Consider the following 144,179-nt stretch of genomic DNA (forward strand, 5'->3'; position numbering starts at 1 on the left):
GAAGATCCCGGTCCAATAGAATTCCTAAAGGGGGTCGGAGGGGGGAGGGAACACCTATGTTAATTGACGACCCAGTTAGAGTTATAAAACGGCCAGGATAGAGTTACCTTATTCATTATATGACTGAAGGTTAGAGACCCTGGGAACGAGGTTAGAAGTACATACGTTTTGTCTACTTTTTGGCCGTTTGAAAAATAAACTCTAGTGTTACGATTTAATTTGCATTCCAAATATCGACTGATCTGATAGGGTCATAACTCTTCTAGTATACGAATATCTCGACAAACAAGAGGTTCTAGCAAAAGAGTCATGTACCATGGATCTATCTCGTTTTTTTCTGTTTTCTTGCTTCTAGTCATCATAAATACTTTAAATAGCTAGGAAAAGAATATAACGATGGACACTGCCTCAGTCAATTTTTTTTTGTCACAACATTGCCTCATTCATTCCTCAATTTTCTGGCTACAGCCTTACTGCCAGTGAATTTAGAACTTGTTCTAACTTCTTCTAGGTCTGGAGGGGTTGTCATGGCCTCTCTAATGTTCAGTCCTTGTTCCTACACACACTTCAAGAAAATTCTACTTCAGTTTTTCTCTTGTCTTACCTATTTCATGTTCTCGTGAGAGTCATCTTTACGCTTTTTTGTATGTTGCTTGACAAGGGCTGGTGCGCTAGCTATATATGAATTTTGAAATTACCTTAATGCGTGAACAGATCGGTGTTTCAGCAATTTCATCTTATCTTGCCTCGCGGGAAGCGCGGTGGCCTCATGGTTACTACGCTCGTCTCTGGTCGAGCGGTCCAGGTTCGAGCCCTAGCCGGGGGCATTTCGTTGTGTTCTTGGGCAAGACACTTTACTCTCACAGTGTTTCTCTCCACCTAGGCATAGTAATGGGTACCGGCGAACTCAATGCTACGGGGTAACCCTGCGATGGGCTAGCATACCATCCAGGGGGGAGTGGAAATACTCCCAGTCGCTTCATGTTATCGAAGCCGGGATTAGTTCCAGTCTGATGGGCTACTTGTCTCGTATGCAGACTTTACCTTTTCTTGCGTCGCTGGTGTCATCTGTCTCGAAGATGATCTCTGATTAAGGCGAGAATTACTATTGCAAGTCCAGCCCAAGAAAAAGACTCTGCAAAAGAAATAATTACCATTCTAATAAATGATTTTAAATCAAACAAGATTCAGCTAGTGCTGTGAGTGAGGTCCTGTTTAAAATTTTCGACGGCTCCCTCTATCTATATTGTCCACCTTTTTTACAGGAGAACTCCTCCTCTCTACCCCTTACCTACCCCACCAGCACGGGAGTGTAGTAATAAAACAAAGGTGTAATGCGGTTGCTTTTAAAAATTTCAAATCGTTCCCCGCATTCTTGAGAGCTTGTTTGCACGCACATTTTAATAAAACAACACCTTCATTAATTTCGTTAGCTTTTTTACGCCTTTTCTCATTACTCTTGATGTCACCTATAAACAAAAACATCAATGGATTTTTTCTCGATTTGTCTCATTCTGTTAAAATGCTTTTGGAAGATTGCGTTGAGTATCTTCTTTCTTGACGGGTAACACATATATAATGTTTGTTCTGGCTTATACGCCCAAAATAGCAATCAGATAACACTAGCGTGATAATTTTAGATCTCAACCCCCGAAATGGTCTGACAAGGACCACTCTAACATTTCCTCCAAAGGCTCCCACCCTAGGATTACTACTGGGCTGAGCTCGTCTGGCTTGTGTAAAGAGGTAATAGGGAGAGTTTTGTGTCGCCTGATAATCACTTGCAACATAGCTTGCATTGCAGGTTTCTTATTTTTGTTTGATGATGGTGGGGCTGTGGAAGGATGGGAGGCTTGTGGGCTTTGAGTGAGGGGGGTGTGAAACAAAACATGACTTCCAAAAAATGATATATGAGTTAATATAGTTGTGAGCAAGGCATACAATGGAGAGAGATGTTCTCTCAAAAGGTATTGAGCCGTTCATGTGAGACCTTACGAGAGCTGTTGCCCGACCCAAAGTAGTTACTGTGAGGTATGGAGCAAGTGATTTTCTTCATTCATGGTCCAAGGGCGAGGCACGAGTAGCCAAAAATGGAGACCTTATGGCTGTCAAGTTAAAGGAGAGTAAGCTACAGTCTTTGGAATTATGTAACGAGATGGCCTGGCCCATCAGTGCAGAAGTATTTTTGGACCGGATCCTAGTCCATGGCAAGTTAATCCCCAGCATTTTTTCGGCTGCCCTGACAATTAGCAGGTACGGGAATATATCCCAGTAGCACAGAGTCACCGTGACAGTAACAGGTACACAACATAAAGCTACGCTACTCCGTTCACCGGGATCATCAACCGGCCTTTTATAGTGCGTATGGAATTATTTAAACTTTAAGAACCTACTTTTACGAGAAAAAGGTTGACATGAATGAAGACGTGTGCTACTAATTTTATCAGCTAACCTCAGGCCAATTCGGAAACAAACACATCTCCGTTGAAGGTCTTTCCCAAACCATTGCCGGTCCTGTTACTAAACTCGCACAGCTTGAACTCCCCGTGCTTGTTATAAGTAGTCTTGGCGTCATCTCCTGACAAGCAACCCTTATGTCTACCCCTTTGTCTGCTCAAAAAACTCTTCTAGCCAAGCTCTTCAGCTTTTCCTTTGCAGTAGTTGAAAATTGCCTCAGGGCCCTTAGCACTAACTTTTTCGTCAAATAATCTCGGCAGAGCGAAAGCGTCTCTAGGGGAACACGCTGCTGTAGCAACCAATAGGTTCCTAGTCACCTTAGAGAGAATGTATGAGTGAACTTTATTTCTAAGTATAGGAGTATTCAGCTTAAATAACTAATTGTGGACACTCAAATGAAAAAGTAACAGTGTTAGGAATATCAGGATAGTAAGGACAGGACTGCACAGGATATAACGTCCGCCTTGTCCGGGAATTTTCCATATGCTCTACGTAGAAGAAACCCCAAGAGTAGCACTACTTTGATTAGATGTAACATGTCAAACACAAAAGACCGTGTTTAACCACAGTTACAAACAACGAGACGACGTAGCGGAGAATTTTTGATGAAATTCGAGTTGCTTTGAAATATGGTCAAAGACAGTTTTCGCTGTTCGATATATTTTCAAAATCAAAGCTAAAACTAAGGAGAAAATGGTGAAATAAAATTGTTTAAATCTATTTCCACCGAGTCTGCCATGTTTGAAGCGGAATGGAGACGCAAAGCCGTGGAGAAACGTGAAGAACTAAAACGCTGCCTCGCAGCCCCTTGGCCCCCGCCCACCCTCCCATGCCCTCTCTGCCCTCGCAAATTTTATGCAAAGATTGGCCTGCTAAGCCACTTCCGAGGCCATCAAAGAAGAGAAGATCGTTAGAAGAAATTGACGCTCGGACAAAAGCCAATGCCAACGACGAGATAGTACAAGAACATGCAGGTCGATACGTACAAACATTACAAAATTTACAACAATTACCTTAATTACAAACTACAAAGAAAACTTCACTGCACTACACTACAAGGATCACATACCTTATTCAACTAAAACAAAATAAAGAGTACTTAAGGGCATCTTAAAAAAACGAGGTTTCAGATAAGAGCTACTGTTGTTTTAAAGGTAGTAAAGGTTTCCATTTTTTGTCGTGGAAATGGATTTTGTTGTTTTTATTCGCGATAAAACGTTCGGTTTGAAACGTTTTCTTTTCTTAATTTTGTCGACTAACAGTCTTAAACATAAAGAGCCCTTATTTAATTACAGCGTTAAATAAAATATTTACTTTCAAGAAGGATGTTGTTGACTAGAACTGTTATATTAACCTTTAGGTATCTAAAATCCCAAAAAGGACATCCTTGATATCAAACCTAACAGTTATATTTAAAGAATTAAGAACAACCTTTAAATCATCCCAAAACATACACACTTTCGGTACACTAAGAGATGCTCTATGGTCTCCAACTCCTTTTCACAAAATCGCAGAGAATCTTTTTTTTAAAACTTAAACGGCATCTTGTGTGTACAAGATCGTGCTTAATATTTCATATTGGATTTCTCTTAATTTAGTATCCAATGTTGTTTTGAAGGGCAGTAGATATATCTTTTCCCAGTCTAACTGGGATGTGTGCGTGCTGAAAGCTTTGTTATATTTATTTTGAGCTGTTAAGATACTGGATATCTTAAAAACAAAACTGTCATATAAGACTTCAATTGAAGATTTTGGAAATTGACTTTCTTCCCTTAAATAAGTGAACTGAAATCAGTTTTTGAGGAGATCGAGTTTTTATTTGTTTTTAATAGTCTGCATCAGTCTTCAGGAAAAGCATTGAACAGACTGAAAAGTAGAAAATGTTCAACTGGTGAGAGAGGTGAATATAATGGTTCCTTATTCCACTTGCATTTTCCCCTTGTGCCGTAGAGGTCTCCAATTCTTATGATTTAGCTTTCGCATCTTGCCAAATCGTTTAAATTTGAACAGGATGTCACCCAGAGTTCGTCCTCGGTTTTGGTAGCGTCCCACTAGCTTCCGAGTTTCTGCATTAAAAAAAGTAAAGAAACAAAAATATTCCAACAATTTTTATTTTTGTTGAGAACTTTGATAAATTATAAATACAAGTAATTATAAGATATACATATTTTTTCTTCTTTCAAGTGATCAGCAATGGAAAAGTGAAAATAATGCGATTAGAAACGAACGAAATTGGCCTCTTGCTTGTCTGATAATTGCAATAACAGCTACTGAAAAAGGATTTTTTTCGTAAACAAGAATAAACAAGAATAATGATTTTAAATCGTCTCGCTATTGGCTATCTAGTTTGGCAAGCGTAGCTGCCTCCATGCCCGCCTGACAACATATCACACAATGTGAAACCAAAGAAGTTTTGTCTCACTTTGACACTCCTGATTATTGCATTCCCTGGTAGTGCTGTCGGGTCCACTGCAGTCCTCTCCGCCATTGGAAGCCGGTGGATTGGTACACGTTCTCTCTCGCGTTTGCACCCCACCCTCACAAGTCTTTGAGCACTCACCGTACGGCTTCCAGTCTGAATAACCACCGTTTACTATAAAAAAGAACATAAAATAATTTCAATAATGGCCCATTCCCCCTATGAGACTCGCCTGCAGGGAATCATGGTAGTTGTATTCGTCAAAATAACCATCCAGTCCAAGATAATGAATCCCTGCAGTCTTTCCATTCCTTTTTTTGTCAATCAAGGTAAGTAACAATGGCTTCTTCCGGAGGGTTTTAACTATTGGGCCTCAAAAGTTTCGCGATGTGCTAACTTCAGTGGAATTTTAGTCCTTACTTTCTTCGTGGGATAAGTGAGAAGGGGTCGCTGGTCGTCACCTTATGGAACTTAACGGACGCTATTTGTCCATTTTACCTGGACACTCCTGATTGTTGCATTCCCTGCTAGAACTGTCGGGTCCCAGTCCACTGCAGTTTTCTCCATCATGTGATGGTGGTGGATTGGTACACGTTCTTTTACGCGTCTGTTCTCCACCCCCACAAGTCTTGGAACATTCACCGTACGGTCCCCAATCTGAATAACCACCATTTACTACGAAATGGATAATACTATAAATAACAAAAATATGTTTGCCTGCAGAGATCTCTCGCTATGTATTCATAATAATGATTTTATTTACAGAGCAAAAATAAAAATTAAGAATTTTTTTTTTTTCACTGAGAAACGACACTGAAATGAAAGAGTTAATGATTTTAAATCGTCTCGCTATTGGCCAGCTAGTTTGGTCAGCCTAGCTTTCTACATGCCCGCGTGACAAATATCGCAAAATGTGAACCAAAGAAGTTTTTCTTACTTTGGCACTCCTGATTGTTGCATTCCCTGGTAGTGCTGCCGGGTCCCAATGCACTACAGTCCTCTCCGCCATTGGAAGGCGGTGGATTAGTACATGTTCTCTTTCGTGTTTGCACCCCACCTCCACAAGTCTTTGAGCACACACCGTACGGCTTCCAGTCTGAATAACCACCGTTTACTATAAAAAAGAACATAAAATAATTGCAACGAATGGCCCATTCCCCCTATGAGACTCGCCTGCAGGGAATCATGGTAGATGTACTCATCAAAATAACCACCCAGTCCAAGATAATGAATCACTGCAGGCGCATCTCATTTAGGGAATTGGCCCTTGCATGATCACGGAATAGTGTTTAAAACCATGAAGAATGACTGTATAGCAAACGTGCACGTGAAGGAATCTTTTTATAATGTGGTGGGGCAGTGGTCAGTACGCAACATGCCACAGCTTCAAAAATTTTGTGTCTTAAATGTCAATGGAGTTGTGAGCCCAAAAATGGAGGGAGTTCCTGATATCAGGTAGTTTCTACAAAGTATGAGCTCTTTGTTAGTCTTTCCATCACTTTTTTTTTGAATCAGGGTAAGTAACAATGGCTTCTTCCAGAGGGTTTTAACTTGTGGAAGGGAGCATGCAACATGACACAGCTTCAAAAAAACTTGTGTGTTAAAAGTCAACAGAGCTGTGAACACGAACATGGAAGGAATTGCTGACATCAGGTATTTCCTACAAGGTATGTGCCATTGTTAGTCCATCACTTTTTTTAAATCAAAGTAGGTTACGAACGCTTCTTTCAGAGGGTTGAAGCTTTTGGGTGTCATTAGCTTAGCGATGTGCTACCTTCAGTGGAATTTTGGTCTTTGCTTTCTTCGTGGGATGAGTGAGACGGGGTCTCTGGTCGTCACCTTATAAAAGTCAACGGTCGCTATTTTTCCATTTTACCTGGACACTCCTGATTGTTGCATTCCCTGCTAGAACTGTCTGGTCCCAGCGCACTGCAGTCTTCTCCATCATGTGATGGTGGAGGATTGGTACACGTTCTTTTACGCGTCTGTTCTCCACCCCCACAAGCCTTTGAGCACTTACCGTACGGTCCCCAATCTGAATAACCACCGTTCACTACGAAAATGAATAATAGCATAAGTGAAAAATATATGTTTACCTGCAGAGATCTCTTTCTATGTACTCATGATAATAATTTTATTTACAAAGGGCCAAATTTTCTAACTGCCCATGGCGCCGATTACAATAAAAGTCTGGAAAAGATACAGAAAATAGTAATAAACAATGACTAAAAAAGCAAGCCCTTGGTAAAAAATTAAATGATTAAAACTCAATTAGCTTTTATGAAAAAGGCAGGTTCAATGTCTGTTGGAAAGAAAGAAATTCAGGTAATTGTAAAATGTCAGTTGACTTTGGCAGTGGTGTCCCAACACCTTAACTCGTACGGTGGAGAGCTTCACAACCCTTCTTCCTAGAACGCTGGGCAAGGGCTCCGATTTTGTATATCTTTTAGCCTAGCGCAGGAGTCTTACTTTTAGCCTAGCTCTTCACAATCCTCTCCAAGCCATATTGGGCAAATGATCTTTCTCTTAGGTTTATTAGTCTAGCGCTTAGCCAACACGTAGCTCCTCACAATCCGCTCCGAGCAACACTTGGTGAAGGATCTTTCTTTGTATGTTTTATAGCCTAGCTCTGGAGTCAAGCTTTCAGCTTAGCTCTTCGCAAAATTCTCGCAACCACTCTAGGAAAGGCGCCTATTCTTTGTATGCTCTACTCTAGTTGCTTTCGTAGGTGCCAGAATTCGAAGTCCCTGATAAGATGATCCAAATGTAGGCGATAATATTGTGCATATTCTTACTGGGCACTCTTGATTGTTGCACTCGCTGGTAGTACTGTCGGGTCCCAGTACACTGCAATCTTTTCCTCCGTTTGCCGGTGGTGGATTGGTACACGTTTGTTTTCGCATCTTCACCCCGCCCCTACAAGTCTTGGAACAGTCGCCATATGGTTTCCAATCGGAGTAACCTCCGTTAACTACAAAAGGCGAGTGAGGAAATTTTGTATTTCTGAAGCAGGCTTAAAAGCCTGCTTCAGTATTCGGTCTAGGAACGAAAAGGTTGTATTTGGAATTTCTTAGATAATGTGAGTGAACATTGGATATAAGATGTAGACTTAAAAATGATATTTAAACTAGTCAGAGAAAGATTTTGGAGAACTTTAAACAAAACAATTGCTAGTGGAAGTTCTTATCTTCAAGTCAGAGAAAGTAATTAAACGTGCATCCTTATTTTGTAGTTTTTGGAGTCTCTTAGAATGACACACACCTATGCTGCCCCATACAGTATGGTTGGATGAGAGTATGGTTGGATGAGAGCTTTATAGATCGTGGTAAGAGTCTCACGGGAAACTAAGTTCCTGACACGCTTGATAGCCCCGAAGACGGCAGAGGCTTTCATTGTTTGCCTCTCGGATTTAAAAATACATCGCTTCAAAATTCGAAATACTATTTTCAAAAGGCAAAAAAAAATTACTTATGGTGCTCAAGAAATGGCTCAGAAACTGCTTCACACGATGCAGTCCTTAATCATCAGGCACGTTGTAAAATACCTGCGCGGTAATTGAAAATGCCCTTGCAAGGTCTAGCGTGCTCAAAAATAAAGTTGAGTCCGGACGTTATCTATGAATTACAGAGCACCATCAGTAACTGACCATCAGTAAACTGGCAGTTTAGCAACTGTTAGGCCTTGACAGATATTTGACTACTGAATCAAATAAGTAAAGGATGGGTGAAAGAATTTTTTATTGCAAGAAAGAGGTTTTTGCAGTTGTTACTCCGAGATCTATGAATATCCCTTTATATATATTTGCAATTTGTAGTTTAGGATTAATTGTAACAAAGTTAAAAACAGTCTCATTATACCTGGACATCCGTGGATGTTGCATTCCATGGTAGAAGTGTCAGGTCCAAGGACACCGCAGTCTTCTCCTCCGCTTGCCGGGGGCGGATTGGTACATGTCCTCTTTCGCGTCTTCACCCCACCTCCACAAGATTTTGAACACTCGCCGTACGGTTCCCAATCCGAGTAATTACCATTTACTATATAGAAGCGAGATAAGAAGACCCAAATCAGACCTCCCAGAACGATGTATTCTATGGATTACTTGCATATTATTTGAAAGTGAATAATTGCTCATTTTTTCACCAATAGCTTGGATATCCGCCGTTATCTGGGAAAACATTATATGGCGCGGTAGCTTTCTTTCAGCAATAAATGTTTTAGTGTGTGTTATGGAATTTTACACTTTAGCTGTGTTACCTGATGGGAAGCTAATCATATTTGGGTCAATAACGGCAAATAATATAAATTGTATAGATTTAACCAAGCCCAAATGCGGAGTTCCTGGGCGTGGTTATTTGAGGCCTGATTAAGCTAACCGAGGATATTGTTAAACTGAACACGTGTATGCTTTTTTATGATTATTTCCACCATGATAAGTTTCCTAATTTACCTGTTTCATTAGGATCTGAACTACATAATTACAGTACCCGTAGTGCATCATCCAACCAAGTTGCAATACCTTCATTTCGAACTAATCTTAGGAGATTTTGCCCCAGCATTATTGGAAGTTTCTTTTGGAATAATATTCCGCAATCCATTAGAGACAAACCATCTAAAAAATGTTTAGAAAAGCACTTTCACGCTGGTACCTTGCTCAATACTAATGAAAACATTATCTCGTTATAACTTTCTGAGCTATTTTGTCATTTTTCCTCTTCTTTTTCTTTTTCTTTTTCTTAATAATCTCAAGTTATACATAACTTTAAGGGGTACGAAATTAGTTTATCTAGATGTGCCCCTCTCCTCTCCTCCTCTCCAATATACAATGTAATTCAATTTAAGTGATGTAATTTCTGTTTTTTGCGTTTTTTTCTTCCTTACAAAGCACTATCGGTTACTATTTACTTTCTTTACGTTATATTTACATATCTATGTATTAGCTAGGAATTGGAAGAATAAAATTTTAAAAAAACTTTAAAAAAATTTTAAAAAAACCGAGGATAAGCAAGAATTTTGATCTATTTGGGTGTTTTGTCCTTAACAAGGCCGTGAGGTTTTCTGCTTATATTGTTTGGCCTTCTCAGTTTGAGTAATCTTAAGCTACAAAAAACATAAGCAGTGAAAAACATTTTTATAGCAGAAAAAAAAGTCTCGGTTAATTTTTAATCCTGGGTTAGCGTTAATCGGCTCAGTTCCAAACAACCCGGCCCTGATTACATTAAATGGACCTAGATTGAGCCAGCGATCCAATCGTGGAATTGTGGTCCCTTTTCTCTTCGTGGGTTGGGTGAACCAGGTTGCCGGTCGTCACCTAGGCCTTTTGGAACTTATCGGTTGCTATTTGTCCATTTTACCTGGACACTCCTGATTGCTGCATTCCCTGCTAGAACTGTCGGGTCCCAGTCCACTGCAGTCTTCTCCATCATGTGATGGTGGTGGATTGGTACACGTTCTTTTACGCGTCTGTTCTCCACCCCCACAAGTCTTTGAGCATTTACCGTACGGTCCCCAATCTGAATAACCACCGTTCACTACGAAAATGGATAACAGTATAAATAACCAAAAATATGTTTACCTGCTGCAATCCCGTTCTATGTTCCCATAATAGTAATAATTTTATTTACAATGCGCCAAATTTTCTAACTGCCCATGATACCCATTGCAATAAAAATAGGGAAAAGATACAAAAAATAGTAATAAGAAATGACTAAAAAACAAAGCATTTATAAAAAAAATTAAATGATAAAAATCAAAATAGCTTTTACAAACAAAATAGGTGAAATGTCTATTGGAAAAATGTAAAAGCAATTCAGGTAATTTTAAAATGTCTTTTGATTATGGCAATAAAATCCCAACAGCTTAAGTCATACGGAAGAATGCTTCACAACCGTTTTTCCTGGAACACTAAGCAAAGGCCTCGAATATATATATATATATATATATATATATATATATATATATATATATAGTTAAGTGTAAGATGAGGCGTCATGAAGCAAACTTCTAACTGTTCCGGCTTTTAATGTGACGTTTCGGCCTTCGGCCTTCTTCAGATTGGAACAATATTTACAAGTTAAAAAACAAAACGTTAAAAATCCTAGTAAGTTTACAGATTTGCATGTATATATATATAAGATCAGAAAAATGTAAATATAATTACGTAATGCTATACAACCTGAAATAATAGATTACATAACAAGCTAATGTCAACTTACAAGAACGCGCCGGGTGATAAGATTACAACAATGTATCTGCGAGCGCCTTAATTACTAAGTGTATAATAGTCAGCCTAATTCTGTATTGTAACAAGCTAATGGCAACTTACAAGAACGTGCAAGTGATGAGATTACAACAATGTATCTACGAGCGCCTTAATTACTAAGTGTATAAGTGTATAATAGTCAGTCTAATTATGTATTGTAACGGACGCGATTTTTGGATCTAAATTTCCGTCTTTTATTAAGACCATGAGGGCTGAGTGTAAATAGCTGGGAGGTCCAATAGGCCTCTCTGGTCAATAACAACTTATCAATATACGCAGCAACCCCCTGGCTAGTAATTTGTTCGATGACGATAAAATTAATTTCGGAAATTTCGTGCCTAGTACAATTAAAATGGACTGCAAGCTCACACGTCTTTTTGTTGGTGAGCATGGATGATTTGTGATTGCGAAAACGTACTTTAAATTCTGTTGTGGTGGAACCTACATACTGCAATTTGCATTTATTGCACGAGGTCAAGTAAACAACGTTTTTGGAAGAGCAAGACAATTTTTGCTTTATCTTGTAGACTCGGCCTGTGGAAAAGCTTTTAAATTTGGAATCTTGTATATTGATAAGTTGTTTGCGCGTTCTTGTAAGTTGCCATTAGCTTGTTACAATACAGAATTAGGCTGACTATTATACACTTAGTAATTAAGGCGCTCGCAGATACATTGTTGTAATCTTATCACCCGGCGCGTTCTTGTAAGTTGACATTAGCTTGTTATGTAATCTATTATTTCAGGTTGTATAGCATTACGTAATTATATTTACATTTTTCTGATCTTATGTATATATACATGCAAATCTGTAAACTTACTAGGATTTTTAACGTTTTGTTTTTTAACTTGTAAATATTGTTCCAATCTGAAGAAGGCCGAAGGCCGAAACGTCACATTAAAAGCCGGAACAGTTAGAAGTTTGCTTCATGACGCCTCATCTTACACTTGACTAAAATTCACATTGAAGCACGGTATCTTTTGATCCTTCTACTGGAAGTCACCGTTTGGAAAACCATATTATTCTGCCTATATATATATATATATATATATATATATATATATATATATATATATATATATATATATTAGCCAAGTCTCACTTTTAGCCTAGCTCTTCACAATATTCTCCCAGCTAATCTAAGGAAGGTTTTCCTTTGCCTTTGTTAGTCTAGTTACTTTCGGAGGTGCCAGAATTCGAAGTCGCTGATAAGATGAACCAAACGTACGATAATATTGTCCATATCCTCACCTGGGCACTCCTGATTGTTGCATTTACTGGTACTGCTGTCGGGTCCCAGTCTACTGCAATTTTTTCCTCCGTTTGCCGGTGGTGGATTGGTACACGTTCGTTTTCGCGTCTTCACCCCACCTCCACAAGTCTTGGAACAGTCGCCATACGGTTTCCAATCCGTGTAACCTCCGTTAACTATAACAGGTGAGTGACGAAAAGCCAACTTTGCATTTCTTTACAATTACGATAAGTGGAACGAGTTTCATGGTATCTTCAGTCTAATTATACCTGGACATCCATGGATGTTGCATCTCATGGTATAAGTGTCAGCTCCAAGGACACTGCAGTCTTTTCCTCCGTTTGCTGGAGGCGGATTGTTACATGTCCTCTTACGCGTCTTCACCCCACCTCCACAGGATTTTGAACACTCGCCGTACGGTCCCCAATTCGAGTAATTACCGTTTACTATATAAGCGAGATAAGAAGAAACAAAGCAGACCTCTCAGAATGATGAATTCAATGGATTACTTGCATATTATTTGGAAGTAAATATTTCGCAATAGCTGTCCAATTTTTCGTGCGCTGATTGACCTATTTTTATCATCAATAAGAGTACAGACGGAAAAAAAAATTAATTTATGCAAGCTTTCAAGTTTAACTTTCAGGTCTCAAATTGTCAACTTTTTAACCAATGAGATTTTATGGACTTTTTTAAGTACATGTAGCCAATAAAAAGCGAGAAGAGCTATTGACAATGTTCGCGTCATTTTCAATAAACTTCACTTATCTTTGTTTAAGGCAAGTTTACGGTGTCTTTTCCCCGCATTTATTCCCAACAGTTTGACCATTTTGGGGTCTTTTTATTGTAAAAAGCAAATTGACGTCAGTTTTTTACACGTCTGTCCTCATATTAATGATAAATTTTGTCGTAACATTGTCAAAGTTTACTGCGGAACCACTCGCCTGCGCAAGTGGTTCCAAAGCCACTTTGACTATGTTATGACGTAATAGATCACCAAAGAGAGAACAGACGCATAAGAACTGACGTCAATTTGTTAAAACTCTTCACTTTTTACCGATAGCTTGTGTACCCGCCGTTATCTAGAAAAACATTTTATTGCACGGTAGCTACAGGTTTGTTTTAGTAATGGATGCTTTAGTGTGTGCTATGGAATTTCACACTTTGGCTGTGTTACTCAATGGGAAGCTAATCACAGCTGGGTCAATAACGGCAAATAGTATATAGATTTAGCCAAGCCTAAAAGCTGAGCTCCTGGGCCTTTTTGTTACACAGGTTGATTAAGCTAACCCAGGATAAGCGAGAATTTTGATTGGTGTGTTTTCTCTTTAACTCGGCGGGGGGGGGGGGTTCTGCTTAGTTGTTTAGCCCTCTGAGTTTAAGTAATCTCAAACTACACAGAACATAAGCAGTGAAAAACATAATTATACAAGAATAATTTATACTTCGGTTAACTTTTATTTCTAAGTTAGCTTTAACCGGATCAGTCCCGAGTCACCCAGCCCTGATTGCAGTAAGTTAAACTGGTTTGATCCCGGGATCCAATCGAAAAGCCGGTAGTTGGTCAGCAGTTAACTTTAAACTTCCAAAGATGTGCTAACTTCAGTGGAATTTTGGTCCTTGCTTTCTTCGTGGGATGAGTGAGAAGGGGTCGCTGGTCGTCACCTTATGGAACTTAACGATCGCTATTTGTCCATTTTACCTGGACACTCCTGATTGTTGCATTCCCTGCTAGAACTGTCTGGTCCCAATGCACTGCAGTCTTCTCCATCATGTGATGGTGGTGGATTGGTACACGTTCTTTTACGCGTCTGTTCTCCACCCCCACAAGTCTTTGAGCACTCACCGTACGGACTCCAATCTGAATAACCACCGTTCACTACGAGAATGGATAATAGTATAGATAACAAAAAATATGTTTACCTGGAGGCATCCCTTTCTAAGTTCCCATAATAATAATGTTATTTACAAAGCGCCAAATTTTCTAACTGCCCATGGCGCCCATTATAATAAAAATAGGGAAAAGATACAAAAAATAATAATAAAAAATGACCAAAAAAGCAGGTCATAGATAAAAATATTCAATGATGAAAATTAAAATAGCTTTTACAAAAAAAATTAGGTTCACTGTCTGTTGGAAGAAGAGAAGGAAATTCAGGTAATTTTAAAATGTCTTGATTATGGCAATAGAATCCCATCACCTTAACTCATACGGAGGAAAGCTTCACAACCCTTCTTCGTAGAACACTAGCCAAAGGTTTCGGATTTTGTATATCTTTTAGCCTAGCGCAGGAGTCTTACTTTTAGCCTAGCTCTTCATAATCCTCTCCCGACCATACTGATCAAATGATTTTCCTTTGTATTTTTTTTAGCCTAGAACTTAGTCTACACTGTAGCTCCTCACAATCCTCTCGCAGCCACACCGGGCGACGGATCTTTCTGTGTATGTTTTATAGCCTAGCTCTGGAGTCTAGCTTTTAGCCTAGCTCTTCACAATGTTCTCCCAGTCACTCTGAGAAAGGTTTTTCTTTGCCTTTCCTAGTCTAGTTAGTTTCGGAGGCGCCAGAATTCGAAGTCGCTGATAAGATGATCCAAATGTACGCGATAATATGGTCCATATCCTTACCTGGGCACTCCTGATTGTTGCAACTACTGGTACTGCTGTCGGGTCCCAGTCCACTGCAATCTTTTCCTCCGTTTGCCGGTGGTGGATTGGTACACGTTCGTTTTCGCGTCTTCACCCCACCCCCACAGGTCTTGGAACAGTCGCCATACGGTTTCCAATCAGTGTAACCTCCGTTAACTATAAAAGATGAGTGACGAAAAGCCAGTTTTGTATTTCTGTACAATTACGTCAAGGGGAACGAGTTTGATGGGATCTTCGACAAATTCATTGTTTCTTTCTCGAATTTAAAAATACAATCTTTCAAAACCCGATATGCTATTTGTAAAAGGCAAGCAAAATTTACTTGCTGCTCAGGAAATGGTCGAAAAACTTACACTACTTACAAAAAACTTATTACTTACGCCACTTACGATACTAACACTTACTCTATATAATACGCATACTCACGCTACTATCAATACTAATACTTACACTGCTTACAATACAACATAATTAGATTATTTGCCCTTCTTACAATTCTAGTACGGTAAGATCATACCAGTTTACTTCTGTCACTAATGTACATTCCGAGTTGCAAATTACAGAAAATATGCATGGTATATATATATGCGCCTTGTTTCTTTTCCTTTCAATGTTTGTTGAAAAACTGCGTCAAACAATGCAGTTTTAATTGGCAAATTTTAAAAAGTCTGCATGATAATTGACAATATCCTTTGCAAGATCTAGCGTCCTCAAAGATAAAGTTGATGCCGTATGATCTATGAATAGATCGTTTCCACGTGGCGTCATCAAATTCGAAAATCCAAAACTAAAGAGCCACGAAAATTTTTATCCTAATAAGGCGTAAGGGGATCTAAACTTATATCTGTTTACAACTTTTCAGCTCATTAGCGTGCTTGGTTTGGAAACCAGCGCCGTTCGAAGTTTTGAGTTATGGCGTTGCGCCACATACTGTTCCGATCGCGTTTGTGAAAAAATATACACTTATCTAGTAATTTTTAGCCTTTTAGGAGTTAAAGTGTTAGGAAAAAAGCTTGTGTAAATGTTTGTTGGTTTAGTTCAGATAATCAGTCGCCTAGACAGCCAAAGTAAGATCCAGATGTTTGCACTATTTTCCGGCCGCCATGTTGGTGGAGCACAGAGCTCCAAATCTTGGAGAAGTGTCTTCTTTACCTGTCTCCTATAACATTAAAATTTCTTGACTTTATCAACTGAATAGTAAAACGTTTCGATTTATTTTTTTCCTTGCGTGACAGTGAAAACCATCTATTACATATAGAGAGTACCATCAGTAGCTGACGTGAAAGGCGCTAGGAAATTGCAATTTAGCAACTGTTAGGCCTGTTAATTATTTGACTAGTGAATCAAATAAGTAAACGACGGGTGAAAGAATTTTTTACCGCAAGAAAGGCGTTTTTGTAGTTGTTACTCCGAGATCTATGAATATCCCTTTTTATTAAATTCTCAACCTCGGATAATGCAAATCTAACTTTCTGAATTGTTTCACTAGATCTCGGTTACCAGCCATTATACCGGCGTTTGACCTTATATGGAAATGAATGCGGCAAACGTCACTCAGCATAAAATTTTTCGCGGGAAGCCAAGTTTCGTCGATGGATGAAAAAGGCAGATTTGGTGAGCTATCCACGGAAGAAATACAAGAAATTATCGACAAGGCCGTCCCAGAAACAACAAAGAAAAGCCGCAAAGTTCGGGATGAGATTATTTAACGGTACGTATCCGTTAATTTTCCTTTAAAAGTTGCAAAATTTCAAATATGACCGTCGAGATTTTACGCATTCGTGAAGGTTACGTAACATCAACAATATTTACCTTAAAGTTACAGAACGGCTTGCTAGTCCTGGTGGCACCACATTTTCGAAACCAATACAAGAAATGTCAAAAGAAGAGCTGAATGTTTGTTTGAAGTGTTTTTACAAGTCTGCGAGGAAGAAAGATGGCACGCATTATAAGATTTCATCCACGAAATCCATAAGAGCCGCCATTGATCGTTTCCTTCGCTCGCCGCCACAAAACCGTTTTCCATAATCTCTGAGCCCGCTTACACTGAGGCAAATAAAGTTTTAGACGCTTTCGTGAAAGGCCTAAGGAAAACGAGAAAAATAGCTGGCGTCGTTCACAAAACAGCAATCTCGAAAGAGCAGGTGAAGAAACTATTTGGGGGCGACGAACTCGGTCCAGCCGAAAGATTGAATCCTGCCCAGTTACAGAGGACGGCTTGGTTCTACCTCGGCCTCTTTTTTGGAAGACAAGGACGTGAAAACCAGCGACAGTTGACACCCGCAATGCTTTCTCTACGAAAAACTCCTCAAGGGGTTGAATGCTACGAACTGAACAGAAGTCAGCCTGGTTCCTTGCCGGCTACAAAACATCACCAGGGAAGCCTCGCAGATGCTGAGGATGAATCGGATGCGAATATATTTTCCGTCCCGGGATCTGAAAGATGTCCAGTAAAACGCTCAAGAACTACTTGGGCCATCTCAATCCAGCGTTAGATGCTCTGGTTAAGAGATGAAGAGCAGGTCAAAGCAAGAAGTTTAATCCCGCAGACGGCAAAATCCGGTTTTGCAGCGCACCTCTTGGTACAACTCCGCTCGACGACATGATTTTTTTTTCTTTTTATAACAATACTTTTATTATTATAATTATTATTATTATTATTGTTATTATTATTATCATTATTATTATTATAACAGTAATACAACTACTAACACTATTTACTCTAATTAACAATACGTTGCAATTACACATGCTACTTACAATACTAAAATTTGCATAATATACTCTACAAAACAATACATTTACCCTTTTTAATCTACGATACTAATACATTACTGATGCTTCTTACATTCATGTCATAACAATAGTAGTAGAACACTAATAACTGATTTTGCCACTGAGAACTCGACAACACGATGAAAGAGATGTCAAAGCGAGCAGGTATAGAGCCACATCTCACAAACCACTGCCTGAGAGCTACATCTGTCACAGTGCTCTCTGACCATAATTGCAAGACGAGGCACAGCAAGTCCATAGCGGGACACAAGTCTGACCAGGCAGTCCTACAACGAGCGGCCTTCGATGGAACAACAACAGCTGTCACTCGTTCTCAGTGATTTCATTGGAAATGCGTCTTCTGGTACTGCCACTTCAGTGCAGGGGAAAGAAAACGAAATCCAGCAGCAGTGCAGACCAATCCCAGGCGAATTTCCCCATCAAATGCCTGGGAAAGCAGTTCTTGTCGAAAATAATTTTCCACCAGTTCAACCTCCGTTTCACGGCATGGCGGTCAGAGAAGCTTTGCCAGTATTTTTACAACTGTAGTGTAAATGTCCACAATTAAAACTTTGAACACTTGATAGACTGCAAAACAGTCGTTTTCGGAAGTTTTCGGAAGGCGCGATCTTCGCGTGTGAAGCGCCCGAGCCTCACACGCCCGTGGGGCGTTTGAGGCGTTTTTAGCGTCTCTCCCCATTTTCCCACGCCGTTTTTACACTCGCTCCAGACCTTTCGTTCGCAAAAAATACGACTGTTTTGCAGTCTAAACACTTGAGAGCACTGCAGTAAGGTTTTTACCCGTACAAAACATTCCGTGAAGTTTAGATTACTGAAGATTCAGTTCAGCTGTAATTTGCTTCGCTTTTGATTTTTCATTCAACTGTTCGCACGGCGGTGCACTTATCATGTGATCCTGAGATCATGTCGTTTTGGCGCCCGGAAGTCACATCACTTTCCGGTCGTTTCTTAAGCTTAGATAAAATTTAGCAAAACCGAAGGTTGAGAATTTAATAAAACAATTATTCCATTCGCGCTCGTTGGATATGAGATTGGTTCTGGCCAACTCGACCCTACGGGCCTCGTTGGCTATTTACCATCTCATATCCAACGCGCGCTCATGGTATAATTGTTAAGTATATATTGACAATTTGTAGTTTAGGATTAATTAAAACAAAGTTAAAAACAGACTCAACTGATTTTCCATTAAACCTGGACATTCCTGGATGTTGCATGCCATGGTATAAGTGTCAGGTCCAAGGCCACTGCAGTCTTTTCCTCCGTTTGCCGGGGGCGGATTGGTACATGTCCTGTTACGCGTCTTCACCCCACCCCCGCTAGATTTTAAACATTCGCCGTACGGTCTCCAATCCGAGTAATTACCACTTATTATATAGAAGCGAGATAAGAGGAACCAAATCGGACCTCTCAGAACGATAAACTCAGTGGATTACTTGCAAATTATTTCCAATTGGATAATTGCTGACTTTTTAACCAATAGCTTGCGTACCCACCGTTATCTAGAAAAACATTATATGGCAAGGTAGTTGTCTTTCAGTAATGGATGCTAGAGTGTGTGTAATAATATACATGGAAAAATCACTTGATTTTGATTGCCTGAGAGCGGTGCAGTTCAAGTGTAACACCAGTGCAAAAAAAGAGGTTCTTGCAGTTGTTACTCCTAGATCTGTAAATATTCCTTTGTATATATTGACAATTTTGTAGTTTAGGATTAATTGGTACAAAGGTAAAAACAGTCTCAACTGATTTTCCATTATACCTGGACATTCCTGGATGTTGCATTCCATGGTATAAGTGTCAGGTCCAAGGACACTGCAGTCGTTTCCTCCGTTTGCTGGGGGCGGATTGGTACATGTCCTCTTACGCGTCTTCACCCCACCTCCACAAGGTTTTGAACACTCGCCATACGGTCCCCAATCCGAGTAATTACCATTTACTATATAGAAGCGAGATAATAAGAACCGAATCGGACCTCTCAGAATGATAAATTCAATCGATTACTTGCTCGTTATTTGCAAGTGAATAATTGTTCATTATTTCACCAATAGCTTGCGTACCCGCCGTTATCTGGAAAAACATTATATGGCACGGTAGGTTTCTTTCACTAATGGAAGCTTTAGTGTGTGTTGTGGAATTTTACTTTTTGGCTGTGTTACTTGATGCGAAGTTAATCACATCTGGGTCAATAACGGTAAATAATGTATAGATTTTGCCAAGCCTAAAAGCGGAGTCCCTGGACGTGGTTATTTAAAGCCTGACTAACCGAGTCAGGATAAGCGAGAATTTTAATTTGTGTGTTTTCTATTAAACTTGGCGGTGAGGTTTTTGCTTAAATTGTTTGGTCTTCTGAGTTTGAATAATCTCATATTACACAAAACATAAGTAGTGAATAACATTTTATGCAAGAAAAATTTATACTTCGGTTAACTTTTAATCCTGGGTTAGCGTTAGCCAGCTCAGTTCGGAGCAACCCGGCCCTGATCATAGTAAGTTAAACTGGTTTGACGCCGCGATTCAATCGAAAAGCCTGTAGTTGGTCAGCGGTAAACTTCAAAAAGTTCAAAGCTGTACTAATTTCAGTGTAATTTTGGTGCCTTTTTTTCCGTGGGATAAGTGACACGGGGTCGCTGATCGTCACCTTGTGGAACTTATCGGCTGCCATTTGTCCATTTTACCTGGGCACTCCTGATTGTTGCATTCCCTGCTAGAACTGTCTGGTCCCAATGCACTGCAGTCTTCTCCATCATGTGATGGTGGTGGATTGGTACACGTTCTTTTACGCGTCTGTTCTCCACCCCCACAAGTCTTTGAGCATCTACCGTACGGACCCCAATCTGAATAACCACCGTTCACTACGAAAATGGATAATAGTATAAATAACAAAAATATGTTTATCTGTAACGATCCCTTTCTATGTACTTGTAATAAATAATTTTATTTACAAAGCTTCAAATTTTCTTACTGCACATGGCGCCGATTACAATGAAAATTGGTAAAAGAAAAAATAGTAATAAAAAATGACTAAAAAAGCAGGCCATTGGAAAAAAAAATTAAAATAGCTTTTATAAAAAAGATAGTTTCAATAAATGTTGGAAAAATTTGAATGAAATTTGGATAGTTTTAAAATGTCCTTTGTTTGTGGCAATATAATCTCAGCACGTTATACGGAAGAATGCTTCACAACCCTTCTTCCTGGAACACTGGGCCGAGGCCCGGATTTTATAATTTTTTTTTAGATTAGCGCATGAGTCTTACATTGAGCCTAGCTATTCACAATCTTCTCCCAGCCATACTGGTTAAATGATCTTCTTTGTATGTTTTTTAGCCTAGCGCTTACCCAACACTGTAGCTCCTAACAATCCTCTCTCAGCCACACTGAACCAGGAGTCTTTCTTTGTATACTTCAAAGCTAAGCTCAGGAATCTAGCCTTTAGCCTAGCTCTTTACAATATTCTCTTGGAAAGGCTTTTTATTTGTATGTTCTAGTGTGCTTGCATTTCGAGTTGCCAGCATTTGAAGTCGCTTAAAAGATGATCCAAATGTAGCTGACAATATTGTCCATATCCTTACCTGGGCACTTCTGCTTGTTGCATTCGCTGGTAGTACTGTCGGGTCCAAGTCCACTGCAATTTTTCCCTCCGTTTGCCGGTGGTGGATTGGTACACGTTCGTTTTCGTGTCTTCACCCCACCTCCACAAGTCTTTGAACACACACCGTACGGCTTCCAGTCTGAATAACCACCGTTAACTACAAAAAAAGAACATAAAATTATTACAACGAATGGCCCATTCCCTCTATGAGACTCGCCTGCAGGGAATCTTGGTAGTTGTATTCATCAAAAGAACCATCCAGTTCAATCCCAGCAGGCGCTCCCTACTTAGAGAATTAGCTGTTGCCATGTCACGCAGTAGTGCTTACAATCATAAAGAATGACTGTATTGGAAACGTGCACGTAGACCAATCTTTTTATAATGATGTAGGACTTTGGTAGGGTAGGAGGCTGGTGGGGTTTGATGGAGGGAGTATGCCACATGACACAGCTTCAAAGAACCTTGCGTGTTAATCTAGTTGTGTGCACGAAAATGGAGGGAGTTGCTGACATCAGGTATATATTACAAGGTATGTGCTATTTGTCAGTATTTCCATTACATTTTTAAATCAAGAGTTCCGCTATAAATATAGAGGAGATGGGTATCACAGAAAGGTAGCGTTAGGTAAAACTAGTTGGCCAACCTTATTAATAGGGTGGTTTTTTTCAGGAGTTTGTACAGTAAAGGTGGGCTATATTACCAATTAAAGAAAGTAATGAAGATTCTTACTTGCTTTACATCCGTATAGCTCTACCCGCAAAGCGATGAGAATGTACCAGTCCTCAGGAATGATTCTTATGGTCCTTGTGATGACTGGTGGAATCAGGTCATATTTGACAACACTGTCTTTATCGTTGTTGGCTTTAAAAGTCTTAAAAAGAATAACTGTTTTGTAAAATGTAGATTTTTTTCTCTGTACCATTTTAAGAGACCTAGATTGTCCTCATTATTTAACGAACATCTCGATCAGCTATTCTGAACGAAATTGAGAATGAAATGATCAATCGTAGCTCGTGCAATTTCTTGCAAGTTAAAGGAAACTCACTATTTGTCGTTTCTTTATTTTGAGAAGTCGAAGTTCTTCAATGGCTTTTTACCTCTCTTAGATCAAATATTAATTGATTGTGATTACTGCATACTAGTTAAGGCTGTAGATTCCGTTCACCGAAATTTGGGATGCCACGATACGCTCCCCCAAAGGTTGCAGACTAGACTACAGAAAGTCTTGACCAATCGTATTTATTCGCTTTTAGATAAGTTAACTGTAGGTTACCTCCTGCCGGGACAGTGGGCAGCTAGATACGGAATTAACGTTGTCTATTGTATTGTATAGTATTGTAAATTCAAACGTGATTATTTTCAAAATATTGACCTTGGTATGCCATTCTGGCTGGTATTGCTGGAGGAAACCGCGGTCATCAACGTATTGAAGTGTGTAACTCTTGACATAATAAGGCCCATGGTAATAACCCTGCGTGGCAATACCAGTCACTTGCGTGTCTCTTCCAAACTTGATCTGAAGCCACTGACTATGATCACTCACTGCTGGTATCCAGCCTCCATAACGTCCAACTCCTCCCTTATAGTGCAGCCTAGCATTACCAGGAGCGTACAATAAAGTCGCATGGGCCAGTGTAGAGGAGGCTGTTACAGCAGAATCTGGAATTAACTTATCTTGCATCCCTAGTGGATCCCTACATCTGACCTCTTGGGGTATTTGGAAACCTAAGAAAACAAGACGGGGAAACAAGGCTGTTGTTGCCTTTAACAACAAAAATGAAAGTCGACCCATAAAAACACAGGCACGTAGAGTGTTAACGGACAAGTAAACAAGTAACCAAAGAGTGCTACGACTGCCACTACAACTACAACTAACACTACCACTACTGTTACCACTACCACTACCACTACTACTACCTTTACCACTACCACTACTATTACCTCTACCACTACCACTGCCACTACCTCTACCACTACTATTGCCACTACCTCTACCACATCCACAGTGAATACCACTATCACTACCACTGCTACTGCCATGCCAATGCACTGCCACTGCCACTGCCACTGCCACTGCCACTGCCACTGCCACTAACACAACCGCAACCACACCAACTACAACTACCATTACAATTACTGTATGAAAATTCCTACTACAACCACTATCACAACCACTAAAACTACGTACCGCTGTCAATGCCACTGCCACTAGCACTACAATCACCACTTCCACTACCCCTGCCACTACCACTTCCACTACCACTACCACTACCTCGACTACTACCACTAACACTACTGCTAACGCTACCACTACCACTACCATTACCACTTCCACTACCGCGACCGCTAGCACGACCTCTACGACGAGCACTACCACAACCACGATCACTACCGCTACCGCTCATGTTGCTGCCACTGCTACTGACACGGCCGCTGCAGCTGCCTTTACTACTACTTTGACGTTGACAGCTCCGTACCTGATCTACAACCATAGACATCAGCCCTCAATGAAATCCAGACATGGTATTCCAATGGATTGATTCGGATGTAGCGTGCAATAATAGGATTCTTTAGCTTGTGACTCACAATTGAGAATCGATCCTTATTCCCTTCAAATTCCTTAAATAGAACAAAAGAGTGCGGGTTTCTTTATTACCGACATGGCATAATTAACTAAGACGACACAATAGAACGTGTGGAGACAAACTAAAACCAAGAGTGTATGTAGGGTAAGATAGTTAACGTGGGTCTTATCCCCTTTGTAATTATTCTCAAGATATTTTCAGACATCGTACTTAGTGTTTTGGGGGTTAGACACCATTGGTGTTGCGTGGGTGTTTTAATGGAGTATAAATATGCGTGTAGATCGGTTTGGGCTCTTTACGTGATTATAACTCGTGACATGATTGGTTATTTCTTGATCTTCCCCCGATTTTGAAGACCATGAGTAAACATAATTTGAGGAATTACCTTCGGTACTCTTCAAAAACACACACACACACACAAAAGGGTTTAAGATTGAGGAAAAATTACCTTGACAGAACCGTCTTCCAGGTAGTCACGGAAAAATTTCCCGTCATAACTGTACGTCAAACGATACTTTGTCACCCATTCGTAAGTATCGTCTCTTCCTTGAGTGGAAACTATCATCACTTTAACGAAACGCCCAAAATTCACCTGAAACCAATTGTTGTCTCGTAGATTACCAGCTGCCCAAGCTCCATAGTGTCCTGCTTTAAGCCTGAAATTAAGTCTTCCATTGCCTGGTATATATAAAGTTGTACCCGGAGCTACGTAGCTTGAAGCAGTTATCGAGGAGTCCGGAATGGCGTAATTTTCCAGACCTAATCCTTCCTGACAAGCAGGGGGTTGCGGGGTGGGAAAGCCTGAAGGAGAAATCATGAATTTTATTTGTTTGTTTTATTTTAGAAGTGACCTATGTACATGCATATAGTATATCAGTTATACAAACTGCTGACTAGCTATTGCCAACTTACTGTACAATTGTTATGGTGGAATGATTCTTCCTTCGACTGCTTAGATGCCTCACGTGCGGTATAAATCTTTGTGTATATGACGTGAAATGTCAAAGTTTTGCGTATTTTGGTGAACGTGAGCCCCGACGACGAATTTTTTGCACTTTCTTTTGGAAATGATGACTGGCGTTACATATTAAGTTTGGGCGGGTTTTAAGTCCAATTGGCGACTGAACAGCTAGATCTAGATAATAAAAAAATTCAAAGGTTAAATATATATCTATTTTTACGAGGCCTCGGTCTTGGCGTCGCCGTGGTCATTATTTTAGCTCTCTAGTATTATGATTATGTCATACGTGCGTATATTTGTACATAATCCTACCTGAACGACACCCATACAACTCCATTCTTAGTGACATCCACCCATGATACGATACCGGTTGAACTCGGATGTAGCGGGCATAGATTGGTGGATCCAGTATGTTGATATCAACGCTCTTTCGGTCACTATTGCCTTGAAAGACCTAAAGTGATAACAACAGACACGTGTACGTAATGGCAAGTGTCAACAAAGTGTTTAGCAAAAGCGGACGACCACGATGAGTGGCCGGTTTCAAGGAGATCGAACTGGACAATGCGATATTGAGAGTGTAGCTAAAAAATATCAGATATAACAACGTTTGTGGAGTTACCCTCATTAAGGTCCGGTAATACGGGCAACATTTTTCTTCAACTTGTCTCGCAACATTGTTGCATTGCAAGTTGAAACACATTGTTGCGCGTATTACCACGTTTGTGACCAACTTGTCTCGCAGCAAATTACAGTGTTGCAAGTTGAGGTAACATGTTGCGCAAAGTAGACTCGAGTTCTACTTTCTGCAACTAATTTTAGTTTTGCTGCTCGTATTACCGCTGAAGCTACAACTTGTCTTGCAACAAATTTGAATTCAACGCTTGTGATTGGCTGTCGCGGAGAGTGGCAACGCGGCAAACAAAACAAACATAGCGGACGGTGAAGGCGGGCGTGAATTCGAAGTAGACCAGTAACTCTCGGATTGTCATAAATTTGCCCTATGCAAAGACCTCAAGGGCTATCATAGTCTTTGGGACACCTCGTTTGTCCCTTCACACAAGCAGCAAAAAAGACAAACGGCGTGGAAGAACTGTCGCAAAAACACAACTTTTCGCCTAGCAATCTGAAACGAAAGCGAGCTTCATACTGAGAGAACTTCGCTGGCACGGAAAATTAAGAAGAAAATGACGGCCAGAAATCGAAGTGGAAGTTCGTGGAAACGCTAAATTATTTGAAAGAAGGCACCATCTTTATTTAAAAAACACGATTGACCGATTATACGTGAAGAATTCCGCAGACTTGAAGCACTGTATTTTGTTGCGAGATAAGTTGGCCACAAACGTGGTAATACGTGCAACAATGTGTTTCAACTTGCAATGCAACAATGTTGCGAGACAAGTTGAAGAAAAATGTTGTCCGTATTACCTGACCTTTAGGGAGCTTAAGCACGCCGACGACGACGACGCCGAGGACGACGCCTAGTCAAAAATGAATTGATATTTTCGCGATTGTCTAGATCTGTTCGGTACGCCTAGGGCTTGCCACAAGTTGCCCGAAATTTCTCAAAAAGTCGCTCAAAAATTGCTCCAAAAAAAGTCAAAAGTTGCTTTTTGTAATGAAAGTTGCTCAAAAGTTGCTAAACAAAGCCAAAACTTTTTTGTTTCTCTCTTCTTTTATTTGTTCTGATGCAAAAATATGCAATCTGTGCAACAAAAGTAACATTTCTAAGCATTTTTGTGCAATTTTGTCGTGTAACCAGCGTCGCTAAATAAATTTGTTCACAATACGTATGAGTAAATACTACGCATCAATATCAAAACTTTTTTTAAATCTTTTTAAATTCTTTTTAACAAAATTTTAAAAAAAATTTAAAAAAGAATTTAAAAAAAGTTTTAAAAATTTAAAGAAATCCACAAGTTGTCTACTGAAACATTGTAAAATATGGAAGCATATATGGCCAATTACAGTACTAAAAGCTGCTCCGATATCTAGAAAACTAGAAATTGCTCAGAATGCAAAAAGTTGCAAGTGAGCTACTTTCACTTTTAACTTGTCCTCACACAAACATATTCACATTGCTAAGTATCTTTTCTTCATTAGAGATGAGTAGTATAAAAAATCTGGGAGACAATACGGTCCTAGCATGCGAAATCTTCTCTTCCGGTTGCCGTCTGCGTCTCAAAAACGCGCGAGCTTAGCTCTCTAGTATCTCTCTTCCCCTAGGTGTATGAATGGGTACCGGTGAATTTAGTGCTGGAGTGGGGTGGGATAACCCTCCGAAGGACTAGCATCCTATCCACTGGGGGAGAAAAAATACTTCTAGTCGCTAGTCGGGATAAAATGCGGTCTTTATGTACAACTTCGCCCAGCGTAGACTTTGTTTTCCTTTAGTTAACGTGGAAGTTCAATCTCCAAAGGATAAAGCGAAAACAAACAAACAAACGAAAAATTGAATTACTGTATGACTTTAACTTTAGTGTTTTGGTGTAACTTACCCTGTCAGAGCCATATTGGCCGCTCTTGTAAAACGCAAAATAACCGCCATCATAGCTATAAGAAACCTTGTATTCAGTCACCCACTCATATAATTCTGCTCGGCCCTGAGTTGCGATCTTGGTCACCTTTGTGATGTCACCAAGATCCACCTGAATCCATTGTCCTTGTTCCAGGAACAAAGTTGACCATGCGCCTGTTTTCCCGTTCCCTGTCCTGTGATTAAGCCTAGCATTGGTAGCTCCATGAGCTACACTAAACTGCAAGTACAATACGTCGATTCATAAATGTATTGTTTGATTGCCCGTGACTCCTTATTTAGGGAATTGAGCTACGTTGTGCTGAAGCTCTTTACTTTCAAGAGCTCCATACGAATGTACCTCTAAGCATCCCTAACCCTGTTTTACTTTCTTAATGTGGGTTTTTTTTGTGAATGTTTTGTGTTTTTTCTCTCCCTTAAACTAAAGTGTAAACTGTAAATTCTTCCTTCACCTGTCCTGTCCAATATTTAAACATAACTAGGCTGGAGGTTAACTTGAAAGTCTCAAAATTGCAGACTTCAAGACTACGAGATGTGACCAGTAACTACTGACACACTATTACTGAAGACAATGGCGTCAAAATATTAAACCAAATTTGGGTAGTGTAAAAATAACTAACGGTATGTTGAGCTAACCCGCCTGATGTATCTTCAAAGAGTATACAAGTATAAATATTTATTGTCCAACTGCAGCGAATACCGTCCAAATAACAGTACAAATATACAGCGATATTGTACAGTTATTTTTATGGTAGAAAACCTGTTTGCCGTATACAGGTCGGCGCGCGCACGCAAAACTGTCTCCCTCTTTTATTGATAAATTTATTGACTACTACAGTTAGATTATAAATCTCTCATTAGATGTTTTAGTGTGTAGTATCGCTTTATATTTTCACTCGTTGTTTGTATTTCGACTCGCCCTACGGGCTCGTCAAAATACGGTACAACTCGTTAAAATGTATATATGTTATTTACTGGCTGGGAGGTCCGTATAGTGAAAAACCGTGATCGAGGTCTTGAGCGGCCTCGGGCAGCATTTTCAAGCCCAAGGTCACAGTTTTTCACTATACGGACCGACCCTAAGCCGGCAAATAACATGTTTATTTTTTTCCTGCAGTAAATTGGTTGTGGCTGCAGTTCAGCCAGATTGTGTATCTGCGGACATTCTTCAAGTGCTAGGTAACCGCTCACTAGTCGTGCTTTCCGCCATTTTGTGTTTTCGCATCGCGTGGTGCTTAGATGTAAACAAAATCGTTTTCCATCGGATCGTATCATGTGTTACCGAAGACCTAAACGGTGAGAAACAGTTTTTTGTATCTTTTGCGAATTGTTGTTAGTCTTTTTCTTGGCGATGTGTTAGTATATAAGTTTATATCTTTTCATTTTTGTCATCCAGATTGTTATCTCGGGTAAATCGTACATCCGTGTAATTCAGTGTTAAGGAAGCAAATTGTACGCCGAGCAGTACTCGCTACCTGTGAATAAACGTCGTTTTGGGTTTGAAACTCTTCTGGTGAAGTTACCTAGAAGCAGCCACATTGGTTTTACAGATTACAAATGGGTTTTATTTACTCAACTCTTGTCATTGAATCGGCTTGCGCGCCGTCTACTAACTATTTGAGTTTTTTCGAACTACTTTATGTTAGTTGCATTTATTTCACCAGTTAAGTTCTCCAAAATTGTTTTTGCGGTGTGAAATTTCGTGCGGAGTTTGATTACTGCAAAAACAATTTCTGTAAGTCGTTGCTTTTAAAATCACTTGAAATCAGACTTTTCTACCGTAAATTGAATAGCAGAAAGCGAGGAAATTCGTTAAGTGTATTCCACAGAAATTCTTCTGAATACAGCAACGATCAGAGAGGTAAACTCGACTAAAATTGACTCAAATTTTACCGCGAGAGAACCACAGGATTACGCGCCATTACAGCGCTAAGCTACAAACAACCAAGCAAACTCTCACAACTTCAAAACACTCAATTGAATTTACTTACAGTGACTTTCCTTGCCATTTTAAAGTGAACAGAGAAAACTTGCATTGACTAATCGTCGATGGATGTGTAAAAAAGGCAAAAGATTGACGATTACCGCTAACTTTTAGCAGCGAAATTTAGGCAGCGCAGATAAAATCCGGCCCGTGAGCCGTGTCGTAAAAAGCTGGACCGGTCACGTGCGTATGATTAGCCAATCAAATTCGAGGATTAAAGTGCCTATGAGGTAAAATATAATTGCCGCTTATTTGAAAGGCTTTTCAAAGTAAAGAAGAATGGCGTTTCCCTTTTTGGAATATCTTTTTTCGTTCTAGAGATATTAACGTTTTTGCCTTATGCAAATGAGGAAAGTGATGACATCATAGGTGGTTCCACTTGAACAGTAAAACACTGAATCAAGAATATCTCTAGAAATATTGAAGCAATGTTCTTCAAACTTGGCACCACAAATGTGCATCACAAAGGAAACAGAATGACACCTTCTGTGTTGTTACCATGGCAACACTTTTGGCTCCAGTCTCTTTCTGTGAAAAACCACATATGCCAATTTGCAACACTTCGAAAAGGGACAGAGGGTCTTGCTCAGAACACACATGATTCCCATATTGTCTTAACTCTCCCCACTAGATTGTTGGGAGTGGATGATCCTTGTTTAAGATAACATCTGGTAATGTTAGTTTTAATTAAAACAGGACCAGCGGCACAACTGTTGTCATGGCGACGGCACGACGGGTGTCATTTTGTTTCTTTTCTGATTTACATTTCTGGTGCCAAGTTTAAAGTACACTGCTTTGATATTTCTAGAGATATTCTTGATTGAGTGTTGTACTGTTTTAGTGGAACCACCTATGACGTCATCACTTATAATACAAAAACGTGAATATCTCTAAAACGATAAAAGATATTCCAAAAAGGAAAACGTCATTCTTCTTTACTTTGAAAAGCCTTTCAAATCAGCAGCAATTATTTTTTACTTCATAGGCACTTTAAGGAATCCGGCCCGCTCAGATTCTTGGGAAAAAAATAAACAGCGATACTACACACCGAAACATTTAATAAGATATATGTATTACATTTACCTCGTAGTTAGCTTTGATGGCAGAGTCGGGGATTTTCCCATTTTCCATTCCCAGGGCTTCTTCAAGGCAACCTGAAAGTGTTAACAAACGTGAAGGGCAATAGAACTCATTACTAAGCCAAGCGCTCTCTTTTTTATATAAAATAAATCTTTTTGGCATGAATACAGAGTATTTGCAGTACTGCAGTACGAGTATTGATTATGATATGGCTACAAAACCGATTTCACTCAGATCTTTCGGTAAAAATTCAGTGCCTTGGGAGAGCTTTCAACTATGACAACCAATAATTGCCGTATTTTCCTTGAATTTCTGTTCTCACTAAATTTAACTTAACTATAACACTTAAGAGCAGACTCGCGCATTTTTTGTCCAACAGATATATTTTTCAGCATTAACCAGTTCATTAGACATTTCGAGCGGTCAGTTGGAGAGTCTAAAATAGCAATCGCTTTTTGTATTAGCTGCTCATTCAGACGAGGTAATTAATAAATTGGTTGAGCTATGTAGTTTTAATACTGCGCACTACAAAAAGGAAGTATCATTTTTAAAATAGCAGAATTAATTAAACCTTTTAATTTTTATTTATTATTTTCTTGATGCATGCAATTCAATTATTTCTACATTCAAGTATCTCTAGTATATATAACGATCAAAATACAGGCTAGTTGTGAGGGTAATGTCAAGGACTATGCAAGCAGATTGGTGATGAAATATTGAGACGTTTTTTTTTTATTTTTCATGCATACCTTCATCCGCATATCCTGGAGAAGAAAAAAAAGAACGGCGTTACAATAAGAAAGGGACCTACACCTTAATAGCAATGAGACTAAAGAAGTACAAATCAATACAAGAAATCCTTGATTTCTGGAGTAGGGGGATATTTTCCTAATGTAATGAATTGGTAATGAAGTTTCTAACTTATACTAAGAGATGCCTTTTACCCTGATTTTAACCTTTTTTAATTTAATATTATCACCCTCTCCTAAAAATGTATGATAAATTTTTATAGTTATGTTATAAATATATGTATCAGTGAACTGTTTATGTGAACAAAAAAGATAAATACAAAACTGCAATGAGGCGGAATAAAACAAATGAAATACAAACTATTAGTGTGATCAAGTCTCTTCAGGATTAAAGTACAAACACTACCTGAAAACACGGCTGTTAGTAATGTGTACAAGTTATATTTACTGGCACTATTGTAAACATTCAGTTGACTCTCAATTGCATGCGTAAAGTAATATTTAAGTAATAGGAAACATGTACCGTGTTTCTATCGAGTTATAAAAACACGAGTGGAAGTTTGGGAAAACGAGAAATGCTGGGGGAACACGAGCCTTAGGCGAGTGTTTCCAAAGCTTTTTCGAGATCTCCCAAACTTTCACGAGTGTTTCTATAACTCGATAGAAACACCGAGAACATGTTTTCTATTTCTTTTAGAAAACACCGCGACGAAAAAGAGGAAAACAACCTGTTAACTTTGATTATCAAAGTGTAAATTCTCTTTGCTCCCGCAATCATCACGTCAACAGCTCGTGCTAGTTATGTGTTTCTATCGAGTTATAGAAACACGATTTTTAACCAATCAGCGCGCGTATTTTCTTAGGACTGTTTTCTATATGCAAATTAAAAAATGTTGGAAACAAAAGGTCTTCATAACTCCAGAGCGATAGCCAAGCGGAGCCCCATACTCATATAAGAAAGAAAAGAAAACCCATGAGTTGATTTGTCATAGTTGTCATGGCTAGCGGTATTGCTCGTGGGCGCGTGCACACGACGGCAACGACGACGGAGTCGCGCAACATGACGGCCATACTCCAAATAATAGGTTGACAGAGACATGCAGCCCTGGTTTACCGTGTACTTCTTTGAAATTGACAGTGTTATGATCAGTTGACAACTGTGAAAACAAGGTATCCGCAGACCAGTATTATAACTTTTTCATCTGTGCAAATGTTTTTTGCTGCTTTGTTTTGTGTATATGGTGATTATTAAAACTCAAAACAGAGGGCAAAACAATATACAGAAAACTTCACCGCAAAGTTACAAAACTCAAATCAAAATTCTATCTTTTCATGGGTTGGCTTAATCGGGCTCTGAACAACCCAACCCAGAAGCTATGCTTTTAGGCTGGCCTAAATCTATATATTAACGATGAATTTATTTCAACACGAAAAAAAAAAAAAACCAGAAGAGCTGATGTGGTCGTGTATGTATAAAATAAAGATTACTAACTTAATCTAATTAAAATAGACCCAAAAGAAAATCAACAGTGGTTACAAACATTACCAATTGATAACGCATGGTCTTAAAAGCTTAATGTATTAACTTGACGTTTAAATTCGTATGTTACAACATATATCTTCAGAAGTGGTGGCTATAACTATAAGAGTTTTTAGACCATGCGTTGTCTATTGGTAATTGGAATCGCTGTTGCTTTTCTTTTTGTTCTGAAATTATAATGGCCGAAGAACAAGAAAATTAAAATAGAACTGTTTAAAATTCAATTCAAAAATTATATAAATACAAGGTCATTGTATTGTCTTTTTAAAACAGTTTGTTTAAACTGATAGTTATGTTTATCTCTTTTCATTTCTACGTCCCTATTTTGTCAATTAGATTATAAGCAAGTCACGTCATTTCTTATTCCAAAGCTTTACAAAACCTCCTTTGAGGCGTTGTGAAAGAAATGTTATTGCATTATTAGATTACTTCTTACAAGTTTGTTTTGGTAAGTCTCTGATCACCAGAGGATGCTATACATGTAGATAAACAGCTTGTGACTACCTCTTTTAATGTATTTTTCCTTGGGATAGCTTTTAAAGACCATGCAAGTACTCAAATTAATTCAAAAGGAACCTGTTAAGGGAGGATGAAAAATAAAGTAAGGGAAAAGTACAAATGGAATAGATTTATTTGTTGTTCTGAAGAGAGATATTAGAATTTTCACAATTTGTTTGGCTCTTTGGGAGAGTAAAACGTTATTTGGTTAAATATTTTATTGCCTTAAGAAAAATAGGCTACTCCTAGGAGCCAAACCACCTTCGCAGGAATGCAAAAAAAACTGATATTTTCTGCCCTTACGAACCGTTTATAGCTAAAAAAATAAGAAAGTACTAAGTACTATGCATATGAAAAATAGAAAGTTATTGGTGATCAGTGGAAAAAGAGATTTCTACTTTAACTTCCCGCTAGTGACCGGAAACTTCCACTATATTCATTCTTGCTGATTGGCTAAAGCAACTTTTATAACTTTCACTGTTTAAATTTTTAAAACCAACCCCCTGTAGGTTTGACAGATTTGATGCCTTTTTAATGAAATTTTTGTTGTTTGTTGACATTAATCAGGACATTAACACGCTTATCATTAGCTTATATTTACACGTGTGGTTTGCTGCGCTCTTGAACCTTGCAACGTATCTTCAGCATGATGAAAATGCACACAATAGGAAAAGAATAGAATGTAATTTCAAATCAAAAAGTTACATTTATAGCCGGGTCACCCTCATAACCCTGACTATTCATGGAAGGGGAAGCAATAATTGCTATTCAAGTCTTAACACAACTTACTCGGGTTTTTTTGCCTAAATAAAATCAGTTTCTTGTCGCCCTGCAACCTTTTATCGTACGCACGTTACATTTTTTGATGAGGAAATGTCCGTTTCCTCTGACTCTAACAGTATTTTGTTCCTAGCCTTAAATGTAGATCGATAACAAGAACCAAGCAAAAAACACGCATAAGCATTTGAGGGCTGTTTTAGCTCCCACATGTCTCACCAAACGTACAATCCATACAACAGTTGAACACGTTAGCACAATAGGTACCATAAACTAAAGCTATTTATTCGAATAAATTCTTTTTTGGAGAAAATAAGTTAAAAAGAACTTGTAGAATTAAAACTCTAAAATATCAAAGTTCCTTTTTTTCTGTAAGTAGCATACTGTAAGTTCGTAATATGTAATATGTAAATTGTAATGCGTAGATACGTACTCCGTAGACTCTGTTTTTGTAACTGTAGTGTAAGATTAATTGTAATTGCTGTAATTGTTCAAGCAAAGAAAAAACATTAACTCACCGCTTGGTAGTAAAAGTTGAAGCAGCAAAATAATGTATAGCTTAATGTCCATCATGACACTGAGAGCTTGAAAAGACTAACGCGTTTCACGATTGTGACGTTTTTTCAGTTAAAGAAATTGACAACTAATGGTAATTTCATTATGTCAAAAGATCTCATTGTTGCCTTCAAAATACATTTCTAAACCTCTTAACGACAAACCGAGTTGTTAAGGAAGTCTAAAGTAGAATGAACAAGTCTTTATTCGTAGATATAACTTGCAGTTGTTAAATTCAAAAGTAAAGGCGAAATAAATGTCTTATATTTTCTGGCCATGTTTTTGTCAATATACTCCAGTGTTCATGAAGGTACCCCAGGTGCAAGTCAACTACTGAGCACTACTCAACACTGAATAAAACAAAATGTGACAGCGACTTTCCAATGAATCAACGTGTGAACTGATAATAGGTGCAGTCACATCAAAGCATTAACCATAGACTCCTCCTCGGGTTATTAGTCTTTAGTTTAATGGCGCCAGGCCTAACTGTAGCCAGAGGTTCCAGTCGAATTCAAATCACACCGATGCCTTTCCAATTGTTTTTAGTTCTCAACAGCCTTTGCATGACATCATACTTAAATGTTCCGTAGATGTTGCTCGCGACAGCCCTAAAATTTAGGGATCTGGGAAATGCATGCTAACATGACTGACCGGAGAAGGTTGAAAGGCTGTTTGTTGTTCTTGTTTCTTATTTCTGTCGTCGAAAATTAAGAAATATATGGTCAAACGTTTTTAGAATATTACAAGGGATACATCTGATGTTTTCGAATTATGTTAATGTTTCTTTGCATTCTATTGTCTCTTTTTCTCACCGCGCCTTTTTTCAGGCTTGGTTATGTTGTTCATAGTGACGTTCATAATTGTGCATGATATCGTTATTGCTCGACTTCATTCTGATTGGTGCTTGTTTCTAATCTAAGGTTTAATCTATGCACCATGCTTGAGTGTAACTTAGTTAGTTAATCTTGTTTTGGATCATCGAAGCATGAAGCAGTTCATGTTGCTTCACAGGACAAATTAAAGAAATCAGCAAGTGAATAAATGACTGTTCCCTCAGCAAAGGCAAAGTACAAAGACCAGAATCAGTTTTACTCATAATGTATTTCATGGTCTGAGAATGTCTTTGAAACATAAGATTTTGTGCTGTAGTAAAAATTGCTCTTTAAAGTGAACCATTAATTTGTAAAAATAGAAGGCAGCCAGCCAAATACAAGAAAATCAAGAAGAGATGCAGATCTTTGGCTGGACAAGTACAAACCAAAGTCAGAGGTAACATCAAGTGAACTTTATAGCTAATATGAATAAAGTAACGGCAACCTTGTTCAGCGAGTCGGCTCTCCTCTTTGCCTCCCAGGGAGCATAAAGAGGAGAGGCCCTTGGAACAAGGTGGACGTAATGATACATGTGGCTGGTAGTGTTTATGGACACCCCACAGTCCTCTTCCCGTTTTCCTCTAGGTCATCATCTTAATTTTCTGTTGCAAAGTGTTTTCGAATTCAACTTTTCCATACAGACAGAGCTTTCAGTTCACAAGAAAAAAGTGGCGGAAGTTCGTAGCTGGTTTCTCGTTCATTTTACATGTAATCAAGTACGAAATTAGTCACTTAGACTTGAGATTATTTTTATTCCCGTTAGTGGATAAAACCATGCACATGTACGTAACAAGTAACTTTTTCTACAACTTTCATTTTGTGCTTGAGCAGAGAGAAATGAGGGACTGGGGAGAGTGCAGTAATGAGTAATGTGGGGAATTGAAGGAACACGAAATAGCTACAGTATGAAGGCATTTCCATAATTATATTTGATGAGAGACGGCTGTAAAACCGCAAGAGATCTGTTTAGAGGTAAACATGGCTTCATTTAAGCTCAAGTCTGGTGGTGGACCTAGGGTTTATATTTATGTAATCATTCCAGATTAGAGACCGCTGGAACTGCAAAACCCAATGGATTCACAGAGTTATCAACCGCAATATCCATGAACAGTTAAATTCTGCTTTGGTACATATTTACGTTTTGTTATTATTTTTTGTTTTCTTGCAAAATTAATTACTACTTGCTGAAAATGGTGAAAATTTAATAAGCGCCCAGCCTCGAATAAGTTCCCACTCTCAAAGTCCAAAAATGTAATAAGTTCCCAGGGTGCTTAAGGTCATTCCTCACATTTGCACTGCGCATCCTTACTGCGCATAATTTATGGCGTCATTAGCGCGCGCTCGTGCACGCAAACATTGAAAACATGACGGATTTGCCTTGATATTGAGCTCTGTCAGTTGAAAAATGGCTCTAGCTCACCAACGAGCACGGGCATCCCAGTTTTTTTTCCAGTCATTGTAATCAACTAATCATAAGCTTTGCGTGAGAAAAGACTCATCTAATTTCTATTGCTGAAAATTGAATAAATAAGAAAAATAGCAGGTACACTGTGGTCTTTTCTATTTTGCAGTCGGTAACCACGTCAAGAAATTTGGTTCAAATTTCTAATCAAGGATTTACCTTTCTGTCTGAATCAAACTTAAAACGTTTATCTGTGTCCGACACAATGTATTGACTCTAGTTTAATGCGTGTTTTTATGAGTCCGAGCTCACAAAGATGTTACAATTACTGGGAATGCGTTCTTATAATAAGCATTAAATAATGCCAAAATGGGGCATTTTCAATGCCTCACTGCTCCTTAATGAGTATGGGCACCCCCGTTTTTTATTTCAAAATTGAAGTTATCATATGACAAATATTCAGTGGACAAAGTTTGAACAAAAATCTATTGTCACTTTCATTTCAGAGGAATTACCTTAATCGAATAAATACGGTATGCATATGAATAATTATTCACGCAACACAATTGTATGCAGGTACACTGAGAAATTGTTACCCCAACAACTATCCTGAGAGAAATTCTACTCTCTAATCAGTTGATTTCAAAAGTTTTGAAAAGTAGCCTTCTGCAACTACTTAGTGTAATTAAATGTTGTTGTGCACATTTATTTAGCATTTTTGAAACCTTGTTCTGAATGATGCATTTTAGGTCATCATTCGACATCTATAGTCCAACTAACAGAGATTCTTCCATATTTGGCCATCACTGATGTACCACTTAGAACACCAGGAGGGTGACCAAGATGTAAATTCTCTCTAGTCAGTGTTGCTAGGAAACCTGGATGCTGTATGTCCAGGTTAATGGCTTTACTTGCCTTCCAACCTTCTCCTGAGGGCCATGATTAAAACATGACCAGAAAATATAAGGCATTTACTTCGCCTTTAGTTTTGAATTTAATAACAGCAACTTATGTTTATGGATAAAGACTTGTTCATTCTACTTCAAACTTCCTTAACAACTCGGTTTGCTGTTCATAGATTTAGAAATGTATTTTGACGGCACGAATCAGATCTTTTGACCAACCACGTTCCCAGGCCTTTTACCTTTGAAATCGGGAGGGAAAAGCCCTGGGAAGGAGGTTGATCTTTTGACATGATTAAATTACCATTAGGTGTCGATTTCTATAAAGAAAGCGTCATGTTCGTGAAACGCGTTACGCTCCTCAAGATCTCACTGCCATAATGAATTTCAAGCTACACGTTATTTTGCTGCTTCAACTTTTACTACCAAGTGGTAGGTAGAAAGGAACTGATTTTTCAGAGTTTTAATTCTACAAGTATTTTTAACTTATTTTCTCCAAAAAAAGAAAAAAATTATTCAGATAAATCGCTTTAGTCTACAGCATATTGTCCTACTGTTGTCTTATGTCGTATGGATTATCAAGTTTGGTGAGATAAATGGAGGCTAAAACAGCTCCCAAATGTTTATCTGTGTTTTACGCTTGTTTTGTTTTCGTTCTTGTTATCGATCCATATGTAAGATCAGAGACAAAATACTGCTAGAGATAGAGGAAAGGTATTTTTTTTCTCATCAAAAATGTGACGATAAAAAGGTTGCAGGGTGACAAAATATTGATTTTATTTAGGCAAAAAAGAAGCTGTAAGTTGTGTTAAAACTTGAATAGCAAATATTGCTTCCGCTTCGCAAGAGACTAGTCGGGCTTATGAGCGTAACCTGGCTATGAATATAACTTTTCGACTTGAAATAACATTGTATTGTTTTCCTATTATATGCATTTTCGTCATGCTGAAGATACGTTGCAAGGTTCAAGAGCACAGCAAACCACACGTGTAAACATAACCTAATGATAAGCGAGTTACAATCATGATTAATGTCAACAAACTGAACAAAAATTTTATTAAAACCCGTCAGACCTGTCAAACCGCAACGGGTTGTGTGTTTTAAAAATTTAAACATTTATTGTAACATTTGCTTTAATTAATTAACAAAGATGAATATCTTGGATGACGTGGACAAAATCTGTTGTTACTAACTGGAAGTTCTCAGTAAAAGTAATTTTTCTACTGGCCACGAATAACTTTCTACTCTACATGCTACTTGTAAGTAATGTCCTTTCTTTCTTACTTTTTAGCCTTTAACCGTTTGTAAGAATATCCATGTTCTTTGCATTATTGTGAAGGTTGTTTTGCTTCAAGGAGTATCCTATTTTTCTTTACGCAATAAAATAATTAACCAAATAGAGCCAAAGAAATTGTAAAAATTCCAATATCTTAACTTGAAAAAGACATATGTGTCAACTCCATTTATATTTTTCCCTAACTTGATGTTTCATTTAACACGTTCCTTTTGAATCAATTTGAATATTTGCTCGTTCCTTAAAAGCTAGCGCTATCTCGAGGAAAAATAAATAAAGGGAGGTAGTCGTAAGCTCTGGCGATCAGTGACATACCAAAACAAAATTGTACGAAGTGCTCTGTGATAACAGGTTTTTGGACCGCTTAAGTTGTTATACTTGTTACAACAATCCAGAGTCAAACACGCTTGCAGCGACGGAGTTTGTCAGACTCCTAGAGGTTTCGATATCTGTTACAGCAAAACAAACCAACGGGAAGACAGAGAATACGCAGTATCTTGGGTTCAACAGTAAAGTTTAATCCAACAACGCAGTCAGAGCGTAAAACATAACCAATACGGGATAGTGGTATCCGGCGTCCCACCACCGTGGGCGTAACCGAAGAACAATTCACAAAACACCTGTATTTATGCTAGACTCTAAACAACTGATCTAATCTTTCGTTTAGTAATCCTAAACCGCTATTGGCTGCCAATGAGCTCATTTTTGTTCTAGGCTATTCCATCATAGGTAGTCAGTTATCCCGCTCGTAAATATTAACTACTTACAACTTCAGGTAGTTCTCACTACAAGGTGTTACACGATGACACAGATAGACAGGTGGCTACCATGGTTATTGGACTTTCACTTAACTGCTAACTGTTGGCTTTTTTATGGTTACGAATATCGGCAAATTCTTCTCTCACAGCTCTAATAATGCAATAACATTTCTTTCACATCGCTTCAAAGGAGGTTTTGTGAAGCTTTGGAATATAAAATGCTGTGCTTACAATCTTATTGACCCAACATACAGTTTCAAAGGAAACGCATTTAATATAATTATCATTTTAACACAAACTGCTTTAAAAAGACAATGTAATGACCATGTATTTAGATAATTTGTGTTTTGTAAATTTCAGTTTCATAAATAGGGCTATTTAAAATAGTTCTATTTCAACTGTAATAGCCATTTTCACGGTTACCTTTGCTCATTTGCATTACAATAAAATCTAGCATGTATGTGGGGCAATTTCGGGCTATTTTGTAGTTTCAGCCAGAAATTGTCTCGCATCCACGTTGGATTGCATTGTCATGCAAATGAGAAAAATTAACCGTGAAAAGGGCTATTGGTATAGGTTATCATAAGGTTTCGAGTTCAATTTGGAATTAATTTGCACGAGTAAGTTTTTCAAAGAGCTGAAATTGCAAGAGCCGCTTCGGCGAGTACAATTTCAGCTTTTTGAAAAACTCACAAGTGCTAATTAATTCCAAAATGAACGAGAAAAACCATATGATTACTTGAAAAAATTCGCGTGGAGGAAATGCCGGAAGATCTTTCTTGAAGCCATTTTTTCTCATTCCAGAAAAGTTTTTTCAAAGTCATCATTTTATGTGATATCATTGGCTTAGAAAATTTCCTATTTTGTTTCAGCCAATCGCAATCTAGAATTACGATGTGTAATTTGCACTGGTGTTACACTTTTTGCACTGGTCTTACACTTGAACTGCACTGCTCTCAGCCAATCAGAATCGAGTATTTTTTCATGTATATTACTACCGTAGTAAGGAATCTTTATTTTTATACATACACGACGAAAAAAAGCTTTTAGCTTTTTTGTTTTTAAATGAATTAATTCTTATTAATATTAGTATTCAAGGTGGGCGTTTTTGTATGAAGACCGTTTCTTAAAATGTCTTAATTCGACGATGCAACAGGAACCTGAAGACTGTCACGCGAACAGTACTTATTCTTGCATTTCACTGGATTTTTACTTTAGATTGGTTTTTTTTACTTTAATTTTGTTAAGAAGCAAATAAATATAAGCGATACTCAAATTAAAGCTGCTAATCGACATAAAACTAATAACCATTAGCTATCGTTCTGGAATTATAAAGACCTTTTGTGTCCAATATTTTTCTTTTTTATTTCCCTTTATAATACAGATGGGACCCTGCGCGCCCTCTGATTGGTCAAAAGTCCATGTTTTATCAAAGTATAAAACATAGAAAAGGGTGTTTTATCGTTTTGCGCGTGTGAAATCTATATCATAAAGCAAATGATAACACTCTCGGCCGGAGACGTAATTTCAGACGGCCAGGGAAGGCGATAAAACACCACACATGAGTCGATTAACGTTTCATTTAACTTTGTTGGGATATTCAGACCGAGATGTAATTTAGATATGCAATTTTCAGCGCTTTATTCATAACTCTCATAGATTCTGTTCGTTTCATATAAACAATTGTTAACCACGAACACATAGCGTGGTTCGCCTGTGATCAGACACTTTTAGGAGAGGGGAATATTTTTTGAATAAAAAAAGGTTAAAAGCAGGCTAAGAGGCACCTGTTACTATACGTTAGGAACTCCATTACCAATTTACTACAGTAGGAAAATATCCCCCCCCCCCTACCCACTGCAGAAAACAAGGGATTTCTTGCCCTATTGATTTGTACTTGCCTAGTCTCATTGCTATAAAGTGGTAGGTCTCTTGCACATTCTAACCCCGTCTTTATTTCTTCTTGTTTGTTTGTTGTTTTTTTTTCTTTTCCAGACTATGCCGATGGAGGTATGTACTCTGAATAATAAGAAAATCTCAAATTTTCATCTCCAATCTGCTTTCATAGTCCTTAACATTACCCTCACAACTAGGCTATATTTTGATCGTTATCTATACTAGGGATATTTCAATGTACCAACAATTGGATTGCATGAATCGAGAAGTTCTAGGATGAAAATGAAGAGATGTCATGTAGTATGCTATTTTCAAAATTGAGAATTACAGTACATTTTCGTACGTGTACAGTATTAAAACTACAAAGCTTAGTCAATGTTAATTCAACTAATTTTTAAGTACTTCGTCAGAATGAGCAGTTAATACGAAAAGCGATTGCTATTTTTGGCTCCCTGACCACTCGAAATGTCTAATGAACTGGTAAATGCTGAAAACTATATCAATTTAACAATAGATGCGCTAGTCTGCTGTAAAGAGTTGTAGTTGGGTTAAATTTATCGAGAACAGATCAAATTCAAGGAAAATACGACATCCTTTGGTTGTCATAGTTGAAAGCTCCTTCAACCCATTGCAATTTTACCCAACAGCCTGAGTGAAATCGGTTTTCTAGCCATATCAGTAGACCTAAGCTTCGTACTACAGTACAGCAAATACAATCGAGTTTATGCCAAAAAGATTTATTTGATAGAAAAAAGGGCGCTTTGCTTAGTTATGGTTCTATTGCACTTCACGTTTGTTAACACTTTCAGGTTGTCAAGAAGAAGCCCTGGGAATGGAAAATGGGAAAATCCCCGACTCTGCCATCAAAGCTAACTACGAGGTAAATGCAATACATATTTATACTTGTACACTCTTTCACGACATATCAGTCAGGTTAGCTCAAGGTACCGTTAGTTGTTTTTACCGTACCCAAATTTGGTTTATTATTTTGACGCGATTGTGATTCTTCTCCAGTAATGGTGTGTCAGTAGTTACTGGTCACGTCTCGTAGTCTTGAAATCTGCCTCTTTAGCTTTCTCCACCGGTGAATTTGGAGAAACGATGGTCGGATTCTATTGCTTTTGAACGGTTTTAAAGCCGATTTCCAGCAGCAGCTACTGCTATTGAACAGTATTTTCATGTGGCACTGATTATTATGACGCATAGGAGTCTTGCTATGAAGACAACAACAACATCTTTATTTTCTCAATACAAATATAAATATTGTAACATTTTTGTATATTTAATATATGTAGCATGTATTGGTTAAGGTAACTGTTGTAATCTTATTTTAATGAAACTGGAGCCTTAATGAACCGTTAGGTTTTCAAGTTAGCCTCCAGCCTAATAATGTCTAAACGTTGAATAGAAGAGATGAAGGAAGAATTTACAAATTACACTTTAGGTTAAGGCGGCTCAAAACAGTTTCCAACACTTAGATTTTGATAGATCGTTATAACCACTCTTTATCAGTTGATGCTGCAATCATGGTATCAAAAAACTGCCCAATCATTGGTGAACACATTGTTATCATTTTCGTTACACAATAGGTTACCATAGCAACTGTATTACAAACTAAAAACTTATAATTCGAAAACGGCCAGGTAAATTTTTTTTTTTTATTTTATCAACTTTTGATAAGCTTGATAATATAAGACGCAACTTTTGGCAAAGTTTAAAAAAATTCTGTAGGTAGGGCTTAGAACCACCCATCCAAATCTAGAGTGCTGGAAATTATTTTGAGCCACCTTAAGGTAGAGCAAAAAACAAAATATACATATAAAAGAACACTCAGACTTAAGAAAGAAAACCAGGGTTACCGATGCTGAGAGGTACATTCATATGGTGCTCTTCAAAGTAAAGAGTTTCAGTGCGAGGTAGCTCAATTCCCTTAATAAGGGAACAAAAGTAATCAAACAATAAATTTATGAATCAACATCTTGTATTTGCAGTATAGTGTGGCTCAGGGAGCTACCAATGCTAGGCTTAATCACAGGCCAGGGAACGGCAAAACAAGCGCATGGTCAACTTTGGACCAGAAACAAGGACAATGGATTCAGGTGGATCTTGGTGACATCGCAAAGGTGACCAAGATTGCAACTCAGGGCTGGGCAGAATTAAATGAGTGGGTAACTGAATACAAGGTGTCTTATAGCTATGATGGCGGTTATTTTGAGTTTTACAAGAACGGTCAATATGGCTCTGACAAGGTAAGTTGAGACCAAAATACTAAAGTTAAAGTCATACAGTAATTCAATTTTTCGTTCGTTTGTTTGTTTGTTTGTTTTCGTTTAATCCTTTGGAGATTAAACTATCATATTAACTGAAGAAAAAGAAGGTTTACGTTAGGCCAAGTTCTACATAAAGGCCGGCTTTTATCCCGAGTAGAGACTAGGAGTACTTCTTCTCCTCCAGCGGATGAAATGCTAGTCCTTCGAAGAGATATCCCACCTCATCTTAGCGTTAAGTTCACCGGTATCCATTTATAGTACACTTGGGCGAAGAGATACTGTTGAAGAACACATCGCAATTATCCAGCCCATTGCAAGAACCCGGAACGCTCGATTCGATCTCGAGCGCCTTACAATGTGGCTAAATCCACAAACGTTGTTTTATTTGGCATTTGTTAGATAGACTCTCAATATCACATTGTCCAGTTATTTCGATCTCCTTGAAATCGGGCACCCTGATCGTGGTCGTCCGCTTTAGGTCTTTCAAGGTAACAAGGACCGAAGGAGCATTGATATCAACATACTGGATCCACCAATCTATACCCGCTACATCCGAGTTCAACCGGTATCGTATCACGAGTGGATGTCACTAAGAATGGAGTTGTATGGGTGTCGTTCAGGTAGGGAGATGTTACCAGTAAATGCTTCTGTTATATAATCAACGTATCTTTTCAGATACTATTGAGCTAAGATAATGACTACGTCGACGCCAACAACGAGGCCTCGTAAAAACAGATATATATTTATTCATTGAAAATCTTTATTATTTAGATCTGTTCAGTCGCCGATTGGTCTCAAAACCCACCCAAACTCGATATGTAACGCCAGTGATCATTTTCAAAAGAAAATGCGAAAAATTAGACGTGGAAGCTCACGTTCACTAAAATAGGCAAAACTCTGTCATCTCAAGTGAAATGTACAAAGATTTATACTGCACGTGTACAGTCATTGTTTTCCTCATTAAACCTTTTGTTTGGAGGCGTTGTTAGTAGCTTAAACTCCAAACCGGGACGTTGGATTTGATCTAATGATGGGCCATCTAAGCAGTCTAAGGAAGAATCTTTGTACTGTAACAATTGTGCAGTAAGTTGGCAATAGATAGTCAGCAGTTTGCATAACTGATAAACTACATGCATGTACGTCAGCCACTTCTAAAATTAAACAAACTACAAATAAAAATCACTATTTCTCCTTCAGGTTTTCCCACCCCGCCGCCCCCTGCTTGCCAGGAAGGATTAGGTCTGGAAAATTACGCTATTTCAGATTCCTCAATAACTGCTTCAAGCTATGAAGCTCCGGGTAAAACTTTATATATACCGGGCAATGGAAGACTTAATTTCAGGCGTAAGCCTGGACACTATGGAGCTTGGGCAGCTGGTAATCTACGAGACGATAGTTGGTTTCAGGTGAATTTTGGGCGTTTCGTTAAAGTGACGATAGTTTCCACTCAAGGAAGAGAGGATGGTTCAGAATGGGTGAAAAAGTATCGTCTGACTTACAGTGATGACGGAAAATCTTTCCGTGACTACCTGGAAGACGGTTCTGTCAAGGTAATTTTTCCTCAATCTAAAACTCAATATTTTTTTGTGTGTGTTGTTTTGTTTTAATCAAGAGAGGATTAAAAGCAAGGGAGTAAGTCCCCCGTATAGACCTTGCTTCCAAGGTAATTCCTCAAGTTATTTTTAGAACACTCCTGGTTTCCAAAATTACAGGAAGGTCCAGAAATAGCCAATCACATCGAGGATTATATTCGCGTGGAAAGCGCTAGCCCAAACCGTTTTACATGCATTTTCATCCTCCATTAAATCATCCACGCAACACCTGTAGTGTCTAACCGCCAAACCGCCCATCCGGTGGTTTAAAGGTCTAAACTTAACTTGAGAGTGATTACAATGGTAATAAAGCCTACTTTAAGGTATTATGATAGGTTGATTGACAGTGTTTGGAAAACGTGCTCTTACGCTGACGCTTTGAAAGAAAACCCCATCAACTTACACATTTTCTGAGGACTTAATAGTTATAGAATATAAACATGTCTTTGAAGTTTTCAAAAAAATGTATTGTCACAGTGATATTAAAAGAAATACCCAGAAACACTGCTTCGCTTAAACTGGTTCGCTTCCGCGCGTGAATTATCGGAGCGGTGCGATTAACATCGGAAATGTCTCAGACATCACCCTCAAAAAGGGTGTCGGCGATTTTCTCGATGTGATTTGGTTTTTTTCTACACACTCCAACAGTTTGATATTTTCAATGCGACTGTTTTCTTCTACTAAAAAGGCCATAACTTTGAAACGAAGGCGAAATTAAACAAAGCCCGTCACCCTTTTCCGAAGCAGGTATCCAGGAACATACATGCTGCTTTTCAGCCAATTCTATCGGAAGACGCGCGTAAACGAACTAAAAATGTTTATCCTAATATACAGTTTTATTTTATCGAGAAAAAGACGAAAAATCTTTTATGAGATTGGTATGATGAGGTGTTAAAAATCCCCTCCGCACTGACAGATGTCGGCATGGGTCAGTATACCATAACAATGGCTCATGATAACTTGAAATAAACAAACGTCCACAATTCTGGCGCGGAAACCCGTCGCAGTGAAATCCTCCGAGAAGCGACAACTGCCAAGAGCTTTACACAGGTTGGTATTTAGCCTTCCATGAATTATTTTACTCACAACAGAAGATTTCGTCGGCGTTATTGGTATTTTGTCGCTTAAGTTTAGGTTTCTTTGTTCTCCAGACATTTTTTGAAACCATGCCTTGTTAAGCCAAAAGAGGAAATCTCGAGGTTTATATCTGCGCTTGACTCTCTCGTTGTGGAAGTTTCGCAATCGCGTCCGTTCTCCAGCAATAGACCTTTTTCGCTTGGGCAGTTTGTTGTCCCATTATAGACCACGTGATATTCTCTAGAGAATTGTTCTTTTATCCATCTAAAAATTATTTTTTCATATATACGCGACTATTTGAAAATTTGAAAGGAAGAATTCTCAAGAGTATCATCACATGGTCTGAAATGGGGCAACAAACCGCCCAGTCGAAAACGGTCTATTTCGTGTGACTTGTTCTTGTTGTTTGTCCTTGAGCCTCTTAGCGAGACAAGTGTCCTCGAGTTCCTTTAACCATTTTTCTTGGTTACAGTGCGACCCACAGTCACTCAGAGCTAACGATCTTGTTCGACGCTGACAAGTTTCCACCAAATTTTCACCTCTTCGGCTTCTTCCAAGACGAAAATGGGCAAAAAATGTTCTTGCGTTTTCGTCCTGACATAAAGAAAATTTGACAAGAACGAAAGCTAACTAGCGATGAAACAACCCAGATCGAGAACAGTTTGCGTGAACAGATGAAATATCATCACATCGCATTTCGCATTATACGTGACAACTGGCGGTGAGTTTTAATTATAGGTGTCAACGCGCCGTAAGGGGTTAGTAAGGTTCAAAAAATAATTTTTCTCTTTATCTTAAGAAAGTACAAAAGCTTTTTTCCCCCATTCTTTTTGCAAAATGTTTCTTTCAGTTTCCTCGATTTGAACATTAAAAAAGATTTTTCGCAATTTTTGTAAAAATTCACCTACCATGATACCTTAACTCTCTGTTACTCTTCATCCACTCTTGGTTGTAATTTGTTTATATTCCGCGCGTGCTATTGTGTCGTTTTAGTCAATTATGTCATGTTGGTCATCAAGAAAGCCATATTCTTTTTTCTCTTTAAGGAATTTGTAGGGAATAAGGATCGATTCTCAATTGTGAGTCACAAGCTAAAGAATCCTATTATTGCACGCTACATCCGAATCAATCCATTGGAATACCATCTCTGGATTTCATTGAGGGCTGATTTCTATGGTTGTAAATCAGGTACGGAGCTGTCAACGTCGAAATAGTAGCAAAGGGAGCTGCTGTGGCTGTATTAGTGGCAGCATCAGCTACATTAGCGGTAGCTGTAGCCAGTGGTTGCTTTGCTGGTCGGGGTAGTAGTAGAGGTAGTGTTCGTGGTTGTGGTGGTGATAGGGGTCGCGGTTGCAGTAGACGGCAGCGTTAGCCGGCTGCGCTAACCGGCAGCGCTAGCCGGCAGCTCTAGCCGGCAGCGCTAGCCGGCAGCTCTAGCCGGCAGCGCTAGCCGGCAGCGCTGGCCGACAGCAAAAGTCGCAACAAATATCAACTCGCACATATTACTAACAGCGGACTTTTTATGTAATGTTTGTACTTTAATCCTGAAGAGACTTCCTCACACTAGTTTCTTTTTCATTTATTATTTCCGTCGCAATGAAGTTTTATATTTATCTGTATTTTTTACATCAACAGTTCACTGATACATATACTCTTAGAAAAAGGTCCTACGAAAATACGTGCGCTGATTGGTTAAAAATCGTGTTTCCATAACTCGATAGAAACACAGAACTAGCATGAGCTGTTGACGTAATGATGGCGCGAGCATAGAGAATTTACATTTTGATAATCAAAGTTAACAAGTTTTTTTTATTTTTTTCTTCGCGATGTTTTCTAAAAGAAATAGAAAGCATGTTCTCCGTGTTTCTATCGAGTTATAGAAACACGAGTGGAAGTTTGGGAGAACGAGAAATGCTGTGGGAACAAGCCGCAGAAACGCGGTACATGTTTTCCATTTCTTAAATAAAAGAACTATTTAACAAGTAGATTATGAGCTCGAGATTTCTAGCTGATGAGGCCGAAGGCCGAATCAACTATCGCCTCATAGTAATAGAGAGCGAATGATCTATGTTTTAGTACTATTCTAAGTGAAATTTCCTTAAAATAACGATTCCAATTATTTCTGGTATTAGTATTAAACTTCACGCTTTAGAGAATTCGCGCGGACTGAATTAATTGTCAATTTGACATTTGCAGTTGTGTAAGTCCGGTTATCAAGTTTTTTAAAAATTTTCGAGCTTTTCTAATCCAAGAAACCGTAAATGCCCTCCTCTTAGCTTTCTCAGGAATTTTATTTACTCGTTTATTTCTAAATGTTCTTTCAAAACGTCGGACAAACGAGGACACGTTACGATTCAATTTTGTGGACCAGACCAAGCCACTGCATTCTAATGGCTGATACTGTTCAATGGCTCAGCAGCCAATCAAATAACATTATTTGCATAATTAGTATACTAGTAGAAATCTACTGAAAAAAATACATCATACATTTTTAGGAGAGGGGGATACTTTTGAATAAAAAAAGGTTAAAGTCAGGCTAAGAGGCACCTGTTAGTATCATTACATTAGGAAAAAATCCAAAACGGAAAATAGGGGATTTCTTGTATTGATTTTTACTTGTCTAGTCTCATTGTTATAATTAAAGGTGTAGGTCTCTTGCACATTGTAACCCCGTTTTTTTTCTTCTTCTCCAGGAAATGCGGATAAAGGTATGTACTCTGAAAAATAAGAAAGTCTCAAATTTTCATCACCAGTCTGCTTTCATAGTCCTTAACATTACCCATACAACTAGCCTATATAATTTGATCGTGATCTATGCTAGGGATATTTGAATGTACAAATAATTGGATTGCATGCATCGAGAAGTTGTAGGATGAAACTTAAGAGTTTTAATTTATTCTGCTATTTTCAAAATTAAGAATTACATGCACTTCACTGATTTTCGTACGTGTACAGTATTAAAACTACAAAGCTTAGTCAATGTTAACTCAATCAATTTATTAAGTACCTCGTCAGAATGTGCAGCCAATACGAAAAGCGACTGCTATTTTGGAACTTCCAAATGACCACTCAAAATGTCTAATGAGCTAGTAAAGGTCAAAAAATATATCAGTTTAACATAAAATGCGCTAGTCTGCTATAAAGTGTTATAGTTAACTTAAATTTATTGAGAACGGAAATTTAAGGCAAATAAGTACGGCATCCATTGGTTGTCATACAGTCAAACCTCCCGTAGGCGACCACCCAAAATGTCGAGCCTAGGTGGTCGTTTACGGGAGGTGGTCGCTTACGAGAGCTTAGACCATACTGCGTCAAAATTTTGCCTCATTAGCATATGGTAATTGCAGAGACTTACCCCATGTTTTAAATGATTTATTCGTTGGAAAAGTTAATTTCGAGAAAGATTCTGATTCTTCCCATCAAGACATTTCCGTCCCCTGTACTATCCAGGAACCCGACAATGTTACAATACCTTATTCTCCAGTTTCCGCTCTATTATCTGTTAAGTGGTAGTTTACGGGAGGTTAAAAACAAAAGACAATTTCAAACTTTTAGCTCTAAAAGTGGCCGCGGTCGCTTACGAGAGCTGGTCGCCTACAAGAGGTTCCAAATATAGTGATTCGACTTGGAAACTTTTGGTATTGTGGAAAACTGTTCGCTGAGTAGAGGTGGTCGCTTACGAGAGGTGGTCGCAACCGGAGGTTCGACTGTAGTTAAAAGACCCCCCAAGCTACAGCTTTTTTACCTAAAGGCCTGAGTTAAATCGGTTTTGTAGCCTTATCAATAGACCTAAGTTTCGTACTGCAGCACTGCAAATACTCATGAATTTCTGCCAAAAAGATTCATTTTATATAAAAAAGAAGGTGTTTTGCTTAGTTATGGGTTCTATTACACTTCACTTTTGTTAATACTTTCAGGTTGCCAAGAAGAAGCCCTCGGAATGGAAAATGGGGAAATCCCCAACTCTGACATCAAAGCTAACTACGAGGTAAATGCAGTACATTTTTAGCGAAACTCCGGCGGCCCGAATGGCCGCCAAGCGGAGCCCCATACCCATATAGGAAAGAGCAAGAAACCCATGAATTGATTTTCTCATGGTTATCATGGCTAGCGGTATTGCTCGTGGGCGCGTACGCACGACGACGACGACGGAGTCGCGCAAGATGGCGGCCATACTCCAGCTTAAAGGTTGACAGAAACACACAGCCTTGATTTATAGCCTCCTTCTTTGATATTGGACATCCATGTTATGGTCAATTGACACCTGTCAAATCAAGGTATCCGCTGACCGGTATTACGTGACCATATCGTGAGCTCAAGTTCAGAGCTCATCGAGGTCACGTGCTTTTAAAAGTTGACGGCAACCCAAACGCTGGTTTTCTATTGGATCGTGGGCTCATGTCTGAATAACTTGTTGTAAACGGGGCCGGGTTGCTCGGAAGCCGGTGAACGCTAACCCAGGTTTAAAATTAACAGAAGTATACGCAATTCTTTTATACACATGCTTTTCACTGCTTTTGTTTAGTGTATTTTGAGATTATTCGAACTCAAAACAGAAGGCCAAACAATATACAGAAAACCTCGCTGCAAAGTTACAAAATTCAAATCAAAGTTCTCGCTTAAACTGGGTTATCTTGATCGGGCTTTGAACAGCCCGGCCCAGGAGCCCCGCTTTTAGGCTTGAGTAATTCTATACATTATACTTGTGCAGTATACTCTTTCACGACATATCAGGCGGGTTAGCTCAAGGTACCGTTGGTTGTTTTTACCGTACTCAAATTTGGTTTATTATTTTGATGCGATTGTGATTCTTGTCCAGTAATAGTGTGTCAGTAGTTACTGGTCACGTCTCGTAGTCTTGAAATCTGCCATTTTTGCTTTCTCCGTCGGTGAATTTCGAGAAACGATCGTCAGCTTCTAACGCTTTTGAACGGTTTTGAAGCCGATTTCCAGCAGCAGCTATTGCTATTGAACAGTACTTTCATGTGGTACTGATTATTATGCTGCATAGGGTTCTTTCTATAAAGACAACAACAACATCTTTATTTTCTCAATACAGATATAAATATTATAACATTTTTGTGTATTTAATATATGTAGCATGTATCGGTTAAGGTAACTGTTTTAATCTTATTTTAATGAAAATGGAGGCTTAATGAACCGTTAGGTTTTCAAGTTAGCCTCCAGCCTAGTAGAGTCTAAATGTTGGGTAGTAGAGATGAAGGAAGAATTTACAAATTACATTTTAGATTAAGGTAGAGCAAAAAACAAAACATACATATAAAAAAACCGCCAGACTTAAGAAAGAAAAACAAGTTTAGGGGTGCTGAGAGGTGCATTCGTATGGTGCTCTTGAAAGTAAAGAGCTTCAGTGCGAAGTAGCTCAATTCCCTTAATAAGAGGACAAGGGCAATCAAACAAGAAATTTATGAATCGACGTCTTATATTTGCAGCATAGTGTAGCTCGAGGGGCTACCAATGCCAGGCTTAATCACAGGCCAGGGAAAGGCAAAGCAGGCGCATGGTCAACTTCGTTCCTGGAACAAGGACAATGGATTCAGGTGGATCTTGGTGACATTACAATAGTGACCAAGATCGGAACTCAGGGCCGAGCAGAAGTATATGAGTGGGTGACTGAATACAAGGTGTCTTATAGCTATGATGGCGGTTATTTTGAGTTTTACAAGAACGGTCAATATGGCTCTGACAGAGTAAGTTGAAACTAAAACACTAAAGTTAAAGTCATACAGTAATTCACTTTTTCGTCTCTTTGTTTGTTTGTTTGTTTGTTTTCGTTTTATCCTTTGGAAATTGAACTTTCACGTTAACTGAAGGAAAAGAAAGTTTACGTTGGGCCAATTAAATTGTACATAAAGGGCGTAGTTTGTCAAGACTGGCGACTAGAAGTATTTCTTCTCCCCCAGTGGAAGGGAGCCCAGTCCTTCGAAGGGATATCCCACCGCACCCCAGCATTAAGTTCACCGGCATCCATTTATACACCTCGGCGAAGAGTGATATTGCCTGAGAACACATCGCAATTACCCAGCCCAGGGCAAGAACCCAGATCGCTCCATTCCATCTCCAACGCCGTACAATGAGGCTAACTCCACAAACGTTTTATTTGACCTTTGTTAGATAAGCTCTCAATATCGTATTGTCCAGTCACTTCGTTCTCCTTGAAATCAGACACCCTGATCGTGGTCGTCCGCTTTTGCTAAACGCTTTGTTGACACTTGCCATTACGTACACGTGTCTGTTGTTATCACTTTAGGTCTTTCAAGGTAACAGTGACCGAGACAGCGTTCATATCAACATACTGGATCCACCAATCTATGCCCGCTACATCCGAGTTCAACCGGTATCGTATCGTGGATGGATGTCACTAAGAATGGAGTTGTATGGGTGTCGTTCAGGTAGGGAGATGTTACCAGTGAATGCTTCTGTTATATATTAATCAACGTATCTTTTCTGATACTAGGGAGCTAACATAATGACTACGTCGACAACGAGGCCTTGTAAAGCAGAAATATATTTATCCATTGAATATCTTTATTATCTAGATCTGTTCAGTCGCCGATTGGTTCCAAGACCAACCCAAACTTGATATGTAACGCCAGTGATCATTTTCAAAAGAAAATGCGAAAAATTAGCCGTCGAGGCTCACGTTCACCAAAATAGGCAAAACTTTGTTATCTCAAGAGAAATATACAAAGATTTATACCGCACGTGTACAGCCATTGTTTTCCTCATTAAACCTTTTGTTTGGTGGCGTTGTTAGTTGCTTAAACTCCAAACCGGGACGTTGCATTTGATTTAATGATGGGCCATCTAAGCAGTCTAAGGAAGAATCACCCTGCCATAACAATTGTGCAGTAAGTTGGCAATAGCTAGTCAGCAGTTTGTATAACTGATATATTACATTAGGGGCATCCAATGACCGTTTTCTCTCACTGCTACATGCATGTACATAAGTCACTTCTAAAATAAAACAAACTACAAATAAAAATCACCATTTGTCCTTCAGGTTTTCCTACCCCACTACCCCCCGCTTGTCAGGAAGGATTAGGTCTGGAAAATTACGCTATTTCAGATTCCTCAATAACTGCTTCAAGCTATGAAGCTCCGGGTAAAACTTTATATATACCGGGCAATGGAAGACTTAATTTCAGGCGTAAGCCTGGACACTATGGAGCTTGGGCAGCTGGTAATCTACGAGACGACAGTTGGTTTCAGGTGAATTTTGGGCGTTTCGTTAAAGTGACGATAGTTTCCACTCAAGGAAGAGACGATGATTTCGAATGGGTGAAAAAGTATCGTCTGACGTACAGTTATGACGGAAAATCTTTCCGTGACTACCTGGAAGACGGTTCTGTCAAGGTAATTTTTCTTCAATCTAAAACCCAATAGTTTTTTTGTGAGTTGTTTTGTTTTGATCAAGAGAGAAGTTAAAGCAAGAGAGTAAGTTCCCCATATAGACCTCGCTCTCAAGGTAATTCCTCAAGTTATTTTTAGCACACTCCTGGTTTTCAAACCTACAGTAGAGTCCTGAAATAGCCAATCATATCGAGAATCATATCGAGGATTATATTCACTTGGAAAGCCCTAGCCGTTTTACATGTATTTTCATCCTCCATTAAATCATCGACGTAACAGCTGTTGTGTCTAACCGCCAAAGAATTGGGTACTAGGTCTAAAATTAACTTGAGAGTGATTTCAATGGTAAAGCCCACTTTAACTCCCTTACCCTTCATCCACTCTTGGTTGTAATCTGTTTATATTCCGCGCGTTCTATTGTGTCGTTTTAGTCAATTATTTCATGTTGTTAATCAAGAACGCCGTACTCTTTTGTTTTCTTTAAGGAATTTGAGGGGAATAAGGATCGATTCTCAATTGTGAGTCACAACCTAACGACTCCTATTATTGCACGCTACATCCGAATCAATCCATTGAAATACCATGTCTGGATTTCATTGAGGGCTGATTTCTATGGTTGTAAATCAGGTACGGAGCTGTCATCATCGAAAAGTAACAAAGGAAGCTGGTGTAGCTATATCAGTAGCAGCATTAGTAACGTTAGCAGTAGCTGCAGCGGTCGTGGCAGTAATTGCGGTAGTAGTCGGGGTAGTGGTTGTGGTAATTTTCGTGGTTGTGGTGGTGATACGGTTGCACTTGCAGCAGCCGGCTGCGTTAGCCAGCAGCGCTAGCCAGCAGTAGTAGCAAGCAGCAGTAGCCAGCAGTGGTTGCTGGTAACGGTAGCTAGTAGTGGTAGCCGGCAGCGGCACCAGCAGCAGCACTGATGGGGATGGTGGCAGTAGCAGTAGTGGTAGTGGTAGTGGTTTGCAGTAGTGGTAGTGGTGGTGGTTGTGATTGCGGTTGGGGTAGCAGTAGCAGTAGTGTTAGCAGTAGCAGTAGTGACCGTGGCAGAGGTAACGGGTGCATCAGCCACATTGGTAGTGGCAGCGGCAGTGGCAGCGGCAGTGGCAGTGGCAGTGGCAGTGGCAGCAGTAGAGGTAGTGGTGGTGAGGTTGGTGGTGATGGTGATGGGGATGGTGGTGGTAGTGCTGGCAGTAGCAGTAACAACAGTGGTAGTGGTGGTGGTGGTGGTGGTGGTGGTATTGGTAGTGGTAGTAGTTGTGGTAGTGGTTGTGAGAGTGGTTGTGGTTACGGTAGTGTTGGCGCTAGCGCTAGCCGTAAGCGGAGCAGTAACCGTAGCGGTAGTGGTAGTTGTAGTGGTCTTAGTAGTGGCAGTGGTTGTGGTGGCAGTAGTGGTAGCAGAAGCGATAGCTGTAGCCGTATCGTTAGTGGTAGTGGTAGAAGTAGAGTTAGTGGTAGTCGAAGTCGTAGTGATGTGGTGGTGGCAGTGGCAGTGGCAGCGGCAGTGGCAGCGGCAGTGGCAGCGGCAGTGGCAGCGGCAGTGGCAGCGGCAGTGGCAGCGGCAGTGGCAGCGGCAGTGGCAGCGGCAGTGGCAGCGGCAGTGGCAGCGGCAGTGGCAGTGGCAGTGGCAGTGGCAGTGGCAGGTGGTGGTGGTGGTGGTGGTGGTGGTAGTGGTAGTGGTAGTGGTAGTGATAATGATAGTGGTAGTGGTAGTGGTAGTGGTAGTGATAGTGGTAGTGATAGTGGTAGTGGTAGTGGTAGTGGTAGTGGTAGTGGTAGTGGTAGTGGTAGTGGTAGTGGTAGTGGTAGTGGTAGTGGTAGTGGTAGTGGTAGTGGTTGTGGCAGTGTTAGTGATAGTGGTAGTGGTTGTCGCAGTGGTAATGGTAATAGTAGTGTTAGTGGGGTGGTAGTGGTAGCGCTTGTGGCATTAGTGTTTGTAGTGATAGTTGTAGTGGTAGTCGTTGTACTTTTTGGTTACCCTTTAACTTGTCCGTTAACACTCTCCATGCCTGCCTGTTTTTTTTCGATGTGAACTTTTATTTTTGTTGTTAAAGGTATTTCTTTTCACATAGACCAACAGCCTTGTTTTCCCCGTCTTGTTTTCTTAGGTTTCCAAATACCTCACGAGGTCAGTTGTGAGGATCCACTGGGGATGCAAGATAAGTCAATTCCAGATTCCGCAATAACAGCCTCCTCTACGATGGCCCTTCCGTCTTCATCGTTCGTTCCTGGAAATGCTAGGCTGCACTATAAGGGAAGATTTTCACGTAGAGGAGGCTGGATACCAGCAGAGAGTGATCAGCATCAATGGCTTCAGATCAATTTTGGGAGAGACACGCAAGTTACTGGCATTGCCACCCAGGGTTATCACGATGGGCTTTTTTATGTCAAGAGTTACACCCTTCAATACGTTGATGACCGCGGTTACCTCCAGCAATACCAGCCAGAATGGCATACCAAGGTCAATATTTTGAAAATAATTAAGTTTTAATTTACAATACTATACAATAGAGTAGACAACTTCAATTCCGTATCTTAAATACTAGCTGCCCACTGTCCCTGCTGGAGGTCACCTACAGTTAACTTATCTAATATCGAATTAATACGATTGGTCAAGACTTTCGGTGGTCTCCTCCGCATCTGAACGCTCCTCCCTTTGGGGGGAGCGCATCTTGGCATCCCAAAAAATGGCTGCTTAGGAGACTAGAATTTCTGTGGACGGAATTAACAGCGACAATTTTCCAGTCGTTAAATTTTGTTAAAATTTTTACTGTAGTCAGATAATGAGTTACTTGTGTCAGGAATACAAAAAAAAATTGGGGGTCACCGACTTCGTTTCACAGATAAAACGTGTGGAAAACTACCCTGTAATTCAGTATGGTCTACAGGGGTTTATAGTTAAAAATATCGAAGGTAAGTTAACGGAGGCAAACGATCTTAGTCATGTTTTGTAGAAGTAAGTCTGTTGCATAAACAATTCCTAATGTTACCAACGTTTCCACAAAACTTAACCCTTCAAGAGGCATTTGAAACGTCACGAAGATAAAGGACGAGCTAAAAAGAACGAAATTCGATGGTGCATTATGCAAAAAACAATATGCACCATCGCTAAATGCTAAACGCAGAAAATCGGTAGAGAAAATGATCCATCAAAAGAAAAATAGGGGTCACCGAGCGTCCGCGATCGTTAAATCCAGGAAAAGCTAGAGCAATGGCCATCTGCCCTATCATCGTTCATTTTATTACTTAGCGCGCGTACATGTATGACGTGGCGTGCGAATTTGCGTGCACAGTAAGGATGCGCAGACACAATTAGCGCGAACGTCCTTGGGTAATTTAAGTAGAAATCACAATCAATTAATATACGATCTCAGAGATGCAAAAAGCCATTGAAGAACTTTTATTTCTCAAAGTAAAGACACGGCAAATAGTGAGTTTCTCTTAAACTGGTGCAAAAACGTCCAAGAAATTGCACGAGCTACGATTGATCAACTCTCAATTTCGTGCAGAACAGCTGAACAGAACAGCTGATCGAGATAGTCGTTGAATAATGCGCACAGTAGGTCTCTTAAAATGGTACAGAGAAAAAATCTACATTTTACAAAACAGTTATTCTTTTTAAGGTTTTTAAAGCCAACAATGATGAAGACAGCGTTGTCAAGCATGACCTGATTCCACCAATCACTACAAGATCAATACGAATCATTCCTGAGGGCTGGTACTTTCGCATCGCTTTGCGAGTAGAACTGTACGGATGTAAAACAAGTAAGAATCTTCAATACTTTCTTTAATTGGTAATATGCCCTACCTTTATTGTATAAACTCCTAAAAAAACTAACTCACCCGAACTTGACCTATCAACAGGGTTGGCTAACTAGTTTTTACCTTACGCTACCTTTTTGAAATACTCATGTCCTCTACATTTATAGCGGAACTCTTGATTTTAAAAAAGTAATGAAAATACTGACAAATAGCACATACCTTGTAGGAAATACCTAATGTCAGCGCCTCCCTCCATTTTCGTGCTCACAACTCCGTTGACTTATAACACACAAGATTACTTTAAGCAGTGTCATGTTACATACTCCCTCCATCAAACCCCACCAGCCTCCTACCCTACCACAGCCCCACCACATTATAAAAAGATTGGTCTACGTGCACGTTTCCAATACAGTCATTCTTTCTGATTGTAAGCACTATTGCTTGAGAATGCAACACCTAATTCCCTCAATGAGATGCGCCTGCAGGGAATCATCATCTTGGACTGGATGGTTATTTCGATGAATACAACAACCATGATTCCCTGAAGGCGAGTTTCATAGAGGAAATAGGCCATTCGTCGTAATAATTTTATGTTCTTTTTTGTAGTAAACGGTGGTTATTCAGACTGGAAGCCGTACGGTGTGTGTTCAAAGAGTTGTGGAGGTGGGGTGAAGACGCGAAAACGAACGTGTACCAATCCACCACCGGCAAACGGAGGAAAAGATTGCAGTGGACTGGGACCCGACAGTTTTACCAGCGAATGCAACAATCACGAGTGCCCAGGTAAGGATATGGACAATATTATCGCCCACATTTGGATCATCTTTTCAGCGACTTCGAACTCTGGCACCTCCGAAGCCAACTAGACTAGAACATACAAAGAAAAAGCCTTTCCCAGAGACTATTGTAAAGAGCTAGGCTAAAAGCTAGATTCCTGAGCTAGGCTATAAAGCAAACTAAGAAAGATTCTTCGCCCAGTGTGGCTGGAGAGGATTTCGAGGAGTTACAGCGTACGCTAAGCGCTAGGCTAAAACACACACAAAGGAGATCATTTGCCCAGTATGGCCGAGAGAAGATTGCGAGGAGCTAGGCTAAGAGTAAGACTTCTGACTTAAGGTGTTGGGATCTATTGCCTTAATCAAAAGACATTTTAAAATTTATGAACTTCCTTCACATTTTTCCAACAGACATCTAACCTACCTTTCCTATCAAAGCTATTTTCAATCTTTATCAGTGGCTTGCTATTTTGGTCACTTTTTATTCTTATTTTGTTTTCTTTTTGTTGTTCGGAGCTGAGCCGGTTAACGCTGACAAAGGATTAAAAATTAACCGAAATATTTATTTGCGAGTGTAAAAACGTTTTTCACTGCTAATGTTTTTTGTAGTTTGTGATTATTCAAACTCAGAAACAATCTAAGCAAAAACCTCACCGCCAAGTTTAAAAGAAAACACACAAATCAAAATTCTAGCTTAATCTTGGTTAGCTTAATCAGGCTTTAAATAAACAGGCCCAGGACCTCCGCTTTTCGGCTTGGCTAAATCTATATACTATTTGCCGTTATTGACCCAGATGTGATTAGCTTCCCATTGAGTAACACAGCTAAAGTTTAAAATTCCATAGCACACACTAAAGCATCCATAAGTGAAGGAAACCTACCGTGCGATAAAATGTTTTTCCAGGTAAGGCGGGTACGCAAGCCATCGGTGAAAAAATAAGCAATTATTCACTTGCAAATAATATGCAGGTAATCCATAGAATTTATCGTTTTTAGAAGTCCAATTCGGTTCTTTTTATCTCTCTGCTATATAGTAAATGGTAATTACTCGGATTGGGGACCGTACGGCGAGTGTTCAAAATCTTGTGGAGGTGGAGTGAAGACGCGAAAGAGGACATGTACCAATCCGCCCCCAGCAAACGGAGGAGAAAACTGCAGTGCACTTGGACCTGACACTTCTACCATGGAATGCCACATCCAGGGATGTCCAGGTATAATGAGACTGTTTTTAACTCTGTTACAATTAATCCTAAACTACAAATTATCAATATGTACAAAGGGATATTCATAGATGTCGAAGTAACAACTGCAAGAACCCCTTTTTTGCACTGGTCTTACAGTTGAACTGCACTGCTCTCGGGCAATCAAAATCAATTAATTTTTCCCGTGTATATTATTACTCACACTATACCATCCATTACTGAAAGACACCTACCGTGCTATAAAATGATTTTCCAGATAACGGTGGGTACACAAGCTATTGGATAAAAAGTGAGCAATTATTCACTTGTAAATAAGGTGCAAGTAATCCATTAAATTTAGCATTCTAAGAGGTCCGAGATCGGTTCTTCTTATCTCGCCTCTATATAGTAAATGGTTAAGACTGCTTTTGACTTTGTTACAAATAATCCTAAACTACAAATTGTCAAAGTACACAATGGGATATTCATAGATCTCGAAGTAACAATTGCAAAAATCTCTTTCTTGCTGTAAAAAATTCTTTCACCCTTTGTTTCCTTATTTGATTCACTAGTCAAATAATTAACAGGACCAACAGTTGCTAAATTACAATTTTCTTAGCGCCTTTCACGTCAGCTACTGATGGTGCTCTCCATATGTACTTCATAGATCGTCCGGCATCAAATTTATCTTTGGGGACGCTAGATCTTGCAAAGAGTATTGTCAATTATCATGCAGACTTTTTAAAACCTGCCAATTAAAACTGCATTGTATGACGCACTTTCTGGACCATTTCCTGAGAAACAAGTAAACTTTGCTTCCCTTTTATAAATAGCATATCGGGTTTTGAAAGATTTATTTTTAAATTCGAGGTGCAAACAATGAATTTGTCGAAGATACCATCAAACTCATTCCCCTTGACGTAATTGTACAGAAAAGCAAAGTTGGCTTTTCGTCATTCACGTTTTGTAGTTAACGGAGGGTATACGGATTGGCAACCGTATGGCGACTGTTCCAAGACTTGTGGAGGTGGGGTGAAGACGCGAAAACGAACGTGTACCAATCCACCACCGGCAAACGGAGGAAAAAATTGCAGTGGACTGGGACCCGACAGTAGTACCAGCGGATGCAACAAGCAGAAATGCCCAGGTAAGGATATGAACGATATTATCAGCTACATTTGGATCATCTTATCAACGACGTCAAATTCTGGCACCTCCAAAAGAAACTAGACTACTACATACAAAAAAGCCTTTCCCAGAGTGGCTGGAAGAATATTGTGAAGAGCTCGGCTAAGAGCTAGACTCCTGAGCTAGGCTACAAAACATAATAAACATATTTTTGTTATTTATGCTGTTATCCATTTTCGTAGTAAACGGAGGTTATTCAGATTGGGGACCGTACGGTAAATGCTCAACGACTTGTGGGCTTGGAGAACAGACGCGTAAAAGAACGTGTACCAATCCACCACCATCACATGGTGGAGAAGACTGCAGTAGACTGGGACCCGACAGTTCCAGCAGGGAATGCAACAATCAGGGGTGTCCAGGTAAAATGGAAAAATAGCAACCGACAAGTTCCGTAAGGCCTAGGCGACGACCAGCAATCCCTTCTCACGCATCCCACGAAGAAAAAAGGGACCGAAATTCCACTAAAATTAGCAAAATATATTTCGTCATAACATTGTCAAAGTGGCTGTGGAAACACGAGCCGTAGGCGAGTGGTTCCACAGTAAACTTTGAGAATGTTATGACGAAATTTATCATCAATAAGAGGACAGACGCATAAAAAAACTGACGCAATTTATTTTTTTACAATAAAAAGACCCCAAAATGATCAAAAAACCGGGAATAAATGCGGGGAAAAGACACCGTAAACTTGCCTTAAACAAAGATAAGTGAAGTTTATTCAAAATGACACGAACATTGTCAATAGCTCTTCTCGCTTATTTATTGGCTGCATGTACTTAAAAAGGTCCATAAAATCTCATTCGTTAAAAAGCTGAAAATTTGAGACCTGAAAGTTAAACTTGAAAGTTTGCATCAATTAGAATTTTATCCGTCTGTACTCTTAGTGATGATAAAAATAAGCCAACCAGCGCACGAAAAATTAGACAGCTATTGCGAAATATTCACTCCCAAGTAATATGCAAGTAATCCATTGAATTCATCATTCTGAGAGGTCTCATTCGTTTCTTCTTATCTCGCTTTTATAGTAAACGGTAATTACTCGAATTGGGGACCGTACGGCGAGTGTTCAAAATCTTGTGGAGGTGGGGTGAAGACGCGTAAGAGGACATGTACCAATCCGCCCCCGGCAAACGGAGGAGAAGAATGCAGTGTCCTTGGGCCTGACACTTCTACCATGGAATGCAACATCCAAGGATGTCCAGGTATAATGAAACTATTTTTAAGTTTGTTACAATTAATCCTACACTACAAATTGCAAATATACACAAAGGGATATTCATAGATCTCGGACTAACAACTGCAAAAACCTCTTTCTTGCAGTAAAAGATTCTTTCACCCATCCTTTACTTATTTGATTCACTATTGAAATATCTATCAAGGCCTACCAGTTGCTAAACTGCCAGTTTCTAGTGCCTTAGACGTCAGTTGTTGATGGTGCTCTGTAATTCATAGATAACGTCCGGACTCAACTTTAATATTTGAGCACGCTAGACGTTCCAAAGGTATTGTCAATAACCATGCAAGTTTTTAAAAACCTGCATGATCATGAACACTGCATCATTTGAAGCAATTTTTGAGCCATTTCTTGAGCATCATAAGTAAATTTTGCCTGCCTTTTGTGAAGCAAACGGGTTTTAAAGGGATGTATTTTTAAATTCGAGATGCAAACAATCAATTTGTCGAAGATACCATCAAACTCATTCCCCTTGACGTAATTGTACAGAAATGCAAAGTTGGCTTTTCGTCACTCACATTTTATAGTTAACGGAGGTTACACGGATTGGCAACCGTATGGCGACTGTTCCAAGACTTGTGGAGGTGGGGTGAAGACGCGAAAACGAACGTGTACCAATCCACCACCGGCAAACGGAGGAAAAAATTGCAGTAGACTGGGACCCGACAGCAGTACCAGCAAATGCAACAACCAGGAGTGCCCAGGTGAGGATATGAACAATACATTTGGTTCATCTTTTCAGCGACTTCGAATTCTGGCACCTCCGAAAGTAACTAGACTAGCAAACACAAAGGAAAACCTTTCCCAGAGTGGCCGGGAGAATATTGTGAAGAGCTAGGCTAAAAGTAAGACTCCTATGCTGGGCTAATAGATATACATAAATATATATTAAAAACCTTTGCCTAGTGTTCTAGGAAGAACGGTTGTGAAGCATTCTGTATGACTTAAGCTGTTGGGATTTTATTGCCATAATCAAGACATTTTAAAATTACCTGAATTTCTTGCACATTTTTCCAATAGACATTTTACCTATTTTTTTTGTAAAAGCTATTTAAATTTTTAACATTTAATTTTTTTTATCAATGCCTTGTTTTTTAGTCATCTTTTATTACGATTTTTTGTATCTTTTCGCTATTTCTATTGTAATCGGCGCCATGGGCAGTTAGAAAATTTCGCCCTGTGCAAATAAAATGATTACTATTATGGGAACTTAAAAAGAGATCGCTGCAGGTAAACATATTTTTCGTTATTTATACTATTATCCATTTTCCTAGTAAACGGTGGTTATTCAGATTGGGGACCGTACGGTAAATGCTCAAAGACTTGTGGGGGTGGAGAACAGACGCGTAAAAGAACGTGTACCAATCCACCACCATTACATGGTGGAGAAGACTGCAGTGCATTGGGGCCCCACAGCTCTACAAGGAAATGCAACAATCAGGGGTGTCCAGGTAAAATGGGCAAATAGCAACCGATAAGTTCCATAAGGCCCAGGTGACGACCAGCAACCCCGTTTCACTCATCCCACGAAGAAAAAAGGGACCAAAACTCCACTAGAATTAGTACAGCTTTGACGTTTTTGAAGTTTACCGCTGACTAAGTACCGGCTTTTCGATTGGATCGCTGGATCAATCCAGGTTTATTTAATGTAATCAGTGTCGGGCTGTTTGGAACTGAGTCGATTAACGCTAACCCAGGATTAAAAATTAACCGAGATATAAATTTTTTGTCTATAAAAATTTTTTTCACTGCTCATGTTTTTTGTAGTTTAAGATAACTCAAACTCAGAAGGCCAAACAATATAAGCAGAAAGCCTCACGGCCAAGTTAAAGACAAAACACACAAGTAGATCAAAATTCTCGCTTATTCACGGTTAGCTTAATCAGACTTTAAATAACCACGCCCAAGAACTCCGCATTTAGGCTTGGCTAAATCTATACATTGTTTGCGGTTATTGACCCAAATGTGATTAGCTTCCCAGCAAATAACACAGCCAAAGTGTAAAATTCCATAACACACACTAAAGCATCCATTGCTGAAAAAAACCTACCATGCCATATAATGTTTTCACAGATAACGGTGGATACGCAAGCTATTGGTGAAAAAATCAGCAATTATTCACTTGCAAATAATATGCAAGTAATCCATTCAATTCATCGTTCTGAGAGGTCTGATTTGCTTCTTCTTATCTCACTTCTATATAGTAAATGGTAATTACTCGGATTGGGGACCGTACGGCGAGTGTTCAAAATCTTGTGGAGGTGGGGTGAAGACGCGTAACAGGACATGTACCAATCCGCCCCCAGCAAACGGAGGAGAAGACTGCAGTGCCCTTGGACCTGACACTTCTACCATGGAATGCAACATCCAAGGATGTCCAGGTATAAGTAGACTGTTTTTAACTTTGTTACAATTAATCCTAAACTACAAATTGCAAATATATACAAAGGGATATTCACAGATCTCGGATTAACAACTGCAAAATCATCTTTTTTGCAGTAAAAATTCTTTCACCCATCCTTTACTTATTTGATTCACTAGTCAAATATTTATCAAGGCCTAACAGTTGCTAAACTGCCATTTTCTAGTGCCTTTGACGTCAGTCATTGATGGTGCTCTGCAATTCATAGATATCAGCCGCACTGAACTTTATCTTTGAGCTCGCTAGACCTTCCAAAAGGTATTGTCCATTACCATGCAAGTTTTTAAAAACCTGCATGATAATGAACACTGCATCATTTAAAGCAATTTTTGAGCCATTTCTTGAGCACCATAAGTAAATTTGCTTGCCTTTTGTGAAGCAGACGGGTTTTGAAGGGATATATTTTTAAATTCGAGATGCAAACAATCAATTTGTCGAAGATACCATCAAACTCATTCCCCTTGACGTAATTGTACAGAAATGCAAAGTTGGCTTTTCGTCACTCACATTTTATAGTTAACGGAGGTTACACGGATTGGCAACCGTATGGCGACTGTTCCAAGACTTGTGGAGGTGGGGTGAAGACGCGAAAACGAACGTGTACCAATCCACCACCGGCAAACGGAGGAAAAAATTGCAGTAGACTGGGACCCGACAGTACTACCAGCGAATGCAACAAGCAGAAGTGCCCAGGTAAGGATATGGACAATATTATCGCCTGCATTTGGATCATCCCATCAACGACCTCAAATTCTGGCACCTCCAAAAGAAACTAGACTAACTACATACAAAAAAAGCCTTTCCCAGAGTGGCTGGGAGAATATTGGGAAGAGCTAGGCTAAAAGTTAGACTCCTGAGCTAGGCTATAAAACATACAAAGAAAGATCCTTCGCCCAGTGTGGTTGGGAGAGGATTGCCAGGAGCTACAGTGCTGGCTAAGCACTACGCTAAAACAACATACAGAGAAAAATCATTTGCCCAATATGGCTGGGAGAGCATTTTGAAGAGCTAGGCTGAAAGTAAGACTCCTGCGCTAGGCTAAATAATATAAAATCCGGGCCTCTGCCCAGTTTTCCAGGAAGAAAGGTTGTGAAGCATTCTTCCGTATGACTTAAGGGCCCATTCACCGATCTTTTCGAGCCGTTGCTAAGGAAAAGTTATTCTCATATAACCTCATCATTTTTAGTTAGTTCAGAGTTATTTCATGTGTTTTAACTTTTTCATGATCAGTAACACTAGTGATGACGTCATCAGGCCACGCCCATGGTCATGTGACTAATACTGAAAAAAACGCAAAGGCTCCCAGGCAAATTACTTTATCGGGATTTTTTTCATTGATTTAATATTTTAATTTAAATCCTCATTACGCTATGCATAGATTTTGTTTCATTTTTGAAAGGTCAGATTTTGAGGGAATTTTGAAATATTAAAATATTCGTAATTTTCTGGAAAAAGCATGATTTTGAAAAATGAATGCATAGCTATCTTTCCAACGTTGGGTTTAATCGAAATCCGTCGAAAAAGGCTGGATTTAATGAAAAACCGCGTTTCCTTTAGCATTTAAAGAAACCGGAAGTGCGCCCGATATATATTGGAAGTTACCCTATCAGCGCGTGCGCAATTTACACTACCAGCGCACTTCGGTAAGATCAGACAAAGCCACACGAAATTAGTTTTTCTCTTTCTATTGCTCTTGCTCTTCTGTCTTTTTCTTATTTTGTCTTTGCTTGTACTTTTTTTACTTTGCATTTTGTGAAACACAAAGAAAAACATCTAAAATGTAAGCGAATTTGCAAGTTATTGAGTTGTTTTTATTTTCCTCGCTCAGGCTGACGTAAGTAACCGGAAGTGAAATTTCACCTCCTTAGCAACGCGCGCGAGCGCGCGCATAAATCGGGTAATGGGCCCTTAAGCTGTTGCGATTTTATTGCTATAATCAAAAGACATTTTAAAATTACGGTATCCCTGAATTTCTTTCACAATTTTCCAATAGACATTTCACCTACCTTTTCTGTGAAAGCTATTTTAATTTTTATCAGTTAATTTTTTTTTTATCAATGCCTTGTTTTTTAGTCATTCTTTATTACTATTTTTTGTATCTTTGCGCTATTTTTATTGTAATCGGCCCCATGGACAGTTAGAAAATTTGGTTTTTTGTAAATAAAATGATTACTATTATGGTGACCTATAAAGGGATCGCTGTAGGTAAACATATTTTTTGCTATTTATACTATTATCGATTTTCGTAGTGAACGGTGGTTATTCAGATTGGGGACGGTACGGTAAATGCTCAAAGAGCTGTGGGGGTGGACAACAGACGCGTAAAAGAGCGTGTACCAATCCACCACCATCACATGGTGGAAAAGACTGCAGTGCACTGGGACCCGACAGTTCTACCAGGGAATGCAACAGTCAGGGGTGTCCAGGTAAAATGGGCAAATAGCAACCGATAAGTTCCATAAAGTGACGACCAGCGACCCCGTCTCACTCATCTCACGAAGAAAGTAAGGACGACAATTCTACTGAAGTTAGCAGAACTTTGGAGATTTTATAGTTAACTGCTGACCAACAACCGGCTTTTCGTTTGGATCAAACCAGATCAAACCAGTTTAACTTACTGTAATCAGGGCTGGGTGATTTGGAACTTATCCGGTTAAAGCTAGCTTAGAATTAAAAGTTAACAGAAGTATAATTTTTTCTTGAATAAAAATGTTTTTCACTGCTTATGTTCTGTGTAGTTTGAGATTACTCAAACTCAAAAGGCCAAACAACTAAGCAGAAAACCTCACCGCCAAGTTAAAGAGAAAACGCACAAATCAAAATTCTCGCTTATCCTGGGTTAGCTTAATCAAACTGTGTAATAACAAGGCCCAGGAGCTCAGCTTTTAGGCTTGGCTAAATCTGTAAACAATTTCCCGTTATTGACCCAGATATGACTAGCTTCCCATTGAGTAACACAGCCAAAGTGTAAAATTTCATAACACACACTAAAGCATCCATTACTGAAAAAAACCTACCTTGCAATAAAATGTTTTTCTAGATAGCGGTGGGTATGCAAGCTATCGGTAAAAAATGAGCAGTTTTAAGAGGCCCTGCACCTAAGAAACGACCGATGATTTCCGGCTAAAAAATAAAATCGGCCTATTTTTATCTCCCAAGTAGAGGTTACCGAATACTATTTAAAAATGAATTTCTTTTGTTTCAGTTTCGCTTTAAACCAAAAATATCGAGCCGCAAAGTTTTTCCGTCTGAAAGCAGCAAAATCAGGCCGAAAATAAGCCCCCGCAAAAAACTGTTTAGAAATTACTATCGCAACGCAAAATAATGAGAAAACTACACAGTGTTGAAGAAAAAGGCCTTTTAATGCAATATCATTCCATAAACATCAAAAAACTGCCGAAGCGATTAACAAATAAAGTTTCAAATATTGCATACTAAATTAGATGGAGCGTTGGAGCTGATTTTAAAATAATTATTTCTCAAAAGTTCAACGCTTTTGAAAGCAATCACAGTGATGAATGAGACATTGGAGGGATACAAATCACGTTTCTGGAAAAACATTTTTCGACCAAAGTATATTGACCTTGTACAAAGCGTTCAAAGTTACCGTGTTTACCGTTATCCTGCTACTTCGGCGAAACACTTCTCTTTTGCCAATACGGCCGTGGATAGCGTGGTAAACGCCACTTTAAACCTTGCTAGACATTCAGAGACTATCCTGAGTAGAAGGAAGTAGAATTGAAAGAGAAAGGAAGATGAAAAATACGCAGAAAAAGAAAATAACTCGAAATTACCATCTGCTAACGAAAGTTGAATCTGGAAAATGTCGTCGCGTGACAGCGGCCAATGACGTCATATGTCACGTAAAGGTCGCAAGAGCGTGGGAAAACGAGTCTGCAATGTCCTTCGGGCGGTCAGCGGCAAGAGATCCAGTCGTGACCCATAACTCAGATCACGCTGCGGCCAAAACGGTGTGGCGGTTGGGGAAGTTTTTCTTTTTGAGTGACCATCATTTGTGAAAAATAACATAACATTGTTCCACTAAACGTTTTCTGGCCGGGAAAAATTATATTCCTATTTGTGCATTCGTTTGGATTCCACCGCTATTGATACAAATAGAGACCTTAAGCAAACACTTGAGGCGGTTAGGTGGAGGCGGCGATGGCCGCGCGGGAGTTGGGTTGAGACCGCCTCCTCTTGGCGCGAAATTAGAATATTAAGCTTTCGTAGAAGCGGCGGCGAGCAACGGCTGTTTTGCTTTCGTTTTCAGTTGTCCAATTTGACTTTGTTCGTGGATTTTACGAGCATAATGGCAACTTTTCGAGAAGTCCGAGACCTTCTAGCTGTTGCATGCTTTGAGGACATCATAGACGAGGATGAATTTCTGTTGTTGAGGGATCTACACACGTCGAAAAATCGTTACTTTCCTTACGAAGACTGAATCAGCCTTTTCTTTACTAGTGCAACCAAGGTCACTGGCCTCTGCCTCCTCCCATTTTTCTGATATTTCTTCCATCAGAATATCCATCTCGCTATCTTCGATGTCAACTCCACTCAGTTTCGCCTGACTTTGATGTTTTCGTTTCGCCTTGAATTTGTCCAGTAGTAGTTTGAAATGTTCCTGTACGTTTTTCCGCTTCACCTGAAACTTCACGGAGGTTTCGTCATTCAGACGATCCGTGATGGCATTCCATACTTTTCCTCGATCTACAGTCCTTGGTTTGAAGATCCATGGTTCTGAAGTTCTGACTTCTTTCGCTAGGATCAAATCATGTGCTTCTGTCCACTCCATGATCGAGCTAGATGAGAGAAAACAAAGGCTTATTAAAAACAGGTCCTGTCTAACGATTCACCTTTCGGAAATATTCCAAAGTTATAGAGACAAATTGGAAGAACAAAATAGCATTTTGTACCAGCAAGTACTTGCAATCTAAAGTTTTAAAGTCTACAAGACGTGAACATCACTCGGAACAATGTGAATCCAGGAAACTCACCCATTTCTTTTGCTTTTCTCTCCTTCGCTTGCCATCTTTCTTCTTCACTCACACCTCCAATGTGAAGTGAGATTTTCGCTGTAAAGCAAACGAAATATCAAATATTTGCAAAAAAAAAAATACAAAGAGACGTGTCAAAAAACATTTTTAACTTTATAAAAGAGTTTCTGTGTATTTTAGGTGCTACAAATGGGAAAATAAAGCGACCGTCTCTCGAGGCGGCCAAACCTACCTTTCTCGCCGCCGCCACCGTTGGAAGACGCGGGCAACACTCAACGTGATTATGCTAATTAGCTCGAGAGCGGGAAATTTTACTTCCGGTTGGCGTCCACCTCGCCGCCTCCAGTGTTTGCTTAAGGTCTCTAATGACGTCAATGGCCGCTGTCACGCGACGACATTTTCCAGATTCAACTTTCGTTAGCAGATGGTAATTTCGAGTTATTTTCTTTTTCTGTGTATTTTTCATCTTCCTTTCTCTTTCAATTCTACTTCCTTCTACTTAGGACGGTCTTTGAATGCCTAGCAAGGTTTAAGGTGGCGTTTAACACGCTATCCACGGCCGTATTGGCAAAAGAGAAGTGTTTCGCCGAAGTAGCAGGATAACGGTAAACACGGTAACTTTGAACGCTTTGTACAAGGTCAATATACTTTGGTCGAAAAATGTTTTTCCAGAAACGTGATTTGTATCCCTCCAATGTCTCATTCATCACTGTGATTGCTTTCAAAAGCGTTGAACTTTTGAGAAATAATTATTTTAAAATCAGCTCCAACGCTCCATCTAATTTAGTATGCAATATTTGAAACTTTATTTGTTAAACGCTTCGGCAGCTTTTTGAATGTTTATGGAATGATATTGCATTAAAAGGCCTTTTTCTTCAACACTGTGTAGTTTTCTCATTATTTTGCGTTGCGATAGTAATTTCTAAACAGTTTTTTGCGGGGGCTTATTTTCGGCCTGATTTTGCTGCTTTCAGACGGAAAAACTTTGCGGCTCGATATTTTTGGTTTAACGCGAAACTGAAACAAAAGAAATTCATTTTTAAATAGTATTCGGTAACCTCCACTTGAGAGATAAAAATAGGCCAATTTTATTTTTTAGCCGGAAATCATCGGTCGTTTCTAAGGCGCAGGGCCTCTTAACAAATTGATGTCAGTTTTTTGTGCGTCTGTTCTCTTATTGATGATATATTGCGTCATAACATTGTCAAGGTGGCTGTGTAACCACGAACCGCAGGCGAGTGGTTCCGCAATAAACTTTGAGAATGTTATGACGGAATTTATCATCAATAAGAGGACAGACGCATAAAAAACTGACGTCAATTTCTTTTTTACAATAAAAAGACCCCAAAATGGTCAAATGCTGGGAATGAATGTGGGGAAAAAACGCCGTAAACTTGCCTTAAACAAAGATAAATCAAGATTATTCAAAATGAGGCGAACATTGCCAATAGCTCTTCTCGCTTTCTATTGGCTACATGTACTTAAAAAAAGTCCATAAAATCTCATTGGTTAAAAAGTTCACAATTTGAGACCTGAAAGTTAAACTTAAAAGTTTGCATAAATTAAAATTTTATCCATCTCTACTCTTATTGATGATAAAAATAGGCCAATCAGCGCACGAGATATTAGACAGTTATTGTAAAAAAAATTCACTTCCAAATGATATGCAAGTAATCCATTCAATTTATCATTCTGAGAGGTCTGATTTGTTTCTTCTTTTCTCTCTTATATAGTAAACGGTAATTACTCGAATTGGGGACCGTACGGCGAGTGTTCAAAATCTTGTGGAGGTGGGGTGAAGACGCGTAAGAGGACATGTACCAATCCGCCCCCGGCAAACGGAGGAGAAGACTGCAGTGTCCTTGGACCTGACACTTATACCATGGAATGCAACATCCAAGGATGTCCAGGCATATATGAGACTGTTTTTAACTTTGTTACAATTAATCCTAAACTACAAATTGCAAATATATACAAAGGGATATTCATAGATCTCGGAGTAACAACTGCGAAAACTTCTTTCTTGCAGTAAAAAATTATTTCACCCATCCTTTACTTATTTGATTCACTAGCTTTAGTCAAATATTTATCAAGGCCTAACAGCTGCTAAACTGCCAGTTTCTAGTGCCTTTGACGTCAGTTATTGATGGTGCTCTGTAATTCATAGATAACGTCCGGACTCAACTTTATCTTTGAGCTCGCTAGACCTTGGAAAAGGTATTATCAATTACCATGCAAGTTTTTTAAAACCTGCATGATGATTAACACTGCATCATTTGAAGCAACTTTTGAGCCATTTCTTGAGCACCATAAGTAAATTTTGCTTGCCTTTTGTAAAGCAAACGGGTTTTGAAGGGATATTTTTTTAAATTCGAGATGCAAACAATGAATTTGTCGAAGATACCATCAAACTCGTTTACCTTGACGTAGTTGTACAGAAATATAAAATTGGCTTTTTGTCACGCACCTTTCATAGTTAACGGAGGTTACACGGATTGGCAACCGTATGGCGACTGTTCCAAGACTTGTGGAGGTGGGGTGAAGACGCGAAAACGAACGTGTACCAATCCACCTCCGGCAAACGGAGGAAAAAATTGCAGTAGACTGGGACCCGACAGTAGTACCAGCGGATGCAACAAGCAGAAATGCCCAGGTAAGGATATGGACAATATTATCAGCTACATTTGGATCATCTTATCAACGACTTCAAATTCTGGCACCTCCAAAAGAAACTAGACTACTACATACAAAAAAACCCTTTCCCACAGTGGCTGGGAGAATTTTGCGAAGAGCTAAGCTAAAAGTTAGACTCCTGGGCCAGGATGTAAAACATACAAATAAATATCCTTCGCCCGGTGTGGCTGCGAGAGGATTGCCAGAAGCTACCGTGTAGGCTAAGCGCTACGCTGAAAAACATACAAAGAAAGGTCACTTCCCCCAGTAGGGCTGGGAAAGCATTGTGAAGAGCTAGGCCTAACCCTAACCCTAACCCTAACCCTAACCCCAAAGGAGGCCTCCTGCGCTAGGCTAAAAAACAAACGAAAAAAGATTATTTGCCCAGTATGGCTTGGAGAGGATCCTAAATAGCTAGGCTAAAAGTAAGCCTTCTTCGCTAGGGTAAATAATATATAAAATCCGGGCCTCTGTGTAGTGTTCAGGAAAAACGGTTGTAAAGCATTTTTCTGTATGACTTAAGCTTTTGGGATTTTATTGCTATAATCAAAAGACAACTTAAAATTGCCTGAATTTCTTTCACAATTTTCCAATAGACATTTTACCTACCTTTTTTCAAAAAGCTATTTTGTATTTTATCATTTAATTTTTTTTCATCAATGCCTTGATTTTTACTCATTTTTTATTACTATTTTTTGTATCTTTTCCCTATTTTTATTGTAATCGGCACCATGGGCATTTAGAAAATGTGGCGCTATGTAAATAAAATTATTATTATAATAACATAGAAACGGAACGTTACAGGTAAACGTATTTTTTATTATTTATACTATTATCCATTTTTGTAGTAAACGGTGGTTATTCAGATTGGGGACGGTACGGTAAATGCTCAAAGACTTGTGGGGGCGGAAAACAGACGCGTAAAAGAACGTGTACCAATCCACCACCATCACATGGTGGAGAAGACTGCAGTGCACTGGGGCGGGACAGCTCTACCAGAGAATGCAACAATCAGGGGTGTCCAGGTAAAATGGGCAAATAGCAACCGATAAGTTCTATAAGGCCTAGGTGACGACCAGCAACCCCGTTTCACTCATCCCACGAAGAAAAAAGGGACCAAAATTCCACTAAAATTAGGATAGCTTTGACGTTTTTGAAGTTTACTGCTGACCAAGTACCAGCTTTTCGATTGGATCGCTGGCTCAAAACAGGTTTATTTAATTTAATCAGGGCCGGGCTGTTCGGAACTGAGCCGATTAACGCTAACCCAGGATTAAAAATGAACCGAGATATAAATTTTTCTTGTATAAAAATTTTTTTCACTGCTTATGTTTTGTGTAGTTTAAGATTACTCAAACTCAGAAGGCCAAACAATATAAGCAGAAAACCTCACGGCCAAGCTAAAGAGAAAACACCCAAATAGATTAAAATTCTCGCTTATCCTCGATTAGCTTAATCAGGTTTTAAATAACCACGCCCAGGAACTCCGCGTTTAGGCTTGGCTAAATCTATATATTATTTGCCGTTGTTGACCCAAATGTGATTCGCTTCCCATCAAGTAACACGGCTAAGGTGTAAAATTCCATAACACACACTAAGGCATTTACTGCTGAGAGAAACCTACCGTGCCATATAGTGTTTTCACAGATAACGGTGGATACGCAAGCTATTGGTGAAAAAATCAGCAATTATTCACTTGCAAATAGTATGCAAGTAATCCATTCAATTCATCACTCTGAAAGGTCTGATTTGGTTCTACTTATCTCGCTTCTATACAGTAAATGGTAATTACTCGGATTGGGGACCGTACGGCGAGTGTTCAAAATCTTGTGGAGGTGGGGTGAAGACGCGTAACAGGACATGTACCAATCCACCCCCAGCAAACGGAGGAGAAGACTGCAGTGCCCTTGGACCTGACACTTCTACCATGGAATGCAACATCCAGGGATGTTCAGGTATAACGAGACAGTTTTTACCTTTGTTACAATTGATCCTAAACTACAAATTGCAAATATATACAAAGGGATATTCACAGATCTCGGATTAACAACTGCAAAATCCTCTTTCTTGCAGTCAAAAATTCTTTCACCCTTCCTTTACTTATTTGAGTCACTTGTCAAATATTTATCAAGGCCTAACAGTTGCTAAACTGCCAGTTTCTAGTGCCTTTGACGTCTGATCTTAATGGCGCTCTGTAATTCATAGATAACCTTCGCACTCAACTTTATCTTTAAGCTCGCTAGACCTTGGAAAAGGTATTGTCAATTACCATGGAAGTTTAATAAAACCTGCATGATGATTAATACTGCATCATTTGAAGCAATGTTTGAGCCATTTCTTCAGCACCATAAGTAAATTTTGCTTGCCTTTTGTAAAGCAAACGGGTTTTGAAGGGATATATTTTTAAATTCGAGATGTAAACAATGAATTTGTCGAAGATACTATCAAACGCGTTCCCCTTGACGTATTTGTACAGAAATGCAAAGTTGGCTTTTCGTCACTCACATTTTATAGTTAACGGAGGTTACACGGATTGGCAACCGTATGGCGACTGTTCCAGGACTTGTGGAGGTGGGGTGAAGACGCGAAAACGAACGTGCACTAATCCACCACCGGCAAACGGAGGAAAAAATTGCAGTAGACTGGGACCCGACAGTAGTACCAGCAAATGCAACAATCAGGAGTGCCCAGGTAAGGATATGGACAATATTATTAGCTACATTTGGATCATCCTATCAACGACCTCAAAATCTGACACTTCTAAAAGAAACTAGACTACTACATACAAAAAATGCCTCTCCCAGAGTGGCTGGGAGAGTACTGTGAAGAGCTAGGCTATAAAACATAGAAAGACAGATCCTTCGCCAAGTGTGACTGGGAGAGGATTGCCAGGAGCTACAGTGTAGGCTAAGCCCTACGCTAAAAACAACAACAACAAAAAACAAAGATCATTTGCCTAGTATGGCTGGTAGAACATTGTGAAGAGCTAGGCTAGAAGTAAGACTCCTGCGCTAGGCTAAATAATATACAAAATCCGAACATCTGCCAAGTGTTCCCGGATGAACGGTTGACAAGCATTTTTCTGTATGACTTAAGCTGTTGGGATTTTATTGCCATAATCAAAAGACATTTTAAAATTACCAGTAATATCTTTCACATTTTTCAAATTGACGTTTTGCCTTCCTTTTTATCAATGCCTTGTTTTTTCTTATTACTGTTTTTTGCATCTTTTCCCTATTTTTATTGTAATCTGCGCCATGGGCAGTTAGAAAATTTGGCGCTTTGTAAATAAAATGATTACTATTATGGGAACATAGAAAGGGATCGCTGCAGAAAAACATATTTTTCGTTCTTTATACTATTATCCATTTTTGTAGTGAACGGCGGTTATTCAGATTGGGGACCGTACGGTAGATGCTCAAAGACTTGTGGGGGTGGACAACAGACGCGTAAAAGAACGTGTACCAATCCGCCACCATCACATGGTGGAAAAGACTGCAGTGCACTGGGACCCGACAGTTCTACCAGGGAATGCAACAATCAGCGGTGTCCAGGTAAAATTGGCGAATAGCAACAGGTAAGTTCCATAAGGCCTAGGTGACGACCACCGACCCTGTCTCACTCATCCCGCGAAGAAAATAAGGACGACAATTCCACTGAAGTTAGCACATCTTTGGAGTTTTTAAAGTTAACTGCTGACCACCTACCGGCTTTTAAATTGCATCGCGGGCTCAAAACAGTTTAACTTACTCTAATCATGGCTGGGTGATTCGGAACTGATCCGGTTAAAGCTAACCCAGGATTAAAAGTTAACCGAAGTATAAATTTTTCTTATAAAAATGTTTTTCACTGCTTATGTTCTGTGTAGTTTGAGATTACTCAAATTCAGAAGGCCAAACAACTAAACCTCACTGCCAAGTTAAAGAGAAAACACACAAATCAAACTTCTCGCTTATCCTGGGTTAACTTAATCAGCCTGTGTAAAAACAAGGCCCAGGAGCTCTGCTTTTAGCCTTGGCTAAATCTGTATACTATTTACCGTTATTGAGCCAGATATGACTAGCTTCCCATTGAGTAACACTGCCAAACTGTAAAATTCCAGAACACACACTAAAACATCCACTACTGAAAGAAACCTACCGTGCAATAAAGTGTTTTTCTAGATAACGGTGGGTACGCAAGCTATCGGTAAAAAATGAGCAGTTTTAACAAATTGACGTCAGATTTTATGGGTATGTCCTCTTATTGATGATATATTACGTCATAACATCGTCAAAGTGGCTGTGGAACCATTGCCTGCGGCTCGTGGTTCCGCAATAAACTTTGAGAATGTTATGACGAAGAGGACAGACGCATAAAAAACTGACGTTAATTTGTTTTTTACAATAAAAAGACCCCAAAATGGTCAAATGCTGGGAATAAATGTGGAGAAAGACACCGTAAACTTCACTTAAACAAAGATAAGTGAAGTTTATTCAAAATGACACGAACATTGTCAATAGCTCTTCTTCTTGCTTTTTACTGGCTACATGTACTTAAAAAAGTCCATAAAATCTCATTGGTTAAAAAGTTTACAATTTGAGACCTGAAAGTTAAAATTTTATTCGTCTGTACTCTTATTGATGATAAAAATAAGCCAATCAGCGCACGTGAAATTAGACAGTTATTGTAATTATTCACTTCCACATAATATGCAAGTAATCCATTGAATTTATCATTCTGAGAGGTCTGATTTGTTTCTTCTTTTCTCTCTTATATAGTAAACGGTAATTACTCGCATTGGGGACCGTACGACGAGTGTTCAAAATCCTGTGGAGGTGGGGTGAAGAGGCGTAACAGGACATGTACCAATCCGCCCCCGGCAAACGGAGGAGAAGACTGCAGTGTCCTTGGAGCTGACACTTCTACCATGGAATGCAACATCCAGGAATGTCCAGGTATAATGGAAATCACTTGAGACTGTTATTAGCTTTGTTCTGTAGTTAATCGTAAACTACAAATTGCAAATAAATACAAGGGGATATTCATAGATCTCGGAGTAACAACTGTAAAAATCTCTTTCTGGGTGCTTTCTAATTCATGGATAGCGTCTGACCTCAAATTTTGGTACTATCTTTGAGTACGATAGATCTTGCAAGGGCATTGTCAATTACCGCGCAGGTATTTTCAGTTACAACGTGCCTGATGATTAAGGACTGCATCGCGTGAAGCAGTTTCTGAGCCATTTCTTGAGCACCATAAGTAAATTCTGCTTACCTTTTGTAAACAGAATAACGAATTTTGAAGTGATGTATTTTTACTCCGGCTTCCGTAGGAAAACCCGAGTCTTAAAATGCTAACGTTTTGGTCGCCAAAAGTGGCGTCATGGTCCCAGGCGTTCCATGCGTAGACCATGGAAACTGGGGACGAAAAACGCGACATTGCTCAGGTGTTTCTACCTCACGGGCGTAGATTGAGGGTGACTTCCTCTTGGGTTCCTAAACGAAGAAACACTATGTCAACTAAATATGACTTAAAATTTTAAGTCTTGTAACTATTTTATGACGAAAAAGAACTTCATAATTTTGCACTCAGTGGTAGTCGAACCCGGGCCACTGTGCCCTTTCTTACCACTGTACCACCGTGCTGCTAGCTTCCCTGGCACTCCAAAATTTAAACTAGATATAATGAACAGTAATATAAATTAATATAGAGTTATCCTAACATACAAATGAAAGCTAACCGCAAGCAAAATGGAGTGACGTTAACCGTAAGCAAAATGGAGTGACGCTAACCGCAAGCAAACCTAACCGTGCTAACCGCAAGCAAGCATGGTAAACATGTACAGCGGTTTATTAACACGTCTACCTTGTATAAGCAACATCCAGACGTCCAAACCCCATACTCCGCCCGGGCATTATATTTTTCCACATTGCTCGCTCTTCGTAACCTGCGTAGCAAGCGTTTCCGTGGGGTTTGGAAGCAAAGAAAGACCGAGGAACGGGATTTTCGGTGTTTTTTCTGCGCGGAAAATGGGCGAGAGCCAAAACAAAGAAAGAGGTGGGTGGGAGAGGGGAAGGAAGGAAACGCTTGCAGACAAACCCCTGGATTTTGGAAACCTCCGTTCGCCAGCGAACGGGGCTCGTGATTGGCTGGGCTAGTCCAATATTATTGACATGTGTCGATCAAAGATATTTTAATACCTTTGAGTGCCAGACAAAAGGGGAAGACGCGTTCGAAGCTTGTTTACAAAACGCTTTAACTTTTCTCGCTGAAAGAGGATTTAGTCGTCAGCTTCGACAGGACGGTAGAAATCCTGTATTGCAATACCGACGCTTTGGTTTTTCGAAGCCTGGGCATTATTGCAGAAGCAAGCGCGACACAATTTGCAGCTGTTCCTTTAATTTTAACATCACTTTCTTGAATGCCACATGCGCCAAGGACAAGATAATAAACCGCGGGACAGAAGATTCGCACTACTGCGTGGGAAAACCTAGTGATTTCGTTTGGCCAAGGGAAAGATTATCTTTATTCAGACACTGGTCAAGATTATCGTTATTTTCCCTCTTAGATGTTTGAAGCCCCTCCTGCCCAAATTCCAGAGTTTTCCGAGAAGACTTTCCGTTGTTTGTTTTTGCTACAGGCGATAACATTCGAACCGACTCGCGGATCTGGCGTTTCCGGCAAACGCTTCTTTACTGGAGTTGCCTTTGTGGGAGTTGACTTGCTAATTTTATCTTGTATCGATTCCTGGACGAATGAATACAGTGCTCCAAGATTTCGAATCTTGCGAGCACAAGGATAACTAACGCGACTTGAATACTTCTCACATTTTAACTTTCTGGCAGATTTGTGCTAAAACTTCATCCTTGCAGTCCTTCCAACTTTTATTCATCGAGATTTCTCCGTCCCCACCGTGCACTCGTTGTTTCAGACATATTTTGACAAGTTAAGGTTTATTTTGGTTCAAAGTTTACTTCCGCTACGGAAGGCCGAAGATTTTATTGGTTAATTTATGACAGCCGATGACAGCACGAAATCTCAGTGTGCGCACTCAGGCATGAAAGGCCAAGTGGGCGGTTTTCAAAATCCAGGGGTTTGTCTGCAAGCGTTTCCTTCCTTCCTTCCCCTCCCCCTCCCCCTCCCCCCTCTTTTACTCGCTCCATTTTTCTAAGGCTATGTGTGGCTATCAAGCGTGTCGGGAACTTGGTTTCCCGTGGGACTCTGACTATGATCTATAAAGCTCTCATCCAACCATACTCTCATCCAGCCATACTCTCATCCAACCATACTGTATGGGGCAGCATAGGTGTGTGTCATTCTAAGTGACTCCAAAAACTACAAAATAAAGATGCACGTTTCATTACTTTCTCTGACTTAAATATAAGAACTTCCACTTTACTCGGTGACCTCGGGTGGGATTCTTTGGAGCGAAAGCGTTCTAAGCCACTAGCAATTATTCTGTTTAAGGCTCTCCAAAATCCTTCTCTGACTAGTTTAAATATCATTTTTAAGTCTGCATCTCATATTCAGTGTTCACTCACATAATCTAAGAAATTCCAAATACAACCTTTTCGTTCCTAGACCGAATACTGAAGCAGGGTTTAGAAGTTTTCGATATCGCGGTTCTGTTCTTTGAAACAGCCTGCCTTTGAGATACAGCCCACTCTTAGCTCTTTTAAATATTTTATATAATTAAGGTTAAACCACTATGGCTAATAATTATATAGGATAGTTTTTTTAATAGTTTTTAGTATCATTCTGTACAGAAAATTAACTTAGTTACATTAGTAAGCACGGGTCGATGGAAAAGCATGTTATATCAAGTGAACCAATGGATAAATAAAGAATACCTACCTATAAATTTGTCGAAGATCCCATCAAACTCGCTCCGAACGTGTACCAATCCACCGCCTTCCAATGGCGGAGAGGACTGCAGTGGACTTGGACCCGACAGCACTGCCACAACTGAAACAAATAATTCAAATTGAATATAACATTGTTAAGAATCCCAACTGGCCGGAGGCAAACCAGTTGACTATTTACAAGCGTGGCCGAGGATTTGAACTCGGGGCTACCGAGAAACAAATCCAGGGAGTAGTCAGAGCGGGACTCGAACCGGGGCCGGCTGCATAGCGAGTCCGACATCCACAGTTTTGTTATTTATATTATTTTGTTATGTACACTATTATGCATACTGTTATGTATACTGTTTCGTTATTTATACTTTTATCCATTTTCGTAGTGAACGGTGGTTATTCAGATTGGGGACCGTACGGTGAGTGCTCGAAGACTTGTGGTGGTGGAGAACAGACGCGTAAAAGAAAGTGTACCAATCCACCGCCTTCCAATGGCGGGGAGGACTGCAGTGGACTGGGACCCGAAAGCACAACCAGGGAGTGCAACAATCAGGCGTGTCAAAGTGAGACAAAACTTCTTTGGTTTCACATTATGTAATATTTTGTCAGGCAGGCATGGGGGCAGCTAAGCTCGCCACACTAGACAGCCAATAGCGAGACGATTTCAAATCGTTCATTAACTTTTTCATTTTAGTCTCGTTTCTGAAAAAAAATTCCTTTTTTCAGTAGCTGTTATTTCAATTATCAGACATACAAAAGAGGCAAATTTCGTTCATTTCCAATCGCATTATTTTCACTTTTCTATTACCGATCACTTGAAAGAAGAAAAAAAAATATGTATATCTTATAATTTCTTGTACTTATAGTTTATCAAAGTTTTTAACAAAAATAAAAGCTGTTAGAATAGTTTTGTTTATATTTATTTTTTTTTTAATGACAGAAACTCGGAAGCCAGTGCGACGCTACCAAAGCCGAGGACGACCTCTGGGTGACAACCTGTTCAAATTTAAACGATTTGGCTAGATGCAAAAGCTAAATCGTAAAATTTGGAGACCTCTACCACACAAGGGGAGAGTTCAAGTGGAATAAGGAACCATTATATTCAACTCTTTCACTAGTTGAACATTTTCTACTTTCAGTCTGTTCAATGCTTTTCCTTAAGAATGGCGCAAACTATTAAAAACAAATAAAAACTCTATCTCCTCAAAAACTGATTTCAATTTACGTATTGAAGGGGAAAAAGTCAATTTCCAAAATCTTCAATCGAAGTCTTATATGACAGTTTTGCTTTTAAGATATCCAGTATATTAACAGCGCAAAGTAATAAAATATAACGAAGCTTTCAGCACGCACACATCCCAGTTAGACTGGGAAAAGATATATCTACTGCCCTTCAAAACAACATTGGATACTAAATTAAGAGAATTCCTATATAAAATATTCAACAGGATCTTGTACACACAAGATGGGGTTTAACTTTAAAGAAAAAGATACTCTTTTATGCGATTTTTGTGAAAAGGCGTTGGAGACCACAGAGCATCTCTTAGTCTACAAAAGTGTGTATGTTTTGAGATGATTTAAAGGTTGTTCTTAATTCTTTAAATATAACTGTTAGGTTTGATATCAAGGATGTTCTTTTTTGGGATTTTAGATACCTAACGGTTTATATAACAGCCCTAGTCAACAACATCCTTCTTGAAGGTAAATATTTTATTTATCGCTGTAAATTAAATAAGGGCTCTTTATGTTTAAGACTGTTAGCCGATAAATTTAAAAAAGAAAACTTTTCAAACCGAACGTTCTATCGCGAGTAAAACCAACAAAATCCATTTCCACGATAAAAAATGGAAACCTTTACGACCTTTAAAACAACAGTAGCTGTTATCTGAAACCTCGTTTTTTTAAGACTCCCTTAATTACTCTTTATTTTATTTAAGTTGAATAAGTTATGTAATCCTTGTAATGTAGTGCAGTGAAGTTTTCTTTGTAGTTTGTAATTAACGTAATTGTTGTAAATTACGTATCGACCTGCACGTTCTTTTACTATCTCGTCGTCACAATTGGCTTTTGTCCGAACATCAATTTCCTCTAACGATCTTCTCTTCTTTGATGGCCTTGGAGGTGGCTTAGCAGGCCAATCCTTGCATAAAATTTGCGAGGGCAGAGGGGGCACGGGGGGGGTAGGCGGGGGACGAGGGGCTGCGAGGCAGCGTTTTTGTTCTTCATGCTTCTTTACGGCTTTGCGTCTCCATTCCGCTTCAAACATGGTAGTCCCGGTGAAAATAGACTGTCGCCAGCCGGATCGATTTATAAGTTATGCACAACACCAGTAAAAGAAAAAAACAAATAAAATACAAAAAAATATGGGCAATGCATGACTACAGCCAACAAAAAAAGGAGTCATGGTGCACGTGTTTGGTTCAGATGACACCAGATGCTGGACTGGCCAGAATGCTGCAAGTTCTTAAGGTATTTGTGGAACTGCTACAGAGAGGTGCGGCTCCACTAAAGGCGGTTTGTCTTATGGGTTCTTGGCATCAGAAACTGTGCTTGTTTACCAAAAGTAAGGAGGTAAATTAATGGGGCTACATGCCTTTTGTTTTGCAAACTATGAGTGTTGGCGAGTCGGACTGAAGCACCTTGAGAAAATGGAGGGGGGGCTAGGAACCCTTCAAAACAACATAATTCATTTTCAAATACACTTATAATCTATCATGTTTAAACAAAGGAAATCACAACCGTGGAGGCGTTTTAATGTCTAGTCTTAATTAGCATGGATTTGTACAATTTTTTTTCTCCGTTCTCTCCTTAGTTTTAGCTTTGAGCTTATTTCCAAGCACCTCGAATTTCATCATATGGAGCATATGGAAAATTTATAGACAAGACGAACGACATTTCCTGTGCAGTCCCGTCCTTACTATTCTGATGTTCCTAACACTGTTACTTTTTTCATTTGAGTGTGCACAATTAGTTATTTAAGCTAAATACTCCTATACTTACGAATAAAGTTAACTCAGTTATTCTCTCTAAGTTGACTGGGAACCTATTGGTTGCTACAGCAACGGGTCCCCTAGGGATGCTTTCTCTTTCCCGAGATTATTTGACGAAAAAGTTAGTGCTAAAGGCCCTGATGCAATTTTCAACATACTGCAAGGGGAAAGCTGAAGCGCTTGGCTACAAGTGTTTTTTTGAGCAAGCAATAAGAGTTGCTGGTCAGGAGATGACGCCAAGAATGCTTGTAAGAAGTACGGGGAGTCCAAACTGTGCGAGTTTAGTAACAGGACCGCAATGGTTCGGGAAAGACGGTCAACGGAGAAGCACACATCTTCATTCATGCCAACCTTCTTCTCGTAAAAGTAAGTTCTTAAAGTTTAAATAATGCCATACGCACTATAAGAGGCCGGTTGATGATCCCGGTGAATGGAGTAGCGTGGTTCTATGTTGTGTACCTGTTACTCTCACGTTGACTCTCTGCTACTGGGATATATTGTCGTACCTGCGAGTTGTCAAGGCAACCAAAAAAAATGCCGGGAATTAGCTTGCTATGGATTAGGATCCCGTCCCGAGTAAAGACACAGAACTCCTACACGGATGGGCCAGGCCATCTCGTTACCCAATTCCAAGGACTGTAGCTTACTCTCCTTTAACTTGACAGCCGTTATATTTACAGATAAACCGTAAGGTCTCCATTTTTGGCTACTCGTGCTTTGCCCTTGGACCATGAATAGAAGAAAATTCGGGAGGGACTTGGTCTATACTTCACAGTTAGTACTTTGGATCGGGTAACAGCTCTCGCAAGGTCTCACATGAACGACTCAATACCTTTTGAGAGAAGATCTCTCTCCATTGTACGCCTTGCTCACAACTATATTAACTCATATATTATTTTTTGGAAGGAATGTTTTGTTGCTTACCCCCCTCCCTCAAAGCCCACCAGCCTCCCATCCTTCCACAGTCCCACCATCATCCAACAAGAACAAGAAACCTACACTGCAGGCTATGTTGCAAGCGATTATCAGGCAACACAAAACTCTCCCAATTACCTCTTTACACAAGCCAGACGAGCTCGGCCCAGTAGCATTCTTAGGGTGGGAGCCTTTGGAGGAAAAGTTATAGTGGTCGTTGTCACACCATTTCGGGGGTTGAGATAGAAAATTATCACGCTAGTGTTATCTGAATTCTATTTTTGGGGTATAAGCCTGAACAAACATTATATGTGTGTTACCCGTCAAGAAAGAAGATACTCAACGCAATGTTCTAAAAGCATTTTAACAGAATGAGACAAATCGAGAAAAAATCCACTGATTTTTTTGTTTATAGTTGACATCAAGAGTAATGAGAAAGGGCATAAAAAAGCTAACGAAATTAATGAAGGTGTTGTTTCATTAAAATGTGTGTGCAAACAGTCTCACAAGAATGCGAGGAACAATTTAAAATTTTTTAAAGTAACCGAATTACACCTGTGTTTTATTACTACACTCCCGTGCTGGTGGAGTAGGTGAGGAGTAGACAGGAGGAACTCTCCTGTAAAAAGGTGGACAATATAGATAGAGGGAACCGTCGAAAATTTTAAACAGGACCTCGCTCACGGTACTAGCTGGATCTTGTTTGATTTAAAATCATTTATTAGAATGGCAATTATTTCTTTTGCAGATTCTTTTCCTTGGGCTGGACTTGCAATAGTAATTCTCGCCTTAATCAGAGGTTAAGGTTAAAAAATAGGTCAAGTCTGCATACGAGACAAGTGGCCCATCAGGCTGGAGCTAATCCCGGCTTCCATAACATGAAGCGACTAGGAGTATTTCCACTCCCCCCTGGATGGTATACTAGTCCATCGCAGGGCTACCCCGTAGCATTGAGTTCGCCGGTACCAATTTCTGTACCTGGGTGGAGAGAAGCACTGTGAGAGTGAAGTGTCTTACCCAAGAACACAACGAAATGTCCCCGGCTAGGGCTCGAACCCGGACCGCTCGACCGGAGACGAGCGCAGTAGCCATGAGGCTGCCGCCCTTCCTGCGAGGCAAGATAAGAATCCTGAAATTGCTGAAACACTGATCTGTTCACGCATAAAGGTAATTTCAAAATTCGTACATAGCTATCGGCGCACCAGCCCTAGTCAAGCAACATACAATAAAACCGGTAAAGATGATTCTCACGAAACCATGAAACGGATAAGACAAGATAAAAACTGAAGTGGAATTTTCTTGAAGTACGTGTGGGTAGGAACAAGGACTGAATATTGGAGAGGCCATGACAACCTTTCCAGACCTAGTTGAAGTTAGGACAAATTCTAAATTCAATGGCAATAAGGCCGTAGCCAGAAAAATGAGGAATGAATGAGGCAATGTTGTGACAAAAAAACTGACTGAGGCAATGTCCATCGTTAAATTCTCTTCGTAGGTATTTAGAGTGTTTATGATGATTAGAAGCGAGAAAAAAAATAAATCTATGGTACAACTCTTTTGCTAGAACCTCTTGTTTGTCGAAATATTCGCATACTTAAAGAGTTACGACCCTATCAAATCAGTTGAACTCTAACCTGGTCGTTCATTAACATAGGTGTTCCCTGTCCCCTCCCTACCCCTTTAGGAACTCTATTAGACCTAGATCTTCTGGTCTGCGATAAGGGGTGTGCTACAAGGATGGACAAAAAGACTCAAATTGGTTTGCAGCCAAAACAGTTTTATTTCCCTTTCAATAAAATCTCTTGCACCCAGACCCAATATAATTAAACTACCTAGCTTAAAGAAAAAACCCACTTTTTTGCGTCATCTTTTCTTTTCTTTTTTTTTTTTTTTTTTCAGCAAACTACGTTTCGTTGTTAGAAATCCCCACTTCATTATCAATTATCCCAGCACCCCTTAGTCTATGTTAGGCTTGTTCCCGGTTTGGTAATCTTCTGCAATTCCAAAGTCCTAAAAAAAAGGAAAAATATATATAATTAAAAATAGACCAACGCAACTCATTTATCAAATGGAAGGTAATGGCTGTGAGTTATCGATGGGGAACTATGGGATCATGAGATTATGGGTATAAAGATTAAACAACCCAGACCAGGGTTTAAACCCAGACCTTTCAACAATATTCTTCCTCAGACGCATTAACAATTCATCAAGTTTAAACAAAGGAAATCATAACCGTGACGATGTTTGGATATCTGATCATAACAGCCGGATTGATTTAATTTTATGATTTTATTTCTCCAGTATTCTCTGTAGTGTTAGTGTGGGTTGACAAGATATATTGAACATTCAAGACCGTCTCTGACAACATTTTCAAACACCGCGAAGTTTGTAAAAAGCACGTCGCCACGCGTTGCGTCTTCAATTCTCTTCTGGGTGTTTGAAAATGTGGTCAAACACGGTTTTCCGTGTTTGATATTTTACATCAAACAATAGGCGACCGCGTAACCCACGCTACATATGTCAAAGCTTTATTGCTTAAACAAATGCAGATGATTTCTTTTGTTTTAACCCTATTCCGCTTACCTCAAGCCAATTTGTAAACAAACACATCTCCGTTCTTGTCCAGTCCAGACCCATGGCCGGTCTTCCTGCTAAACTCGCACAGTTTAGACTCTCCGTACTTCTTGTAAGTATTCTCAGCGTCATCTCCTGACCAACAGTTCTTATTGTCTGCTCCAAAAATCTTGAAGCCAAACGCCTCAGCTCTCTCCTTGCAGTAGTCAAAAATTGCATCGGGGCCCTTAGCACTCACTTTGTCGTCAAATAATTCCGGTAAAGCGAAAGCGTCGCTAGGGGACACGTTGTTGAAGCAGTCAAGTGGTTGCCAAACACCTTTAATATATAGAGCAGAAGAAGTAAACTCTTTAGGGGAAGGATTGTCACTATCCGTATAGTCCCAGTTTTTTGTATTTATGTAAATTGCATAACTTTTGTGTGCATTGGCATTGGTTTTGATCATAGTTAAAAGAGGGAGCTGGTTAAGATACCTGCCGAAGTTATTTGTTATATGTTTTGTTGGTTGCTTTGGGGGTTGACCCTGCACAAAACCTGGCCAAATACAAAAGGTGGTTATGTGTGCTCAACTAACCAATAGAAGCATTACGATTATGTAATTCATACGTAGTCGATGAGCATAAAACAAAAGGTGTGCAGGGTCAAGAACCTTCCGACACAACTGTTAGCCTGTTTGTTTGCTTCTTTGAAGTTTGCCGGGCTTCTTAACCATTTCCGGATCCCTCCATTAGCCATGTTTTGATATATCCGGGAGTATGACTTAAACAGCCACGTGCAATCTTTCAAACAACTAAGTACCTTGGCTGAATGTTACATTGTGAAGTGCCTCCTGATGGCTGAAAAGTAACAACCTTTTTGAAATTCCACGTTCTGTTTTAGTAGAGGTACAGTAAATCAAAAGTAAGGCAAGCCCTGGGTGAAATCCCATCCAATACAAGGGACTGGATTGGGGAAATACTGGTCAGTGACGATAATAACTTCAGGTTACGTAGGATAAAGCTTCAAGGAGTACCACTATTCCGTTTGGATGGGATGCTAGGCCATTCCGACCTATTATTTTGCCGGGTCGCCGGTACTCATAAAAACACGTACCCATAAAAGTATTGGCCGGCCGGTTTATATAAAAGGGTAAAACGATGGCATCGTGAGAAATAAGTAAGTAACCAAAGCGGCATGTAAACTAAATATTTACCTTCTTTATTTTGGTACACGAACATTGTTTCTGAGGCCATGAAGCCATAACGCAAGCCGTTTTTAGCAGTTTCGCACTTTCCTTTGGCAAGCCCGTACATATCATAAGACCGTGCTGCATTTTCTCCAGTCCAGCATTTAGTGTCCTCCAAACCGAACAGCATGGCCCCTTGGTTAGAAGCCGCGGTTACACATTGCTCATATTTCGTTGAAGTCTTGGCAAAACGTTTAAATTTGAACAGGATGTCGCCAAGGGCTCGTCCTCTGTTTTGGTAGCATCCAATTGGCTTCCACGTTTCTGTCAGTAACAAATATTTTCAGAACATTAAATGGAGACTAATGATATCACGTGTATAAAACATATTCTCCGTGGCCTCAACTGTACAGCTTCCATTTAGCACAGCCACACTAATGGAGTTTGACCGTGAACGAAACTAAACTGCTAGTAATACAGTTCATAAGATAATACGCCACTTTGCTGTTATGTGTCCATTTTGGCCTGCTCAACTGCTTCCATGCTCAACAGCGTTTTCAGTGAAATAATGTGATTTCCCAATTACTTAGCTCTTATTAACCGAGCAGGAGGTCTGTCTAGGAGAATCGTGATCGAGGTCGGGGTACAGGACGAACTGATTTGTACTAGCTGACATTTTGCTTGCGAACGGTGATGAGCTGAACTCGAAGGTGCCTAAATTCGTTCGTCCTCTTTACTTTTTTTCTCATCCGGCTTTCTGGCACGCACTTCCATAAATAAATATTTTCAGAAGATAGTCAATATATTTGTAATTTAGTTCGGAGCTCTTTCACCGCAAAATGTAACCGTTCTAGATCTAGATCTTACTAAATCTAGACTGCGTTCAATATCGATTTCAGCCAATCAAATTCGTGAATTCGGTAGTTCCCAGTCCTTGTGAGACAGCCATATAAGAAAAAGAAATAACAAGACCATATTTTTTTCGTTTTAGGGGTTTTTTCATTTCCTTTCGATTTTTTGTACATTTCCAGTCATCGTGTGGTAAATGTATTGAATCTACTTGCAACTGGACTTCCAGATTAGTGCTCAAATAAATAAATAAATAAATACACAAACGAGATATAAAGTAAATAAAACTAAATAATTATAATTAAATAATTACACAATTCGCATAGCTCCAATTTTAGACCTTTTCTTCTGATATTTGGTGAAAAGTATTCGTATATGACTGGTATTAAAATGGTCATTTTGTTTTTAGATTGAATCATTTATAGTCGAGAAAATCGCAATTATGTGAACATGCCCAGACATTCTCTGTAATGACGTTGCTATACATGCTCTGTAATTTAACAAATATTTTTTCTAGCTTGAGTATTAGAGCTGTAGGTCTGAAATTTAGCAGGCATCATCTCTGTATCATTTGCCTTAACACTGTCTGTTTTGTTTTTGGATTGAGTTATTTATAGCTGAGCAATTACCAGTTTAGTAAAGCGATTCTGTGTATAATTGTTCAGGTCCAAATAATTGCATCATATTTCGCTGTTAGTAGGACGCAGGATTACAATATTGGATTACCATACTAAGGCCACTGGTACGAATCGGGCACAAAGGCCTTTTTTTTTTCCTTTTATTTTTGCTGGGGATGAACAGCGATTGGGTATATAGAACTTTGCAGTAGTTTTCTTGCAATTCCCTTGAAAACTCCACGTTTTAATCTTGACCTTTACCTCAGAGTTCCACAGCGTCGTACAATTTTTCTTAGCCTTAATATGCGTTTCTACGCATCACATGTCAATCTACGTTCGCTTCGAAATTCTCTGAGCTCTCTTACGAAACTTTCTTCGCGAACTTCGCGAACTAACTTACATGCTAATTCTCAAAGAGTAAAGTTGAACGTACTTATTCAAAACAAAATGTCACGTGCACGCGAAACTTATCACGTCAGTCGGATTCTATTGATATTCCATTCGATGGATGTTCATTTGATTTGTCAATTATTCGAATTCACGTGCTAGCAGGCGTTCTTAAAATATTTTCGGTCGACACGCATACAAAAGACACGACATCCCTCAACGGGAGGACGGCATGTTAAAAATAGTCACTTAGAAATTTATATTTGAGAAAAGTACTTCCGAGAGCTAAACTGGTTTCGTATTGATTACACCATCAAATGATACATTATTGAACCAGTTATCCCATGCAAGAAAGTCACTCTGGCTTATAAGTTTGTGTTTGTCTAGGCAGTATCCTAACTGCTGACAAGTCTAATCTCCTTAGCAGGAAATCAAAGTATAACCAGTAAGAAAATGTTCTGACAAGAAACTTATTCTATGGAGCCAGTTAGGAGGGGAATCGCTCCAGCCGCCCAGTTATGAATTGTTTAGCCTACCGACCATCCTCTAACCTACGCGGTCTGATGATGGCGTCGTGCGTGATCGTTCTATCTTAGAAGCTCGTTTGTAAAAGCGATCTGAATGCAATATTAGTTCTGCTGGGGAAGGACATCTGCGATAAGCGCGATGTTTGCCAAAATCAAATACTCACTTTTCGTCAAGTTTTCACATGAACACATACAGATGTTTAATTAAAATCTCAGTCGAAATTTGGTCTGTTCATAATCAAGAAAGGATGTAACGAATAAATAAAGAAATATAATCAGCGACTTCTTAACATTTACAACCCATACCTAGTGACGGAAAAAGAGAAAGCAAGTCATACGATTATGACTCGATTTATACTTACTGATAAGAATTTTGTACTTAAGCAAAACAAAGCAATTAAGTTAAGTTCAGCATTGGAGTCAAAAGGTGCAATATTTTTAAGACTGACTTTTTTTATATATTTTCTACCCTTAAGGACTACTTTAAGGTTCGTTTGTCGAAAAAAGTGTAGTAAAGTAAGAATGAAGATACACACAACAAAGGGTTTTTTTAGTTACATTCCCTTCCCCCCCTCCAAGAGGACAAAGAAATCCATAAAGCAAAAAACAAAAAATATTGCGACTGCATATCTTGTTTATGCGGTTGTCCGGGTTGATAAATAAATAAATGAATAAATAAATAACAAGCCTTATTTTGTTCCAAGAAGGCACAGTAACTAACTATGCAAATAACATTTATTTCTCTTACTTTGACACTCCTGATTGTTGCATTCCCTGGTAGAACTGTCGGGTCCTAGTCCACTGCAGCCTTCTCCGCCATTTGAAGGTGGTGGATTGGTACATGTTCTTGTTCGTCTTTGCACCCCACCCCCACAAGTTTTTGAGCACTTGCCGTATGGTCCCCAATCCGAGTAACCACCATTCGCTATGAATTCCAGTATAGTATAATGACATATCATAGAATAGGGTAGAGTAGAGAATTCAGCCACAGAACACTATGTGTAACTTGTGACGAACGTGAAACACAAACACAATCTTTACTCTAAAACATTTATCAGTTTTTTACTTTTCGAATAGCATTTCGAAGGAGTCAGTCCACCTTTGCAGTTGATACTCTACATTATGAACGCTACTGGGGGCAGTTTCGGTTTAAACTCTGCCAGATGATAACTGATTTGCGGGTGTGAGCCACTGCGTTGAGGTACCACGAGGTATCTGTTTTCCTCATTTCCTGACAGAAAGTCAGAGAATGCTTGGTCTTCCGGAGCGTTTTCACTTTTGCGGGATACCTTCCTCACCAAGGGCACACACTGAACAAATTTGTTAGAATTAATCAGGAATAATCATCGAACAGGGAGTAAACAACAACTGTAATAATATTTTTCTTCTGGGCAACTTTTGGCTATACCTGCTTTATCAGGAACCCATCACTCTCCTATTCCTATATTTTATAATTTCCCACAAGTTTACCTGGACAAGGACTTTCATTGCAAGACCCAGTTTCCTGACTCGGTCCCAGAGACAAGCAGTCTGCTCCACCGTGCTGTGGAGGGGGATTGGTGCATGATCGGCTTCTTGAACGGGAGCCTCCACCACACGTGACCGAACATTGGTCCCATTCTCCCCAGTCTGAATAGTCACCTTTGACAGCTCCTTCATGAAATAAAATGTCCTGTCAGTTTTAAATTTTTAAAGAATTTGTGTTTCAACTGGAACATTGTAAAGACAGTCTGAGAAAATAATTTGGGTAACAGCTAGAACGACCAATTGTGAGTTCTATATGCTACCACGATGAAGGAGTAGGGTGACAAGTTTCAACGACGCAACGATTAAAAATGTACCTCTCGATGAACAATCGGGGAGTCTTAATTGTAACCCCCTGGTATTCGAGTTATCACTCTAGTTTTCATTTTTCGTACCGCTGTTCTTCGTTTAGAGAATGAAGACACTCTTGAAGGAGCTACGTCACGGTTTGCACATCTTGAAAAGTTAAGCCTAAATTTTTCAAGTTCGTCGTTTGTAATCCGTGTTAATCTTCTCCATCCTTAGCCATTCTCGTTCCTTTATGGTTTATTATTATCTCTTTGGTACTTTTTCTATCTTGGCGAAGAACTATTTTCAGGTTTTCTTCAATTTAAAGGTAATTTTGTACGTCGTCAAAATAACCCAAAACAGTGACTGTGCTCCTTTAAGTGGGGATAGTTTTCTTTTTTTTAGTTTAAAAAAAGTCACAAAAAGCTAGAGCCGCAAATATCGTAAATGATACGTAATTGACATTTATGCTGAGACAAAGTTATATAAGGAACACAATAAATATTTACTTGAATCGCAGCCATACAACTCCATTCTCATCGAAATGTGTCCATGCCATTCTTGGGGAAGAATTCGAACATACTGGGCCTTGATTGGCTCGATCAAATCATTAATGATAAGGGTGTTCTGATCCTTGTTCCCAATGTATTCCTAAAATTGTAGAGTATATGTATGTCAGTGAAATAGTAAAAACACTATACAGGGCATCTCACAGGATGAAGTGGTGCGGATCCGCATAATTCGCTGACATCCGCATCCTCAGCATAATCAGAGCTTTTTTCCGCATGAAATTAAAAGTGTTTCTCGTTAGCGATAACACAGCTCCTTATCATCCTTGGGAGTAAAAATTCCGAAGATATTGATTATTTTGAACTAGTTTTTCTCTTGAAACAGCGAATGAAAACAAGTCATTTCGTTCGTGACGAATTTTTAACCTCCAGGCGTTCCAACCTACTTCAGGCGAAGAGCCTGGAAACTAGTTTTTCATCGTCTGATGTAATGCCTGGTTACTAACTTACGGATTCTCTAAGAACGCAACAACGAATTCTTCAAGAAAAATTCCACGTTTCACTGTTGTTTGGTACATTGGAAAGGCTTTATCATCAATTTTTGTTAAGGTGGCTGAACGCAGTTTTGATACCTGTGTTCATTCACCTTTTTCTCCCAAACCCTTGATCCCTCGGTCGCCAAAAATGGCAGCAAGCAAGTAAACAACACAAACTTTGGTTTTTTGATGGTTAAGCTGGCGTATGTGCCATTGCCATGGCAACATGAATAAATATAAACAGGCCTTTAAAATCGGTTTTGTTTATTTGTAGAAAAACTAGTCATTAGATTTTCTTTATAATTTGCATGCAACAAGCTTGTAACGATTCTCACAAGTTGACACCATTTTGCTAATAATTTAACAGAGAGAACTTTAATTATCCCTTGTTGAAGGTTCACTGGAATATCTCAAATTTCCTTTGTTAAAGTTCAATTATTTTCAATACTCCAGTTACTTATTTCCTAAAGTATTCTCATGCAAAATTTCGTGAAATTCTAATGAGCGGTTCTCGAGAAATAGGCGTATTTCCGAGAGACCGAGAGTGCAATTTTTCATTCAATCGCAGTTTTTTGACTTACTACGCATGCGCTGCATTTAACTGGGTTCTTTCGGCAACAAAGAAAAAGCTGAGAATTGCTGGGTTCTTTGCATCGCTACCTTTTCTAACATATCTTTGTAATAAAAGACTAAAGCCATCAATACACTGCGTTCAATTATAGAGAAAAATAGCACAGTTAAGGCGAGTATTGAGTAAATTGATCGCTCTATTGCCGGCATGTTTGTTTTTTGCAATACTTGTGCGCGCGCTGAATTGCATAAGCAAAAGCGCGCGCCAAAACTGTGTTCGGCCACCTTAACTGTTGAAATTTTCGCATAATACAGTGTGTTTTCCGCACAAGCGACGCATTTTTTCGCATATTTTCCCCGAAAATTTCCGCATAATTTGTTTTGTTTTGTTTTTTTTTTATTTAGACATTTTTGAAAAATTGTTAAGATTAGATAATTCTTTGAAAATCTACGAGAATATATTTGGGTGATAAATTTCTTATGATTAGAAATTCATGGAAAATGCAGAATATATTTTGAACAGCATGCTTTGGAACGGAAAAGGGATTCATTACTTACCTGATTCTGAGCTATAAAGTGTTCACCGTCCGTGCTGTAAGACACTCTGTATTTGGTGACCCACTGCGGATAATCCTGCCGGCCCTGTATGCCTACTTTGATTACTTCCTTAATTTTACCAAGATCCACTTGAATCCACTGTCCTTTATCGCTTGTCTTGGCAATCCATGCACCTGATTCCCCTGCCATATGGTAGATCCTGGCATTGCTCGGCTCATGGTTGGAACTCCACTATAGTTTTCACACAAGAGAGAGTAATTAGATAAGGGAACTGGAACTTAATCTCGGTGTTCGAGGAAATTCTTGTTTTTCGTAAAGTAATGTTATTAGCAACGCATGACTTCAATACGATTCATTCAGCACTAAACGTACAGGCGTAGTGACCAATCAGATAGGACGAACGATCTATTTTTCAATGTAGTTAACCGTTAGCCCGTAACTATGGGTCAAAAATTTAGCCGTTATACGGATCGAAACCCACCAATGACTGATGACAAACTTTACACGAGTTTTTAAGCCAATACCGTTATGGCTAAACTGACCAATCACGTTTAACGGACCAGACTTATAACACCATCGACTGACAAACACTATTCACTTGACTCTGAAGATGCCTTCCGCTCAGGTTGTCAAAACGTCAGTCACCAACAACAGTTCTTTTCAGAACTACCCTCACCCGGACGATCACACTATACGAACTACTGATACTCCTGGACTCAAACCATTTACTATGTTTAACTGTTAGTCGTAAAAAATGTTAACCGTAAAAAAAATTTAGTTACGAAAGTGAAAGTCTCAAGATCTCTTGTCAAGATTGTTTGGTAATACAGAGAAACTGGAAGACTAGTAGTAATTATATTAATCTAAAATTCTTATAATAATACTATTTATTCTGTCCCTCAGTTAATATTTAAACTTGTCCAGACAACAAAAATTCTTTCTATTCCGGAATGGTTCTGAGACCTAAAATATGTTTTACAGTAATCAAAATAAATTTCTAACTTTTTTAAAGGGTAAAAATTAATTTTTAACTCTTTTAAAAAATGGTAATTAATTTTGTTGCCCTAAGTGATGTGCTTTTATACAAACTTAACCTTGCTCTACGGACGCTGATTTTCATGTGCGCTGTTTAAGTTATGCGCAAACTGAACCAGATGAAGCCTTCTACGGGTTAATGCGTTGTCATTAGTTTGAATTGAAATCCTTGATATAAGACATTTGACTATCTGAATAAGCGTTAGTTTTTTCTTCAGTTTAAACTTAGGTTACAGTTAACAAGTTACCAATAGTTCCGCGTTTACTCTAACCCCTTGCCCTATCTTGTAGGGACACCCGGTTTCCTTTTGGCATCCGCATTAAGTGGGTTCCACTGAAGCATATCGGTGCTTTTTATAATGTACACCGATTTTAATTTAATTAATGTAGCACAAGTGTCATACGACACTTAATTCAACGAGCCATCGAATAAACAGCTCTCACCCACGATAGCAAGCTTCTGTTTTACTCACCATCGAGGAAGCTGTTATTGCGGAGTCTGGTATATGATTGTTTTCCATTCCCAATGGCGACGAGCAATCTAAAAAAGAATAAACATTGTTCGAGGTTAGTTTAGTTACTTAGTTAGTCATTCAGTCAGTCAGTCAGTCAGTCAGATAGTCAGTCAGTCAGACAGTCAGACAGTCAGTCAGTTAGCTAGTGACTCAGTCAGTCAGTCTGTTAGCGAGTCAGTCAGTCAGTCAGTCATTTAGCTAATCAGTCAGTCAGACAGTCAGACAGTCAGAGTCAGAGTCAGACAGTCAGTCAGTCAGTTAGTTAGCTAGTCAGCCAGTCAGTCGGTCAGTCAGTTAGTTCGTTAGCTGGTTGGTTGGTTGGTAGATCAGCTTCTTTCAAAGAAGTCCTAAACTGAGTAAAAGGCGTGCTTGGTATATCGTACATCGTATAAACAAGCAATAATTGGAAACTTTCTTTAAAAAAACAGCATCAAAAAAGATGAAGTCACTGGCACGAAATAGAAAAGTTTCTATCCTCAACTTTGATCGAGTTATAACTGGTAAAATGTAATGTTGAATTGTCAACAATTTGTTCTAGCAACAAGAGAGGGGATAGTCGAACTGTGTTACTCCTTTTGAGGAAACATGCGTTGTTAATATCTGTTACATCTTATAAATAGGCCTTCCTACCTGACTGAATTTCACAGCCATACAGTTCAGTTCTCATAGAAATGTAACCATACCAAGTCTCTGGATAAATACGAATGAAACGAGCTTCAATGGGTTGAATGAGCGTATTAACAATCACACTGTTCCTCTCTGAGTTAGCGTCATACACCTGCGAATGAATGGAACCTTGATCAATCATTATATTATTATAAAAAACTGAATCATTGGATAATGCAATTCAAGGGTTTTCATTGGCTTATCCACCATGGTATACGAGCAATTATTACAAACTGGATCATTGGATAATGAAATTCAAGAGTTTTCATTGGCTTAGCCACCATGGTATACGAGCAATTATTAAAAACTGAATCATTGGATAGTGCAATTCACGGGTTTTCATTGGCTTAGACATCATGGTATATGAGCAATTATTAACAATCGGATTATTGGACAATGCAGTTCGAGAGTTTTCATTGGCTCCGCCATCATGGATTATGAGCCATTATATCACGCTCTATGAATATGGTAAGCAAACGCGTGAATTTTAGGGGCTTTTTTACTTTTACTTTATTTCAGTTTTCTATATTATTCTGGGGGCGTTTTTAAAAAAACAATTATCCCGCTCGCGCTTGTTGGAAATGAGAAGATTATAGCCATCTCGGCGCTACGAGCATCGTTGGCTATCTACCATCAATATCCAATGTGCGCTCGTGAAATAATTGTCAATTATATCACTGTGACATTAAAGCCAGACTAGTTTGCTCTTGTCTTCTTCAAATGTTTGAACTTTGATCAGTAACCTCTAAGGTTTCTTTATTAAACACAGGAATAAAAAAATCGCACAAAGCTAAGAAAATGCAGGCAAAATATAGATCTCTTAGTATTACGTTTGCTGTAATTAGAGGCAAATTCCCTTCCTAACGGACATGTGTAGAGTTTTCAGTTACTACTTACCTTGTTTTGAAACACAAAATGGCCGCCGTATTTGCTGTAAGCCACTTTATAGCTTTCCACCCACTGATCATAGTCGTATCGGCCCTGAGTCGCTACCATGGTAACTCTGGTCGTCTTACCAAGATCCACTTCTAACCACTGACCCTTGTTACTAATTTTAGCAACCCAGGCCCCAGCTCTCCCTAAAGTGACCTGGTAAAGTCTCGCATTACTAGCTCCACTGTGTACTGCGTCCCACTTTAAAAAAACGGGTTAATTAACATGTTACGAAGGAGTCCATCAGAAGTTCGATTAACAAGTGGACAAAAACTTTGTACCAAGAATATTTGCATCATACTGTAAACTTCTTTGCGACTGTTTTAAATGTCTTCTCAAAAGAACAACACCAAATGTCGAAAACAAATTTTGAAGCTCGTTTGAAACATTTGAAAGTACAGGTGAAATGAAACTGACGATGAGATTTTATCTGCGTTTGCACAATTTCTCTGAACTTTGAAATTTATTTTCTCGAGTTCCTACACTGTTATTTCAGGTAATTAGCTTTAAGAAGATGCAAAAAGGATCTTAATATACTTAACATTATTCTGGAACAAGATTTTTTCCCACTAAAAACTGAAATTACTTCTCGGAAAGGTTCTTTTTTTTTAACGATAAAAAATCGCCGCGCTTCGACCTCCCCGAGGTCATTTTCAAGTACGAGTGAAAATATATGAAATTAGCATAAATATGTTTCTAACAGTAAAAATACTTTAAAATGTCACGAACGGTGGAATGCAAAAAAAACATGTAAGATGAGTGCTAAAAAATAGTTACGAAAAAATACATACGAAGTTTACGACCTGTGCGATGCACCTGCTTCAAAACCAAACATCTTTAAATTCCAATTCGACCAGGATAGACGACTTCCGCGAGAACCTGCTACGGCTGATTTGACTTCCTCTCTAAATATCGTATTTTATTGTAATTTATATTATGATTTTTTTTTTGTTTTTAAAACCTAAACCAGAGTGATTGCCTGATTACTTTCGACACTCAAATGAAAAGTGCTCTATTTACGGAGCGCTATTCGTCCACTTTTTCAGAACTGAAATTTGAATTTGGAAAGTGTTGGTTTTCAAGGGGAGAAAAATCGGAGATACCGGGGGGAAAAAATCCCTGGAGCAATGACAAACGCGACCCCCTCATGATCCCTTATGACACCCGGGTCCAGGGACACCAGGGCCAACGCGAGATAAAACGTGACAAGTGTCCATTATTGCGGCACTAAAATTTTGCGGGAGTTTATTTTTGCGAATCTATGATTTTTTCCGTATTTTGCGGGATCTGTGTTTTGCGATTGTAAAAGACTGGTCTTTCTTGCTTGGTTTTAATTTTCGGTTTTCGGAAAGCCGCATTTAATTGAAATTAAAACATTTTCGCGCTTTTTTAATTAAACTGCATGCAACTGACAAGTGAAACAACCTGTAGAGATGTAAAACACAGTAATCCAGTAACCAGTGACACTCTATCATAATTACATCGTGTTTTTATGTGACTGATGGTAGCAACAAGATTTTACTTGTGATGCTCGTACGTATGTGTAATTTTGCCGGTGGAGAAAATTTTTGCGGAGAAAATGTTTGCGGGACTTTTTTGCGGGAACTTTATTTTGGGGATTGGGAAAAAAACGCAAAAATCGCTAAAATTAGAACCCGCAAATATTTAGTTCCACACGGTATATGGTATAACTGATTCTGAAGGATCCCCTCGGAATCTCATCGTCTAGAGATATGATGAGGTTGATCAAAAGCACTGACTGTAAGGTAACATCTGATGTTAAATTGTGTATACCCCCTCTTCTTAAAATAAACACGAATATTAGTTTTTTCTTACCTCAGAAGAGGCAGTTAGCGCTGAGTCAGGTAATTTCTTACTAGTCAATCCAAGTGATGATGCACATACTAAAAACAACGAATCGAATCAGTAAAATATGAATGTTGCTGTTAAAGACAAGTACATTAATGTAAATAGGGATAGAGTTGCTTAGGCAATACTGAAAAAGTTGTTCCGGTATTTTTCTTTTTCTTTTAATCAAACACATTCTCTATTACGCTATTTTAAGACAAATGAACAACAATTTCTACACCTTCCGAGTCTGGTTGCATTGAATAACTGTGTTTTAACAAATTTGAAAATGGTGTGTCTTAGGCTGGTCAAACACACTAAAAAGCAAAGCTTAACAAACAAACAGAGCGACCAACCGATCAACCTATATTCAGCAATATTTGAGAAAGACTTGTTTTTCAGACTTGAGCAGTCGTTGCATAAATCAAAAAGGATTATAATAGAATATATTTTGGCGTATTTTCTCCCTGACTGAAGACATCTGGTTATTTTTTAGTTCTTAATTGATAAAACACGTATATGCCAGAAACGTGCAACAACAACAAAGCATTTCTCACCTGCATCAACATGACACCCATACAGTTCCAACCGCATTGAAATGTGCCCGTGCCATTCCTCTATGTTGAGACGGACAAAACGAGCCTCGACGGGTTGGGCAAGAGTATTGACGACAACACTGTGCTGGTCACTGTTGGCTTGGTAAACCTTAAATTAACAAAACATATGAGTCGACATGGTCAATGATTTGAACAAAATAAAAGACATTCTTAACTAAAACCGCAGTGGCACAAATAGAAAAAGCTGAGAATTTCTTTGAAAAAATTGATTCCTTATGGCAATATGAGCAGCTGCTAACAGGTGCGCGGCGCTTTCCTATAGCACCTCGTCTCCATAACTATAAGCGTGCGTGTTTCTGCTATTCCTATAATGAGAGTGAGCATCGTAGAAAAATCGTTACTTTTTAGTTTCCTGTGCAGTTGTGGAAATTGAAATTTATGACGCCGCGAGTACCGTGATGGTAGTGTTTGGCGTAAGCTTTCAAAGCAAAGAGAGAAGATAACGTAACTATCAAGGGCGTTACGGCGTGTTAGAACAAAAAATGGAAACTGTGCTTAGTATAGATTATTAAATAACGACCAAAGTTCATATGATTACGAAAACTCTGTTTCCAATTATTACGTAATCATAAGCAGCATATCATTATTAGGATCAGTGACACGAGGAAATAAATCTGCCATTAAAACATGCACTCGATTTTACAAGCAGAACGCCATAACATCTTATCATGACTCACATGATCTTGCGACTTGAACTCCTTTCCCAGGGTACTATAAGACACTCTGTATTTTGTCACCCACTGTACATAACCAGACAGCGCCTGGCCCTGGCTGGCAACCTGCGTCACTCTCTTGACTTCACCAAAATCAACCTGAATCCATTGTGATTTGTCGTTCGTCTTTGAAGACCAGGTGCCCACATTTCCACCGCTTGGCATATTGTATAGTCTTCCTTCCGAGGGTCTATTGTTTGCAGTCCACTAAAGAAACAAAAAAGAGAAAATGTCCCTGTAATTGTCATAATTGTCCCTTTGGTAATAGCTAGACATTTTCATTGCCGTAACATTCTGTTCAAATTATTTTAAGAAGATAGGTCTTTGAATATAGCAATCTTAGTGTGGACTATCATAGATGTCCTTTGTCAAGAAGTATTTCCTACTCAGTCGGCAACTGAAATGTTAATAAATAATTTAAGTTTATATTTCTGTCTCTTTGTCTGTCTGTCGCCCGTAGTTTCTAGTCGGAGAAACAGAGTGGTGTAATTTTTGGCTGGTTATCCTCGTCTTATGGTGTTAGCCAAGACATTTCAATCTCGGGCAGGCCTTACCTCAGACGACGCGGTGATTGCATAGTCGGGAAGCAGTCTATTTTCCATTCCCATAGGGTACGCGCATTCTAGTAACAAGGAAGTTAAGCATAAATTATATGTCACCATCAAGAATCAAATACCAGACCACTAAACGAGTTTTAATATAATCAGCCACAGGTTCAGGTTAGATATTATTATTAAACTATTTTAAATACTTACGATGCTGACGCAAATAAACTGGCGTATTGTAATTAAAAACTTAGATTAAGTGGAGAAATAAGCTTTGGAGTATTTCTGTTCGTCTCTCAGAGACACTTCCCCGTTCAAGTTGATTGCTTAAATCATTTAGGTCTTAAACAAAAATAATTGCATACGCAGAACATACCTGTCATCAAAGCACAACCATAAAGCTCCATCCTCATCGAGATGTGACCGTACCATTGTTGAGGGTGAAGACGGATAAAGCGCGCCTCTATAGGCGATTCTAAAGTATTAACTACGACGGTATTTTGATCACTGTTAGCTTGGTACACCTATAAACAGTAACAGAACAACAAAATCCTTCACTTTACCCTTCTTCTTACAAACTGATTAAGGTTTAAAACTTCTATGGTTGAAGCATACACTGTTGAGTCGAAGAAAAAGAATTATATGAGCTTAATACTTTTTTCTTGTTAATTTTGGGGTAAGGAGGCGCGATGACCTCGTGGTTAATGCTGTCGTCTCAGGATCGAGCGGTCTGGGTTCGAGCCCTAGCCAGTGCCATTGCGTTGTGTTCTTGGGCCAGACACTTTACTCTCACAGGCCTCTCTCAACCCAGGTGGAGGGACAATGAGGTAATGCCGGGAGTTAACCCTGCGATGGACTAGCTGCCCATTCAGCTGGTGAATGGAAATACTCTTAATCACTTCATGCTACAGAAACCATACTTGGCTTATATCTCCATTTTTTTTTAAAAAAATTCCTTTTTAAGAAACACTCCGTGAAAGCGCTAATCTGTATATAATCTACCGTTTCCACTACTATTATCGTACTTGAGATGCAGTAGCATCAAAACCTGTCTTAAATACACTGATAGAATCAAGTCAAACTATTAAACTTTTGATACTCCACAAGTAAGATTGTTACGTTTTGCAAAACGTAACAATCTTACTTTTTAAATTATCGCCCACTTACCTATCTCGTCATTTTAGCCCAAAAGGAAGAACTCAAATAATTGTGTTTAGGCACGCGAACAAAAGACACAGTAGTCAAAAGCTACTCCCTAAACCACGTGTGTACGCGAAGAGGTCACTAAATGGACTTATTCTCTTTTTCTTAACTCAATTATACATTTATCGTCAATACTAACCTCATTTACATCACTAACAATACCTACAACAGTATGGTTTTTGTTCGCCCGTTGGTGGTCTCGGTATTAGACTGGAACTAGCTTGCAACTGAGGCTAATGCGTGGAGTCTTTTTAAATGCAAATTTCATTTAACCCTTTTTAATGATATCCCCCCACCCCCTTCGCGCATGAGCCACCACTGCAAGCTAGTTCCACTCCAATACGGAGAATACGATTATAGTCTATTAAACAGGGCTTCACTGCATTTTTCTCCCCCATTTGGTTGCAAAATTTCTACGCCAGGCAACGATTTTATCATGTACCTACCTTGTTCTGAAAATTGAAATGCACTCCGTCTGTACTGTAGGACACCTTGTATTGTGTCACCCACTGAGGCCAGTCCTGCCTACCCTGTGTAGCGATCTTGGTCACTTTGACCATTACACGAAGATCCACCTGAATCCATTGGGATTTGTCGGCTGCCTTTGAAGACCAGCTACTTCCTAGACGCTACAATCTTGCATATGAGGCGCGATGATTATCATTCCACTGAAGAATTATAAATCAAAAGAACCCGTTCAGTGACCCCCCTTAATCATTCATACAGGCTGATTTTTGTTCGCCCGTTGGTTGTCGGGTTAACGTAATTCAACAAGTATAGGTAATCGTATGAATGGGAGTACAGTTAAAGTCATTCCACTGAAATAGAACCTGCACTGAGATTTTTGTCACACTTTGCCTATTGATTGTTTATATTATAGGAACTTAAATTTTGAAATAAAAATGAGGGGTCCCCATGTTCGTTTAGGAGCAACAGCACCTTGTTTATACCCATATAAATCCTTACAATAGCACCATGACTGTAGTCACGATTGCTTGCTAAATTCACGTTTCCAACGATTGCTTTTTTGCTCTACACTGAGAATTGGTCTATATTTATTTTACACGGAGAAATTTATTACTCAATTCAAAACAACAGAAAGAAATGATAGGTTACCATACTCGTTTGCGAGAAAATGACGATTTACCTTTATGGCGAGGTCCGGCTGTAAAGAAAAAGCCGCCATTTTTTAATGCGCGCGCGCTTATCACGCGTGAAATTATGCGCAATGCAATACTGGAGCATAACCTTAAGGGTTTACACTACGCGTGATACTTGAAAATTTTCTCGAATTGCACGGGACTTCAAGCGAGTGTAATTTGAAAGAATTTTCAAATATCACGAGTAGATGTAAATCTTAATTGCTCGAGCTTTAATACGATGACTCGCATATTATATGACTGAGAAAATTGCGAACCCGCGCCCGTTAATTTGCACTGCGATACATTAAGAATTAACGATAAATTGGCCTGCCCTCAGCCAATCACAATCACCTCACAATTGTCCGTCTAGTATTAACCCTCGAGTTTAGCTTGTTTTTAAGATGAAAACGATTTTATCTGTTAATTTCAGTAATACTTAATTTTTGGGTAGTACATGGCATTTAAATCCAAGAAGTGAAATAAAATGTGTCCTTTCCCAAAATCTTCTAATCGACCTTTCAGGGTGCTAAGGAATCATTGTAATAATGATGATGATAATGAAAATGATGATGATAATGATGATGACGATGATGATGACGGTGACGATGATGACGATGATAATGTTGATGATGACGACGACGACGATGACGACGATGACGACGATGACGACGATGACGACGATGACGACGATGACGACGATGACGATGATGATGACGATGATGATGATAATGACGATGATGATGATGACGTTGACGATGATGACGATGATGATGATGATAATGATAACGACGATGACGATGATGATGATGCTGACGACGATGATGGTGCTGATGATGATGATGATGATAATCATTATCATCATCACCATCATCATTCTTCTCATCGTCTTCGTCGTCAGCAACATCACGACCATACACACATACATACATACATACACACACACACACACATACATACATACATACATACATACATACATACATATACTTTATTTATGCTTGAAATTGTTGAAAGCATTGTTCAAACACCACTTACCAAAGATGAAGCCGTAATAGCGTAGTCGGGAATATACCAGTTCTCTATTCCCAGAGGTACTGCGCACTCTAAAAACAACGTAACGAGCATTTGCCGTAAGAAGCACCATATCGGAGTTGTGACACCCCGTATTTTAAGGTATTTAATTTATTCATTCTCTCGATAACCTGCGTTGAATAGAGCGGTTTTCAATTGAGGGACACACACAATCCAGTGAAGCAATCAAAACTCCAAACAAATACATGTACCTGACACTAAGCTCAAGAACAAGTTTGTGAGCGAGCCACAATTGGTTTTGGTTTTACTGCTGACTGGACGACAAAGTTGCGCGAGTATTTTAAGCCATTCGTGGAGCGTAATATGGCCAAACCAAAGCAAATGAAAGTTACTGTATTTTCGACATTCAAGTGAAAACCGCCTTCGTCTGCGAAACATAGCGTAAAACAAAAACACGTTGAGATTACCTGATGGTAATCGGCAACCATAGAGTTCCATCCTCATGGCTATGTGACCGTGCCATTCCACTGGGTTGATCCGAATTACCCGAGCCTCGATTGGCGTCTCTAAATCGTTGATAACAATGCCGTTTCGGTCGCTGTTTCCGTTGTATACCTGAGAAAATCAACGTATAATTATCTGGAAACTAGAACTGAACAAAAGCATTTATCCTCTTAGTGTAACTATCGAATTTTTCAGTCCCTAAAACCGTGTTAGAACAGTGATACAAAAGGTTTCAGTTTACGAAGTTACTGTACTTGGAGACGCAATTAGGTGCTAGATGTGATATAGCAAACACGGGAAACCGTGAAAATAAAAATATATATTTTGAAAGTGTTTGGAAATTTGAGTGATTGATTTATGTTATCAATCAAAACTTAAACTAATGAGAAAACGGAGAAATGCATATACTTGATGAATTATTTCTGCATTTGAGAGATGTCTATTTCTGTCAAACTCTCGGAAACTTCATTTGAGCATGCACAATAACATACTCCTTCCGTTTTACCACAGAATTTCAACTATTCTTGAGGCTTAATTAACTTCTCTCTGTTTTTTATTCTTCCAGGTTCTTTTATGGTTTTGTTGGACATTTAAGGGCCTAAGAAAACGTTTGGAAAGTTTTCGCCAGAACGCCGAATAGAATAAGCACGCGTGATGATGTAAGCTAAGAATTCGTCTTCATTATTTAATTTGTAATAGTTTTTTTTTAATAATGTGTTTATTATCATAGTCAATGGAGGGAAATGGTTAGGGAGGCCAGTAAACATCAAAGACGCAAACAAACAGGCTAAGATTTGTGTTGGGAGGTCCTTGACCCTACACATTTTTTGTTTTAAGCTCGTTGACTGTGTACGTATGAATTACATAATCGTGGTGCTTCTATTCAGGGGTTAGTTGTATGAGCATACATAACCACCTTTTGTACTTTGCTAGGTTTTGTGCAGGGTCAACCCCGAAAATAGCCAACAAAAACATACAACAAAGAACTTTGCCAGATTTTTTAATAATTTCCCTCTACTAACTATGGTTTAATCAAATCGGTAAACTGTGATCATGAAAAAAATGGCAGTTGATCTGTCAAAATACATATGCGTTTTAATTTGTAATTTCATTAGACTCACCTTACTTTGGGTGATAAAATGAACACCATCGAGGCTGTAAGACACTTTGAACTTGGTAACCCACTGGTCGTAGTAGTCATATCTGCCCTGAATTCCTATATTTGTTATCCTGGTGACTTCCAAAAAGGCTACTTGAATCCACTGGGAGGCATCACTTATTTTAGCAGACCAAGCTCCGATTGTACCACCACCGCTGGGTCTGTTGAGCCTGGCGTTGGTAGGTCCGTGGTTACTGTCCCACTTGAATCAACAATCATCGATTGCTCAATCATATCAATCAATCGGCAACTATTGCACAGTATTTCTTACGATAACGTTATAGGCTACATAAATAAGGCTTGGCAGCTTGGTAAGGTCTAGCAAGATTTTCGTCGAATTTCACGGGTCTCGTACTCTCGTGGTTTAATTAGTTATGCGCGTGTCCCAGTCTCGATTTTTTTCACAAACCTGTCTCGGGATCTCGATGTTTTGCAAGGCTAAGATAAACTCGAATGACTCATTTGCTTTTATTTATAAATTGACTTCTGAACGTCTTAGAGTCTGTCTCGCCGTCTCGAAAAAGTCTCGCATTTACCCTTCACCAACCGTTAAAGATAAATATCTTCCTTTTTAACAATGGGTTCGCTGTCTACTTTGTAAGAGATTTCTACAAGTTTTACAGGAAAACAAGAAATACATTCCCACTAGCTGCATTAAACATGGTTAAGGTAACTAGTCTCAAGGACTTGCCACAAGTCGACCTCGTGAGTTTCAGGGTAGAAAAGCTAAGGCAAAGGACTTTTCTGAAAGTCTACTAGTCTCACACAAAGAATGTTATCATCAAGGGAGCAGGGATGGCGCAGTGGTGGGAGCGCTCGCCTCCCACCAATGTGGCTCAGTGGGTTGAGTTTGTTGTTGGTTCCCGCCTTGCTATGAGGGTTTTTATCTGGGTTCTCCGGTTTTCCTCCCTCCTGAAAAATTAACACTCCAAATTCCAATTCGACCAGGATATGATAGAGGACCATCCGAAGGCTGATGTGCCTTCCTCTCTAAATATTGTCATTTATATTTTAGTGTATATTATCTGAGAAACTAATACAGCCCCTTCAGAGTGCAAGAAGAACGGTCCCTCGAGAAATTGTGTTTTACCTTGATGAGAAAAAGCGATAGAATACTACTGTGACCCAAGTTGAGAAAGAAAAATTGAAAATACGTCTAACAGACTCTTTTACCTCTGAAGACGCGGTAATAGCTGAGTTGGGAATCCCGTAGTTTTCCAAACCCAAAGGTTTTGCGCATTCTGAAGAGGGAATACAAATTATAACTGGTTAATAAATCAAGTTAAAATTAAACGTGTGTTTTTAAGAAAGCTTAATTTCTAATCAATCGCATCGTATTGCACTAGGATCACGAGATTGACAACTAAATTTACGAGGTAAATTTGCCCTAGGATCCAGTTACGGTAGTGGATGCAAAAATAACTGTCTTAGAATCTTAATTCTCAGCAGCAAACTTGCATAGCTCTAACGGTACGGTATGGGCATTCCTACCGCATGGGTCGGACCCGGTACCTAGCCACTGAAGCAATGCATTTGGACCATAGATGGAATATGTAACTTCAGAGAGGTAATGTAATATCACGTCAAGTTATTCATGTGTTGTGTGGTATTGTATTGCATTGCATTAAAATAGCGTTGCGTTGCGTTACATTGCATTGTGTTGTGTTGCGTTGCGTTGCATTGCATTGCATTGCATTGCATTGTATTGTATTGTTATGTTATGTAATGTAATACAATGTAGTGTACTGTATTGTAGCGTATTGTAACGAAATGCAAGAAGAGTAAGTATCTAGTACCGTACTGTAAGAAGAATTAGTAGAATAAATGTAAGTATATAAATGTAAGTATATTTCTGAAAGTAATATAGGTATTGTTTCTAAACGTAGAGTATTGTAGAAAAGGAAGCAAATTAAAGAAAGTAAGTAACTATCTGTTTTGCAAATACAAAATAAAATTAGAAAATGATAATAAAAAACTTCAGAGAGGTACTGAGGTATTCTCTCGTATGGGATGGTTGTCGAGGTGTCGAGGGCGTCAATTCCTCTAATAAGAGTACTCATTCCACGTAGAGGAGAGGTCGGGTTCCACAGTGTGTATCATAAATTATTCTCCGCTTTACCTGGTTTCAAGCTGCACCCATAAAGTTCCATTCTCATTGAAATGTGTCCATACCATGCATATGGATGAAGACGGATAAATCGAGCTTCAATTGGTTCCATTAAAGTGTTTAAAACAACATTGTTTTGGTCGTTATTTCCTTGGTAGATCTACACAAAAAAGCAACGAAGATGCTTAATGCACCTGGAAGTCATTGAGGTTGTTGTTATTTATGTACTGTCGTAGATTTTAAAATATCATTTGTCAGTAAAGGGGCACTGAAAGGACAATTAAAGGGAGCTCCATAGATAAGGAATTAAATCAAGAAAATTTCGAAGTTTTCAAAAACAAATTGTAAACAAAGCAGCTGAAATCATATATTTAGATTTGATCTTTTACCTTCTTCTCTATTTAACTTTATTCCAGTTGTATTTAAATTAAATTAAATGATTTTTATTTATCTTTGCTGTTCCATACAATGCCGCCCACTTTACAGTAGCTTTGACCCCTAATAAGTTGTTTGACTTTTCTATCAAATTGTTTTATTTGTTTTTTCCCTGTATCCATGTTTTTTTCGTCGTTCTCAATGCTTTAAACATATAGACCTTTCCTCTTTCAATTTTTTGGTTGAGCCAACCATTGCTAAATGCTACTTTGGAAGTTATTCTGGGTGGAATTTTACCCGCTAAGGTATTCCTATATTGCAATATTTTTTTTGATAATCGGTACTTTTTCTCATCTTCTCTTGATAAATGTGTCTGTTTTAGTTCACCCACAAACCTTTTTTTGGGGCTCGAAGTGCTTGCCATCCAGACTGTAAGATAATTTGAATGCTGTGACCCATTGTGCAACGTCCTGCCTTCCCTGAATTGCCACCTTTGTCACTCGAGTCAGCTCACGAAGATTGACCTGAATCCATTGTCCTAAGTCATTTGTCTTGGCGGACCAAGCCCTTGCCTTGCCCCAGCCAACTGGAATATTAAGCCTTGCATAGCTGGGTCCGTAGTCTGCAGCCCACTAAAAACACATATTTGTTTTTACTGAGGGACAAATGAAATGAAATTTTAAAAAAGCAAAGGCGTGTATAAGGCACTGAGTGTGCATTGTGGAGCGTTCCTGTTTACTTACCCCAGAGGAGGCGGTCATGTCAGAATTTGGTATGTATTTGCTCTGAATGCCAAGGGGCCAGTCGCAGTCTAAAAGAGAAGGCGATTTAGTTTAACCTTAAGTCTTTGATAGTGATATCAAGACTCCGAAAGATCCTGCCACTATTGCTCTCGATTCCACTCGTTCACATACTTATAAAGAACGAGAAATGCGCATGAATGAATTATTCAAGTGGCAGGTATTCTGCAGTTAATCTAAGACACTTACAAACGTCGTATCGGACTCAGGGAACGTAAAGTGATCTTGAAAACGATACTGAGACGTCGGTTAGCTTAAGGAATGACGACAGCGACGCCAAGAATTACTTCTAGTGAAAAACGACTTAATATTTTACTTTTGAATTTCGTAGATTTGTATATCTGTTCAGAACGCCTATCGATCTCAGAACTTGCTCAAGCCTAATATGTAATGCCAGCGTTGAATTCAAATGAAAATATGAAAACTTTGCCGGCGTCTTTCACATTCTCTAAAATGCGCAGAAATTGTTAATTTCACTTTGTTGTTTCGCAGAGAAAGGCTAATAAAGGTACAAAGATTTATAACGCACGTGCAAAGCCGTTCAGTGTTCTGCTCATTAAGCCCTTTTTTTCGGTGGCGTTCTCGTTGCCGTTGCCGTCGTGGTTTGCTTAAGGTCCCTATATTGCCTAAAACGACGCAAAACGTAAGATGCAAATGGAAAAGGTATAGGAAAAACTTGAACCAAAAGACAAAGCGAAATTGTGCTAAAATCTCCAACAGAATGCCAATTACATATATGTAAGAAAAACGAAAAGAATGAGACAACAAGGGAATAGCATGCGTGAAAACATTACAAAGAATACGACAACCACAGCCGATACAATCCGCATCACAAAGATCACATTTTCACTAAAGCAAACTTTGCCTCTTGTAGCTTCAGACGCTCGTTTTTTTCAGAACTTACGTATGCTGGTTGTTACTCCGAATCGATTTTCTTCTCAAAATCTTTTAGTTATTTTCGAACAGCGTGAGCATATTCACTCGTCTTATTGGTGAGACTATTGGGGTTGTTTGGTTTACCTGTAGGTCACTCTTGCCGGATTTTGATCGTGAAGGATCGCTAAATTCAGAAATGTGGCGATGGTAGAGTTGACGAAGCTTTTTGGTTGCTTAAGTAGCATATTGGAGACTTAAGCCCAATTTATGTTGATGATCGCAAAAAAATTGAGCTGAATCCCGAGGGAATAGGATATTCAGATACGTTTCTTGTACATACCTTTCTCGGCATATCCTGAAAAAATAAACCGGATAATCTCAGTGTCAGCAATTAAAAGAGATGTTCACCTTTATAATAATAAAATAAATAAGTAGAGACACTAATGCGACCTAATTCTAACACTGAGTATAATGGTTAATCTGAGCCCTGCAGGAACCTAAACCGTGTCAAGATCTTCTCCAGTCGGCGTAAAATGCATACTTGTTTCTTTGATCGAGGTTCCTATTTGCCTTCTACGTTGGTCAATTAAGGTACTGGGTGATAATGTCTACCTCACAAACTGAAATGTATCAGCACACCTTGTGTGAAGGTTAAAGAAAAATTTCGCGGTATTTACTTTAACTAATTTTTCAAAAACAACTCCGTGTAAGTTTAAAGCATCTCAATAAGAAGTTACCTGTTACGTTTGTGGTTTGCTGCGTTCTCAGAAATAATCAGCAGACCTTCAATTCTTACCTTGGAGTTTAGGAATTATTTTGTGTTTACTATCATGAAAAAGGCCGTTTATATGAGAAAAATGCATGAAAATCAAAGAATTCAAGACAGCGCACATACAATTTACTAAAAGCCACTGAAAAGTTCTAGCATCCATCGATAAATCAGCTTTTTAGCGTTGCAAGACATTCTGCTATATTTTTTGCAGTACTTGAGAAGAAATAAGATCAGTTTCTCTCGCTCCCGCCTTAATCTTGTCATCACCGCTAAGACGCGAGTCGTTCTAGCACTGAATGTTAACGCCTTTTATTTCTGTCTTCTCTTAAAAGTATCCATTAGAATCTTCGTCAGATCGATAACACTAGCAAGAACGGAAAAGTGAAAAACAGGCTGTTTTCAATCCGGTAGGAACTGTTCTGTTTTCATTTAATTCATAAATCTATACGACAGAAAAAACCGGTAGCAGAAACCGACTCTAATTGAAAGCAAACCTGTGTCTTCTTACTTACCTATAGTTGATGTAAGTTGAAGCAGCAAAATAATGCCCAGCTTAGTGTCCATCGTAGCACTGAGAGCAAACTGATGTGCTGTGTAAATGTGACCCTCTTTGTCTAGCTTTTCAACGTCTCATGAAAGTTTCATTAAATTCCGATATTGGCTCCGTTAGAAGCTATTTCTGAAGGTGGGCGAAGTAATTAAGGAAATCTGAGAAACCGGAAAGAGAAAGCCCTTGTTCCACGGCTGAAAACTCAACTAATTAATTACGGCAAATAAATTTCTTATTTTGTGGATTATCTGACTTCGAATGTCGTGTCGACCTTGCTAGAAGTCGACCACCCGCATCTTACAGATGAAACAACCCTTCAAGCATTCTGACAGCTTTCTGCTCATGACTCATTGTGCAAATTTACAGTTTGTTATTGCACGAAACCTGTATAGAAGCAACCATTTATACTTCTTTTAAAACCAACTTTGAAACTTCTTCTTCTGAAAAGTACTATTGCCTCAATAAGCTCAATTTTTTTTTGTCATGTGGAGATCTTTCCGACAGGAAGTTTCACTTGTTTTTCATTAATGTGTATCCCTTAAGCTAACTGTATAATAAATATATGACAAATGTATAACAAATGTAAACAGCCATAAATTGGTGTAAATGAAATAAACTGCACGGAAGCTGCTAACGAAAAAAGCCGGGAATTTAGCGTTGTCAGGTCAAATATTTTCCTTTGGGTTGGTCCACCAGTCAAAACGGTTTTACTGGTTCTTCGAAAGAATAAAATAATTAACCCAACTATATTTTTAAAAAATTTCTAGGTAAAGACAAATAGTTGCAAAACCTAGTAACAAAACTTACCTTCTCTGGAATGCAAAGGATGGTGTTCCTTTCGGATCTTGGTGGGGTATCTACAGTTCAAGCAAAGAGAAATGAAAATGAACTATTTAGCAATTGATGAAAGCTTTTTGGTACCATAGCGCTTTTATCATAGTGCTTCTGGTAGAGGTAAATTTGGTTCTTCGTTATCTTTTCGCTTGCTTACGAAATACACATGTACCTTTTTTTTTTCTATCCCGTCTAGAAAATAACAGCATCAAAAATAACTTCCTTCGGCAAAAATAACTTCCGTTGTTTCATCGGCTTTCTTACATGACTCAGCTCTATATGCAGTCTGCTTTAAGATATCTTTGCCTAGAAACTAATTAAAAGTGCGATATTGGACAAGAACTTCCTGTAAGCAACAGTGTCCCTCGACCTTAATGGCAGCTTAACGTGCAAACAGTATTTTACATTATATGAATCATTAAAAAAAACCCTCATCGTTTTCAATCTTTCTGTGCCTGGGTGACTTGTAGCAAGGTCGACATAAACATTGAAGTATATATAACCAACGTAAGACTAGAAGTGAATAAGGCATTTATCTCGTCCTTCGCACTGAATTTAGTAACAGGAATTTACTTTGTTTTATTATTACTATTATTATTATTATTATTATTATTATTATTGTCATTATTATTAACCAACGATCAGCATTCTTTGACGTGGGGGTTTGTCACCCTAATGCTGATTCGTATAGGGACCTAGAGCTCCAACAGATATACCGCAATCATGAGAACGAGAAGAAGCGCCTTTACGCGAGGAGGGTCTTGGATATCGAACAAGGAACTTTTACACCCCTTATTTTCACGTCAACAGGCGGCATGGGAAACGAGTGCTTGCAATACCATTCCAAACTGGCGCAGCTGATCTCCATCAATAAAGGAGAACATTATGCTAAAATAATCTCCTGGATAAGAGCAAGGACATCCTTCGCTTTACTAAGATCCGCACTAATCTGCCTAAGAGGTTCAAGAGCTAGAAGGAAAGCCTTTTGTGACTTTAAGAACATTGATATTGACGTTGAAACCCAGGAGGGAGCCGTTATGTAAACACTGTTGAAATAGGTTTTAATAGTTTATTTCTTTTACTTACTTTTACCTTGTATATACCAATTTGTATGGAATATGTTAATTAATGTTATGATGATGATAGTAGTATTAGTATTAGTTGTAGTAACCATGATATCATGATTAGATACGGACACATGTTTTACAGGTTTAACAGACATCAAATTATGTAAATATTATAGCATTTTGTAAAGCTTAGCTCTAGTTTTTGTCACAATAAACACTCCTCTTTTTTTAATAAAAAAAAAATTGTCATTATTATTGTCATTATTGTTATTATCGTTATTATTATTATATTATTATTATTATTATGTGATTTATTATTTGTATTTCTATGTAAAGACTCGTTGCAAACTCGTAGCAACAAAGTTATCTTTTTCTGGAATGCAAAGGATGTTGGTTCCTTTCTAATCTTGACCGAGTGTTACCAGTTCAAACAAAAAAAACAGTTGCAGTATTCGATTGTTTAAGTTTCTTCCTTTTCGTCTTGCAAATATGCATGTATTTTGTTGGATACGAAAACTTCCTGGCACAAAACCGTGTCTTTATCAAAACTCTACACTGGCAACGGTAATTTACGCTTTAAGGTGTCTCTCCAGGTTTTTATGACCGCGTGAAGCCGAGCAGCACTATGGCGTGAGCTTTTAAGACAGATTCCGCTCAAAGTTCGTGCAATGAGTGTAAAAATTATTTAATAAAAATCTACTCGTGGCTCGGTAACTTTTAGAATACTGCCTGAAACAACTCACTATAGTGACCGCGCAATTATGGCGTGAGCTTTTAAGACGGATTTCGCTCAAGGTTCGAGCAATAAGTGCAACAATTATTTAATAAAAATCGACTCATAGCACGGTAACTTTTGGAATACTGCCTAAAACAACTCACTATAGTGACCCCGCAATTATGGCGTGAGCTTTTAAGACGGATTTCGCTCAAGGTTCGAGCAATAAGTGCAAAAGTTATTTACTCAAAATCTACTCATAGCACGGCAACTTTTGGAATACTGCCTAAAACAACTCACTTTAGTAACCCCGCATTTAAATTCTCAAGCATTCTTGAGAAACTTAATGTCACACATCGTAAGAATGCTCGAAGTGTGTGTTATTGTGTTTTTAACTAAAGCGAAACGTATGTTTTAAGTGAAATATGGATAACTTGAAGGGCAATTTTCTCTCGCGGGGTCAGCTTGAGAGCTAAACCCTTGATAAGTTCTTGTTAACCGTATTCAAAATAATACCATACCCTGAGGTTTTTTGTTAACTTGATTTTTGCTATTATTGCTCGAATGTTCTGCGGAAATCATCTTAATTCCTCTTAAGGACCACGAAAGCTCAACGCAAAATATTAAGCAAACAAGGTTTCTCTGTTTGTAATTTACTCAGCTTGGGCAAAAAAAAATCTTGCTGGAGTCGCCAATCGAAAAACGTTGTAGTTTGAAAATGACCTAGGGGAAACTGAACCGCTCTCGAAAACGGAGCACTGCAATGTGCTTAATCACTGCGGCGAACTAATGACTGTACCGCTTGTCTTTTTGTGTAGTGGCATTCATTATAGCCTTCAAGTAATCTTTTTTATCAGTAATCACAAAGCAAGATCAGGCTTGATGGCAGACACCAAAAAGTGCAACGCTCTTTTTTTATGTAAGAATATAGTTTCTCGGCCGGCCAAGGCTGAATATTCGAAATTTTTCTGCCGATTTTAGGCTGAAATTATTATTGTGAATATTCTTAGACTATAGCGTATGACATTAAGTTGAGCTGGTTTTGATAGACAGTACGTAATTAATGATTTTCGACATCTTGTGCGGTCCGGGATCATTTGCGGACTCCTTGCGGAGCTGTACCGCGCAGCTTTGGTCTACCACCCAATGCCCTAAATTGAATCATTGCGGTAAGCACACGAGCAACACTTTGACTTACGGTCTGCTTGCCGACGTCTGCTACTGTGAGAATCCCCTCTTACCGTCAGGCGAAAAAGCCATACCTTTATTTTCTAAGAATATTCTTTTATAATTTTACCCCGCTAACTACGATGTAGACCTGTGTTATGAGAAGGAAATGTGGAGAAGTGCAATTGTGATCTGTCAAGATGTAAATTTAAAAAAAGGCCAGTAATGAAACTTGACCCCAACCCGTTAATACGGCTAAATTTTCATGACCTTTTAAATGGGGCTCCACTGTATTTCCTTTCACGCAAAAAAAAAAAATTCACGACGTCACTTTTTCCGCGTGAAAATCCCAGAGCTTTATTCGATTACTTTCAAAACAAGGAAAATAGAGATAAAAGAAGCATTTGAGACATGGCAAAGAGGAGTTGTCTGAATTCTTCTAAATTGAACGGAAGAGAATTAAGTCGTACAAAATAGCATCGAAGAGCTGGTCCCAAAGCAATCCGCAAATGAAAGTGTAAAGGTTATTTAAACTTCCTGTCAACTTCAATTTCAAAGCAAATAAAGCTACGCAGCTTAAACATGCAAGGAGAGCTTGCCGATTTGATTCCTTTTTTTAAAATACTCTTTCAATTCAGGGATAGCCAAGTAAAGGTTCATCAATCCTTAAATGTACAATTATTTATTGCAGGCCCTGCGCTATCCCGCACGCGCGATCCGTGGTCAGTTGTTTTTGCCCTCAGAACACCCGACTTGGCACAAAATCCTCACTACATACCGCCGGCGTATAGACTTTCTAAGTAAATACTAGAAATCTGCTCGCAGGCTATTTGCCAGACGCCACACCAAAACGGAAAAAGTGTACGTATATCAGTTTGCTTACAGGAGAAGTCCCATATCTAGTCTCTGTTGTTTGGAGAGGTCAAATCATGGGATTTTTGCCTCCTCCATTTCTCTCTTTGCTAGTTCTGTGCATAACGCCATCGGGTGAGTCGAATGTATTTCCAGTAGCCAAATTGTGGTATGCAAATGCACACTGTATCATGCATGATCCGATTTACCCTGCCAGCAGAGTCGCTTCTATCTCTCCTTGACAAGTTCCTCATTTCTGAGTCATCTAGGAAAGATCGAAGCTTCTTAGATCGGATCATGTTTTGAAATAGATCTAAGTCAGCTACAGTTTTCACTCTTGATTTTATTCTTTCATAATCAAGTGCTTCTTCTTATCCACAGCTGATTCTCTGAGGCTTTTATATGCCAATCGAAAGGATATTAGAAATGTTGGGACGAATCAAAAGAATCCGAACGAAGCTATAGTAGTCGATGGACTCGAAGATGCCATCGCTGTGGATTTTTGCTTTGCTGAAGGATTTGTGTTTTGGGCGGATGCTAGCTTGGAGAAAATCAAGCGAATTCGTGTTACAGGAGACACAAGGAAAGTCGAGGATGTGATCTCGGTGGGTTTGAAGAAACCCGAGGGTTTGGCTGTAGATTGGATAGCGAAAAAGTTATATTGGACTAACTGTAGAGATTCTGACTGGGAAAGGAATAGAATCGAAGTTGCAAATTTAGATGGAACTAATCGCAAAGTTATTTTCTGGAAAAACTTGGGTCTTCCGAGGGCTATTGCTGTGGATCCACACAAAGGGTAGGTGTAACTCCATATACCGTCTTGCTAAGATCGCTCCAATAAGTATATTGAGCTTATCAATGTCATTGCCTTTATAACTACGTTAACTTTGAGTTCAGAAATGTTTGGCATTTCTCTTTGACCTAAGAACATTATTAAGCTACTAGGGTCATCTCTGTTGATGTTTCAAAATTTGTTCATTTGTCGGTTTTATAAAACGGCCGTATAGAAAGCAGAAACCGGTAAAACGTAGGGTAATTTTAAAATTTGGTGTACTATATTTCGGCTGGCCAAACCAGCCTTCTTCAGGTACAATGTCAATTTTGACATAATTTGGAAGGGGTGTTTATACAGTGATCACGGTATTTGCGTAGTACCGGAAATGTGGGAGACTGACTTGTGACAGTGTAAATTGAAGATAAGATACATGTAGTGAGATAGTATAGCAAAAGGTAATTTAAAAGCTTCACCCGCCTTACGGGTTGTATGGAAAACGCGGAGTACGGAGTGCGGCGTGCGGAGTGCGGAGTGCGGAGTGCGGAGTGCGGAGTGCGGAGTGCGGAGTGCGGAGTGCGGAGTGCGGAGTGCGGAGTGCGGAGTGCGGAGTGCGGAGTGCGGAGTGCGGAGTGCGGAGTGCGGAGTGCGGAGTGCGGAGTGCGGAGTGCGGAGTGCGGAGTGCGGAGTGCGGAGTGCGGAGTGCGGAGTGCGGAGTGCGGAGTGCGGAGTGCGGAGTGCGGAGTGCGGAGTGCGGAGTGCGGAGTGCGGAGTGCGGAGTGCGGAGTGCGGAGTGCGGAGTGCGGAGTGCGGAGTGCGGAGTGCGGAGTGCGGAGTGCGGAGTGCGGAGTGCGGAGTGCGGAGTGCGGAGTGCGGAGTGCGGAGTGCGGAGTGCGGAGTGCGGAGTGCGGAATGCGGAATGCGGAAAATGAGGAGTATGGAAAATGAGGATTATGGAAAATGAGGAGTATGGAAAATGAGGAGTATAGAAGATGAGTAGTGAGGATAATAAGGATCATGGAAAGCGGAGTGTGGAAAATGGGGAGTATGGAAAATGCGGAGTGTGGAAAATCAGGAGTATGGAAAATGAGAAGTGAGGAATAGAAGGAAAGAAACTTTGAATAGATCACTAAATTTCCGCGGCCTACGCGCAATCTTTTGAACCTGCTGGTGGATAGTTTCAGGGATACAATGACAAGAGAGCTGTTAATGAAAGGCTTTTTATATATATATTTGCATCTTTATTCTTTTATCTACCCTTCTTTAACTGTGCGTTGAATGTCATGATTTGCAGAGAGTCTAGAAAAAACTTGTGCATGTGAAAAACCATAGTTTTAAAAAGTTGATTTATTTCACTGCATTTTTCAAAATATTCTCATTAATAAAATGTAATAATAAGTCTTAATATGGGCGTCTTATAACTTCAACGGAACGGAAGATGAGAATTCTGCAATTCGAATGTATTCCTTGACGGCTAAGAATAGAACTGAATTCGTGATTTACACCTTTTAGCATGACTACGAGCATCTCCGACCTTTTTCACATGGGAGGCCTCTTGTCAATTCAAAAATTTCTCTCTTTTCTTGACAATCCATTGTTATATTCTAGGTTCATGTTTTGGACAGACTGGGGTGAAGAACCTAAAATAGAGCGAGCTGAAATGGACGGCTCCAACCGTGGAATAATCATCAGACAAGATATTCATTGGCCCAATGGGCTTACAGTAGACTACAGTGCTGAGAAAATATACTGGACAGATGCAAAATTGTTTTATATAGCTAGAGCTAATTACGATGGTTCAAACCGTGAGAAAATCGTCGGAACTCCCATGCCTAGTCAGTGTGTATTGGGCCATCCGTTTGCTTTGACATTGTATGAGGACAAAATTTATTGGACTGATTGGAAGACAAGAGGCATTCACTCCAAGAACAAGAATAGTGGCACACGGTGTCAGACGGTTTGGTCAAATGCTTATTCTCCTATGGATATTCATGCATTTGAACCAAGAAGACAGCTGCCAAGGTCTGGTAAGTTTAATTTTTATTTGATTTGATTTTATAATCATTTATAAATCATTTTACAATCAGGACACTCGAACAATGAACACCTGACATTTTTTGTACATTTTTTTAGTGACTATACCATGAGGACTCTTCATACACAATGTCAAAATGCGAATCTTGTATATTATGAGAAGAACATTTATTCTAAAGTCACCGAAAAAAGTACAAAAAAAATGTCTAGTGTTCATGGTTCGAGTGACCTGACTGTAAGATCATGGTCACTTCGTTGCTAAATGGCATTTGAACAGAGCTGGTTGTCCTACAAAGTCATATTTTTATTCTTTGTGCAAGTAAAGATCAAGGCCTGGTAAGGCTGAGTCTCTTTTGATTATGGCTTCCTTTCGTTGTTCTTGTGCGCGAGTTGGATATCCGTTATCCTTGCAATTGTAAGGAAACGTTTGAGAGATGTTTTGACCTTCATTTAGCTCATTACTTCAACTGCTTTGAAAATTTGCTTACAAATACGCATCTTTCCACATATCACGAAAACTGGAAATCATGCTTTTTAAGCAGCTACCTCCTACATGCTTGAGAAGGATCCCAGCCTTGTTCTTTATAGCTTTTACAGGACTGTGCCTTGCCTAAGCTACTTTTTGTCGTGCATTCGTTTGAGATTCGAGAACTGCTCCCATTGTTATCATTATTGTTATTGTTATTGTTATTGCTATTGCTATTGCTATTGCTATTGCTATTGCTATTGCTATTGCTATTGCTATTGCTATTGCTACTGTTATTGTTATTGTTATTGTTATTGTTATTGTTATTGTTATTGTTATTGTTATTGTTATTGTTATTGTTATTGTTATTGTTATTGGTATAGGTAATCATACGGTTTCGAGTTCAATTTGGAATTAATTTGCACGAGTGAGTTTTTCAAAAAGCTGAAATTGCACGAGCCGCTTCGGCGAGAGTAATTTCAGCTTTTTGAAAAACTCACAAGTGCAAATTAACTCCAAATTGAACGAGAAAAACCGTATGATTACTTATTAATAATATAAACATGAAAAAATTCGCGCGGAGGAAGTGCGGGAAAATCTTTCTTGGAGCCATTTTTTCTTATTTGAGAAAACTTTTTTCAAAGTTTCAACACAAAATTTTCGTCATCATTTTACCTGATATCATTTTCTTAGAAAAATTCCTATTATCTTTCAGTCAATCATAATCCAGAATTTTGATGTGTAATTTGCACTGGTGTTACACTTTTTGCACTGATGTTACACTTTTTGCACTGGTGTTACACTTGAACTGCACTGCTCTTAGCCAATCAGAATCGAGTAATTTTTTCATATGTATTATTGTTATTGTTATTGTTATTGTTATTGCTATTGCTATTGCTATTGCTATTGCTATTGCTATTGCTATTGCTATTGCTATTGCTATTGCTATTGCTATTGCTATTGTTATTGTTATTGTTACTCGTTGTTTGTGAATCAACTCAGCTCGCATATCTGCAAACTATCGAATTGCAATTATGGGGGGGGGGGGGGGGGGTTTAGCAGCGTTTGAAATACTGATCGACAGCTCTCTTAACAGGTCAAAACCCATGCAATTCCACCTTAAATGGAGGATGCAGCCATCTATGTCTGTTGAATACACGTAGTCATTCATGTGCTTGCCCGACTGGTGTGAAGCTTTTATTCGACGGGAAAACATGCGAGCAAAGTAAGCTGACAATAATTGAAGTGAAGTATTTGTTTTTGCTTGTTACTTTCTTTTTTTTAATATAACTCTAATTATGCTTTGTGGGCAATGTTATATCTTTTGCGTGTCAAACTAAAATCATCAACAGCAAACGAATGTTGTGAAGTTTATATGAAATAATTCATATAAAAAGAAAACATTCATACCTGCTGACAAAACAACCAACTACTACGAAGTAGACAAAGCTTCGCACGACAAGCTTCTCAAGGACAATATCACATCGACGTACAAGAAAGCAAATTCTAATACGATTACTGCTATTAACAAAGAAGCTCAAGTCATTGCTACTAATCTGAACATTGACGACCGCGCGGAACGCATGGCTGAACGACAGGCTTTTATAACACTCAAAGACCATAAAGACAACTTCCAGAACAAACCTACATGTAGACTCATTAACCCTGCAAAAAGTGAGATTGGACGTATCAGTAAAGAAATCCTCGCGAACATTAACACGACTGTGAGACAGAAGACTGGCCTTAACCAATGGAAAAACTCATCATCCGTCATCAACTGGTTCTCCTCTATACAACACAAAGATCAACATACCTTCGCCGTATTTGACATTGAGAACTTCTACCCTTCCATTACTGAGAAACTTCTTACAGACGCAATCAACTTCGCCAAACAATTCACTTCCATTACGGACCGCGACATCGATATTATTATGCATTCAAGAAAATCCCTTCTCTTTGACAGCAACACCGCCTGGATCAAGAAAAACAACAGTTCTTTTGACGTTACTATGGGCAGCTTCGACGGAGCCGAAGTATGCGAGCTCGTAGGCTTATTCATTCTCGACGACCTGTGTAACATATACGGGATAGACAACATCGGGCTTTACAGAGACGACGGACTTGCCATCTTCAAAAACATCTCCGGACCTCAAGCAGACCGTACAAGGAAGGACATAACAAGACGCTTCAAGACATATGGACTTAACATTACCATACAGACTAACATGAAAATTGTTAACTACCTGGACGTCACCTTCGATCTTACAAAAGGTACCTACTGCCCCTACAGAAAGCCTAACGACGAGCCGCAGTACATCAACACAAAGTCTAACCACCCACCTAACATAATAAAGCAACTTCCAGCATCCATCAATCGCCGTATTTCCGCCAACTCATGCAACGAACACGAATTCAACAAGGCCAAACCAATCTACGAAACTGCTTTGAAAGCCAGCGGATACTCTGAAACACTAATTTACAACGAAGACAATCAACCAACACGCCCCCGACGCAACAGACAAAGAAACATTATATGGTACAACCCTCCATTTAGTAAAAACGTAAAGACAAACATCGGTAGAACATTCCTGAAGCTCATATCTAAGCACTTTCCGAACCAACATAAATACCACAGCCTCTTCAACAAAAACAACGTCAAAGTCAGCTACAGTTGCATGGACAACATGAAAACAGTAATCAACAAACACAACATGAAAATAACAAACGCCGACAACAACGCCAACGCAATCACCGGAGAGCAATGCAACTGCCGCAAAAAAGACCAATGCCCGCTAGACAACAAATGCCTGACTTCCAGTGTAATCTACAACGCACAAGTTACAACTAACAACACAACCAAGAACTACATTGGACTGACAGAAGGAACATTCAAACAGAGATTCTCGCAGCACAAATCCACATTTAAGCACAGAAAACACATCAACAGCACCGAGCTTTCTAAATACATCTGGCAACTACACGACAAAAAACAAGACTTCAACATCAAATGGTCAATTATTAGCCGTGCAAGACCCTACAACAACATTTCCAAACGATGCGACCTCTGCCTCACAGAAAAACTAATGATTATCAAACATAGCAACGACAATCTACTAAACAAAAGATCAGAACTTATTTCTAAATGCCGGCACGAGAACAAATTCTACTTGAAGAACGCTTGACACTTTCTTTCTTTATATTGTACTGCACCCACGCAGTTTATACTCGTCCCCGTAATTTCTGTCTTCACACCTATTGTTTCCCAGTATAACTATCACTTATTGTAATGCAACTAGTCCAGCAATTAGCCTATTGTTTAATACCGTGTATATATATCTAGTTGATAGGAATGCTTATCATTAAATACTGTCTGATGAGTGCGTAAGCACGAAACTCGGAGTAACAGCAAATCTTGCCTCTTCGTTATTACTCATATGAAATAATTCATATATGAACTGCGGTTGTAGATGAAAGTGAAGAATGATCATCGCAGTTAACTTTCCAATTTAAGCTACTGGAAAGAAGAAGCCTGAAAAAAAAATCAGGGCTTCAACGGGATTCGAACCCGTGACCTCCGCGATACCGGTGCGATGCTCTACCAACTGAGCTATGAAGCCACACATTGGGAGCGAGGTCAATTAATTGAGTTCATGTCTTCCCGTGAGGAGTGAAATGATGTGAAGTTTATATGAAATAGCTCAGTTGGTAGAGCATCGCACCTGTATCGCGGAGGTCATGGGTTCGAATCCCGTTGAAGCCCTGATTTTTTTTTTTTTTTCAGGCTTCTTCTTTCCAGTTGCTTAAATTGGAAAATTAACTGTGATGATCATTCTTCACTTTCATCGACAACCGCGGTTTATATATGAATTATTTCACATAAACTTCACATCATTTCACTCCTCACGGGAAGACATGAACTCAATTAATTGACCTCGCTCCCAATGTGTGGCTTCATAGCTCAGTTGGTAGAGCATCGCACCGGTATCGCGGAGGTCACGGGTTCGAATCCCGTTGAAGCCCTGATTTTTTTCAGGCTTCTTCTTTCCAGTTGCTTAAATTGGAAAATTAAATGCGATAATCATTCTTTACTTTCAGCAAACGAATGTGTTTGTTTTTGTTGCTGTTGTTGTTGTTGTTGTTGTTGTTGTTGTTGATTTTGAAGAATAGGCTCTTGCAACTGTTCTTCGTAAAGACAAGGGAGGATTAAAGTAATATAGGCCTTCCGCCTCGGTTTATTTTTAGAAATAATACCCAGTTCCCCCGTGTAAAAACTGCTTGGCCTGTCCACGTGAGCAAAATTCCTGAGATTTCCAAAATCGGGTATGATCAAAAAATAACTTGAAAGGAATTATATTAGGCCTATATGGGACTTTCCTCCCTTTTCCTTTATCCTCTCTTGGTGAATATTACTTCTTTTTCGTTGATGCCATGTTCGTGAGCCCATGAGCTAATTGATTAAACTCCTAACAGCTTCGTAGCTTAGATGTTAGAGCTTTAATTTGGGGTGTGAATTGTTCACTAGAAAATTTTAGAAAATAAACTCCTAAAACAGTGATCCTTTCATGTAGACTGTAATATTAAATCTAGTCATTTAATTTACCAAGTTACTTCATGTGTGCATGTAGTTTCAGAATAATCTTTTTTTTTTTTCCATCCCAGGTCCCGTCCATTTCTTATCACTGGCAACGAAAGAGGATTTACGGCGCATATCGCTCGACACACCTGATCTCACTGATATAGTTGTACCAGTTTCTGGTATTAGGCATGCCGTTGCCATCGATTTTGATCCCGTCGATAAATTTGTTTATTGGAGTGATGATGAGAAACTTGAAATAAAAAGATGTCGAATGAATGGACAAGGTAAACTGTGGTGGTTGTGTTGTGCACGTGTAACCTTTTTGCTGCCTACCCTTACGTTATTAAGGGTAATCCATACCAGTAACTATTCTACCATTGCCTCAATAAGTGAGAAAGGTAAAGTCTACGCACGAGCTAAGTGGCCCATCAGGCCGGCGCTTATCACCGGCTTCTGTAGCATGAAGCGACTAGGAGTATTTCTACTCCCCCTTGGATGGGATGCTAGTCCATTGCAAGGCTACCCCCACCATTAAATTCGCCGGTACCCATTTATACACCTGGGTGGAAAGAGGCACGGTGAGAGTAAAGTGTCTTGCCCAAGAACACAACACAATGTCCCCAGCCAGGGCTCGAACCCGGACTGCTCGAACCGCAATCGAACGCACTCACCATGAGGCCACTGCGCCTCTCACTTAGGTTCACGTTTCACGTTTCACGTTTCACGTTTCACGTTTCACGTTTCTCCTATTTGTTTTGGCCAATTGCAGGGCCTGGGTTTAGAAAATGATCTTAAGGCGGTCCAACTCGTTCTGAGCAAACTAGACATGGAATCCAGCGATCCTACTTCCATCCTTGGGCAGTCGCAGTGCCGCCTTCCATCCATGTTTATAAATGAATACCAGTGAAGTTAACGCTTGGGTAAATAAATCACAACGCGTCAGCTTCCTTTACTTCTCTAAATCATGTTTTGTATAAATTATAAAACACACATCTATTGACTACCTAGTAGATAAACGTTTACGTGTCTGGATCACGGAATCTGGATCGTCTTGGACTAGAGGCCTGTCTGGTTAACAATTCATTTCGCCATGTACTTGTTTAGACGCTGAGGTGATAGTTTCAAGTGACGTTCAACATCCTGATGGTGTCGCAGTTGACTGGGTCGCACGGAACTTGTACTGGACAGACACGGGCACTGATAGAATTGAAGTCAGCAGGCTGAATGGTTCATCGAGAAAAGTCCTCATCAGTGAAAATCTTGATGAACCTCGAGCGATAGCACTGGATCCAACTCGTGGGTAAATATGCAGAGCTTTCTGCAATCATGTGTATATATTAGTCGTCCGAAAGATGTAACCGTCTAGACGTAAAGCATATATGGTAACGGAACCAGGAGGTAATTACTTGGTCACTAATTCTATATTAAAATACGAATAGTAATGCTAATAAAGAATTCCGTCTGCAAGATTATAAAGGGCAACAAAAGGCAGAAATTCGAAGTTTAGTTATAGAGCAAAGAGAGGTTACAAGCCGTCCCACTGCTCTTGTGTCCCGTAAGGTGTCCTTAGCTTTGACGAGTAGAAACTTCAGCTGTAATCGACTTGAGAATTGTGTCTTCCCAGATACATGTACTGGACTGACTGGGGAAAGCATCCGAAGATTGAACGAGCAGCCCTGGATGGGAGTCACCGCATCACCTTGGTCGATACGTCTGTTGCGTGGCCAAATGGTCTTACCATTGATTATCTCTCTCGTAAGATCTACTGGGCTGATGCGAAGCTGGACAAGATTGAGGTCATGAATTTTCATGGGAGAAATCGTAGAATAATTCTGGATGAACGTGTGCCACATATCTTTAGTTTAACTGTTCTTGGTAACCGCCTATATTGGACAGACTGGCAGACAAAGGCTATAGAGAGTGTGAACAAAAGAACCCGAAACGACAGACAAACAGTCATTGACAGCTTGCCTGATATGATGGGACTGAAAGCGGTCAACCTTGGTCGTAGTTGTGGTGAGAAATGAATAATGCATTTGAAAAGCAATATCTTAATATCGTCAAACATGAACAGCAATTCTAGGCAAACATGTACTCATCTGATTTGCGTATTCCTTTGACTTGTAGGTTCTAACGACTGCCAGGGCAGCAATGGAGGTTGTAGTCATCTATGTTTATTCAGGCCTGTAGGAGCTAAATGCGCATGTCCAGCAGGGATGAAGCTGCTTACTGACAAGAAAACTTGTATGCGTAAGTACTTCTTAATTTCCAATAAAATGCTCATCAGCATCATCATAAAGCTTGTGAACGGTTTGGTGCCCGGAAGTAAGAAGTGTTTTGAGTAGCATAAGGACTTTCAGATAAACGAGCTTAGACTCTTACGCTTCTTTCGTACCCTCCAAACGTCCCACTTGAGTGATCCCCACTCGATGATACCATCATCGGAATTCAGGCACAACAACCTATAATTAGAGCTTAAGCTCTGTTGGTTTGCTCGTATTTCAATTGTACTCTAAGTTTGTAAACGAACATATCGTGTGAACGATTCGTAGCAATTTTAATTGCTGCATGCTCAGATGCATGTGTCAGTTTTGTAAAGTAAATGTGTATCGTTGACGTGAATGAATGTGAGTTATTAGCCAGGCCCAGAGTAGCTAAGACGACAATCGTTTTGTGATAGTTCTATCCTAACATACGTTTTTCATCCCAGAGCCTGCAGTTGACGGTGGATACACTGCGTGGAGTGAATGGGGAGCTTGTTCCACTACATGCAACCCGGGTATTCGAATAAAAACTCGCACTTGCACCAATCCGCCCCCACGAAATGGCGGCAAGAACTGCCGCAGATTTGGATCTCCTAGAAAGTTCAGGATATGCAACAAGAAACCGCATCAGAGATGCACACGTGAATGAAGTTAACAAACTCTTTCTTTTTAGTAATGATAGTATTAATTGAGTATGCCTAGACCTGCCTATACTGCAGTCAGGGACATGCTTATCGATAGAACAGTCCTGCTGACACAATAATTGGAGAGAAAAAGGTATTAAAGATGAACTTTACCTTTACAATAATGGCAATGCCATTATTATTTTTGATTTCAAAATTTTTAAACTTTTACATTTTTAAAAGTTCTCTTCAAATTAGCAACCAACAGGTAAAGTTTGAAAGAAAATCTATTGTCAGTTCAATTTCCATGGAATTACCTTAAACAGCATGCTGACTCCACGGATCACAACATCTACCCACGAGACGCCCAGATCCTCAAACGTGGTGTTAACAACTACCACAAGAGGCTTTTCCTGGAGTCATGGCAGTCAGCTTTGGACAGCATCGCTGTCAACGAGAGGAAACCGCTCCCTCTTGCTTACTTGCCGTTGATTAAAAAAAAACTCAATTTAACGACAGCAAGTACAGAGCTGTAGCGCGAGCAATAGTGAACTTTTATACTGCAACGTTGATGAAGGTGGACAGATGGCACCGAAAATTTAGTGAAGAAAAATCATAAATCGGATTAAGAAAAAAAAAAAGGACGTTTAAGAGAAAATCATGTTTATCCTAAGTTCTTTAAGCCTGATTCTCACGTGCATTGACAAAAGCTCGAGCACAAGTACAAGCACAAGCAAGAGAATCCGCTTACATGAGACGGAGTAAGATAAGTAAACAATCGTCCGACATCTTGAAGCTGTCGGCACCAGATCTCCTCCGATGCTACGGTGTTTGCGTTTGTCTTGTTTGCTTATTTCACGAGTGCGGACTCACGCTCGTGCTTGTCACAAAAAGCGAGAAGCAGACTAGTGAGTTCTTATGAATTTTGCCTTCTGGGGTTCAGTTTTTCTCTCCGTTGTTCAAATTATGAAGAGCATTGTTAAAGAAAATGTATACGGTAGACATATTTCGTAATAATTAGCAAGGTTTTGGTATTGTAGAGGAGAACACACAGGACAGGTTTTATTGTGAGCAAAAACATTTTTTTAACTTGCAGGATGAGATTGTCTGCAAAAGAAAGACATGGGAGACTAAAGAAAAGGACAAGAAAAATTGCTAGATGAAGGACTAAAATTTTCATTCTTAAACTTTAATATCGCTTTAAAAGATTTTCGATTGTTTGTTTATTCATTTGTTTATTTGTTTGTTTGCTTGTTTATATTTTAATCTGGTTGGTGTGACTCGTCATATATATAGTTTGGTTTTTAACATCATTTAATTTTCTCAAAGTATTGATCATAACACTGATGGCCTCTAGCTTTGCCTGAGACGTATCATGTTCTAATTGATCGAGACAGCAACAACACCAATAGTTTTTTGACACTCCCCTGATGGGGCTTTTCAGTGACAATACAGCAAAACTAAACTAATTAAGCTAAAAGAAATGGTTTACAATTCAATTAAAAGGGAAAGAATGCGATAAACATTAAACAATAATCGTATCACATACAATTACAGGCAGCTAGTACTCTAATTTTTACTTTTAATATTTTCATTGAAATTGTAATTTTTTACTTTCGCAAGAGTAAGGACAAATAAAGATTGATTATTACTATTATTATTATTATTATTATTATTATTAATTCATCATGCAACAAATTCTAAGATGTAGCGACATACCTGTATCGCTTTAAAAGATTTTCGATTGATTTTTATTCATTTGTTTATTTGTTTGTTTGCTTGTTTATATTTTGGTTTGTATCATTGCAGTTGTTTCTTTTACTTAGCCTTCCGTCGCATTTCTAATAACCTTGAATTTTCGTCCAAAAAAAACCAAATTCTTTTAGTTCTTTTAGAATCTGGGTTTGAATGACTTTTTTGTCATGTTAAAGAGATGAATATATGGGAATATATAATTAGACCTTAAGATTCACGTTCACCGCAAACGTCTAACCATAGTTTGAAGTTAGACGTTTGCCGCTCGCCGTTCGGACGTTAGTCGATTTAGATTGGAGTAAATTGGTGCAAAAAGAAATCATCCTGTCAATGCATTGGAAATTGTCAAACTTACGCCAAAAAAAAAAATAGAAAAAGATGCCACGCTTTCCAACATGAGTAGCTTTCTAGAGAAATCAAGCGTCATAGACCACACGTTCAACTTTCGAAGGCCGACAAGTTGCCAATGGATACGGAGCCAGTTGCTCGTGACAACAACACGATTTTTACGTTAAACCTTGGTGACCAAAACTTTCGTCCCGCCTTCCTCAACTGATAATCGTAATAAAAAAGTTTAAATAGTTAATATTACAACCAGAGGCTTCGCTAGATATGCATCGCGCGAAATTCGATCAAAGAACGTACGCGTGGTGCGAACTGGAGCATGACGGCGAATCCATGTTCTGTTCGCCTCTATCGATCAAATTCGCGGACCTTCGCTCCGCCCGGGCCAAATTTGATTCGCCGTATCGAGCGAATGGCTTCATAAACCACGAGAGTTCATCCCAAGTGATTCCTATCCGCCATTCAAAGCTGACATTACAGAAGTTTATATTTCTGATCTGTCTTATACAAATGCCGAGTTCGTGGATCCATTGTGTTCATCGTGGTTTCAATTTGGGAGAAAGAAAGACACAGTTATTGTTGCTACTCTGTTCGAAATAGCTTGAAAAGAGTTAAAAAAGAAAGATCCTGGATGCCGATAAAATAAAAAATTTCAAGCGATCAAAGCTCGAGATATTTTTTGGCGGAGACAAGCGACAAACGAAAATACTTCTGCGTTCGCAAGCTAAGTGATACGCGGCTTTTTGTGAGCAAAATTGCCAAACAGAACAAATGGGTCACACTTGAAAAATTGGATAATGCTTAGAAAAGGGGGCTTCAAACTTGCAAAAAAGGGTCACACTTGGAAAAATGGGTCACATTTGGAAAAAAGGGTCACACTTGGAAAAATAGGTAGCACTTGGAAAATTGGGTCACGCATAGAAAAGTGGATCACACTTGAAAAACTGGGTGACACTTGGAAAAATAGGGCACATTTACAAAAGTGGGTCACGCTTAAACAAATAGGTAACACTTGAAAAAGTGGGACATACTTAGAAAAAGGCGTCGCATTTGGAAAAATGGGTCAAACTTACAAAAGTGGGACACACTTGAATAAAAGGGTCAACCTTGAGAAAATGGGCCATACTTGGAAAAATAAGGTCACATTTGGACAAACAGGCAACACTTGGAAAAATGGGCCATACTTGGAAAAGTGGGTCACATTTGGGAAAATGGCTCAGATTTGGACATATAGGTAACACTTGGAAAAATGGGTCATACTTGCAAAACTGGGTCACATTTGGAAAAATGGGTCACCCTTAGAAGAGTGGGTCACTCGTAGAAAAATGGGTTTCACTTGAATAAAAGGCTCAACCTTGGAAAAATGGGTCACACTTGGAAAATAAGTCACACTTGGAAAAATAGGTCACACTTGAAAAAATGGAGCATGCTTGAAGAAAAGGGTTCAAACTTGCAAAACTAGGTCACACTTGGAAAAAAATGGGTACCACTTGGAAAAATTGGTCACATTTGGAAAAAGGATCACACTTAAAAATAGATAACACTTGGAAAAATGGGTCACACTTTGAAAAGTGGGTCACACTTAAGAAACTGGGTCACACTTGGAAAAATTGGTCACAGTTAGAAAAAATGGTCACACTTGGAAAAATGGGTCACGCTAGGAATTATAGGTCACACTTACAAATATTGGTCACACTTAGAAAAGTGGGTCACACTTGGACAAAATGATCACACTTTGAAAAACGTCACACGTGGAGAAATGGGTCACACTTGGAAGAAAGGGTGACACTTGAAACAATGGGTAACACTTCAAAATATTTGACATTTGAAAAAATAACTATAATTTGGAAAAATATGTCACACTTAGAAAAATGGGTAATACTCAAAACAAAAGGTGACACTTAGAGAAATGGGTCTTATTTGAAAAGATGGGTCACACTAAGAAAAGTGACTCACTCTAAGAAAAATGGGTCACACTTAAATAAAAGAGTCCCCCTTGGAAAAAGGGCTCACACTTTGAAAAATAGGTCACTCTTGGACAAAAAGGGGTCACACTTGCAAAGAAAGGTTAAACTTCGAAAAATGACTCACACTTGAAAAGAGAGTCACACTTGTAAAAATGGGTTAGAACTGATAAAAGTGAGACACTTGGAAAAAAGCTTCACTCTTCGAAAAATGGGTCACACTTGAAAAAATGGGACACGCTTACAAAAAAGGGTTACACTTGAAAACGTGGGTCGCGCTTGGAAAAATGGGTAACACTTAAAAAAAGTCACACTTGTAAAAATGGGTCACCCTTGTAAAAATGAGCCACAGTTGGAAAAATGAGTCACATTTGGAAAAAAGGGTCACACTTTGAAAAATGAGTCAAACTTGCAAAAATGGGTAGCTCCTGGAAAAATGGGTCACACATATAAAATTAGATCACCCTTAAAAAAGAGGGTCCCACCTATAAAAATTGGTCAAATCTGGAAAAATGCGTCACACTTGAAAAAATGCGTCACACTTGTAAAAATGGGTCACCCTTGGAAAAGCAGGTCAAACTTTTAAAAATGGTTCAAACTTGGAAAAATGGATCACACTTTCAAAAACGGCTTAACTTAGAAAAATGGGTCACACTTACAAAAATGGGTCACACTTGGAAAACTTAAGCACACTTGGAGAAATAGGTCACAAATGGAAAAATGGGTCACACTTGTAAAAATGGGTCATTCTTGGAAAAAAGGGTCACCATTGTGAAAATGGGTCAAACTTGGAAAAATGGGTCACGCTTGAAAAATGCGTCACGTTTGGAAAAATGGGTCAACCTTTAAAAAAATGGGTCATACTTTGAAAAATGGGTCACGCTTGAAAAAATGGGTCACACTTGGAAAAATGGGTCAACCTTGGAAAAATGGGTCATACTTGGAATAAAGAGTCACACTTGGAAAAATGATCACTCTTGGATAAATGGATTACACTTTGAAAAAAGGGTCACATTTGTAAAAATGGGTCACACTTGATAAAATGACTCAAACTTGGGAAAAAGAGGATACTACTTGGAAAAAGGGCCAAACTTTGAAAAAAGGGGGACTTGCTTGATAAAATGGGTCACATTTGGAAAAATGGGTCACAATTAGAAAATTGAGTCAGTTTTAGAAAAATGGGTCACAACTGAAAAAACGTTTCACACTAAGAAAAGGGTTGTACTTCGAAAGCGTCACACTTTAGAAAATGGGTCACATTTGGAGAAATGGGTCGCACTTAGTAAAGAGGGTCACATTTGGAGTAGTTTGTCAGACTTGGAAAAACGGGTCAAACTTAAAAAAAGAGAGTGACGTTTGGAAAAAGGTCACACTTGGACCAATGGGTCACACTTGAAATAAAGTGTCACACTTGGAAAAATGGGCAACACTTGGCAAAAGGGTCACACTTATAAAAAGGTTTTAACGTCAAAAAATGGGTCACACTTGGAAAAATCGGTCAAACTAGGAAAAAAGAGTCACACTGGTTAAAATTTGTCAAACTTACTTAATTTAACACACTTGAAACAAAGGGTCACACTTTAGAAAATGGCTCAGTCTTGGAAAAAAGTTCAGACGTTAAAAAGTGGGACATTCTTGGAAAAACGAGTCACACTTGGAAAAAAAGGGTAACGCCAGTAAAAATGAGTCACCTTATAAAAATTGGAACACCGTTAGACAAAATCGTCACACTTGGAAAAATGGGCCATACTTGGAAAAAAGTCACACTTATAATAAGACTTTAACTTCAAAAAATGGATCACACTTGTAACAATGGGTCACACTTGTAAAACTGGGTCAAACTTGTGAAAAAGCTCAAACTAGGAATAAACAGGGACAAATTTGGAAATAAGGGTTAAACTTCGAGAAATGGGAAACACTTGGAAAAATAGCTCACACTTGTAACAATGGGTAAAACTTGGAAAAAAGGACAAATTTGGAAAAATGGGTCACACTTGTAAAAATGATCACCGTACGGAAAAAGGGTCACACTAGTAAAAATGGGTTAAATTTGGAAAAATGGGTCACAATTCCAAAAATGGGTCACACTTGGAAAAATGGGTTACGGTTGGAAAAATGAGTCACACTTAAAAAAAATGGGTCATCGTTGTGAAAATGGGTCACATTTGGAAAAATGGGTCACACTTGGAAAAATGGGTCACAATTGGGAAAATCGGTCAAACATGGAAAAATTGTTAACCCTTGGAAAAATGCGTCACCATTGTATAAAACGGTCATAGTTGAAAAAATGGATCACACTTCCAAAGATGGGTCACATTTTGAAAAATGTGTCACACTTGGAAAAATGGAACATGCTTGGAAAAAAGAGTCACACTTACAAAAGTGGGTCACACGTTAAAAAGATGGGTCACGCTTAAGAAAAGGTTACACTTAGAAAAATTGGTCACCCTGGGAAAAAATGGGTTACATTTGGAAAAATGGGTTACACTTGAGATAGCCGTCTATAGCATTTCTAACAACCTTGAATTTTCGTTAAAAGAAAAACAAAAAATACACCTCGCGTGACTTGTTTTGATCGCAATCGATCAGTTCTCGGTGTTAAGGTTCCTACATGTTTTTCTTTTCACGTCGAATATTTTTTTAAAGTTATCTAGCGTAGAACTAATTTAAAAGCAATGTTAGTATTTTCTATTTTCGTTGTCTCTCTTGTTGTTTGTCATGTATTATTTTGTTACTAAAGGAATCTGATAATAACTGATCCGCCTAGATTAGCCTAATGATACCAGCGGATCAGTTTATATTTGTATTAACTTTTAAATTCAATTAAAATTAGATATGTCAGTACGAAACGCCATCTCTCATGTTTGTTATATCTCTCATTGTATATTTAGCCTTTACACTAATGTACCACACTACCATATTCTTGCTGCCCGTCATTGGACCTGGGTTAAATTATCATATTTTGTAGCAACACTCCGATAAATTTAAGATACAGAACCCCTGTCTGCAAAAAAAAACCGTCTTCCTGAAATGTAGATGTTTTCAATATGGTTCCACATTTCTTATAATAATGAACTTTTCGCGCTATTAAAAGCCTTTTAGCTCTATTGAAGCATCGTAGGTTTGAGTGACTATTTGGTTATGCTTAAGAGATGAATGTATGGGAATATATAATTATATCACTACGCGGTGGTGGCTCGAGGTCGTAAATAGAGCTTCGTTCTTAGATCCCCGATGTACTTTTTGGATTGCTTGCAGCTCCTGCTCTAAATATTTTCAACCCTTTCTTGAGGCAAGGATAATTTACTTTGCTTGAAAGGGATCACAGGTACCTTAGGAATTAGGCCTAAATGAGGAAGTAACTCTTTTACCCTGCAGCCTCGTTTGCCTATGTGAATAGTATCAAACTGGGCTCCTTAAACAAGTGAAAAAGCGAGGAGTCTTCGGCGCTGGTCAGGTGACAGACAAATACTCAATGGAATGTACCGTTTAAGACGAGTGTCTAATTAGCAAAAATTAGCCCATTTTTGCGAGAACTGAATGAAATGTTCGAGTTTAGGTACTATCGAGACACGCTTAAAATCACAAGAAAGTGAAGGATGAAGTCTTTTCGATGCGGGCGGAATGGCCAGGCCTGTAACTCTTCTCAACTCATCAAGTTAAGACAAAGAAAATCACGACCGTGAAGGAGGTTTGGATACCCGGTCTTAATTAACATAGATTATGACGATTTTACTTCTCCGATTACTCCTTAGTTTTTGCTTCGATTGAGAAGATATATCAAACACTCGAGACAGTGTTTCATCAGCTATCAAACACCTCAAATTTCGTCAAAAAATTTCCGCTGGGCGTCGTATTTTCAAGCCTCTTCTCAGTGTTTGGATATCCCGATGAAACACTGTCTCTCGTGTTTGATATATTACTTCAAAAAGCTGGGTAAGCCCTTGAAAGAACTTCAGCAAAAACACAGGCAGTCATGCAGTGCTCGATGATAATGTGCTGTTCAGTGGAGGTAGAGGTAACTAGTAATTCTAAATTTAGTTCTTTGTATCGGCGTGAAAAAGGATGATTTTGATTTCTTTACCGAGCCATCAGAACTTTTTAGCATATCAGTGGAAACAGCAAAGGAACACGCGAGGTTCGCGTCCAGCCACGTTACTTATCTCTAGTTTGTTCATTTGTGAATTTCACCTTCATTATAACCAACTCTCAGTTACTACACTCGATGTGATTGGTCAATTTTAGCGGTACGTATTTCTATAGCTACTGGAAGGCCCGCTAAAATTTAAAGCCCTTTTTGCCAAAATGTTTCGTGATTTATCGCCAGGTGTTCTTAACGTTTATAACAAGTAAACTTCCTTTTACTTTTAATTGTGTATTAAGACGTGTTAACGACTTAACGATTTCAAAATGACTCGTTTTGCTTTTCAGGGCGCTTATATACCATATTCTTCGTTATGGAGGACTTCATGGCGTTCACCGGTAGTTTAATCAAAGGAAATCATATCAGTGACAATGTTTGAATATCTGATCTTAACATTTTTACGATTTCTAATTTACCCTTTTCTCCTTAGTCTTTTTCCGATTGATTATCAAATTTCCACTACCACGAATTTTCACCCTTAATGCTGTGCCATGATAGCAGTTTTGCCGCTGGTGCTGTCGTAATAAAAACTGAAATTCAGTTTTTGTGTGAAGCCAAGAACCATCTACCCCACCCAATCTAATGATGGGAGTTAAGACAATATGGGAGCTATGTCTGTTCCAAGTAGGACCCTGTCTCACTTTGGGGGTTGCAAATGGGGATATTTGGTTTTTTTGACAGAAAGAGACTGGAGCCGAAAGAGTTGCTATAGCAACAGCACTTAGGGTGTCATTTTGTTTCTTTTGTGATGCACATTTATGGTGCACATTTCTTGCATAAAAACGTTTTCCGCTACTTACGTTTTGTGTAGTTTGAGATTTCTCAAGTTCAAAACTGAAGGACATACAATATGAACAGAAAACCTCACCGAAAAGTTACAAAACTGAAATCAAAATTCTTGCTTATCCCGGGATAGCTAATCGGGCTTTGAACCGACTCAACAGAATGGAGATACAACAAAGGGTCATAAAAAGACAACGTCATTTATACAAACATCTTTATTAAAAATATATTAATCTAGGAAAATTTAAAAGTCATCAGCAAAACTGCTTGACAATAGATACTCTTGGTTACAGGTAAAGCACCATTTACAAATTATATACAATATTTACAATAAATAATTTGGAGACATTTTAAAGCCATGTTAATGTTTCTACCTGCAGAGAGCTGATAAACGAAAATGATATTAACCAATGAATCCGCAAGCCCACGAAGTGCTTTTTACCATGAACAGATTCACCAACAGTGAATATAAATTCAATTGGAATGATTAACTTCCAAAAGAGAATGAGTAATTCAGTGAAAAAAGAAAACGGTCAACGCAACCACAAAACGCAAACCTGAACAACAACAAAAAAACTCAACACGATCAAACACCAACATAACGCCAGAACTTGTACAAAAATATAGGACTAAAAAACACAAAATAGCTCAAAAAAAGCAGAGAACATTTGCAGGCTTCAAACTGGAGATCGTTCAAAATTGACTAATCGACTTTCAGAAGATTTCCCAAGGTTAACTACAGTGTACAACGAGTTCCTGTTTATCCGCTGACTCAGGACGATACGACAGAAATTATTCCCTTTCTTCTCCTACCAAAACGTCGGAGAACGTTACTTTGCTTCATTATAATATTGTTGAAGCTCATTCAACTTTTCGTTGCTCCGCTAGAGTGGTGCTTTCGACATCGTCGACTTTCTTCTCTGTTCCTCGCGAATTAAACGCGCAACATCCTCGCAGGTTACGCGTTGGAGTTTCCGCGAGTTCAACTCGCACGGCCACGTACAATTCTTTGAAACGTCTTTTCTGTATTGACGATAAAGTGAAATAACGTCAGTTATAGCTCACGCAATTTCCGCGTGATCCATTGTAGCGAGCGAGACACCGACGTGACAGAAGTCACGCAGATATAGATTCCCCTTCTGCGCACTTGTGTTACAACACGACTGACGGCGCGTCAGTCACTGGCGAAGGCGGAGGAGGGTAAGGGTGGGGATGGAAGCTCCTCTCAGTCATTACAGGAGATGGGGGCGGCCCCTCTTGATCTGAAAAATGCGTCGCCTCCGAAAGATAGTTCGTATTTGGCGTCGGAGGCGGCGCGAACAAATCCGAATCGTACGCCGCCTCCGTGCAGGTGGAAGGCTCGTACCGCTGGTACCGGCAACGGTGTAGTCTACGACAGCGATGCCGACTCCCTATGGACTCGACGTCGGTTGAAGCAGGCGTTGGAGGCGGAGGCATTCTGGGCCGGTGGTATCGGTGTGATGTACACGATGACGGCGACAACAGGGACTCGCAATATGGACGAGACCGCGAAGTATACTGAGATCGTTCCGTCACAGGCGACGGCGGTGGATTCAAAGGTTCATGAAGGTATGCCGTGACTACAGTAGACGCAGTCGAGGAGCATGACGCTCCAGTTAAATTGTTCCGGTCGTAAGCAGTTTGCGACGCACTCGAACGGTTGCTTAAGCTCGGAGCCGTGCCGTTTGATTTTGACCGCTTATTAGACGAGCCAGCCGATCCGGGACCTTTCCGCAACGGCGCCGTCACGAACATGTCACGGCGGGAAGATGCTGAGGAAGACGAAGACGCGCACGAGGGAGGCCTGGGACGAAGCACTGGAGTCACAACTAATCCTATGTCATGAGTCACGTTACAGTCAGGGCCGTGCTTGAGCCTGCGGCATATCAGTACAGCGATGGTAAGAAAGATGACGCAAACAATGATTGACGCCACAATAACGCCCACCATTTTACCGCTGAGATTTGAAGGATGGAAGACACCAGTAGATCCAGGGTCTGTTGAATTGCCTAAAAATTAACAATGAAAACACACACATCAGTACCAATACTAATAATTAAGGTAAGGGTAAAGTCTGCAAATGAGCAAGGCCGGAGCTTATCCCGGTTTCTGTAGTAAAAAGTAACTATGAGTATTTCTACTCTCCCCTGGATGGGATTCAAGTCTATCACAGGGTTACCCCCAGTACTTAAACTCTTCGGTACCCATTTATACACCTGGATGGAGAGAGGCACTGTGAGAGTTAAGTGTCTTGCCCAAGAACACAAAATAATGTCCACGGCCACGACACAAACCCGGACCCCTCGATCTCGAGTCGAGCGCACTAACCATGAGGCCTCCGCGCCTCCCAACCAATAGGAGTGCATCAGTAAAATATTCTGCTGCTCTACCTTCAGGGAGATCACAGTCCATTTCATCCAAGTCGCCAGGGCAGTCTCCGCCACCATCGCACTTCCAATCCAAAGGAATACACTTGATAACGATGTGATTCACAACACATTCAAACTGGTTCTTGAGACATTTCAATGCTGTGATGAAAAGGAAAAAATTATGTTAAACATCATCGACACAGTCACTAGAACTAAAGTAATGAGGACCAACGAGTGGCATTAAATCAACAAAAACATGGTCAAGGATATCTTAGTAGAACAAAGACTGTCGCAGGTACATGAGGCAGCCGATTTTACAGTTTTGAAAGAAAAAGCCAAGTGTGAAAATGAAAGGAGGTTTACGTCGACTTAAGGTTGACTAGCCAGTTTGCCAACAGAACAGTCTACTTAACAAAAGCACGAAGGTTTGTATCAAACCAAAGTCAACTCTATTCCCTCTTCTGCCCAAAGACCTCTTTATCACCATTCAATATTCATTATTACATTTGCTTTGGTAACGCCTTTTTTCCTGGCTTTTCGGCCTGTAAATAGGCCTCTAACAATAACGAAAATAATCTTCATTTAGGTTCGGCAGTGTTTATGGCACAAAGGCTAGTGGAGCCGAGAAAACAACTGAAACAGAACATTGATTAGAATCCCAACCGGCCAAAGGCAAACCAGTTGGCTATTGCCAAGCGTGGCCGAGGTTTTGAACTCAGGGCTGCCGTGAACAGATCCAGGTAGTGATCAGAGCGGGATTCGAACCCGGGACCACTGGACTGCGAGTCACACGCGCTGACCACTCGGCCACGCTGCCTCCAAACTCTTGCGTAATTTTCCGAAAACAGCCGGCAGCCCAACACTTACGGCAGTTCTCATCGTCCTCGTCTGATTCATCATCGCAATCTGCTTCATTGTCGCAAAGTTTCTTCACGCTAATACACTTGCCTCCGCTACAGCGGTATTCTCCATCTTTGCAGGGTGCTGAACGTTAAAAACAACAACAAATCAAAGTTAGTTTTGGGGGGTTTCTTACGAAGATTGAAATAACAAATACAACAGCAGTACATCTTAATAATAATGACAATAATAATATTTGAAGTTTAAAAAGCACAAATACCATTTAAATAATCAAATAGGCTTCACAAAATATCGTTCACTAAAACAACTAACGTGAGACTGAAATACACTGCAAAAGGACGTCTCAAAGAACACTTCAAAAGCAGGTTACTTTTCTGATCTGCGCCTGCATAAAACGCAATAGCAAGACAACTTACTACAATTCTTTTCATCACTGCCATCAATGCAGTCTTCCCTGTCATCACAAAGCCAATTTTCATTCACGCAACCTCCACTGGAGCAAGCAAACTCGTATGGTTCGCATGTCTTGGGAGCTAATAAAAAAAAAAAACACGAAAAACTTATTGCAAACTCGTTATAATAAACAAGAGTGGAAAGAGACGGCAAACCTGCAGACCTGCACTCTGGTTAGCCTGGAGAAAGCACTCTGGTTAGCCTGCATAACGCTCAGGCTAACCTGCTTACGGTTAGTTCTCAATGAATCATAATGGGTTCGCTTGTTTCAGTGATTTCGTTTCATCTCGCTCGTTCAACCGTTTCGGTTGTTTTAGCGGTTTAGTTTCGCTTGTTTCGGTGGCTTGACTTGTTCTTGCCCATCTGCCACTGTTGACTGAGAATTTTATTTCTCCTGTCTAAAGGAATGGCAGTCTGCCATTGATCGGTCTCTTTCTTTCACTAAGGCAACTTGCACAGGTGTGACATTTGTGATTTTGTTGTGTACTAACCTCCACAAGTGGAATTGTCTCCATTGAGGATATTGTCAACGGGGCATGAGCATTGCGTCTGGCCGTGAGATCCAACCAAACAGATGTGACTGCAACGGTTCCTGGCGCACGGGTGATCAACTGAAAAATCAACACCAGACAATGTTACCACCCATTCCAATCTACAAAAATGTTTATTTAGACTACCAAAAGAGCGATGTCTTAAGTAGGACATCTTGAATTTGTCTTTTCTAACCATCTCAATCTGTGGTCCCATTTGGGCAAAAGAATTAGTTTCCAAAGAAACTCTTTGGCTGTAATGGCGGGCAAGTGACAAAGTGCTATTGCTCAAATCGTCAACTTCATTAACTCGCTAAGGCCGTTAACTTCATTAAGTGATAAATTGCTTAAGGGTGGTTTTCAGTCACAGTCGTAATCAAAAGGGCAGAGTGATGCGACCCAGTGAAAATCAAATCAACAGAGTCGGAAGCAGAATACCGGTTCTCCTTATGTCTCCGTCGCTTATGATCAAGTGAAAACTATAGATTATCGGAGTCGCAAGTAGAAGCCAAAGAATCAACCAATCACAAGGCTCGATTCCAGACATCGTGATTGGTTGGTTCTTCCGCTTCTGCTTCTGACTCGAACAATCTAGTTTTCACTGGATCATAAGTAACGAAGTCGTGAGTGGAATCGCAAAAAAATGGAAACATTCTGGTTCTTGCGACTCCGATTCCGTCGAGCTTATGTCTCCAATTTTCGATTTTCACTAGGTCAAAAGCGTTCTGAAGACTCCGACTGCCACTCTGTCTCGGACTCTAGTGAAAACCAGATTAAAGTGGTTCCTTTGGGGTTTGTTACATGTATATCCTCAGAAAGCCCTGATACATTGCACCATACGGCTAAAAGCTACGGCAACATAATCAACCCTTAGAACTCTTCTACTCTGTTTCTACAAACACAATTCTCCCAACTATTACAACAAGAACTGTATGGAGACAGGTAATGAGAATTCGAAAGTTGACAGTGAGATTAACAAGCAGTATGATATCCCTACCTGTGGACTTCCTAGCGTCAACAACTATCATGTCAGACAAGTCATCAACGGCTGCCTGCACAAGAACCCTAGGGATTTCACCTCCCTTCTTGATTTTCATGACAGTACGAGATTCTCGATCAATCCAGTAAACGTAGTCTCCAAACACAACTATTCCTACAGGATGCAATACATTCATGTCCACCAGAGTGGCGCGATTTGTTCCTACAAGAAAACAAGGACATTGCGCATGATGCCACTTGATAAGAATCATCACTGATAAAAACCCCCTTCCCAGGGTTTCTCATCTACCCGCCCTGCCGGGGGAAGACGAGAGACCCTGGAAACGAGGTTGCACTGATGTCAATGGAGTGCGTGTATTTGGCGATAAAAGTAAAAATAAAAATCATGGGCATGTCGGCAAACTGGGCAGTTTGTGAAGACTGAAACGGTTTATATGCTCTCTTGTGATATGCAACACCGATTTTTAGGTTTTTAAAACGTTTTTCAGTTCAAATCTCAAACATTCCTTATTGGGGATGATTTCAGTATGCGTACTTTACTCAGCCTCATGAATTTCACACCAACTCGGAGAGAAAGCTTTTTCAATGGGAACTGAAAAGACAATTGTCTTTTTCCCCCAAAGAATGGTGCCAAATGTTTCCACTAAAAATACAACAACAAAAATAAGTGCCTGAGTAGAACCGGTAAATTTCAGAGAAACTGTTCCAACGAGTCCTTGCTTTGAAACAGGGAACCAGCAATTTGAAATTTGTGGACTGTAGGAAAAGCCACACTCAGGGATCTGTAATAAGCTTCCGAAGCTTTGGTGACCACAACCTAAAACAAAGTTGTACCCATAGCAACTGAAGCAATGTTACCCCCCTTAAATCTGATTACTGATAAAGGATTTACCTGCCAAATCGCCGTACTCGATCTTCTTCAGTTCTGTATCCGTCCAGAAAAGCTTTCTGCCCTGCTTATCAATTGCCAAGTCACCAGGGGACTTTGCGCTGAACAACATCAGGCTGTCGAGTCCACCCATTGTCACTCGCACGATGCACTTTTTCTCAGGATTGTCATTGGTGAAGTACATTAACCTGAAAAGTTTTGCCAGATCATTTAGAAATTTAGGCAAGGTGAGGTTAACAGAGGAAGTCTGTCAGGATTTCACAAAGGAGCACAGTCACAGTTTGCGCATATTGAAAAGATTAGCCTCAATTTTTCAAGTCCGCTGTTTGTAATCCATGTCAATCTTCTCCATCCTTAACCATCCTTAGTCCTTTATGGTTTATTTTTATCTCTTTGGTGTTTTTCTATGGTAGTAAAAAATCATTTTCAGTTGTCCCTCAATTGAAAGGTAATTTTGTACGTGGCCAAAATAACTCAAAATACCGTGACTGAGCTCCTTTAAGGAAGCTTAGAGTATTCAGCAAAACATTCCAAAAATCGGCTCATCCTAAGAGATTCCAAAACTTTGACCGGCACCAGCCTTGGGGTAAACAAACGGGAGGATCTGATTTATCTATCTCTTTTGTAATCTTTAACTACAAACAATAAAACTACCATTTTGTTCACCTCCATAAGATCATTACATAACTAAACACACAGGCCACAAGAATGCACACTGGAAGTAAGATATTTTGACAAAGTATTGTAAATGTGAGAACTTATTTGTAAATACTTTTCAAAACTAAGATTTTCTAAAATACCCTGAAGTTTAAATGCACCTACACTTATTGTGTATTATTGTGTATTTACAATACATTGAATTTAATAAAATGATGCACATCTAGCAAGAAACAGCAAACTTGTTAATGATGTTACAACAGGTAAAAATCTTTGTTTACCCTTTCTCAGGATGAAGTACAATAGACCGTGGATAAAAATTCTTTTCCCGGAACACAACACCGAGGTTTGTCTTATTCTTCAGACTGTAAACTTTAATGCTATTGGATGCAGTGTCCGTCCAAAAGAGCTGCTGTCCATAAGGATCGATGGCAAGATCATACGGCACTGCACCTGCATCCAGTTTAATTATCTTAGAATTGGTGCCATTTTGAAAAGCACATCTAATGGTCTTGGTGGTACCATCAATCCAGAAGACAAGATGGCTGTTAATGTCATAATCGATCGCCTGAACATCTGATAGACCACGAATGGGTAAAACCACATCAAGATTGTCCGATGAGTTGAAGAGGATTCGGCGAATGTCTGTTTTGGTGCTGTACAGCATAAAAAGGCGAGGAGCTGCAAACAAAAACACTCGTTTAAGGGTTAAAGCTTAAGTCAAGACAAAAAAAGCAGCTGGTTGAGCTGCAGTAAGTGGCAAATTCCTGGCACTGCTGTACTCAGAATACAAAATGTAACAATTTGACCTACATTGTAGAGGTTAATACACCAACGCGATGTAAAAAAAGTTTGGCAAAGTGTGTCCTTGTGAAGCAGGAAAAAAGTTCCCAACATTTTAGTAAATAGGCAAAGGACTCCTGAAAAGCAAAAAAAGAACTCCCAACTCTTTGGAACTGGGGGTCCGAAGGACCCTTAACTATTACAACTAGTGGGAACTCTGGACAAACTCACCTTTGCAGCTTTTATTGTCAATTGGTGATAATGTGTAATGCGTTGGACAGGAACACTCTATTCTGTTTCCAGGTTTAGCAAGACAAAGGTGGCTGCAGCCGCCATTATTGAAAGCACAGAGATTCCAACCTGATAGAGTTATGACAAATAGTTGATTCTCCACTTTAACTGAAAATTTCCTTCATTAGACTATTTTGCGAGGTCAAGCCCTATCTTTGACACAACTTTATACACTCACACAGCCTGCCCTAAACCAGACATTCCCATGCCAGAAGCAAAGTTTGATGACATTAATGTGACCCTACAAACAGCAACCTGCATGTTGTACAAGATTGCTCTTACTTGATACATTATAAGTCATTGGATCAAACTTAAATGTAGTAAGACCACTCAAATCCAAGCTATTGAGTGTTACTTTGATGAATACTGTTTACTA

The 144,179-nt window shown here is 39.3% G+C and overlaps 5 protein-coding genes and 2 pseudogenes across 10 annotated transcripts in view; 3 read left to right on the forward strand and 4 right to left on the reverse strand.

Annotated features, from left to right (window-relative positions):
* Positions 1–4,040: 4,040 nt before the first annotated feature.
* Positions 4,041–30,741, reverse strand: LOC110044480 (SCO-spondin-like). The gene is made up of 22 exons (XM_089288849.1): positions 30,568–30,741; positions 27,463–27,720; positions 25,277–25,418; positions 24,452–24,804; positions 23,896–24,037; positions 22,791–23,143; positions 22,148–22,289; positions 21,399–21,575; positions 20,504–20,680; positions 19,338–19,764; positions 19,020–19,255; positions 15,012–15,188; positions 14,088–14,264; positions 12,655–12,831; positions 12,385–12,561; positions 10,228–10,404; positions 8,734–8,910; positions 6,753–6,929; positions 5,814–5,990; positions 5,375–5,551; positions 4,880–5,050; positions 4,041–4,523 (listed from the first exon to the last, which is right to left on the reverse strand). Exons 1-22 carry the CDS (start codon positions 30,724–30,726, stop codon positions 4,375–4,377), a joined length of 4,479 nt encoding a protein of 1,492 aa, XP_089144975.1. The 5' UTR covers positions 30,727–30,741; the 3' UTR covers positions 4,041–4,374.
* On the forward strand, positions 16,866–18,375 carry LOC149111666 (uncharacterized; annotated as a pseudogene).
* Positions 30,742–37,982: 7,241 nt separating the features above from the next.
* Positions 37,983–81,386, forward strand: LOC110044517 (SCO-spondin-like). 4 transcript variants are annotated; one of them, XM_089289735.1, is made up of 34 exons: positions 37,988–38,291; positions 41,907–41,921; positions 42,617–42,687; positions 43,799–44,056; positions 44,556–44,697; positions 45,275–45,627; positions 47,793–47,934; positions 49,440–49,454; positions 50,664–50,734; positions 52,200–52,457; positions 53,018–53,159; positions 53,771–54,123; positions 54,606–54,747; positions 56,229–56,581; positions 57,744–57,885; positions 58,489–58,665; positions 59,693–59,869; positions 60,810–60,986; positions 61,210–61,386; positions 62,053–62,229; positions 62,789–62,965; positions 63,536–63,712; positions 64,466–64,642; positions 65,200–65,376; positions 66,933–67,109; positions 71,411–71,587; positions 72,154–72,330; positions 73,199–73,375; positions 74,129–74,305; positions 74,865–75,041; positions 75,728–75,904; positions 77,111–77,287; positions 80,575–80,751; positions 81,129–81,386. In XM_089289735.1, the coding sequence occupies exons 1-34, from the start codon at positions 38,240–38,242 to the stop codon at positions 81,209–81,211; spliced, it is 5,778 nt and encodes a 1,925-aa protein (XP_089145861.1). In that variant the 5' UTR covers positions 37,988–38,239; the 3' UTR covers positions 81,212–81,386. The 4 variants fall into 4 exon arrangements, with proteins under 4 accessions (XP_089145864.1, XP_089145863.1, XP_089145861.1 ...); XM_089289736.1 differs by lacking the exons at positions 56,229–56,581; positions 57,744–57,885 and having other exon boundaries at positions 37,991–38,291; XM_089289738.1 differs by lacking the exons at positions 63,536–63,712; positions 64,466–64,642; positions 65,200–65,376; ... (1 more) ...; positions 71,411–71,587; positions 72,154–72,330 and having other exon boundaries at positions 37,983–38,291.
* LOC149111667 (uncharacterized) lies at positions 68,673–69,888 on the reverse strand. The gene is made up of 2 exons (XM_089289772.1): positions 69,678–69,888; positions 68,673–69,482 (listed from the first exon to the last, which is right to left on the reverse strand). The coding sequence occupies exons 1-2, from the start codon at positions 69,710–69,712 to the stop codon at positions 69,083–69,085; spliced, it is 435 nt and encodes a 144-aa protein (XP_089145898.1). The 5' UTR covers positions 69,713–69,888; the 3' UTR covers positions 68,673–69,082.
* Positions 81,387–85,961: 4,575 nt separating the features above from the next.
* LOC110044518 (uncharacterized) lies at positions 85,962–111,866 on the reverse strand (annotated as a pseudogene). The gene is made up of 25 exons (XR_016207248.1): positions 111,552–111,866; positions 110,608–110,622; positions 109,335–109,402; positions 108,987–109,223; positions 108,229–108,376; positions 107,283–107,350; positions 106,072–106,311; positions 104,914–105,061; positions 104,450–104,517; positions 102,719–102,940; positions 101,446–101,593; positions 101,079–101,146; positions 100,489–100,731; positions 99,752–99,899; positions 99,183–99,250; positions 97,311–97,547; positions 96,378–96,525; positions 95,706–95,773; positions 94,198–94,428; positions 92,534–92,675; positions 91,683–91,865; positions 90,961–91,137; positions 87,860–88,156; positions 86,677–86,985; positions 85,962–86,103 (listed from the first exon to the last, which is right to left on the reverse strand). The product of XR_016207248.1 is annotated as an uncharacterized LOC110044518 (transcript).
* Positions 111,867–116,138: 4,272 nt separating this feature from the next.
* On the forward strand, positions 116,139–129,091 carry LOC110044479 (low-density lipoprotein receptor-related protein 6-like). Its single transcript, XM_020750033.2, has 9 exons — positions 116,139–116,359; positions 116,606–117,020; positions 118,605–119,023; positions 120,593–120,721; positions 124,156–124,356; positions 125,177–125,372; positions 125,697–126,088; positions 126,200–126,322; positions 126,783–129,091. Exons 1-9 carry the CDS (start codon positions 116,302–116,304, stop codon positions 126,983–126,985), a joined length of 2,136 nt encoding a protein of 711 aa, XP_020605692.2. The 5' UTR covers positions 116,139–116,301; the 3' UTR covers positions 126,986–129,091.
* A 7,059-nt stretch (positions 129,092–136,150) lies between these two features.
* The window catches only part of LOC110044493 (low-density lipoprotein receptor-related protein 6-like), a 21,286-nt gene continuing 13,257 nt past the window's right edge, over positions 136,151–144,179 (reverse strand). For both annotated transcript variants that reach the window (XM_020750047.2, XM_089289740.1), the window contains 9 exons: positions 143,744–143,872; positions 143,011–143,410; positions 142,076–142,260; positions 141,182–141,385; positions 140,146–140,265; positions 139,618–139,734; positions 139,208–139,324; positions 138,362–138,499; positions 136,151–137,980 (listed from right to left, as the gene is read on the reverse strand). In XM_020750047.2, coding sequence (XP_020605706.2) covers positions 137,103–137,980; positions 138,362–138,499; positions 139,208–139,324; positions 139,618–139,734; positions 140,146–140,265; positions 141,182–141,385; positions 142,076–142,260; positions 143,011–143,410; positions 143,744–143,872 — 2,288 coding nt within the window. In that variant the 3' untranslated portion in view covers positions 136,151–137,102. The remainder of the gene's footprint in view (positions 137,981–138,361; positions 138,500–139,207; positions 139,325–139,617; positions 139,735–140,145; positions 140,266–141,181; positions 141,386–142,075; positions 142,261–143,010; positions 143,411–143,743; positions 143,873–144,179) is intronic.

This window comes from Orbicella faveolata, unplaced genomic scaffold (genome assembly GCF_042242905.1).
Source record: "Orbicella faveolata isolate gen_17 unplaced genomic scaffold, um_ofav_v1 contig_2, whole genome shotgun sequence".
NCBI classification, from domain to species: Eukaryota; Metazoa; Cnidaria; class Anthozoa; order Scleractinia; family Merulinidae; genus Orbicella; species Orbicella faveolata.

Excerpts from the sequence above, each read along its gene's own strand:
- LOC110044480 (XM_089288849.1), bottom strand. The coding sequence starts at position 30,726 with ATGCCAAAAAGATTTATTTTATATAAAAAAGAGAGCGCTTGGCTTAGT. Across the intron at positions 23,144-23,895 it reads TGTCTATGGTTGTAGATCAG|GTTTCCAAATACCCCAAGAG; the intron begins GTACGGAGCTGT and ends TTGTTTTCTTAG. Across the intron at positions 12,832-14,087 it reads CAACAATCAGGAGTGTCCAG|TAAACGGTAATTACTCGAAT; the intron begins GTAAAATGGACA and ends TCGCTTATATAG.
- LOC110044517 (XM_089289735.1), top strand. The coding sequence starts at position 38,240 with ATGAATTTCAAGCTACACGTTATTTTGCTGCTTCAACTTTTACTACCA. Across the intron at positions 42,688-43,798 it reads CCATCAAAGCTAACTACGAG|TATAGTGTGGCTCAGGGAGC; the intron begins GTAAATGCAATA and ends TTGTATTTGCAG. Across the intron at positions 53,160-53,770 it reads GTTGTATGGGTGTCGTTCAG|GTTTTCCTACCCCACTACCC; the intron begins GTAGGGAGATGT and ends TTTGTCCTTCAG.
- LOC149111667 (XM_089289772.1), bottom strand. The coding sequence starts at position 69,712 with ATGGCAAGCGAAGGAGAGAAAAGCAAAAGAAATGG. Across the intron at positions 69,483-69,677 it reads GAGAAAAGCAAAAGAAATGG|CTCGATCATGGAGTGGACAG; the intron begins GTGAGTTTCCTG and ends TCTCTCATCTAG.
- LOC110044479 (XM_020750033.2), top strand. The coding sequence starts at position 116,302 with ATGGGATTTTTGCCTCCTCCATTTCTCTCTTTGCTAGTTCTGTGCATA. Across the intron at positions 125,373-125,696 it reads GCACTGGATCCAACTCGTGG|ATACATGTACTGGACTGACT; the intron begins GTAAATATGCAG and ends GTGTCTTCCCAG. Across the intron at positions 126,089-126,199 it reads CAACCTTGGTCGTAGTTGTG|GTTCTAACGACTGCCAGGGC; the intron begins GTGAGAAATGAA and ends TTTGACTTGTAG.